Here is a 137,023-nt window from a genome sequence, read left to right as displayed (position 1 = left end):
GGCACATTTCCACTTGGGTTTTTTTTTTTTTTTTTTTTTTCCCAAGCCTAGTTTTACTGGACATTTCTTCCTGGTAAAAGGGAGTTTTTCCTTCCCACTGTCACCAAGTGTAGTCATGTGATTGCTGATTTTCCTTTCCAATACTGTAGGTCAGGGGTGGGGGAACTCGGGCCTCAAGGGCCGGTGTCCTGCAGGTTTTAGATATGTCCCTGATCCAACACAGCAGATTTAAATGGCTAAATTAACTCTTCAACATGTTTTGAAGTTCACCATAAGCCTGGTAATGAGCTAATCATCTGATTCCGATGTCTTGATACATGGTGAGATCTAAACTCTGCAGGACACCGGCCCTTGAGGCCTGGAGCTCCCCCACCCCTGCTGTAGGGTCTTTTCCCTACAATATAAAGTGCCTTGAGGCAAATGTTGTTCAGAATGTGTTTATACTTAAGATCAAAAAACAAAACAATTGTTTTTATACATAATATAAAAACACTTGATCAGACGTGTGGCCCTCGAACTAAAATGAGTGATGCACATGGATGCCTGGTTTTACAGTAGTTTCTGATTTGGAAATAATTTTCGTACCCTGGTTTTTCCTAGCCATACAAAGTTCTGCTGTACTCTAATTCTGCATCACACACACAATGGCATACCATAGTTCTAACACTAAAGGTAGGTGGATCAGTCCAGATGTTGATAGTTGGTTCCAACGGTGGTATTTGTATCAGATCGATACTTTCGTTCTGTCCTCTTATTTTATTTATAGCCTATATCACATTTAAACAACACAATGATCCAAACTGCTTTGGATCAGAACCCAGTTTTCAAAATATGTGGAAAGCTGAAAGGTGTGTTTTGTTGCGTTAACTAATTATTGAGGAAAGTCAAATTCATAAATCACAGCACACACTCTCTACATAAGCTGCAATACTGGCCCTGTATTTACTTTGTATCAGATCAATACTAACTAAAGTATTACACAGCACTACTTAGTATTAAAGATAGTCATGTAATGATAACTTATGTAAATTCATCAGAACAAACGAGAAGAAAAAATCAAAATTGTTGTTTACCCTGCATTGTGACACAACTCTGTTCCCATTATTGCATGTTGACTGATGCAATTCAGCCTCAACACAGGCTGCACATGCAATAACATGCTGGGATCATGAAAAACAGCTGGTGCTAAGAACTTTAACAGAGCTTCTAATCCTTTTATGAGCCGAGGTAAAACGTGCCACGTAGCCTGCATGACAACAGCCTGTAATGAAATGCAGCTGTTCTGTTCCTCCAGCAGTTGCTTTGTTAGGTTTATTCCTCCGTTACATGCGCAGCGGTCGACTTTAATGTCCAGCTTTGATGCCATCATGCGCACATGGTGTACGAAGTGTAGTTTGTAGTTCTGTTAGGTTCCTCATAGGCCAAGTACAAGAATCATGTTTTCTGTTCACAGGTGTACCCTTCCTCTTTGCCCTGTGAGAGCAGGGACAGACTCCTGCCCCCACTGTAACGCTGAATTGGATAATGATGTTAAAAAATGGATGGAATTTTTCATTTTACATAAAAGAGGAAAAAAACATGATCTGTTTGACTTTGGAGATATTAAAGACATGTTTTCTGTTAAAGCTCACAAGCATTTCTGGGCCTATGGCTACAATGGAAATATAAAAAGGAGTAAACCTTTGACTTTTAAATAAAGATGACCTTTCACTTCTCTTTCTTCGGTAAACCCATAAGAATAATCAGAATCAGAATCAGAATACTTTATTGATCCCTGGGGGAAATTATTTTTTGTTACAGTGCTCCATTTTAAACCAACATTAAGACAAGACAGACAATACGCTAACTAAGAATAGTACAATATATACATATATATACATACATACATACATAAGTCACTTATAAATAAATATTTGGAGAAGAAACATGTGTAGCTGTAGCAGCAAACAGTGTGTTAAGTGGATGCGTTGTACAGGGAGATGGCCACAGGCAGGAATGATTTCCTGTGTCGTTCAGTGGTGCTTTTCGGTAATCTCAGTCTCTCACTGAACGAGCTCCTGTGACTGACCAGCATGTCATGGAGTAGGTGGGAGGTGTTATCCAACATTGTCTTTATCTTGGACAGCATCCGCCTCTCCGACACCACCTTGAGGGAGTCCAGCTCCATCCCCACAACATTGCTGGCCTTACGGATCAGTTTATTAAGTCTGTTGGCATCTGCGACCCTCAGCCTGCTCCCCCAGCATGCAACAGCATAGAGGATCGCACTGGCCACAACAGACTCATAGAAAATCCTGAGCATTTTCTGGCAGATGTTGAAGGACCTCAGTCGCCTCAAAAAATAGAGACGACTCTGGCCCTTCCTGTAAAGTGCTGTGGTGTTTTTAGCCCAGTCCAGTTTATTGTCAATGTGTACTCCAAGGTATTTATAGTCCTCCACAATGTCAACACTGACCCCCTGAATTGAAACAGGGGTCAAGTGTTTCCTGGTCTTCCTGAAGTCCACGATCAGTTCCTTGGTCTTTGCCACGTTGAGCTGCAGATGATTCTGCTCACACCACGTGACAAAGGAGTCGACCACAGCCCGGTACTCTGTCTCATCATCCCTGCTGATGCATCCAACCACCGCAGAGTCATCAGAAAACTTCTGAAGATGGCAGGTCTCTGTGCAGTGGCTGAAGTCTGTGGTGTAGAGGGTGAAGAGGAAGGGGGAGAGGACAGTCCCCTGTGGTGCCCCTGTGTTGCTGATCACCTTGTCAGACACACACTGTGGGAGACGTACATATTGTGGTCTTCCTGTCAGGTAATCAACAATCCAGGACACCAGAGAAGCATCCACCTGCATCGCTGCTAACTTATCACCCAGGAGGGTCGGCCTGATGGTGTTGAAAGCACTGGAAAAGTCAAAAAACATGACCCTCACAGTGCTCGCCGGCTGGTCCAGATGGGTGTAGACACGATTGAGCAGGTAGATGATGGCGTCCTCTGTTCCGAGACGAGGCTGATAAGCGAACTGAAGGGGATCCAGATGTGGTCTTACTATGGGTCGCAGCTGGTCCAGGATGAGCCTTTCCAGGGTCTTCATGATGTGGGAGGTCAGTGCCACGGGCCTGTAATCCTGGGGGCCACTGGGACGAGGCGTCTTTGGTACAGGGACGAGGCATGATGTCTTCCACATCACCGGGACCCTCTGCAGACTCAGACTCAGCATAAACAGTTTATGAAAGACTCCACACAGCTGGGGGGCACAGGCCTTGAGGACAAGGGGACTCACTCCGTCTGGTCCAGCAGACTTGCCTGAGTGAAGTCTCCTCATTTGCATCTCAACCTGGTATTGAGTGAAGGTGATGGGTGGGGGAGGGGTGTCAGGAATCTCACAGGAGGCAACATGTGAAGAGAGAGGCTGGCACAGTGGTGTGGCTCTGGATTCCAGGCTGACTGCAGGTGAGGTTGTGGGGGTGGGAGCAGACACTGTGGTGTCGAATCTATTGAAAAACAGATTCAACTCGTCGGCTCTATTCTCACCTCCCTCAGCTCCCCTGCTGTTGGTTGGCCTGAATCCAGTGATGGTCTTCATGCCCCTCCCCTCCAATAAGAGATGCTTCTGCCTGTATGTCCATATTATCATCTTTTGCCGCTGCCTTCACTGCTGAAATTTACCCAGGCTCACAGAGGAAATAAAGAGCGGACTGCATTAATCTGTGCAGCTCTGATTAAACGGTGGGCTTTGAAGACTAGTCTCCAGGGAGACAAATGCCAGATCCGGAGGGATATTAAACACAGCTTTGACCCAAGATGATTTTTAATCTGACCCGAGATTCATGAATGGCAGGTGCTGTCCACAGAGGAAGATGGCAGTTTTCATAGGTTTTGTGGTTTTCATAACTACTCTTTAGTGCATATGTTATTCTCATAGACTGTATATAAATGTTGGAATAACCACCGTCATGTAACCCATTGGTTGTTGACAGTTTGAAACATCAATGTCAGCATTTTAAGATCTGCCGTTATGAGTTTTGGAGCTAAAAGTGAGACTGGAGCCTTTTATTGTTAGCAAATGCTGGTATTAGCAAATTGCATCAGTATTTATCTGGTAATTAATGTTAAGCAACACACTAATAAAATACTTGAACTTTACTCACCCCAAATGGCAACCTGCCCTTGAGCTCAGATATTAAAGGAATCAGTTACCATGTTAAATTTCATGACAGTACAGAAAAATACAAAACAAGTACGGCTGCCAAGGGTTGCCAGCAGGAAGCGTCTTCTCCCCAGAGAATTTGGTCGCATGGTTTAAGCTTGCAAACTTGCATCTGAACAAGCCACAAGACCTCTGGAACAATACTGTCCGACCGTTGAGACTGAAGTGAAGCTGTTTGGTCATAATGAACAGCATCACATTTAGGATAAAGCAAAAGCATATCAACACAAAGACCTCATACCAACTGTCCTGCACGGTGGCGGAGGCCTGATGATTTGGGTTCATTTACTTGGGCGACTTGCAGTCATCGACTCAAACAAGAACTCCTCTGTATAACAAAGTATTCAAGTCAAATGTGAGGCCAAAAAACGATGAATGAAGGTATAGCAGTCCAGCCCTTACTCTCAAATACTAGTGCTTCTACAGGCTATTGATTCATTTTATATGAATCACAAAGCCCCTGTAAAAACTTTGTCTCACATAATCAGCAATAATAGTCATAATAACAACAATAGTAGTAGTATTACCATTAGTGTTAGCATTATTTAAACTGCTGGAATAAAAGAAAAGAAAACACCTTTCAGATAAAAAATATATATTTCGAAACCCTTCGCATGGTGTAAATTGTCTCACTGCCGGCAGACTTGTTGTTAGCAAGTAATTATAAGAGTTTATGTAGAGGTTGGAGTGATAGGTGGAGCGAATAAAGTGGAGCCTTTGATCAAACTCCTCAGTAAAATAACTATGAAATTAAAATCCAACCCACTCTGCACCCCACTGGGGATTGGGGGTGTCTTTGGAAGTTTTTGTCAAATCATAATCGTTCCCTTGAGTCGTCATGTTAAGTGGAAGGAGTTCAGCATTGGATACAGTCAGCGACAGAGACAGGATTAAAAGAAGAAATATACCGAGTCTTTTGAAAGTCATTATAACAGATTGGAGCATGCGAGTGGCTCAATAGGATTGAAAGTTCACAGATGGAGCAGCAGCAGTGTCAGCATCACTACGTCCTTCCTGACCAGTAAGAGACCGGCAGACGCAATCTCCGTCTCATCCAATAGAGGGTACTGTTTAGTTTCGCAGGCAGACCAAACATGCTTATATCCTCCTCTAAGATCAGAATGCAGCCCAGGTTTTCTTTCTCCCCCTCCTCCCCCTCGTCCTCTCGCTGCTGCTGCTCATGGTGACATAGTCAGTATGCCTCCTAATACACTGCCTTGAATCATCATGACCCCTTTCAGTTCCATCCAGTGCTGTCCGCACAATGAACCCTCGCCCGTCTAATTTTCTTTCTGTGGGTGCTCAGTCTGCGATTGCTTGTGAATGAAGATGACACAGCTGTCTTTTTCTTCACCGTCTAACAGCCAGACAGCGTGTTTGCTGCCTCCTTCTACCGATGCGTTTATCACGCCTGTTTGAGAACCGCATCAGATCAACTCCCATGTGTTGATAGCAGCATATTCAAATATTTTATTTGAATATGCTGCTTGTAGCTAGTTCGGTGTCTTTTTGACTTTCTGTAAACAGTTAGTGTAGATTTTCTGGTCTGCAGGTTGGTGTCAATGTCAGGTTGCATTATTTGATGCACAGCAGGGTTTAACATTCTGAACCCCTCTGTCAAAACGGCATGCAGCAGCAGTGGTGGGACTCTGTTCAGTGTGTTGGCAGACTAGACAAGTCGCTGGGGAAAAAAAACATAAAGTCTCTCCGTATTTCAAGAACACGAGGCGTATCTAAAAATGGATTTGGTTCAACCACAGGAGGCCTCCAGACAGACTTCACAAGAAGCGCTTAGCAAAGTGCGGACACTGAGAAATACTATGTAATGTCCTGAATGGGTGTGCTGAAAAAGGTAGGGATTGATGCCCAGACTGGGGGTTTTTGCGGAGTGGAGTTTTATGCAACTCCTCGTGGAGGCGGTGCACTCTGAGGGCACCATCCTCAGGTGGCTGCTGTTTGAATTTCCACTTTGCTGTCAGAATGGCATCATCACAAAGCGACAGTATATGGGGTTAATGCTTTGATCTAGCCAGTCTATTTGTGTCAGCGCCTTTCAGCATCATCCTTCTGATCGGCTTCAAGTCCTGTCAAGAACGCCAAGGCAGGAAATTGTAGGACATTACACATTATGTGAAGTGGTGACATTTATGGCTGGTGATAAAATGCTGGCAGTGAGCCTGGCTGGGGAAAATCAGGTCAGTGTTAAAAAAGAGATTGTCGATTTGACTCGTACTGAAGCGCTTAACCTTATGTTTGAAAGCTGTGCGTCTTAGTCCCATAGACACTGCAATATTGAGAAATATTGAGCAACAATGATGCAGCTTCGCAAATCTTTTATGTAACACTTGAAACAGTCTGAAGGCCTGTGCCTGACGACCTGAGCTGTCTTCTACAATATTTGATAAGCAGTCCAGAGAGGCACTGCAGAGTAAGGTCACATGGGGTGTTACTGGCAAAAAGTCATAGAAACAAAACTGAAAACAATTTGTTGAAGAAAACTTGGGCCACTTGTTTAACTAAAGGGCGCCCTGGAGTGGCACAACCCCACAAAAAGACAGAAACATGGTGTGATGTATGGATGGTAAACCTTTCATGGGAAAAACGTTGGTCGTACACTGCAAGCTCACGAGAAGTCTACATAGAGGGGGCAACCCCCAAAACAGGAGTGGTTTTACAAGTGAAGGCCACTGACATGTCTTTGAATTCTGCCCTCTGTAGGTCGATCATTTTATTTTCTATTTGTTTGTTCCTAACACATTACTTAGTCTGTATATCAGTATATATATCCAGCATGACGTTTTTTCCTCATTCAGAGTGGATGTTTTCAAAGTTTTCCTTCACTTGCAACCAGGCTGTATTTTGTTAGCGCCATAACTACAAATCTATAATTTGCTTCCGTGCAACCACCATATTTGCTATGGGGCACCCATGTCTTATATGCATGTTTATAGAAGTGGAGGTCTGCCCACAATTAAAATCATCATCTAGGATGTGCTACATCCTGGTTAGATGGACATAGATAGAATTTTATGATTTTCTTATGACCCTGATGGGTTCTCGGTCCAATCTGTAGCACTTCAGCTAAGATGCCACCAGCTGACATCCAGTTCTTTACCTTAAAAAAGCATCACGGGCCATCCAGTGTAATAGAAAAAAGTTTCCTTGATAGCCTTTCTGCATGTGACACTCCTATGAAGTACACTTACTGACTTTACTCACCATGCTGGCAGCATAGGGCCTGCCTGCTTCCCTGAGCCACTCAGCCTAATGGCACTGGAGGGTCTTGTTTATAACAGTCCCGTGCTTTTAGAGGCCATTTCCAGAGATGCGATCTGCTCTTTGCGCCGGGTTGTAAAAAGTGTGAATGGGAGACTAATAAAGGTGCAATTATAGCGATTGTGTGTGTGTATGCGGTGATACTGCCTCTGAGTGGGTCTGTGCATGTGTGCGTCCTGTGGCTGAGGAGGCAGGTTGCCTGGATGCTTTATGAGGATGATAATGGATTGTTTGGCCACAGTGAAGAGGCACATGGGAGAGGATCTGCCTGAGATACCTGTCCATGCAAAAAAACAGACATATAGTAATTGTTCTAATGGCCAAAAGCAAAAATAAGCAACAAACTGAGTGCGCGCTTCACTTCAGCTCTGAAAAATAAATACATTCAGCATTTCTCTGTCTGAAGCCTTCAAAAACAGCTAAATAACACAAGCTCCTCTGTTGTGGCCACTTAAGCTTTATTGCTTTAAGCTTCAGCTGGAAGAACATAAAGTTGAAATGTAGCTTGAGAGAACATGCTATGCATGGCTGAAAACTGCTGCTGTGGGAGGCCAGAAAAAAACAAAAATCCCGTGCCACAAGCAGCGTGCTTTCAACACAAGAATAGATCTCCTGTCACTATTTTAAATCAACAGGCAGGACTCACTGAGCTTGCTGGAAAGGTCTAGAGAGCTGCATTCTAACGTGTACGGGACATGAATTACTGAGACATGGCATATACATTATAAATGAATGCACAAGATGGAGGGTGCAAATATTAAAAGAATCAAACCTTTCTAAAGATGTGAACTTCAGGTTTACCTCATGCTTTCAGAGGAGATTAATAAAAGCTAACGGCCTATATAAGCAAACCACACACACACACACACACACACACACACACACACACACACACACACACACACACACACACACACACTTTTCTCTTTTTAGCTTATTTTCTGTTTGAGGTTGAATTTAAAATGTAAACTCAACAGTCTGAATTTAAAGTGATGTCTCGTCTCTCAATAACCACTCGTACCATGCTGAAATTCTTACTTGTTTTACTGCAGTGCTTCTTAATGTGGGAGGGGAAATGCTTTGAAAATGAAGAACAGATTAATTTTATTTTTTCCCGCCATTTCATTTAGTACAGTGGCGCTGTTGGTTTAGCTCGCAGATGTGCAGAATCAAAGCCAAATGCTAGCATAGTTCCTAAGAGAACAAAAACAACAGTGTTTAACGATGGAGAGTGGGGTGGATTTTAATTCCATCATTATTTCATCAATCATTTTGGGAGTTTGGAATATTTAAGGCTTTGTTTTTTCAAAGCTGTATGGTACTTGTGACTAAATTGTCTTTTGGCAAGACAAAGTTACTGTATCTGTGGACTCCTTCAAAGTGCACTTTCTGAACTGACCTGATCAAACAATGTTATTTGACATAACAAGACTGAAATTCTAAAGGCTTGCTAACAGCCTCTACAGACTACAGTGGCAAGACTGTGACACTGGAGTATTGGGGGTCTACTTTTCTACTTTTTAGTACAATAGACAGTGAAGTGGTTACACATCGATACCTACCCTGCTGAGCAATAGTTTGTACAGGGACAAACGTTTAGACAAACCTCCACCTGTAACCTGCATCAAACTGCTCGACCCAGGAGTAATATGAGGGCAGCTAGCTTAGCTAGCTTCATGAATAGCTGTTAGCTTAGCTAGCTTCATGAATAGCTGTTAGCTTAGCTAGTTTCATGAATCAGATTTGCTAATTTCTATTTCAGGGGCTGTAGCACTGCAAAGAATGTTAGTTCTTTGTAGAATTTTAGGAGGGTCGTATCTGAAGCTTTATAGCGCTCAAGAATAGCTGTTTAAATTAAATTTGGTTTTAAGGAAAATTGACAAAAATGAAAAAGAGTTTGCTGACTTTTGATAAATGCTTTTAGTTGTTTTTTTGGGTTTATTAGGGTTAGATGAAACTTTAAAGCCTCCATGTCAAGTACAGAACTGCAGGGAGGTGGAACTGAGGCTAATTAGCTAGGTCAAGTAAAAAAAAAAATACACTTACTGGCATCTCTAAACCTCACTAATTTGCACGTTCTTCCTTTTTTTCTTATCATTCAGGGCTAATCAGGTGTTCACCACCTGATGGCGAAAATGGCAAAAATGTCAACATTTCTCTATTGCAAATATAACTATTCCTAACTTCCTAACTATCACACAAAGTTTTTTGAACATCTAGAATGGAGTGGGGAGCATTAACACTTTAGTCACTGGACATTATACCCGCTTGTCCCCCATATAACATCAAGAACCACTGAAGAAGCTCCAGGGTCATGAAGAACCCCGGAGCTGCTGATGAATGATCTTGCATTTGTTACTACAATGTGCATGAAGATGATATCAGTAATGTTAGTGGGTGATAGAAGAAAAACACAAGTAGAGATTCTCTAACAAGTATGACTCAGGCAATGATCAAAAGCTCTGATTCCTTCCAAAGCCAAAACCTCACTGGCTGAGCCTGCAAACATCAGGCCCTGCTCAGGGGTTAGATGAGTCCTTCGGATCCAGTGGGTAATGTGGTGGACAGCTCGTCTTTCCCGTTCTTTCTCTTGATCCTTGCTCTTTTGCCGCCATCCTGTTGACCGAAGCCTATAATTTGGAATGTGTATAATGGATAAATTAGCTGTCAACCAATAAATCTGCAGAAAAGGGAGCCACAGAGGTTCATGCGATCTGACCCAGGAAACTGTGCGGAGAGAATAGTTTAGCGGCTGTGGGAGGACGGGCTGCAGTGAGTTACGGCTCTGCCGGGCCATAAACAAAACACAGGAAAAGGGGCCTTTGAAGCTAACAAGACCACGCAAGGGTCAAAAACGTACTCAGAGGAATTTAATGTGTCTTTAGTATTCAAAGAGTTGGCCCACATTTCGTATTCATTCAAAGGACAGAAGAGGAAAGGCTGTTAGATGGAAAGCAAAGATACATTTCACATTATAAAGCTCTCATTTGGCCAAAAGCTATAATACAGTGTTTCATTCTACGTTCTGAATTTTTTCTTAAATGAAGAAATTATATTTCTAGGTTCATTGGCAACCCCTGATAGTAGATGTCACTTCTGAAAGTCAGTCCTGTTTCTGCCGGCCGTCTGTCTAATTAAAGAGAAGATTAGGTGGCACACCGGCTTTAGCAGACAGGGAACTTGCTGCCTTATTGCCCGTCCTGACCTTTTAGCAAAAGTGCAAAGAAATGACTTGAAGACAGAAGCAGGAGCAGCAGGCAGTGATGGTGCCACGGTGCAGCTGTATCAAACCCTGGTGAAGGTTTCTTAGAGTTAATTAAGAACCTTTCAAAATATTCTTCCTTCCCTCTTTGACTCAAACCATACAACTTACTTTTTATCTTTTCCTGTTTCTCTGCGAGTCTCTTGACAGCCCTGTCTTGCTGCTGGATTTTTATATAAGAATCCAGGGTTTTGCAAAATATTGCCTTCCATTCTCGTCAGCCTCTTTGACTTACTGTGTGAGTAAGTTAGTTTTCATTCCAAGCATGTAAAATTTATGGCTTTAAGTAATAGCAAGAGGATCTGTCACTCCTAAATCGTTACATATGAACACTTGTTAATATATTTGTTTTTGGTAACACATTGGGTTAGTGTTATCTTTCCACATCCACTCTTCGTGCTGAGAAAGGAGCATATTTCAACCCAAACCACAATGTTTTCCTAAAGCTAACCAAGTAAAGTAAGAATTTGTTGAGGATTTTATACTAAACTAACATAATTTATATGTACAGACTTGGATGAAATTCCTTTGTCTTCACTGATGAATGCCTGGAGTCTGGAACCCATGGACATCCCAAAATGCTCCGTTTTCCATCCCTTGAGATGACCTGCTAAGGCTATAGCCACCTTCAGTTGCTGCTTGTTTATGGGACTTTCTGCATTGATTTTTGTCTTCAGTAGCTGGAAAGCATGCTGTACTGGGTTGAGATCAGGCGTCTGATTTGGTCATTGAAGAAAACCCATTTGTTTGCCTTGAGAAACTCCAGGTTGCTTTTACAGATTGCTTTGAATCAATATCCATCTACACTGTGACGCTGTGGCTGATCTGTTCTGCAGCATTTGGCTGAATCTGAGCAGAGTATAACTCTGTATACATCAGAATTCATCCTTTGATCTGTGTCATCCAGTTCCATGCAGCCATACATGACCAGTCCATAATAGTTTATTAACACCATGTTTGGCAGATCATGTGTTGGGCCGTGAGTTGTTCCTTTCCTTTTCTACACATTTTCCCATCATTCTGGTACAAGATGACCTTGGTTTCATCCCTCCAAAGTATTTTTTTCATGACTGGATGGATTTGGTTTTCTGGCTAGATCTGATCTTATTTCCTAATCTTGAGTGTAACCAGCAGTTTGCAACTTGTTGCTCTTTTTAAGAAAGTACAACATTGCTGATTTGGCCACTTCTAACATTTTTGCTGTCTCTTTAGTAGGTTTATATTTTATTGTCTTATATTTTCAGTCTCAATACAGAGACAATTCCTTAGGTTTTCGTATGTAAAATAACACAAATTCAACAATTTGAACCAACTCCAGATTTATTATCTGCCCAGTTTGCCACTGAATGATGAGGGAGCTGGTCTCACCTGACCATGGAACTGCTTCTCTGTCAATTATCCAGGTCCCTTTGAGCCTCTAAAAGTGGGGGACTGCGATTCTTACTGCAGTGCTTTTCAACAGAGGTGGGTGGATCAATAAAACAAATACAGATAGATAATAAAATATAGATATGCATAGATAGGTTTATACTTTTTGTATGAACTTTTAGACACATTCTTTTGAACAAAACGAACATTTTATGTCACTTTAATGTAAATTTATTTTTTAAAGTCACATAATAAGAGATAAACCAATGATTACACTGGGAATAGATGATGTTTCTTCCAAATTCCCTACAAATGTCATTAGCATGGAGAACAAAAAGTGCATGTGTGTGTGGGAGTGATGGGGCGACTCACCTCACAGCTAGAAAATCCCGGGTTCAAAGAGCAGTTTGTGGGTTTTCTCTGGGTGCTCCAGTTTGTTAGGTTAATTGGTGATTCTAAATTGGCCATCAGTGTGGTTGTGAGCGTAAATGTTTGCCTATTTGCGTTTCCCCCGCAATGGATCGGCAACCTCTCCAGGGCGTCTTATAATTCAGGTTAATGAACTCATTATGAATTAACTTCACGTCTATGTTTGTAGTTAATAAAATGTAGGTGTTACTGCTTTGTGAGCACACATTCTAACATCCGTTCCCATATTTCAGTTCAGTTCCATTCAGTTTTATTCATATAGCGCCAGATCACAACAACGCTGACCTCAAAGCACTTTATATTGTAAAGTAAAGACCCTACACCATTACAGAGAAAACACAAGAATCAGACAGCTCTCTATGGCCAAGCTCTTGGCAACAGTGGGAAGGAAAAACTCCCTTTTATCCAGAACCAGCCTCGGGAAGGGGGATGCATCTGCTGCCACCGGTTAGGGGTGAGGGGGGCAGGATACACTGTGGAAAAGAGCTCGAAATCAAACTGTCAGGTTCCTGGATGCTGTCTGAGCTCATATCCTGAGGAGGTAAATGACATACATCCTTGTGGATTTTATTATTCTTTTTATGTACCCGATCACTGTCCACCGTATGGAGAGTGATTCATCTCTCCTGACTGTCTCATACTGCATGATTTCACAGCAGATGCGTTGAAGTGATAAAATGCATTTAAAAGCAACACACAAACACATGTCATTCGCAATTCCCCAGCTCACTCAGAAAAATTATGGTTATAGTTTTTACACAGAAAAACATCCACTTCTGTGTGCGTTCTTCTTATTTTTGGCTTCCGGGACCTGTCTAAAAAACTACATATGAGTTAATGGTAAAACAGGTCATTCCGTCAAAGTACATAGTAGCAATAACTAAAAAAGAACCCACATGAAACCATAAATCCACTTTTCTTAATATCTACCAGGGTTAGCGCAGTAATCTTAATGATCAGTCATGCAAGTCAAGGTCAGAACAATCGCTCTCAATACGGATGCCTACTTATTAATTTAAAAGAAAAGCACCAAAAAATTTTGCTGGGCTCCAGTTTCACATCTGCAGTACTTTTGGGGTTTTAGTTTTAAGTTTTATTGTGAAAAATCAAAGTCCCAGAGGGCACGATTCGACAATTGAGCGTTCCCTTTTTTCCACTGATGTTGAGACACAAACATGTGGTTCAGCGATTCTTCCTGTTTATCCAGCAGCTTGTTCTCTTTAATCCAACATGTGCAAACACAGTCTCAGCACATGCTGAAGTTGCTGGAGCGATGCCGTGCCTCCGAGGATCGTCACACCGAGCAAAAAGATGGAAAAAGTTGGCCATGTTAATGTAGGTCAAGTACATGGTTTTTGTGTGTGTGTTCTTTTTTGGCAAGACGTGAATGAGATGAATTCTATTGTTATGTGTCAAATCTCATATAGAGGCAGTATCAGTCTGCTTGTAAATATTGGCAAGCTGAGGTGGAGTTTCCAGACTTATCGAGCAGGTATGACCATTTTCGTCTCCATAGTGAGACAGCATTGGGATCGGCAGCGCTCGCAGGAAGCAGAGGAGCCGCCTCCTTATCAGTTAATGGGTAAGTGCACTGGAATGTCGGCCTCTTCTCCACGCTGACATTTAAACTGATGAGTCCCTCAGTCCAAGCCAAACACTGGACTGTCAAACCATGTGGGGAGGGGAAGAGCAACACTTTCATCCCAACGATAATAAAAACACATGGAGGTAGCAAAACAGGTACGTGATCAAATAATCTCCAAGGAGTCTGTGATGCTGATGGTGGGGCAACCCAGAATTGATGCTATATCTTATAGTTTGCCTTGCATGCCACATTGTTATCTCCTATTAAAAGAGTGTGCACGGAGATTTGTACCCAGACATAAATCAAGAGGCTTGGGTTCGGTCAAGCGTAAAGAGCTTGGAGTCATCAATTATACTCTACCAGACACAGAGGGAGAGGCTGAGCTTGCACCCCTCATTATCATAATCATCCCTCATAAGTGATGCAGACTGAAGAATGGAGACGAGAGAGATTCATGAACTATCCAGACTGACTAATAATACAAACTGAAGACAGCACTGCCAGTTCATAAAGGAATTTTAAGTCAGTCTTTTTGTGATAGGCTACAGAAGGGAGGAACATGTACACCGATAAGGCACAGCATTATGACCGCCTGTCTGCCCGCCCCTTTTTGCTGCCAAAACAACCCTGTAGCTGGCCTCCAAGATGATAGCAGTAAATCCTGTAAGTTGTGAGAGAGGCCTCTATGGATTGGACTCATTCGTCCAGCCCATCCCATCCCACAGAGGCTCGACTTGATTGAGATCTGGGGAATATGGAGGCCAAGTCAACACCTCAGGGTGAACTATCCTGCTGAAAGAGGCCACAACCATCAGGGAGTACCAATGGTAAATAGACTTGTTCCTTTATACTGCTTTTCTACTGTTCTCGAGCATTTCATACAAGCTTCATTCGCCCAATCCCTCCAAGCAATTTTTCTATACCTGAAGTCCTCACACACATTGATGCGTCCAATGAATGCATCAGAGAGCAACTTGTAGTTCAGTATCTTGCCCAAGGATAGTTTGGCGCTACTTTGGAGCTGCCAAGAATTGAACCACCAACCTTTGGTCCTTGTCAAACTTGTTCAAATCCTCACGTCTGCACATTTTTCTTGCTTTTAACATGAGATTTGAGGACAAAATGTTCATTTGCTCCCCCATATATTCCCCCACCTCCACCAACAGGGGTCATGATGTAGAGATAATCGGTATCATTAGGTTGTATCAGTATCACCATGATGTGCATGTTTCTGTTAGCTTGACACACTGACTAAGCAGGGTTTGGCAGGACGTACTATGGGGTATATATGAAGTTTTGGAGCTTGACGAATATTTGATCCCCTAACAAAAAGAAGATATTACAACCTTTGTTTGCAGTTTTGAGCACTCTTTTATACATATTTGTTAAATCTCTTGGGACCAGCACAACAAGCTGAATGTTTGCATATCTAAACCCAAATGGAAGAAATTTCTTTAAGTTATTGTTTAGATGAAGTCTCCTCCAGCTGCTTTGACTGTGCCAGAGGTGTCATAGCTTTGGAAGAAACAGTGGCGAAAACACACATACTCAGTATTTTTTCTAAATCATGTAGTCTACGTTCATCAGACAAGACTGTATGTTTATTAGATACTTGCTGCACAAAACAGCTTACAACTGAATAAATATCTACATTTTAACAAAGCGAACAGAGTTCAAATGGCAGGAAAATGGGCTCTAGTATTCACTTTCAGACCCTACACAATAATTAATTGACCTGCTAAAGTAAAAATATCTACATATTGAATGTCCAAACCCTCAAATTGATCAGTCTTTAAATGGACTCATCTGTGAGTAAACACGTTAAATGCATGTTACTCCTGCCCTTGTTGTTGTCGTCTCATTAAAAAACAACGGTGCACTGAACAACTAAGGTGACGACAAAGTGGATCAGCAGAGGGTGAGCTGCTTTTGTCCTCGGTAACGAGGCGCTGAGCTGATAATTGAAGGATCATACGGGACTGAGGCGACAAGGTCTCTGTAACAGATGGTAGGAGTCCGGCGTCAGATAAATAAACCATCAGCCCAGCATGGGGACATCACCATAAGACAAAGCTTATTGCCAGCATTACAGACAGCGTGAAACGACCCATCAGATCTGAGCTACGAGCTGATGGACCACTTTTCTTTGGCTGAGGAAAAGATAATGGAGGGAAGCCACTGTGAGATATGTAGAAAAGGCTGTCAGTATGTAAATCTTTGTTGTCAACCTTGAGCCCTGTCAGACTTGGACAGCAGGGATCTCTACTGACTGGACTGTTTTATGTTAATGCCAGCCTGTCATGCTGTTGCCCTACTTGGGTTCTGATATGAAACGCAGACACAGCCAAAACACTTTTTGCCTCAGGACTTCTGCTATCATTACTACTGGCTGGCAGATGAATGGATGCTTCTGTGATACCAGTAAGACTTCATCCTAGATTGAAAAAAAAAAATGTATTCCAAGAGAGGGAGGGTGCCTTTGATACCACATGCTAAAATCAAAAACGTGTTACTCGAGATATTGAAACGGACTAAGCAGCACAGCAAAGAAATCCATTTAAAGTTGGATTTGAACTGAATGAAATTCAGCAGCGTTGCAGCCTGAGAGATCTGATGGATTATTAAGCTCTCCAGCCTAAATGCACTGCTGTGTGCCGTGAAGTTGAAATGTCTCTGATACTCTTTGTATAAACATCAAAATGCTATCACTATCATCGCTAATATCACAAGGAAAAATGTAAATTACAGTTACTGACTAACAGACGCATTGTTCACAAATCATTAACAACTTTAGTGAAATAGCTACTCAAGCTTTTAGGAGCAGATTTGTAGCAACATCACTCTGTACTGGTGAGAAATTAGGTTGGGCTGAGATGTTTTAAATAAAATAAAAGTCATGTGCTGTTTAAACAAACTATTGTAGCCTTTGTAGGTTACAGTCTCCAAACCAAAAAACTCAACTAAACAAAGAACAAACGTAGTGCTGCCAGTCAGACTTCTAGCCGATGCATGTGTGGTATAAATCTGAAAATCCTACGTGACTTCCTTTAACACGATTTTTGGAAAATGCAACCTCTGACCTCGACGTCACTGAGATTCAAACCTGTCTGAGATTTTTAGTAAACGGATCTATGGTAGGAATTTCAAAATCCTACATCACCTTTTGTTGAGCTATTGTTTTCACAAACTTTGATCTCCACACCACCAACCTGTCCGCCCGTGTGGTGGGGTAACGACAATACCCCATCAGTAAAAACCTCAAAAACTAAAAAAATAAATGAATAAAATTAACAAAACATTTCTTGTCAGAGTGTTTTTGCTATACGTTATTAATTAGTGGACCTTTTAATAAAGAATATCACCAAAACAAAAATTCTTTGCTTCCACAAAGAGAGCTGTGTAGAGAACTGGCTCTACACAGGAAAAAAAGAGGGGGAGACAAAAACGAGCATGAGGACGGGAACATCCAGGCTCTAGTTTGAGAAAAAAGATGCCTCGTTAATTTTTCCAAATGGTAACTTTTTATTGAAAGGCACCTGTAAGAGCCAGAAAGGGAGTAGCACGTACTGTTGTGTGGAAATGTCCCGTTTTCTTTCATGTCTTTGAACAAAAACACTTTCTGTGCATTTTCAAACTTGGTTCAAAAACCTTAATCGACATGAATATTTTGACTGGAGTCTTGCACCATCTACTTTGGTCCAACCTCCCCTTATTGAGTAAAAATACTTAAATGCTAAAATGCCAGAAGGAAATAAACAACATCTCTTATAAATGACAAAATTCTCACAAGTTTTCAAAGCTCGTCATATATAAAACAATAATTTATTATTTCTCTCATTTTACAAGACATCAAATTGGGTGGTTAACTAAAGATTTGCTTAAGCTGTTATTCTGACCAATACATGAAACCCTACCAAAGCAACTACAGTGTGTGCTTGAACAAACAGACATTTCAGTTTCAGCAACGTGAGAAATGTCTTTCTCTAAATATACGTACATACATGGTGATATCACGTTATGATGTTCTCTACATTATGTAACAGACGGTACATCGCTGGTGGCTTTAAACTTTGGGAGATCAGCACCATTCAAGGGAAAGCAAAACAACAAAGTGAATTTGATACAAAAGTTGGATTTTTTTTAATTTACAAAAAGTCCTTTTGAAAAGGTTAAGCGTTTCACCTCGCAGGAAAATATTGTTTTGGTAAAAGCATTACGTACACATTACAGCAAAAATACTGAAGAGATATATAGTACGAACAAAATAATGTAAAATAGTGTAAATGCTGGCTTTTTAATGTATGGCACACTGTCTTTACACACTTTCAAAACCTTCCAAAAAGTCAAATATTGTATTTGTGTTTCAAAAAAATCTTCAAAAAAGCAGGCACAAAGGTAGAAGAGATTATTGAATTATGCTTCCAAAATCTTCCTCATACACGGTCTCCTAATCCAACTCACTCGAGGTCCAACCGTTGTTTCAGGAGCCCTCTTTTCACTGCAGTGGGGAAAATGCTCACACAGAAAAGGTGTTTATTTCCTATTTACATGTGTTGCCACCTTGAACGAGGCAGGAATCTGTACCCCAGCTGTTAGAGTCCTATGTACAGACCATTACACTCAAGTCTCTTCTCCTCTAGCAGGCCTGAACAGGACTTAGACCGTAGTCACAGACAGGAGGGAGTTGTACACCCTCGTGCCATCTGGTGACTTGGTACCATGGGTGAGAAGTTCTTGAATGGTCATCCAGTTGTCAAATATTTTCTTATTCCTCTTTTTCATCATCTTTTTGTGGCTGAGTTCGATGATGTTCGGCTCCTTTTTGTCCTCCAGGGTGGCCTGCTCCTTCAGACAGTCGGCTCGGCTCTGCTTCATGAACTCGCGGCGCTGCCTCTGCTCCTTGGCACGCACCGCGTGCTGCTTCCTCTCTTCCTTGCTCCAGTAGCGGCCCATCTTCAGCTCGCTTATGGCGTCGTCATCTGTGGTCATACCGCTGCGCTCCTCGTGAATCCGGAGGGCGCGTTCCCTCAGCAGCTTGTCCCGGACGGGCCTCTTGGTGATGTAACGTGTGCCGTCGCTGCGGATCTTCACCTTCCACTCCATCTTAGGCTCCAGGTCGCTGGGGGTAATGGGATCCCGACACATGCTGACCAGGCTCATCTGGCTCTGAGCGTACTCTACGGCTGACTTCTGCTGGATCAGCTGCATGTAGCTCTGGTAGTGCTGGGCATGGGCGGGGATGTGAGCATGCTTGTAAGGTGAGTGCGGCTGAGAGAAGCCTCGCCCGCTCTTACTAGACTCTCCGGGCTTTCTCTCTTTGCCCTCTGCCTGCAGTGCTCCATCTGGATCCTTGGATGAGCTTCTGCTCCGGCTCGGGCTGCAAGCTTCCTGCACAGGAGACAGGAGGGGCTTCAGCATCCTGCCGCTGGAGCCCGACGGCCCAGCTTGGTTTTCTGCTACTCTACGGAGCGAATTATCTGGAGACAGTTCCAGAGTCAGAGGGGTGCTGCGGCAGCTCTCACCAGTGTTATAGGCACTGGAGCTGTCCTTGTCAGACTTCTCTGGCAGCTCCGTGATGTCTGACAGCTCGTGGCGGCGAGCATCTATGCTAGTGTTATAGTTGCGGAAGCCGCTGTTGTGCAGCATCCAGGATTCACGGCACTGCTCCCTCAGCTGCTGCATCTTGTGGGCGCGGACGATGTTCAGGCACTCCAGCTCTATGGTGCGCAGCTCTTCATTGAGCATCTCAAGCTCCTTGTCCACACCCTCCTGGTCCTGACCCACCGCTCCACCGCCCTGCCCATAGAGGCCCTGGGCTCCACTGCTCCTCATCTGGCACTTGAGCTCCAGGAGTTCCCTGAAGCGCTCGCACTCGTCAACCGGAATGCCCAGGAAGTCGGCGTCGGCGTAGTCGACCGACATGAACGACTCGCTGCTGAAGGGCAGGTCGGTGCTACCGAGCGTGTCCTGGCTGTAGGTCAGCTTTCTGCAGCTGCCCAGCGTGTTGGAGGCCGTGGTCTGGTCATCGCCGAGGTTCTCCTGCTCAGAGCTCTCGTCGTTTCGCGTGCTCTCGTCCGTGCGGCCGACGCCGCTGTCCTTCTCGTGATGGTTAGAGAGCAGCGTGGCTGTATCTGTGGTGCCCCCATCCTCCTCGTGCTTCTTCTAAACAAAACAAGCAAACAGCCCGCACAGGGGGAAGAAATAAGCGTAACTGTTTCACAACTGTTTTTCACATTTGGACAAATATGTGCAAAACTGTTAATATCACATCTGCTTTAATTATGAGCATTCACTGCACTTTTAGTCACAAATGGACGAATAACAAAGGCTGTGTCGCTGAGCCTGAGGTTCTCCATAACAAAGACAATTTCTGTTAATGGAAAAAAACAGTTGGAAACCGCGGAGCATCTGTTCACCTCGCCAGAACGGGCTCGGCCGACATAATCTATTGATGGACATATGTGTTAGTGGAGATTGATTGTGCGTGCTCACGCTCTTCACGCTGCGCACATGTGCGCGTACCTGCTGCAGCATGCTGGCAGTGAACTGCATGGCCTGATGGTGCTGCTGCTCCAGCATATCCATGTGGAGGTCATCCAGGAAGTCGTTCCTGTCATCATCCATCCAGCCCTCATCCAGCTGAGACGCGGCGGAGAGAAGAGACGCCTCATTAGATGCAAAGTTTTACACACACACACAAAAAAGACCATCTGCTATTCAAAGTCCAAGTGCTGTTTTCAGATTTGAATCAATTTGATGTGAAATCACATTTGGTTCCAAACTAAAACCTTTATTGAGTTGACACCAATAACAGTTTGTGAAATTACCTGGATCTCTGGCCTGGCCACCAGCAGGGAGATGTTCTGGTTGCTCTCACTGGTTAGCAGTGCCACGGCATCCTCTCGATTTTGGATCTCAACACCGTTGATCTTATTGACACAGAAAGAGCCATTTAAATAAAAAAAAGCTGTTTTTGTTCACTGTCATGATATGAGATCACAGAAACATGCACACACACACGAAATCATACCTGTATGATTTTGTCACCTTCTCTAATTCTGCCATCTTTTGCTGCAATGCTGTTTGGATCAATCTAAAGAGAGCACACATTACATTTGTGAGTTAAAGTGAGCGTTATTGACGCCGACAGGCAAAGAAATCGCTGTCCGCCTGCGCCACATACCTCACTAATGTAGATCCCAGCCTCATCCTCATCGTCAGTCCTGTAACAGATAGTCAGGCCGAGCTTGTCTTGAATGTTGTCTCTGTACAAATCCACCTCCTGGAAGGACACATGCACAGATTAATAACCTACATAGCTGGAATTATTTTGGCCCATAGAGCAGAGAAACACTGTATTTATACGTCTGTGTCCCAGGACTATCTAAATGGGATCAAAACTGGGACACCAGAGAAGGAGTGATCCATCAATCTCTGTAATGAATCTTTCAGCTGGAGGCAGCAAGGCCACAGGCTCCTGACAAAGCCCTCTGACAGAATGAGAGATGATGCAGTGGACTGCAGTTGCGGAGAGTGCCATTTTTCACTTGTCAACACGTGTAATCTCACAGATACAGATAAAGATATGAGCAGCGCTCGTTTTTGGGGGCAGAGGGCAGATTCTGAAAGGGGTTAGCACTCTAAAAAACTCGCAGCTAAAAAATGGAGACCATCTTTGAGGAAAAACCTCTGGAAAACACCAAAAATTAGATGACTATTCTTATTCAGTAAATATGATGCTATAGTGAGGTATGGTAAGCAGGGGTGATCCTCGTGAATGGCTGAAACCGACACTAGAAGTTTAGATTGTTGCTTCTAGCTGTTTGTAGCAGTCTTTCTTCTGGATTTATTAAATACCTGCAGCTTCTGCAGAGGTTTCTTCCTGTTTAAAGGGAGTTTTTCCTTCCCAATGTTGCCAAGCGCAACATAGTGGGTCGTATGACTGTTGGGGTCTTCATCTTACGATACAAAGTACTTCGAGGTGACTGTTGCTGTGATTTAGTGCTAAATAAAACTGAACTGAATCACAGGGATACCTATAGGATTCATTAATTTGGATTATATTATACAGGATTCATAACACTGACTGTGTGAATCTATTATTTTAACTAGCAAAAAAACAACTAAACAAAACAATAAATATAATTTGGGAAGAAAAGTAAAGTAAACAAAAAAGCTTCTGGTATTAATATAAACAAATTAGCGGTCAACCTGTCGGATTTGATTTAATCGCTAATTTGCTGTTGTGTGAATTTAAACATTATGAAGCAGAGTCATTCTTCAAGAGCACCTCCACAGATATTATTAATATCAGGCAGGTGGTCCCTGAGGTTTAATAAGAGGGGGAGCGAGGGTTGGCAGAGGTCAACGAAGGTGCACGATGGAGGTTTGATCGTGGCCTCTTCCAGCCTCTGTTAGCATCGTCAGATTCATCACCGCAGCCCTATTATCTTGTGCCATCTAATTATCCGCTGGGCCTCATCTCCACTGCGTAGGAGCAGAGGAAGACTTATTAGGCCCTGTCACTAATAAGTAATGATGTCACCGTTGTGCATCTGCTGGAACAAACCAGCAACTCGATTCCTGTCTGGCATGCATCTCAGTGTCTCCGCATAGGGAGACTGCTCCATCAATAAGTGCAATATATCAGGGCTTGGGGTCGCTAACAAGGCCATTGGAGCGGAGACGCCGAGACGACCTCAGGTCTGCTTATGGAGCAATAATGCACTTCTGCCCAAAAGTAGAGCTTCATTGAGTGGACGACTAAGAACGGAGATGGTGTTTTTACCTCATATTCCAGCTCCTCCCGCTCTATGTCCTGCTGTATACCCTCAAGGAAATCAGGGTCAAAGTACACGTGCCCAGGAGGATGCCTGAGGAAAGGAAAAAAAGAGAATACGATAAATTGGAAAAGAGTGGAAGTCAAATTGAACACACACATTAGGAAAGGAAACAAGAAGTAGTGACGCGTTTGTCAATCTGGATTTAATTTTGCCCCAGAGTTGGAAAATTAAATGGAGAAGTAGTGGGAAAGTAATAAGAATTCAATGAAGAAATCACTCTTGAATCAGATTCATTGAAACTGCAGCCTGAAGCTAATCACAAATTAACGCCGTGTTATTAATTTGTCTCGGAAATCAATTAAATCGCTATTATTCATTAAAGGGCGACTCCTGCTGCCACAGAGTGGAAAGTATAGCCAGGCTCCAGGGCTCACACACACACACGGAGTCAGAAACAAAAGATGCATTTTGAGAATGTGCAAATGAGCACGGCCATCATTTTAATGTGGCTGCGTGCCCCGGAGGAGCTGTTATCTCCCGTGAGTGACAGGGACATTTTCCCTTCAAACTTCCACACTGGTGTTACACGATCGCAGCGGTGCATTCTGCAGAGCAAGATAAGCTCTTTCAATTAGCATTTGAGGTAAAACGTTGGACGGTGACCAAAACTGGCATGACCTTTCCAACACTGCCGAGTTCTAACAACAAAGATTTCGACACTCTTCTCCATTTGGCAAAAGGAATTTCTGAACAAGCAAGTTGTGAAAAAGGCGTGAGGGGTCTTTAGAAACTGAGGGTGAGTGTGCTTAACTGCAGCTGGCCTTGCTTTAAACTAAGGAAACAGGAGAAGCTTAAGAAGCTTTTAAGAAGATGAAGAAACGTGGTCCAGAAAGGCTGGCGACACATAAAGGCTTATGAGACCCTTTCAAATGTGTCCTTTTTTAAAACCACTGGTAGACGGTTTAATTAACCACCTCAAATTTGAGATTAGTTTAATGTGTAACTTGAACACTTTGAATCGGTGACAGGGGAAGAGATTGTTAGCAACACAGTTTCATTGACATGTACAGTTATTTAATGTTCAAATGTGTGTCCCACACATAATTTACAGAATAAACTGCCTTCTCTATATTTAAAACAAGAGTTCTCTGACTACTCTTGAAATAGTCTGCCTCCAGTTGTTCTTGTGCCGTTCTGTGCTCACTAACTTGCAAGGTTGAACTCCTTGAGTAAAAAAAAAAAAAACGAGCTGGTACTTACTCCTCTGGAAGCAGATACTCCTCCAGCTCTGAGATTGGGGGTGAAGAGGGGGGCAGATTGGTGAGGGCCATGATGTGCTGGAGGGTGATGTCCGTCTGGGTGCTGATGTCTGTGACTTGGGTGTCAACGGCAGGGTTGGCCACTTTGGGGTAAGGGGCCCGACGCAGAACCTGGACCACGATGGGCTCCTTGGCGGTGCGGAAGGCCTCCACCGCCTGGTCGTGTGTGGCCTTTGAGAGGTCCTTTCCATTGACCTGGAAGGAGGAAGGAGACACCAAGGTCAATAACCATGATAATAATGGAGAAGGTTATTTTTCTATTTGGTGCCGAGCTCTCTCTGTGAAGCTCACGTCACACTATGCCCACACAAAATCAGAAGCAATGTTCTGTTTGAGAAATGACTCATTACCGCCTTCAGCTTGTTTTACAGGGTCACAGTTGGACCACGCAGAGTAAGACCTTAATTAGGAAGAGTCTCTCGTTAATTAATCGAGGTTATTATCCGTGGCTGCATGAAGAAGCCCTTGTTTAGCTAAGTAATTTCTTAGCAGAGGATAAATTTGACCTCCCGTCAGAGACAGTAGAGTGGGTGCCAGGCGCTAACCTGAGAAGATTAATTTGAGCAAAAAAGCTGCAGCGAGTCGCGAAGAAGAGGCTAATTAAGTGTGGCTGAGCCACTTAAAGTGTCTGAGTGCTGATGAGAGATGAGCACAGACCCTCAAAAGAACATGTCACCAGACCCAGTGTGACTTGCACGCAGATCTACGCTGTCCAAGAAGGTCACGGCTGGGTGTACAAATTAGATCTGTGGTTTATCGCTATAGGCTAAATCTTACAGGAAATTTACTGGAGGATCGACACTGGGAGCGAATCCAAAACAAGCGGCGGCTCGCTAAACTTTATTAACAGCTGAGGTTTCTTGCATGTAATCCGCAGCCTGGGTCAGTACACTTTATCGGGGTTTACACACAGCTGCCGTTCCGCTCTCAATCACCACGTCATGTGGAATTTTTTGGTCTGTGATTCCCGGATGTGTTGAGAGCTTTGATAGAATCTGAGCCTGAGGGTCTTCTCATTTCACAGGTCTCCTCCTCCTGCTTCTCTGCTGCGTTTGCACACACACGCACACACATGCTCATTTCTACCTAGAATGAAGGTACTTTCTCACATCAGTATCTAGTTTGCAGGTCATTAGGCATGTCATGAATCTCCAGCATCCCTTCTTCACTCTTCTTCACATCTGACACACGTGCAAGTCCCCGTCTGAGGATTAATTTTCTGATAAACATGTAGGTGGTTGCTGTGCCTGCCCCCAGCTATAGTAGTCTCATTCCAATTCATAGCACAGTTTGCAGACTTAACTGTAGTCCGACACATCAGAAGTAGCAGCAATATTAAAACACCTCCAGGGGGATAACGGTGGTATATACACACAACCCGACTTTGACCCACAGAACGTGAAAAGTGAAGGTATATTTTTATAAAAGGAGGACGTATACCAAAAAGCGCTAGGCTTGAGTATGTGCTGAAAGAGAAAGGCTGGAAAACGGAGGAAACGCTGTGGGGAGAGGCCATGTGCCTGCTAATAACCAGAGCAGATTAATGCTAATCCTGGGTTTGCAGGATAATTGGATCATCACAGTGGACTTTAAACTTTTTCTACATTAAAACTTGGCCAAAAAAAAATTAATAGCTAATTTGGGTTTGCTCAGAATAATTCAACAGTGAGAAAAGTTTTATCATAACAGAAAATGCTAATGTAAGAAATTCAATCAGTCCAGACCTGATGTCTGGACTGATCTTTGTTTCCCACAGCAGGCCACGATGTTGCACATCAGCTGAGGAAAACAAGCGCCTTTGTGCCTTCTCCCCTCTGCACGCAGGCTCCAGCAGTTAAACCTGGTTGCCAGGAATCCCGAGCCTACTTGAAGGCAGTGAACCAGAGACAAAGCCTTTAGTCCCCTTCTTGTTGTGCCTACAGCATTCTGCCTCAGTGCTCTCAATGGGGGAGGGGGGGGGGGGCAGAGTGTCCTCCCAACTGTGGAGGGGGTCCCACAGCCTCCATTCACTAGGCTCACCTCTGACACGGAGCGACCCTTTGCGGCACACTGGGAAAAAACCCACAACACTCTCCCGACACAATACACAATGCCTCGGCACCGCTGAGACCCCCAAACTGCGCCGTGTCAAGCCCCAACTCAGCCGCAGTTCAGAGCGCACAACTCCGTTTACACGCACAGCCAAACAAGCCAGACTTTAACAGGTTTAGCAGCTGCTCAGCTGCAACTGAAGGCCAAGTTCGCCTTGAGATGTGTTCTTCACGCTGACACCACGATGACTGACATGCAGAAATTACTCCGTCATCCTCCGGCGCATCCTCTGAGAGGCCTGGCTTAAATCCGTTTTAATGACAAGAGGGCGGCAAAGCCCCACTTAAAGGAATACTAATTAGTTTGAAATCAAACGACCGTTGCAGTGGTGGAATTTACACAGCTGTGGCTTTGTTATTCACCGATTTTCCTTCAATAAATGATCACATCTGAAGCAAAAGCAGAGCGGACGACCTGTATCACAGGACTTTCGTGCTCCGGAGCGCTCTTCCTCGGTGCTTCGTGTGGTAGCTGTGTCAGTCTTCAGCCTGCTGGGTAATAATAAGGGGCAGCAGGTGTGAGCCATCGAGCTCAGATGCTCTGGAAGGCAAATCAGGCTGGATTGAGATGTTGATGTGGGACTCTCTGTGTATTGTCTCTTCAGTGATTGGCAACCTGCTGCCAGAAATGCTTATCTGCCAGGCAGTGGGCTTCATCTCTTTGATTATTATATTCATATTACACTGCATGGAGCGAGGCGGCCTCTGTTTTCCATTTCTATTTAGTTTTTATTTAATCAGATATCCCCAGTGAAATCGAGCTTCTTTAAATACGAGAATGATTATGATGAAAAACAAGGGAAATAACTGTAATCAAGGATAATAAATGTAATAGACAGGACGGTTCTCTAAGCTCTGCTGTAACTCAAGCTTTTAGTTCATGCTTGCCACATGTGTACTGCACCACATCATCGCTCATAAGGTGAAATGGGTTATCTGCTAATTGAACGGTGGGTGCTTCTGCAGTCTAAGTGTTGCCGGGTAAGATACTAAACTCCAAACTTTCCCATATGCATCCATCAGTGAGGGGTGTGTGTGTGGGCTTAAAGACACAGAGTAAAAAGTGGCTTTATGAATTTTTGCTGTGGTGGAAAAAACATAAAGGGCACTCCACCGCAAATTATAGTCGTAGTTTTGAATCGGACACTGTTATCACTCATAATTTCAACTCGCCAATCATGTTGATGTGATGTCATAGCTCTGCAATTCAGGGAAAAGGCTGGAAAAATACTAAATGCTTGCTTGTCAGCGTTGCCTTCAGGGGTTTTCGCTTTAGGGGAGTCAGCTCAGGGAGTTTAAAGAGTGTCAAAGTTTGCATAAGGAAGAGGGCAAGGTGGATAAATATGTCAATAATAATATTAATGAGCAGCTTGCTCTAAGTGGCTGGTTGCAATGACATAAATACTGATGTTGTAGGAATGACACCAGTAGTGATGCTTTTTTTCCCCCTTCCTGCAGGCTCACATTACATTCAGCCGATTTGAGTTTGTATGTGGGAGGAGGAAATTGATATTATTATTATTTTTATTGCACAAAAGAACAGGAGTGTGATGCTAACTGCAACCTGCATCCAAGATAGAAACAACCGCATTAAGATGCTAACACGACTTTGGCTCTTTGCAAGCTTCTGCACAAACAGCATGCTAACACTTTGTTACTTTTAATAAAAGTAACAATAAATGTATAATACATTACTTTTTTTTGAATAATAATCCCAACACTGGACACCAGCATGGCAAAGTCTACTGCAGCTAATGATAAATGGAAACGCTATGCTAACAGTATGCTAACAGGAGCATTTTGAATCAGCTAAAATGAGACTAAACCAGCCCGATACACTACAATGCCAGTAAGACAGCCCCCCCTCCCACCAGTTCTAATCATCATCATACAGGAAAGGTTTTGCAGGATATTAAGTGAATGTAGCATTAGTCTTTGATATGGCTATTGAATCACCACATAATCCTTTAATAAAGAGGACAGCCAGTGTTTCTGTTCCTCGGGGAGATGCGGCGAGGTGAGCAGAGTGGAAACTCTGCCAGACACACGGTGCCTTTGACAGTGTGGCAGAGGAAACCCTGGGAACTTCACTCTATAGTCGAGCATTTTCAAGCAGTTTGAAAGCCGGAGCACTCGTCTTTCTGGTTGGGTACACTTCTTAGACAAATTCTTCCAAATCTCTATTTCCCAACAGAAAGGAGCGCTGACATTATAGAGAGCATGAAGGCTTATATTCAGTGGGGCCTATGCTACGTTTGAGTGGCAGCCTGAATGTAGGTCATTCTACTCATAAAGCACAGCTAATCCCTCTTTTATTTCACTTTAAAGCATCTTCATAATAATAATAATAATAATAATAATAAATTTTATTTATGAGCGCCTTTCAAGTCACCCAAGGACACTTTACAATAGAATAAAACACTTAGTAAAACAATGGCAGAATAAGAACAATAAAATAAAGCACAAGATAAAATGAACAAACAGTGGATTCACAGTGAATATGCAGATTTGAACAGATGAGTTTTGAGTTGGGATTTAAACTGGGGGAGAGAACCAATATTTCTTATTTCAGGGGGCAGAGAGTTCCACAGCCTGGGAGCAGAGCAGCTGAAAGCTCTGCTTCCCATGGTGGTGAGGCGGAAGGAAGGTACAGTAAGCTGGACAGAAGAAGAAGAACGAAGTGAACGGGCAGAACAAGTGGTGGTTAACAGGTCAGAAAGGTAAGAAGGAGCGAGGTTATGAATGGCCTTGAAGGTGAGCAGGAGAAGTTTGAAAATTATCCGGAATTTCACAGGGAGCCAGTGAAGTTCCTGAAGAACAGGGGTGATGTGCTGGTAGGAGGGGGTTCTGGTGATAATGCGAGCAGCAGAGTTCTGAACCAGTTGAAGCTTATGGAGGGATTTTTGGGGGAGACCATGCAGAAGAGAATTGCAGTAGTCAATACGGGAGGTAACAAGACTATGTACAAGAATGGACGTAGACTGGGTGGAAAGAGAAGGAAGCAATCTGTTAATGTTACGTAGATGGAAGGAGGCAGAACGGGTGAGGTTATTGATGTGTGATTTATAAGAAAGTGTACTGTCTAGGATGACACCAAGGCTCTTAACCTGAGGAGAAGGGAAAACTGTGGAGTTATCGATGGTAAGTGAGAAATGGTTTGCCTTCAAAAGGTTGGATTTGGTGCCAATAAGGAGGATCTCAGTTTTATCCTCATTGAGCTTTAGAAAATTAGGGGGTAAACCAGGATTTTAACTCGGATAGACATTCTGTAAGGGAAGAAGGTGGGAGGGAGGAATCAGGTTTGCAAGAGAGATATAACTGGGTGTCATCAGCAAAACAGTGAAACTGAAGATCAAATTTGCGGAAGATGGTACCTAGAGGGAGGATGTATATTATAAAGAGAAGAGGGCCTAAAACTGAACCTTGGGGTACACCAGAGGTGACGGGGAATAGGCGAGAGCGGAATGATCTTAGTTGAATAAACTGGGAACGGTCGAGGAGATATGATTGAAACCAGGCGAGGGGTGTGTCAGAGATGCCGAGAGAGGAAAGTCTGCTTAGAAGGACAGAGTGAGAAATGGTGTCAAAGGCAGAGCTCAGATCTAAAAGGACGAGAATGGTGAGAAGACCAGAGTCAGCTCCGATTAAGAGATCGTTAGTGACTTTAAGTAGAGCAGTTTCGGTACTGTGACATGAGCGAAAACCAGATTGAAATCTCTCATAGATGTTATTATTAACCAGGTGTAAATGAAGTTGAGCTGCAACCACTTTTTCGAGTATCTTAGAAATGAAGGGTAGATTGGAAATCGGACGGAGGTTGTTAAAGTTGTTAGGATCTAAAGAAGGTTTTTTCAGTATAGGAGTGACTAGAGCAGTCTTCAATAAGGAGGGAACGATACCGGTGGTGAGAGAAGAGTGAATGATAGCACAGATGAGTGGGAGTAAAGAAGAGAGGCGGGATTTCACAAGCCCCGTGGGCATGGGGTCAAGATGACATGTGGCAGGCTTTGATTTACATATGAACTCGGAAATATCAGATAAATCAGGAAGATGAAAAGTGGAAAAACGGCTCAAAAAGGAGAAAAGGTTCTGGAGAGGGCGTAGACACAACATTCGATCTGAGTTGCTGGTGGATGTTATCGATTTTCGTAGTCCAGAACAGCATCAAGGAGTTGCATGTTTCAGAGGAATAGAAGTGCGGTGGTAAAGCGTTGGGGGGTTGAATTAGTTTGTTGAAAACTGAAAACAGAGTCCTAGCATTACCCTCACAAGAACTGATAATACCAGAGTAGAAGCTTTGTTTGGCCTTGTTAATGGAGTTTTTATACTGAAGTACATGGTATTTATAGATTTCTGAATCAACAGTTAAACCAGATTTCTTATATTTATGCTCTAGCTGCCGAGCTTTGGCCTTCAGAGCTCGGAGGTCAGAGGTAAACCAGGGAGCAGAGCGAGTGAAGGAAACGGAGTGGGTTTTTACAGGAGCCAGAGAATCAAGGACAGTGCGTAGACAATTATTATAATATAACAACAAATCATCAGGAGTAGAATAGAAGTCCGGAATCTGAACATTGTCCAAACTGGTAGTGAGAATGTCCATATCAATGTTCTTGATGTTGCGGAACGAGATGAGACGGGTTGGCTTGGTAGAAGAGCAGCAGAGAGTGAGGTTAAATGAAAGGAGGAAGTGGTCAGTTATGGGGATTTCAGTAGCAGAAAGATTCAAGGGAGTAAGACCAGAACAGCAGACCAAGTCCAGGGTGTGTCCTTTAGAGTGAGTGGGGAAGTCGATAAATTGTTTAAATTCAGAGCCTTCGAGACAGGAGGAAAAGTCTCTGGTGAGCAGAAGGTCATTATTGTCCATGTGAATGTTGAAATCTCCCACCAAGATCACATTTGGGGAGAGAGATGAAAGATGGGTTAGTAGATTAGCAAAGTCACTGAGGAAGACAGGGTTAGGTTTGGGGGGGCGGTATACAGTAGCTATGATAGTGGGAATGGGTCCAGTCAGCTCACATGCAAGGACATGCAAGGACCTCTTCATGAGAGGAAAAACCTAAAAACTGAGAAGCAATTGATGATTTTTGTGCACACTTAGTGTTTTTTTTTTTTTTTGTTTTTTTTTTAAAGTCTTTAAAAATCTGCATTTTGTTTTTTAACTGACCAGGCAGGAAACTCTCCACAGCAGGAGGCTTAGAAACACAGCAGTCTTTATTTACAGCAGCCTGTGAGCTTACAGAGGATTACAGAACAAACAGCTAAAAACTTAATGCTGGCTGAAAGAGATACTGCTGTTTACTTTCACCTAATCTGATTGAAGCATGGGACATTGACTTCTTAACTGATCAGCTGTGGATAAAACAGATTACTTCAGTACGCTTTCTGCTCCCCATCTCAGGCCTAATGAGCCCAAATGAAGGTGTGATGTGTGTCTGATGGAGATGCTGAACTTCACCGCACTCCATTTGTCTTCTGCTTTCAATCTCTTTATAATAAATTCTTTTCAAATAGACTATTAGACATAATTTTTTAAATAGCTTTTGCACGCCTGTATCTCCCACTGTGTGCTTGTGTAGCCCGGCCTGCCTGAGCAGAGTGTGGAACATCGCTCTCTGCCCCTCAGCACATGTATGAAATTACAGGTATAAGGCAAAGTGAAGGGTCAGGTTCACGGGGCTGCTCATATCAGCAGTCAGGTTGAAACCTAAGGATTGTGCCATGTTTCATTTACGCACTTATCTCACACCAGTGCCTCAGGCGCCCCCTAACTGTCCAGCTACACAGATGTCGACCCACACTATAAACACACACTTACCCCATCACAGCTCTTTGCCAGGGCCAAGTCTATTTGTCCATGGCAGCAAAGACATTTTTGCTCTTAGGGGAGAGGAGGGGGTGGGGGACAGAAAAGTAAATACGAAAAGCCACAATCTGCGTCGAGATAGGACATACTGGAGCCATCCACGGCCATAACTACATTATACTAGGACACTAAATCAGAAAAAGAGCTCTTAGTCAACGTCATGCTGGGAGAGGCCAGATAATGAAAAACACCCAGAAATCAAACATCTGCTTCCAAGGTCCTGGTGCTGGATACCAAGACACCTCCAGAGGATCTGCGTGACCCTGAGGGGATCAGAGCTGTTTTGGCTAACAGCATTAAGTGGGTATTAAGTGGGCAACAGTATTAACTGTTGTGGCTGAGTGCTGTATATAAGTACATGAATAAAGCTCTGCTTACAAGGTTCATGAACACTTATTATATAATCACCAATCTTTTAATCATGTACCCGCTGTGACAATCAGGGTGAAGCACTGCTGCTCCTATAAAACAACAGCTGAGTGAAACTAATTAGGAGACCTTTACTATGAGCACACACACCTAACTAATTAGAAGACAACCTATTCAAAGCTGACTAGGACCTATTCTATCGTCTTATAATGGCATCGGGTCTGTGGCTAGTGTTTGTCCATAACAATGACGACAGTTTAAGCCAGTTCAACTTGGTAGGTTTTACTTTGAGTCATTATTGAGTGAGCAAAGACAACAGTCATTTAAAAAAAAGAAAAAAAATTACAAAATTGTTAAACTTTACCTGTTTGTCAAAGTCAGTATCAATTTTCTTTATAGAGCAAACGTCACTGTACTAAAACACAATGTGCTTGAAATATAAATCTATGTAGGTTTGTGTACTCTGTTATATTTTTATATAATGTGTATAGGTTATAGCTTTTAAGTACCATATGGAGTTATAGTTGTGAGGAATTTGTCGAAGCTTTTGGTAACTGGTCCTTGTCTTTTTAAATGAGAAGAAAAAAAACATCATGCCACTAAAAGAGAAGAGTATTTTTCTGCAATTACAAACTGTGTAAAAAAATCTTTGTATCAAAATAAAGCCACACTTGTGAGACTTAATCAGAGGTGTAAATATTACAGAAGATGCTACTCTGTCAAAGTAACTGAGGATGGAAATAAGATTTTTCTTGCCTAACTTCTTTTTTTGGATTTTATAGCATAAAAACTCTTTGAAAATATGCTGCGGTAGACAGTAAACTCCAATAAAATTGTGAATCGACATATTTACACTATCTGTGCAAAGACTGATGCTGGTGAAGTGAAACACGGCAAAGTTGCAGTGAAGACATAGCCTGGTGTTTTGCACGACACTCGCAGTCAATCAGTCAATCTTTTAACTGTAACTGGGCAGAAAATGCTGATTTTCTGACAGGAAATAGATCTAAGCCATTGTGGGAGATGGGAGTTTTTCAGGAAATGAGACATAAGCGCGATTTTTAAAGTTTTGGAAGCCTTGCTACCCTGCTGTTCAAACCTTCTGTTTGCAAATGACAAACAAATAACGTATACTTGCTTTAAGGCATTCAGAAGGAAGCTAAAATGGGCTCGTGGCTGAAATGAGAGACTTCACCCTGACTGCAAATAAGATAAAAAAGGATTATTCTGAACTGTGAATCACACAAAGCCACTCTAGTAGGGGTTGGCAAAAGCATAAGAGCATGACTTTAATTAGTACTTACTTGTCAGTTATTTCCACTGGTGGAAAAGCTACATCAAAGTAATGATAGCTTTGTAGGGGATTAGCTTGTAGGTTCAGTTTCAGCTAAATCTGAAGTTGGCAGGCTAATACATCCCTTCTGGTTTATTCAGACCACCAAGAAATCAGCTAACATAACAACGATATCAGGTTAACCCAAGACTGTGCGTTTGTTGTGCTTCCTTTGACAATTGCACCTAAAAAACAAAAGAAAAATTGTTTCGGCAATTGTGTGGCAGAGACTGGTTGAGTTAATCTCTCAAGAAATATCTAACACCATCTCATGCTACACCTATTAAGTGTGCCAATATTCTGTCAAAGTCCATTAAAGGTCTGTTTGAGAGACTCGCAGCTGGCTCGCAGTGTTATACTGCTGTACTGTCAGCATCGTGTTATGTCTCTGTGATCCCTCTCTGCCATTTGCTTTAGGCTCACACTAAGTACACAGGCTCCTGTGAGCGCTCCACCGTGGCAGTCAGCCACCTGCTCCAGTGTGTAACAGATGTGACGGCACACCGGGACCGATCTTCGCCGTTATTAAAAGCCGGCCATGCTCAAGCGCTGGCGGTCCCTGCTTTGTCTCTGCACGCTGTCCGTGTCAGGCTTCGTTACGGGGTGCCAAGGAGCAGGCAGAGCTGGGTCTTTGAAGACAGAGGGGGTCTCTGGCAGCGGGACAAGGGGGGCGGAGGACTGACTGGATGAAGAAAGTGTTTTGTACAAATATTTCCATCTCATTTTTTTGTCTGCTTGGTGGAGAAGATGTCGCACTGAGACCATCTGGCGCTATGACAACTTGGCTTCTTGAGCCGAGCGTGACATCTTAGCAGCGTTCAATCAGAAATGTGGCTAATTAGGCAGCGGTGCGTGGAAAGCTCCGGATAGGAAATGTTCCAGCGGACTCATTTGCAAACTTCTTTTGCTCAGCAGATCAGTCGCTTTTGGTTTAACATGCATGGAACAGAGGAAAATAAAAAAAATACAGAAAGCGAGAGCTAAGAAAGCAAAAGATTTAGCAGGCAAACAACAGTCCAGATCAGTTCAGCATGGATCTGAGCCACAGTGGGCAGTTTGTGCTGAGGCTCTAATTAAGCTCGGGTCTCATAAGAGCTGCTGCACGGCGCCACAGCCATTACGGAGCGCTTCTGAGAGATTAAGTGCCGTAGGACTGTCAAACAGAGTTTCCAAGGCCTCTACCTTCTAATCTCTGACAAAAGCAGCTGAGCTTACATCTCCACACGGCGCTTACCTTGAAGCTTTGAAGAAAGGGGCCGAGGGTTCAGCGCTGTCAGAGGGGTCAAGTTGAAAAGGGAGCGCTGAGCCCACTGCAGCTCAGGCCTTTAATGATCGTGACGAAAAGGGAAAACACTTCTACAGACTGCAGCGTTGGCTGCGATTGATAGACCCTAACCGTGTTTGATCTCCAGAATGGCTCTATTGACAGTCAGCACTGTAAACAAAAAAAAAAAAATCTGCAATTCCTTGGAGACGGTAATGTATGCAGATCCTCTTAATGAATTCTTCCCAAACAGATTGCTCGAGTTACCAAGTCAACTGAGTGTTTCGAATCCTGCCAGGACTGCTTAAAAATGCCTCGAGGTAGGAAAAAACAAACAAACAAGCAGAAAAAAAAAAGATGTGCAACTCTGCTGACTTTTATAGAACAGTGCAAAACCATATTTCTCATACTCCCAACATGGGATTTAGAGCTAAGGTGTTTAATGAACTGGAAAGATTTCAAGTGTTCATGGATTATTAAGTCCTTGGAGAGATGACGAGCAGAGTGGAGCGGGCGCCGTGCCAGGGCCGCTGATCAAGAGGATCTGCCTGTGTGTTATCAGTGAGGAGAGGGAGGAAAAAAACGGCTTCCCAGAATCGCCCCCAGAGGTACAAGCTGAGAATTTGCTCACATATAATATTTCACTCATCGCCTTCTACTGTACTATGAAAGAGCATGCAGCGCAAACATGCACTACATATTCATTTTACCGAATGGTTTATGCATGAGCGCCAGAGCTATGTGCCCGCCTTCAGTGAGACTAAGCTCTAATGAGCTCGCAGCCACCATCAGACTGCAGAGACAAAACATTCAGAAACCAGGCTTCAGTGCAATCTGCACACTTTACATCAAATATTGCAATAAATAAGTAAATAAATTGAAAAAAAGAAAAGAAAAATTAAACAAGTTGCACAGCAGATAATTATTTCAATCAAAAACAAAGTCCACTTGTGGTCTGATCCCGGTGGAGATGTTTACCAGAGGTATCATTACTCTGAGGAGAGGAGCTGAATCACTGAATCAATACCGAAGCAGTCTGAATCACTCGTTTTGACAGCTAGCGTTTCTCAGACCGCCTTTCGGAGCTCATCGTCTGTGACAGACGTAATTCTTCTCCGCCCGACAGATTTTACCCTCTCTTCATTTCTGCAGTAAAGGCGTTTCAAGAAGCTGTAAACTTGTTTTTATTAGCTGTGAATTGATTTACTCAGTGGAAGCAAAACAAGTCATACAAGCCTTCAGGAAAAAAGCTGCAGGTTGAAAGAGACAAACACAACACCATTTTAGGGCCTGAAACGCTCGCTTTTAGTCAACAGACTGAAAACACTCTGATACAGCGACACTCTCTCCTTCCAAAAGTGATATCTGATGTTGTAAACCTGACATTTTCTGGGCCTTTAAATCTAAGATGACACTAGATAATCTGATCTCACAGCGAAAGACGAAAATGGTTATTACAGGGACGCTGCAAGCATGAAATACCATTCCATTACCAGTCTATGCATCACGCTGGGTAGGTCTCATGAGACACTGTCACACTAATTGGACTGACACTAAAAACTAAAAAACACTGTTAACCACATGAGGTAACAAGTGACAAGTAAGCTTAAATTTACAATATGTTTTGAAGAAAACCAAAAAGGACAAAACAAGCCCCCCAAAAAATCGTGCATTCTGACAGTTTAGGATTAGTGTGATGATCATTCATGCAGCAGATCATCACACTGATGCATATTTAATGATTTAACCCCTGCAATAGCCTGCAGTCAGGTAGCATGTGTCTCAGCTTGGCTATCATTAACTAATGCTAGAAGGAAAGTTAAAGACAGTGGATCCCCCCACGCCAGTAGGACACATGTAATGATTAAACACTAAATGTGTCGGGACGGGGGGGACGGGGGGTTGGACTAAGTCTGTCTGTACTGTAAATAAATACTTGACCCGATCACAATCGACTTTTCTTTAGTTTCAGGACAGACAAGCAATTCTTCTTAAAAGTTCCTTAAGTACTAATGATAGAGGTTAAAGCATTTACAGTCAGTGATTGTTTAAGCAATGTTGGCACTGTGAGACTTGGCTCTTTTTGTCTGTTGTAGGTGAAAATAAAACTAATATTTTTGACATTGGAGCCACTGGTGAGGCAACACGAAACACAAAAACATGTATTTTTTCCCCTTTTGTTTTAAAGTTGCAAACAACAGTAACCTGTAAAAAGCAAGCAAAGTCTCAGTACACCACAGAAAAAAGTATTCCTCACATTTTAAAATATGATGTACAACAGAAGAAGGAGAAAAAAGGTGAGATCTGTGCTGTCATGTGAGGCAGCCGATTGGCTTGTTAGAGGCACAGACGCCTCAGTGAAACAGAGATGATCTGTGCTGCTGAAGCCGGCACGCCGACTTTCTCCACAGACTGACTCACTGACATGAGAGCCGTGAGTCGGAAAGGTGGGTGAACGCTCTCCCGATCCGGAGCAACTTCCAAGCAAGATGACACAAGGATGGAAGTTAAAGAAGAAATAGAAGTGATGCACATTTCCATAAACTGTGTTTTTGGTTGGTGGGCTTTCTGACCTCAGTATTAGCACTCATAATCCATTTATTATACCCCTGAATACAACCCCCCCCCTCCTTCTTTTTCCTTTCAGAGAATCAAAACCTTTTAGTCTTTTTTCCCCCAGAACAGACCTGATCAAAGCCAAACTATTTGCAGGTACAATGTAAGACTCCCTCCTGTTATCTACCCTGGGAGCTTTTTTTTTTTTTAAAGAAAAAAAGAATTTAAAAAAAGGCGAGGATAATAAGTGAGATCCACAGAGAGCTTGATCATTACATTCATTTAAAGCAGCCGCTAGCCACCCGGCACCCTGTGCAGTAAATGGAGATGTAATTTGGTGTGATAGGAGGATAACACTTGGCTGGGCTCCATTATAGATGAAAAGACAGTCAGGGAGGGAGGAAGAAAAAAAACACAACAAAAAAGCAGATTTGAGTGTGTTACAGAAAGCAGCGCTCACAAAGATGTTCAACACAGTCTGTCAGAGTCGCGCACTGTCTGCTGTCAGATGGGTCAGTGTTTTCACTCATTAGAGCAGACACTTGAATCCAAACGCTCTCACATGAATACACCAGCACTCTGGATGTGTCGTCTCAATTGAATTCGACACCGCAGGAAAGCTCGCGGGGATCAGAGAACGGCAACATGTTGTAGGGTTTTGTCCCGAAGCGTGAACAGCTTCTCTGCTCAAAGAACAAGCAAACACACTCACACGATACATCCGGCTAAATTTCACAACGGTACTGTTTTTGTTTTTGTTTGTTTTAATGCCGCAGACGAGCAGAATTGCTTAGATCACTTTCAACAAAAAAAAAAAAAAAAAAGTTATGTTTCGCATACTTTTTCCACATGAACCCAAAAAACCAATAAAAGTTTAACACTACAAAAGCACTGAGGCAACTTTATTTTCTTCATCGATTCTTCCCTTTTCTCAGCCCAACAGCCAAAAAATAGATAATTTACAACATTATGAGATGAAATAAAAGTAGCATATGCTTATTTTTTTGGAAGTGATACTTAAGTGGGAAAATCCTGAGTATGTTAAGGAGCAACTTGGAGCCATAAAAAGTGCTAAAAAACAGACAAGTTCAGGGCTCTTGGGAGAAAATGCTCTCCCTGCTTGTTAATGATGCATCTGCCTGGTCCAGTTTCTTTGGTGGGAAGAAAAAATGCACAACAAGCACCCGAGTGTTAAACATAAACTTTAGTCAAAGTCAAACTGGGGTTAAAGCTCGGAAAGCTCCGAGTCAGCATTCAACTGACAATGAGGAGGTGGGTTAGCGATCGACACACACTAGCAGACACACCGAGGGAGCCGTCGCCTCTTCGTCACCCCCTCCTCCTTTAAACCACAGCGCGCCACCTCTCACTGACCCCTGTGACCGGCGTTCAGGCTGCTCAGCTGCGAGAGCTCCGGCCGGCAACAGCTCAGCTCCACTCCACTCTCTTCCAACTCCCACTCAGCCAGTGACCTTCCCCCAGAGACGCAAACTAACTGAGCTGCACTTCAACAAAGTCTGGGAGCTACCAAACCAGACTGTGGCTCTTAAAGAAACTGCAAAAAACAACAAAACAAACTATAAAAAGAAAGAAAAAAAGAAGCAGCTCCTCCTGAGGCTTGCAGAAGCTTGGTCACAGTACCTGGCACACTTCGTAGAGTAGTTTATATTGCTCCTCGGGCTTCTGCAGGGTACAGAGGCTGCATCCCATGGTGGAGGAGATCACACCATCCACGCTCTCCCTCGAGCCAAGAAGAAGAGAAGCAGCAGTTATCTTGTTTCTTCTTCTTCTCCTCTCTGAACTCACTCCCACTCCAGTGCGATGTGTCTTTCTTCCACAGCCACACGACAACTTGGGCTGACAGGATTGACTTCCCCCTAGCTTGTGGCTCTATCTCGCCACTCAGCCTCGTCCTTCACACACACACGCGCGCACACACCACACACACTCATGCACACACACATACACACTGACCGCCCCCCTTCCTTCTTGCTTCACATGTCTCCCTCCCACTCCGTCGCTCTCCAGCTTCCTGCTCAGCTTTTGGAGGCCAGCAACTGAGATCGGCTTTATACGACCCTCATGTTTATTAAGCAGCTGCTCATTGAATATTCATGAAGGGTGGGGCTAGTTCATGAATGTGAGGAGGGAAGTGGTGGTCATCAGGCTAGATAAAGTCTTAATTAATAAGCATAGTTGGATCCTTTGTGTAGAAACAAGCTGAGTGATGAAAAGCATTTTAATATCCCGGCAGGACAAATATACTAAAGAGACTCCAGGAGCTTCTTTCTAGCCAGATGTAGACTTTTAATTTGAAATTCAAAGCGCTTCGAGAAAGCCTTCATCTCTGACAGCAGGACGTACACATCCAGTGCTGCGCTTTGCAGCTTTTACCCTTTCTGTGCCCCTTGTTAAATTAGCACTTGGTGACCTCTGGTATACTAATCCAGCATTCTTTCCTCGTGTTTTTCTTTCCATATACACAAGGCCCACAGCCAGTGAAAACAAATAAACCAGATAAATATTTATGCTGGCCCTCTGTGGCGCGGTTGGACAAACTTTACCCAGCGGAGCATCTGAAGCGTAGCGACATACAGTTAGTTCTCGGGGTCCTTCACGGTGTCCGCTACCCTGCCAGCGCACGGCGGGTAACGGCTCCATAAGCCAGACCTGGCATCTGTCCTGCTGTTTGCTCGTGTGCCACGCAGCCAAGCACAGATAAATGCTCACAGGGGGCAGCAAGAGGGGCAACCAAAGCGTTCGAGTGTTATTTGCAGGCATCACAGTGGAGAAAAACATCATGCGTGTGATAAAAACGATCATTGCAGGACTTCACTGTATGATATCGTCACCTCTTCACGATCTGATCGCATGGTTGATGTGAATTTTCAAGGACTGAAGCGCTAAGCCGCAAGCCTGGATAGATTTCATGGCAGTAGTTAGGGTTTCTCCTGTAAGACCTACCACTAACTGCTGGCGGTTGAAGGCATTTCCTCCAGCCAGATGTGTCCTGTGATCTCTATCAGCTTCACCACTGCTCCAAAACCGCTGCAATACAAGTGAGCAGACGCTGGGCTTGTTTAAAAAAAGAAAGAAACAGAAAGTAGCTACTTTTTTTTTTTTATTTACCTCCTGGAGAAAGTAATTTGTTACAGTACTTGTTGCATTACTTTTGCAGATTTTACTTAGCAGCCTGTTTAGCACAAAGCAGATGAAAACCAGCCGATAGAGGCCGTCACACAAAATGCACTGTATGTCTCTGCTTCTGTTACCTGTAGAAAAAGCACGTTTTTGCTGCTTAGTTGTGGTTGGCATACACTGCATTTGAGATTCAATCTCTTTCCCTGCTGGCTTTGTGTTTGTAACATGCAGTAATTTGGATAGAGAAGAGGTTAACGTGGAAATACTGTTCCTGGACTGGGCAAAATTTGCTCTTTATCAAATACTTTTTCCATTTGTGCAATAATTCAGAAGTAGCAGTGTGGATATTGCCACACCTTCAAAATTTAGATTCTGCTCAACTTTTGTCTCGTCTCCCACATGTCACGCGACTTATTTTGGAAAAGTGTGCATACAAAGTAACATTGGATGATTTTTTTCTAATCCAGGCGTCCTGCAGATATAACAACATACACCTTGTCAGGCATAACAATATATCAGATTTGTTCGTCCAGCGCGTCCCACAGATGTTCGACAGGATTGAGATCTGAAGAATTCGTAGGCGTTGTGAGCACCTCGCATTTGTTGTTGTGCTCCTCGCACCGTTCCTGAACCAGGTTGTGTTATCCTGCTGAAAGAGGCCACAGCCATCAGGGAGTACCGTTTCCATAAAAGGGTGGGCATGATCTGTAACAATGCCTAAGTAGGTGGTCACAGTAACATCTACACGAATGGCAGGACGCAAGGTTTCCCTGCAGACGCAACACCGAACTTACATCCAGCTGAATGCTGCATTTTTTCCATCAACTAATACAAAAACTTTTCAAAACAATAAGAGCATGCAGCAGTTTTCAAGGTTTTCATCTTTGACAGTTTGTTGCTACAAGCAGACTCACTGTATTGTGTTAAATGGTACGACTGGTCTCGGCAAAACCGTCTCCAGCCAACCTCACATTTTTGTTTTTACAGAATTTCCCATTTTTATTCACTTCCTCTAATTTCTCATTTACATACGACCACTTGGAGGGGAATCTGACTAATAAGATTTGACTTATCCATTTAATCTCCGTGTTTGTATTCCTTTCCAGCGTCTTCCAAACAAAGCCTTGCGTTAGATAAATTCCTCTTTCCCACAATCTTAGCTGCACAGAACTCTGGACAACGTTAAAAGGAGTTCCTTAAGGCAAGAGACAAAAACTTGCCTCGGGCCAACCAAGAAGGTATCTGCGTAAATTTGACAATTGTTCATCATCACTGCAGGCTTTTGCTTGTCTGGGTGCTAAAGGCTCAAAACGTTGATCCAGAGAAGCATGAAAACTCATTCTACGCTCACATTAGCTGTACTGTTGTGCCTGGGGCTGGGATCAGTGGAGGGTTCAAGCCGGCGCTGTTGCCTGGATAATCTTTCTTTCACACTGAGATTATCCCATTCGCCAAGTCAAAACGAAGACAGCGCTCCGCGACGAACAACTGCGCTAAAGGTTGCGGCAGCTGGAGGAGAAATAAAAAATGTGCATATTAATAAACAATCAGCAGAGGTGAAATATAGAGTTGGGAAGTCAACTGAGAACCTGTTCAACCACAGCTGGCAGGAAAAGCGCCTGCACATCGTCTTTGTGTCTGAGATTTAATTTTGTCATTGCTGATTGAATTTCTCGCCCTCTCTGGCAACAAAGCCGTCCTCCATCCGTGTGCGGTGGTCTGATCAGTGGGCTCGGCAGGCAGACACACACATGCACGCGCACACTCTTCAGCTTTTATTCATTACTGGCCTAGACATGACACGGTATCAGAGGTTCTATCTCAGCGGGATCGAGACCAAACAATAATAATGTCATACGGTTTGTTATAATAAACATCAACATTTTTTCATGGCGACCAGAGGGCTCGAGGTTACCACATCCCCTTCCAATTACCAGCGTGCTGCTTTCATAGTGTGCGGATGCTGCTGTGCACTTGATCAATGCTCAGTTGAGTCATTCATATTCATAGAGGCTGCCTGGCAGTGTGTCCGCGTCCCACTGGGCCCAGTTTAAAAGTCATGACTTTAGCTGGAGCCACCGAGGGATCAGGTGGCGATCGCTGCAGCGTGCACCATCCCTATGTGCTTTATACCGTTCTAATGCGTCGTCTCCTCCTCCTCCTCCTCCTCCTCCTCCTCCCCCCCCCCGGGCCACTTTATTCAGCTCACATAACTTCAGAAACTGACAATTTTTCTTGAAGTCACAAACTAAAGCTTACACAGCTACAACTGCAACTGCTAGCATTTTAATGTAGCTTCACTAATAAACTCTATCCCTGCTACTGCCATTAAAATTACAATCCGATGACAACGACACATATGCGATTTGCACAGGCTGTCCTTTATCTTTGGTCTTGTGATGCACGTCTCACAGCGTTAATGAATTCTACCTCATCGTGTTATAACTGAAACCACACTCCTTTCCTGCAACTCGACCAAGTAGTGTCTGGAGAAAAACATAGTGCAAGTGAAGCTGAATATAAACCATGCTCAAGTCTTGTGATTTAAGCACCCACCACATCACCTGCTCTTAAAAAAACCCATCAATTACAACTTTATTGTTGTCTTTTAGATGACTGTGTGATCAGAATGTAATGTGCAGTCTAGGGGGTCAGTAAATACTATATAAATCCAAGTACATTGCATTTAGATGCACTAAGCAGTATTCTTTAACCTCGTGCAATAATCCTTCAGATAATGTCCATAGATTAGTTCAGTCACGGTTACTATAAAGTGAAATGAATGACTGCTGACATTATTTCCTTGTTTAACCACAAAATCTAAGTAAATGGCAACTTATCATTAACTTTCTTCAAGCAAAACTAAAACTACTTTATGACCTTCATCTCATTTTTTAGACATTAGTACATAAACTAAAAGCCTAACGCAGCTTTGCACTTCGTATGACCAGAAGCTAAGCAATTTATGCAGTATGTAGTGAGTCAGACCTACTGCTGTACAAAAATGCACACTGTAGTTTTAACCTTTAATCCCTTTACTGTCTGAATATTTACTGTACACTGTAGTTGTCACACATGCACCTTGGTGCTGAACTTTTCACGACTTTAAACAAAGACATGCAGGTGACAACGTAAATGTCTGGTTTAAGTGGACATTAAACTGTTTCCTTGAGTGAGACAACGTCCAGACCTTTTCCGCCCAACGCCGTCTCAAGCTCATACGTAAAAACTGCATCTGACTGAGAAGTAACGGCACACAGTGTTTCGGTTCATATGCAGGTCCACTGCTGATCTATTTAAAATGTATGTAACCTGACCACATGTTTCAGCCTACCTCACCAAGCCAATTTATTGGCCATTTATCTTTCAGTCATCAGAGAAGAGAAAGGATTAAAGAAAAAAGAAAGAAAGTGGAGGTAAGAGGGTGCGGAGAGGAAATCTACAGAAGGTGACGACGTGGCAACATGCGAAGTAACTGGAAACTGATGGCTAGGAGTGATAACACAAAGGGAAAAGGCATAATAATGTCCAGGTCCTCTCACACCACTCTAATGTGCTGTCCAGACAGCAGGATGAGGGAAACAGAGAGAGAGAGGAGGGGTGGAAGACTGGGAATGATAGATTGATGGAGGGGAAAACTAGACTAACGTGGCTTTCTGTTGTATAAAGTGTCACTGTTCTGTGCGGCGATGGAGTCTGTACTAACGTCACTTCACGTCATGTTGCTCGAGGTCAGGCGAAGACTTTCCGCTGTCTGTAACTCCTCGTGTTTTTGTGGTGAGACGCCACAAATGCTGACTAACATAAACAGGAAGACACTCAAGTTTTCCAACAAGAGCGGATAATGAGCTGTTTGGGTTGCTTCTTACAGGACACCACTTTCTAATAAGCACACATTCAAATCCTTGTGCACACCAGACAAACCAGTACCGATTCATAAAGACATATTTTTATAAAAGCAGCAGTGGTCAACGATGCTGCACTGTACCTGATATGGGATATTTAAAACACCTGTTCTTTATACGGCAAATGGATTTTGCTTTAATTACCATGCAGCCCATCGACAGGGAAATTAAATTATATGAAGCAGTCGTATATCTAGTGGAGGGTTCAACAAGTGAAACTGAATCTGTGTTTCTCACACTGACTTAGCTGCACAGGTATGTTAACAGGGAACCGGCTGGACATTTTAGCATCAAAGTTGATGTTAGAAGCGGGAAAAGTGGGCAAGTGGACAATTTGAGCGAGTTTGACAAGGACCAAACAGTTATTACTAGAAGACTGAGCATCTCCAAAACTGCAGCTCTTGTGGGGTGTTCCTGGTCTGCAGTGGTATCTATCAAAGTGATCCAAGTAAAGAACAGCGGTGAACCAGGAACAGGGTCAGCAGCGGTCAAGATTCATTAATACAGGTGGGGAGTGAAGGCGGTCCGATTCAACAGATGAGCAGAGGTAGGTCAAACTGCTGAAAAATTTAAAATGGTTCAGGAATGGTTTGAGGAGCACAACAATGAGTTTGAGGTGCTCACTCAGACTCCAAATTCCCCGGATCTCAATCCAATCGAGCATCAGTGGCATGTGCTGGACAAACATGGACTTACAAACTTACAGGATCTATTATTCTCTTGGTGTCGGATACCACAGCACACCTTCAGGGAAACAGAGTTAACGATAAAAACCCTGAAACCATAAATTTCACACCCGAGCTTCCACTCTCGCGGCCCGGTACCAAACGACGGACCGGTCCATGGCCCAGGGGTTGGGGACCGCTGGTCTAGTGGAGTCCATACCTTGATGGCTAAGGGCTGTTCTGGGGGGACCACCACAACATTAGTCAGGTGTTCATGATATTATGGCTGATCAGAGTCGACGTCTGTGGGAAACACTGCTTACTCATCATAATTAGTGCTGCTCAACCAGTGAAAATACTTTTCTAACATCTTCCAGTCCTCTGGATAAACCGCAGCATGGCATGAGCATTCCCAGGTATGGCAGCGTCATAGAAAAGCTGCCATTTGATTGATTTTGCAGGATTACATGATTTTGTAACAATTCCCTTTTTTGAAAAGATTACTATGAATAAAGTTCAGGCAAACGCAAAACCATGTTATTAAAATTCTATACTGAACCATGAAATTTCTCTGTCAACAGGTTTGGCCCAGCATAGATGGACTCTACTCAGTGGATTTTGGCCACGGCTCTGTAGCCCACCCCCTCCACCCCCACACTCCATTTGGCTGCGGCCTGAGCCCTCATATCAGCCCTGTAATCTGCAGAGGATATGAGAGGAGAAGGGAGCTATAATACCACCGTGTTAATGGAGATGCCAGATGAGCAAACAGGAGCGCCAAGATGGAGCGAGAGCTAACACGAGGGACGCTAAAAGAAGGTGTGAAGAAGAGGAAGAAGACAGACACGCGAGACAGAATCCACAGAGGAGGGGCAGAAACAAACTAAATGTGTGGAGGAGTTTAATGAGTCTCCAGATCCTCTCAACAGTACCGCTGGGGCCTAAGCATGCGAGGATCAGTGTGTGTGTGGGTGCAAGAGTGTGTGTGTGTGTGTGCCTGCACCTCTGAAACACAGGGCTGTGCATAATTTATCAGACAGCTGTCAGCTTTGTACTCCTATTTACTTTGCGAGCCAGATCCCGTGCCAACAGGGACCCGAGCCAGCGGGAATGACAGCCACCGAAACGATTTAATTGGAGACTTAAACAATTAATAATGCCATCACTATCTCCTCAGAGTAATTACTTAAGTATGGAGGGGATGTTAACAAGACTGATATGCTAAAATGCTATGATAATGCCCCTTTCATACACAAACAGCCGTGACACTGGATGTTTTTAGGATACAGTTTTTTCCCCTCCTTCTCTTTTTTTTTTGTTAACAGAAGATATAAATCTGTAAACCTGGTGTCTTCTTTCCAGGCTGCCCAAGGCGGTTTCCCATTATCAACAACTCGACAGTAAAATGCACATAATTTTGCTCCAGGTTGGTTAAAGTCACCTTCACTTTCCAGGGTTTGGAAAACAGCTTCAGGCAGGCATTCGTTGGTGCGCTGCACTCACTGAGATGGTTTGAACAAACATTGCGCCACAAAAGCAATTATCAGTTTTTTTTGTGTGGCATCGCTGGAGTGCGACAAGTGTGAAAGAATCCGCGTTTTCCCAAAAAGATTTCTGTCGAGCTATCCCACAAACAACTCTGGCAAAAAAAAAAAAAGAGAGCAAAGAACAGCTTTCTGGTTCTCTGAGCAAACAAGTGCCAAGTGGATGCAGGCATGGATTTGAGTGTAAATTAATTGGTCTCAGTGCAGGCAGTGAATCTCTTGGCTTGGTCCCCTCCCAGCTGACTGGCCTGTAAGCTACCACCACCACCACCACCAATGAGAGACCTGTACTTGGCTCCACAAGAAGGCTAGTAAAATTACCGCCTAACCTTTGCCACTATAAAAACGTCTCCACCGCTGTGTTATAGCAGGGTATCACAAAATTCTATTTACGTGCTAATTATCCAAATGCCACGACATTCCTGCAGAAGGTAACTCATGGCGCTTGTCAACACAGTTATTAGGTGGGATATTAAAAGGAGTTCATATTTCATCCCCCTCTCCTGCAGAGAGAGCAGGGCTTTGCGGCGACGTGACTCCGCTCTGAGGCTCCCTGAAGGGCTCTGCCAGCTCGGCGGTCCTCACAGAGTTCCTGTCACCAGCTAATTCCCCCCCAAGCCTTCATCACTCCTGGCTGTTCCAGCATGTTGGCAGCCAAAGTCACCAACAAAGGCCTCCAGCTAAACCGGGTGCAGAGTGAGACAGTGTGGGCAAACACAGCGAGGATACAGTAGGCAGAGCTGGGAAGCTGACAGTGAGTGGATTGGTTCTGGACTGAGGTTCAAAAGAGACAAGCGGATGAGTTGGACAAAAAAACCCCAAAAAAACAGTGTCCGTGCAGATTTAACAGCCTTTCCCTTTGGAGATCAGTTTCACAGCATCAGAACTGGATTTGACAGCTGAGTTTCTCCAATAACACATTACAGCTGGCGCTTAAAAGGCTGAGGAGATCCTCCGTTACCTGCAGGGCTGGCAGGTAGATCATGTGTCCACAGCTGTTGCTGATGGTTAGGTCAGTGTTGTAACTCATAGCAATGAGATGCAAGCTGCAAAACACTTTGGATAAGGGATATAGAAACACAATCGAGCCTTAGGGGATTGAAAACTTCTTCCTCGTGTGCTTACAATCACAAGCTCTGAATCTGAGAAGTGCTTTATTCAGCAAGAAAATGATTGGCAATGGGAATAATAGTGCCCACTCTCACATTGTTTACACGTGACAGTAAATGTGTTTGGGTTCCTGTACAGGAAAGGGGGAATAAATCAGCCTCTCTTAGTGAAAGGTTCTGAAAAGTGACTTACAGCCTACGGCCTTATCTCATTACATTACAGTGCTCTCCCAAATGAAAGGCTCTGAGTGGGAGCTGAGGTCACTGAGAGGTAAGTGACTGACATGTTGCTTGACATCACTCACATGTCTCAATACCCAGAAGGACAGCTGAGTTTAACAGCCTGAAGCCTGCTGTGATAAATGAGTCCACTACCCTGGAGGGGAAAATATTAGGTTTTACACACACTGCAGTCTTTAGCAGTAGAAGGAAATTGAATGAAACTACGAGTGATGCTAACTGGATGTCTTGGCCAGTCGGTAAATCTCTTTACAACGTGACCTGTGGCCCATTAGTCAGGCCGAGGCAGTGACCTCTAAGGCCTTGGGGGGGAAGCGACTCGCAGCCTCCCCGATGTTCTCGCCGAACGAGTGAGCAATTTCAAAGTGAGACGTCTGCTCCTCCTCAGTGTCAAGCTCCACTGGCTGCCTGATGGCACATCTTAAACATCACTTTGACTGATGGTTAGCGCTTCACATGTGGCTGAATAAACCTTTCTATAAAAAGGTAATACACAAGAGAAGAACAGTTTCTTATGTTACAAAAGAAGAAGAAACACCCGGGGCCATTTAATTCCTGGGCCTTTCAATAACAGAACACATTTCCCATCCCACAGAAAGACACGGAAATAATTATATACAGTAAAAGTGGGCAACTTTAATGTGATGGCAGGCACACTATGGCTTAAATGGGCACTGTCTCTTTAACCATTTTAGAATTTTCAAGTGGTGTGAAATGACAGTGAATGTTGTACACTGAAGATCATCATTAACGAAGAAATCCCACAGGGTCTCTGAGACAATCTGGTTTAATGATGAAGGCTGACCTTTTGGATTAGATGAACTACAAGATTCATTTTCTTCGTCATGGCTACTTTGAAAGTTAAAACGTCTTTGAGAAGCACATTTACTACAGACACGGTGAATTCTGCTCTTTATCGTTTATCCTATCCGTACGGCCGTATAGTTATCCAAAAGGCCGATTCCACAGCTTTGCCTGCAACTGCTTATAAATGAAGGAAATGTTTAAATCTGTCAATTATAGAACATTTTAAAGATAACCAAATCCTAGCTCAATGTTACCGGTTTTATCAAAATCAGTTTAACAGCAAACTTGTAAAACATACTAAATATCTGGTTAAGGACTGAAGATGACACAATTTCAATGTTACAGGATTTTCCATCTCTAATTATGTAAAACAGTCATGAGCAGTGCTTGAGGCTTCCCATCACACATCTGCTCATGACAATACAAACCAGGTTTGCCCAAAGTTAATTTGATTATCAACTTCTGAGATTTCCAAGTGTGAACAATGCCCTGATTCTCCACTGCTTCCTTGGTGATTACCCAAAACAGTGAGGCTTTTAACAAAGGAAATGCTAATGCCATTAGCACTAATGGAGGTTTCATTTGTGACACGTGTCAATTAATGTACTAAAAGGATTGTGTGGAAGGGTTTCGTCAGCGCAAAAAATGTGCATTTAAAGCGTTGGTATAATGCTTAGCAAGTGTCCTAATGCTGTGCAACGCATGCAGAGTTAGAAATGAAAATGAAACATGAATGGAAACTGCAAAAAAAGAGGCCTGTGTGTCATTTTCCTGTCTATTTTCCACATAAACAAAGCTATTAGCACCATTATTAACCAATTCAATGGATCAACATGATGCCCTTTCTTAGTGTGTGCTTGTTCAAAAATGCATTGGAAAATGGGCCCATAGTGCAGGTTTGTCTTTCATGCTGAAAGCATCATTAACCCAAATATAATTTCTTGAGCAGTGTTTCCACTAAAACATCTTTAGAACGAGTGCATTTGATTGCAAATAACAAAACCTCTCTGAAAATTCAGCCTCCTGCCCCCAACCCTTCACCGCCATCCCCATTTACACCCCATCCCCTTCCAAATGGAAGGGAAGAAAAGAATGCTTTTAAGGAACCGAAGCCTGTAATTTCCATTTAGCTCCAACTTCATTTGCGCTGAAGTACCCCGCAAACGCTGCCTTTACTGAACATAGTGCTATGGTGATGCTGAGAGGACCTAGTCCATTAAGGAAGACGGGCAGACAGAAGCATGCTCTCTTTTAAGAGGAGCAGAGAAGTGGAGAGGGACAAAAGAGCAACAGACAGAGGGGAATGGTGGACAGCGACAAAGCAGGAGTTGGGGCTGGAATCACGTAGAAAAGGAGGGATAAAGACAAGGCTGTAGTTTAATGAGGAGACAGTGATTTTAGGAGCAAGCAGGGGGATGGTTTGATCTCTGACCTCTCAAATCCCTCGGTGTGTGTGTGACAGGCCTGAGCTCAGACGGCGGATTAAGGTAATCAAGGGTAGTAATAAAAACAGAGCACACATTCATGAGAGCGGATACTCCCTGAAAGCAACAATTATGCACCTCATTCCCCCGTCTACTCCTAGACGGACAGACGGTGTGTCCTTATACCTACACACTGATGTTGCCTGCAGTGTCTTTGTACCGTGTGACAGAAGGGGGCCAACTACAGACAGATACAGATGTGTGAAAAACGCCCAAGGAAATCCATCCGCACATTAATGGGATACGCAGCCTTTGTCCCACTTTGCAAGAACATTTCTTTCTTCTACCATCGTACAGACAGCACTTCAACCAAGCTGTTTGAACAAAAATGCAAACTTGAAAACAACAACGTGGCAGCTTTTTTTGGTTTCAGTGGAAATATTGTATCTAAAATTAGACAATAATAAACTGTAAGAAATGGTATGACTCAAATCTACATGGAATTGTGACGCGTGTTGATCTGGGATGCTGGGCTTTCAACCATATTGCTGAGTAATATCATAAACAGTTCCAAGTTCAGAGCGGAACTGTCAAAATAGGTGAAAAAAGAAGACTGGCTACATACTAGCTAGCTTATATCCATCTGTTTACTTTATCTGAGTTGAATGTAAGGATAAATAAAAAAACAACAAGGTATCTCCTCCATAAAAATGTACGAGCTAGTAAGAAGACACTGTAGTCCTGTTTCCCAGCAGACACCCTGACAAGGCCAAGAGGGAACTTAAAAGGTTCTGCTCTGTCTGCAGCAGACTGCTGGAACATGACTTCATTTTGAGGTCAACACAATCCCCTTCAACCGTATCAAAGAGCCCGGCTCCACTCTTAACACCTTAACAAAGAGATGTTTAAGTCCTCATAATGAGGATGCCACATGCCGATATCATCTTTCACAGGCTCTGACTGTTGCTCCTGTTGGATGGAGTCACGTTCACTGGTGCAAATCCCTGCCTTTTTTTAATCACATGTTTTCAATTACTTTGAGAGTGCACAGAACCAACTTGTCCTGTAATTCAATGAGGACACAAAGAGGCAGGTCAGGCGGGTGGGGCAGCCCAGCATTGTCCTGTGACAGCTGAGTGGCAGGGGTGAGTTTAGGACCTATGAGCACACAGTGGTTACTTTGTACCTGCCAGTCAAGCTGTGACACAGACAGCCTGCTGGGGGATGCCTCAAGAGGCGAGTGAGGTGAGAGGTCCTCAACCAAAGGGCAATCCCCCTCTAGCAGGTGACTCCCACCCGCTGTTTTTGAAAGAAAGAAAAAAAAAGAAGGCTCACAATGACAAAACGAAGGGCAGAGCTTCTGGCTCCTTTAACGCAACAGCTCAATGTGTATGGAAAAACACATTATAGAAACTGAGGTTATGAAATATGTCAGAACTCTTAAACTCCAATCTATTGTCTTACTCCTCCAGTTCAATCAGTTCAATATAGGCCTCTTAACACCGCTGCCATTCGCAGCATCCAAATGCACAACTCGATGATAGAGTCTGAGCTTTTCTTTCCACCAAAGTTCACACTCTTTCAGCCCCATCTATCTCAGTCAAAGCCTCTCACTACAAAGCACTCCCTCCTCAGTCCTCCACTGACTACTTCCTTATCTGCGAGCCAACACACCATCATTCAGACTGCTTCCGAGCCAGTGGACGTTCCAGGCTAGGAAAAAAAAGATTGATTTTTGCAGCTGAGTGGTAGAGGTGAGGAGGTATTATGTGCCAGTCACGGTTGGCTGTGCTGCCAGCTGAGTGAATGCCTGTGGACAGCTGATCACAAGAAGTATTTTATATATAACCTCCACAAAAAGAAAAGAAACCCAAATCAAAGCATGCTAATCAAAAAAAGATACCCCACCACTGTCCTCTCTCCCCCCTCCCAGCAGGCTATCATTAGCTATCCCGGGGTAATACTCCCCCCTTCCCTCCGACAGTGAGCCACAGGTTGACATGGTGCCTCACTAACACCTCTGCTTTGATGCTGCCCGTCTGACCACAGACAGGCTCCTAATGGGAGAACCAGGTGAGCAGGGAAAAACATTAGCCGACCTCAGTATTGGCATCTTGAAAGACAGATGGAAATAAGTAAAGAAAGGCTGGCTAGTTTTAAACTAATAACAGAACAAAACATGGTACTGCAGCAGGCTGGTAATGGTGCTGCAGTTTGGTTTTTGGTTCGAACACTTCTCTGCCTGTGTGTGACTGTGAGCAAGGCTGCATATGAGAGGACGGTAACAATGAAGCTAATGCGCACGCTGGGCAGGACCTTCAGTCACCAAGGAAACAACCTGTTTCCGACTGTCACCATGGCAACCTTTATCCAAAAAGTGGTGAAGGCTCCCTCTGAGGGATGACGTCCTGTTGGTGAAGATTCCTCTCCAGAGGCTACAGTACAAAACTCAAACATGCTAGGATTATTATTGTTATTATTTGCAGTAATTGGGTGAATGAAAGAGACTGAACCAGCCTTTCGAGGTCATAATCTGCATTCACTTTTTACCCAAAAGAACAAGGGAATGATTCAAATGTGCCAACAAATGTTAGATAACTGTTTCTGCTCCTAAAGTCATGCTGAGATCTTTTAGCCAATAAAGTACAACCCTGCCTACGTTAGCGGCTTGGCCAAAAGCTCTAGTTCTGGTGATGGTTCAACCAGTACGGCTACGCAGAGCCATGTTATGCAACCTGAGCCGGGTCAGGAATGTGATTTCGCCATCCATTGGGCTCTAATGCTGCTCTTGATGTGTAATGAGTATGAGGGTTCAGGTGAATTGGAGGCTTTTGCTCTCTTGCTTTGGTAATGGGATTAGCAGTTCAGCTGGGAGTTAAAGGGGCTGAAGGATGGCAGAGCTGCAGATGCATGGAATGTGCGTGGGTGTATTTCAAAGGTGGGGCGGGGGGGTGCATGCACGCCCGAGTTGCCATGCATGCCCCTGTGGGGCTGATCAGCAAGCAGCAGGGTAGAGATTAACTCCTGATTACATCACAAATTTGCTCCAAGCTCCTGTCCGCTGCCAGTGGACGTAACACGGAGATTTGGACCGTGGAGTCCACCTCCCATGGCACACATAGCCAACACACACACGCGTGCACATTCTCTTACACTTCCTGATCGATGGGGAAATAACAAACCGCTTCCCCGAGCAAAACATTCTTGCAGATAGAGAAGGAAGTGAGCCTACTGAGACTTCAGCCACAGTCCAGACCAAATAACTCTCACAGAGCTGTGATCTAGGCTACAGAGAGGGACCGATAGAAAACCACCTCAGGGTTATATCCACAAGGTCAGACCTTTAACAGACAGGAAAAAAAAAAAAAAAAAAAAAGAGGAGAAAACTGTGGCAAATAATGACAGTAACATCCCCTTCACAGGCTGATTCCCTGAGCCTGGTTCTGCCTGACGATTCTTAGTTTTTCCTTCCCACTGTCGCCAAGTGCTCGCTCTGATTGTTGGGCTCTCTGTTTTTATTGTAGGGACTTTACTTTACAACATAAAGTACCTTGAGGCAACTGTTGTTGTGATTTGGCGCTATATAAAAGATCTGAACTGAACTGAATACAGGCGTCTTTCTCAAACATATTTGACTTGAAATGTTTATCTTGAAATAGATTCTAAAATACCAAAAAAGTGATCCGCCTTGAATATCCAGTGAGGCAAAAACCTTATTCTCCCATCAGTGCAGTTAACCCACTGATGTAAATAAGCTACGTTTTTGAGAAATCTGCTGTAAATATAACCGTGCAAGCAATCTTGGCAGGAACAATCTTCTTTTGTTCCTGCCTAAAAGGGAGCAAACCATCATTCATCCTTCCTGCATTATTTGAGGGTGAGATTCCCTAAGCATTGTACATGCCCCACTATCGAATACATATTCATGTGTCTCGTTAAAAGTAGACGGCTCAAAGAGTCAGAAAAAAAGGAAAGCGGTTTGAAACCTCCAGGTTCCTTTCTTACGGGGGAAAAAAATATCACACTGCAGTAACGAGACATTGTTTTGCTGAAGGGATGTGGGATCAAATAAGGCCATGTAGGAGAGGTTATTTATTTAGGAGATCTCTGAGGCAGCTTTTAAAGAGTCATATCACCACCTACTGGTGATATTTAAAAGGCCATGAACATAGTGATGCTGAGGAGCAAAGGAGCTGCACGTTCAAAGCACAGAAACACTGCAATGACTTTCTCAGGTGTCGAGCAGGAAATGAAAAAAAAAAAAGAAAGGTCGGTAAATAAATAAATGAAAAAACATGTAAACAAGCTGAGACAAATGAAGGGGTGGTACAAGAGAGAGTGAGCGTGACGTTTAGCAAACAGGAAACCTCTTTCAACAAGTGGCTTAATCCCAGAGAAGCTCTGTGTGGGGGAAGAGGAGCCACACTGGTGCTTACCTGCTAGATTCTACAGCAGCTCATCAATCTCAGTGTGGGCCTCTCGCACCGGCTGCCCCTGTTCCTTCTGCCATTTCATCACTCCTCCCTCCCTCTGTCCTCCCATCAAGCACCTCTCCCAACATGTGTTGGGTTATATGTGTGTGTTTGGATGCATCAGGAGCCCAGCTGGTTGTGTCAACAGTGGGAGGAGAGTGAAGAGGGAGAGGAGCTTAAGGAGCCAGAGCTGTGGCTCCAGTCTAGCATGACTCAGTCCGGGTGTATTCATTGCCTTGGGGGGAAAACACAAAGCATGTACCAAACACGGCTCTCCCCTCTCCTCGCCCTCTGTAATCAGAACGTTCAGATGCTCACTTTCCCCCATTTAACGAGCTCTTCTGTGTCTCTTAGCCCAGCTGTTTTGGAGTAATAACAACCGAGACAGGAGGGCGATTGGAAAAGCATTAGTCTGTTTAGGCTTCCCTGTGTGAGGTTGTTGCCCTGTGCCGTGGACTGATGAAAGCAACGGCCCGAGCTGGACAACACGAGAGGATGCTGGAGCCTTTATATCCCTGGGGCTGTGGGGGAGGCGGCTCGCACACCTGTTCAAACAGCCAGAGCTATCCTGAGGAAATGAAGAAATGAAAACTTCCATTTCTGCAGAGCTGTGCAGACCCTGCACACCAAATCCCTTTCACTTCCTCTCCAGCTCGCTCGCTGTCTTCTGTTTCCACAGCTGGCTGCAGGAGTGTCTCTCCCCCACCTATCTGCACATCTAGACCCAACACACAACCAAATAATACATATCTTAAAAAAAAAAAAATCAAACAAACAAAAAATACCTCTGTGGATTCAACTGAAAAATGAAGGTCATGAATGTCACTGCTTTGTTTCCTCCTTCCTTTTTTTCTGAATGCCTGTATGTCTGCAACAGTCGGGCTATGTGAAGAAAACTTAAAAGTGGCTGTCTGTTTCAGTGAGTCTGTAATTATTCACCAGTCCCCTTCACCCAGAAGGACACTGAAGCTTTGAACTGGCTGAACCTCGGCGAGTGCTAAAGAGCGCCATGCATGAGTGGCAGCCAAGGGGGACAGAAACAAACGTGAGCAGGTCTCACGCTGAAGTGAGGGATGACTCCTAAGGTCAAAGCTGGGTATGATCCATCTTACCTTAAAGTATTGCTCTCTATTTAGACAGCCAAGAAAAAGGTTATGCATAAACAGAGAGGAAAAATGTGCACATACATGATGATTTGTGACTTGACAGTATTGCGCTCCGTGTTCATGCAGTGAACTAGTTCATAAGTGTGGAAGTACAGTAATTTGCCCTGCTGCCGTTTGTCCAACAGCCTAACAAAGCTGCTTTTGCACAACATTAGCCTAAAGCAAAAGCAAACGTCTCCCAGACTGTGCACATTAACCTTGAGTCTGTCTCTTCCCAGCCAGTCTCGCTCCTTATCAGCAGATGCAGACTCCTGGCGTCGTACGAGGGAGACTGCTGTACCTGGAAATAAACACCACCTTAACTGCACCCAACACTATGGCTGTACCCTAAGGGAGGAGGGCCAATGAAATGCTTGACAATGAAGAGGAAAAACCTGCAAGCAAGAGCCATCTTTTTTTTTCCTCCTTTTTTTAAATTTATGAGCAGCTAATGTACTTTCATGCCTGTGTCAGGGCTGCCCATTATTACCTATGTACACCTAGACTCATCTGATGACTCATGCTACAGAGCACAAGGAAGGTGAAGAAGAAGAGTTGTAATTAATGTATTCTGTTGCCGCTTCTCTTCACCACAGGTTGGAAAACCTGAACGTCTGTGTGGGGGAAGAGGGTGCAAACAATCACAGCTCCGTCTCTGCATGATATGACAGTTGAGAGATATCCAGTGGGTTTTTTTTCCTGAGCTCCCACCTTAAATTACAGCTTTTGGAGGAGTCATAAATCAGAGTTTGCTGGTCTGTCTTAAGCGTGACAGGAGAGTCTGCTCACAAACAAAGACAACGAATGCAACTGCAGTGGAGACTACCTGTGACGTGCTCCCCTCGCTGTGGCTCCACAGCTGGCTCTGAAGAGGGGGAGAATATTTCTGGACCTGTAGGTGCACACGGCAGCCACCAGGGGTCGCTCCATCCCTCCACTGTTTCACAGATTAGGGCAAGGGCAGCTAAATGAAAGCCTTTATAGAAATGAGCCCCTGTCCAGATTCAAAACCCAGGCTGCAGCTCCTGCAGTTTGACCTGCGCTCTTTACACAGACAACAGCTCCAGTTACATGTAAAACGCAGATTTTGGGGGGAGCGTATAAAAATACTTTATGGAGCTGCCACAGCTGCCACTAAATCTTGTAAATCCTTTCTCATTTGGGAAAATATCTGCCAAAGTATTCCTTTGTCTTGGGATTAAGACTGGAGTGCACCTCTAGAACTCCTTTGGAGAGCAGTACACAAGTAAAGCAAACAGAATAACACGCTGTCAGGCTAAATTAGTGTTTGAGTATGAAATCTGCTTGTTTTGCCAGTGTAACAGGCCACACCTGAGAGGGGGGGTGCATAAGAGGAGAATTGTAAAGCTCTTTGCTTAGGATTTAAGTCTCTCTGCAGATGTTATATTACAAGAGATTGAGAACAGCAGAAACAGAGGGAGCTCAGGCAGTGGAAGACTGGAAAAAACAGTAGGATGTTTAAAGCCTTTCTGCTGGTCCCACAGGGCACCGTAGGAGCAGCAACAGCACAAGGCTCACGGCTGACTCGGCCTATCACGTGGTTATTCGTACTTTTCCAGCAGGCAGACAGGAAGCACCTGGGTCCGAGGGCCAGAGAACGGCAGGGGCCACCGGCTCCACCCAACAACACCTCATCACTCCGAGCCCGGGGGTCCTGCGCAGCCTCGGTGGCTCTAAACTGGACTGCCAGAGAGTAAACAAGCATCCTCTCTCTGTGCGTGGCACCGGGGGGAGCTCTTTCATTCTACGTCAACCCTCAGGCGCAGAAAACGCAGAGGAAAGCAGCATGTGGTAGAACTGTTGGCTCGGAGACCTGCCTCTTTACACTAAACCATTCAATAAATTAAATGCTTTTCCCTCAGCTGGGCTGGAAATGCAAACTGTAGTGAGCTGCCACTGGAAAGGAGGAGGAAAGGGCTTATACTGGGAACATGACTGATGGAGTTCTGTGGCTTTAGGGGCGGAGCGTGCGTGGCTGGGCGGGAGCCTGGGTGTGCTGGGCACTGGTCACATTTTGGTGACTGCGCAATTGCTCCCGCTGTGCTCGGTGGTGAGGGGGGCGCAGCCCACACCAGCCAGAGGCAAGTGGCCAAATGTAAACAGCTCATTCTGGCGGTGAGACCAAGAAGCTGCTGTAGTTTTTGCTGGTCATGAGATGATGAATAGAGATTTAGAGAAAGGGAGGAGAAGAAGCAGCAGACCAGGAGGGAGGGAAACAGGGCCATGAGGGCTGGAGCAAAGGGCCGGGGTGGGGGGCAGGTTTCCAACCCTCACATCGATCTTTATCTATCACATATTCCCAGGGAAAGAACGCCCGGGGCAGGGAGCGGAGTTCACACCAGCGGTGCACTCTCAAGTCAAACCCTTCTTGTTACATTCTCCATTTCAGAGGCCCTTGGCAAATCATCTCCAATGCTACTGAGAGCCAGAGAGCTGAAAATGAAGTTAGAGGAAATTCATTTTCCTCTTACAATGGAATTGCATTAAAAAGAAGAAGGAGAAGAAGAAATCTTATCCAAGTTTTATCTGCTGATCTCTCTGCCTGTGACCTGAAGTGCCTGAAAGAAAGCTCCGTGTGGGCTTATGGCTCATACCTCTTCAAGTATTCCCCATGCTAACCTCAGGAAAATAAAACATCTCTGGAAGGCAATGGAAATATGTTCCCGTTAACATTAAAGCTTTGTGGGCTAGCCTGAAAAAAAGTACACCGACGTTTGCACTTCTTCTGTTGTTGTTGATTTTTTGTTGATGTCCTCCTTCGCACACAACAAAGGCTTTTTAACGAACCCGACTACACCAACCAATTAGCGCCTACTTTTTTCCCCCCTTCATGAGCATGCAAACCTTGACCTGAAGTGAGAAACCAGTGAAAACCACTCAGGGGGGCTATTATTTTTGAAGGGCGCCTCTGCAGCAGTGGATAGATGTTACTCTTTAACTCCAAGTACAACTTCTGTGTAAATGATACAAGAAGCCCTCTGTCAAACATTTCTCTGAGTGAAGAAGTTAAAAAACAACACAAATTGCCTCGCTATTGTGCCAAACGTTTAGTCTAGAAAAGCCCGAGATGGTGTTTGGCTCAGGATAACCGACAAGTCACATTCACGGGTTTTGGTATATTTTTAGCAAATGTTTTGTCCTTTTTCAAACAATCTGAGTAAATGTGCGTCTCTCTCTGCCACATATGCCCTCACGCACAGGTCAGAGGTACTGACTCCCCCTATAACTAACATCTACTCTGACTCATCCTCTGATCCCTGTCAGGCCTTCCCTCTGACCCGGCTCCAATTAACAAATTAACGAGCTCGGGAACTTATCCAGGCTTCGGGCAATGGTGCACGAGTACATGACCCGACTTTCTTAGGATTAAGGCTCCTTTATACCCAGATTATGCAACACTTAGCTCCAGTGGTGGGGACGGGGTCGGGGGTAGGTAACAGTGATTCAGGGGAGATTGTGGGTTTGAGGGGAGGGGTGTCAGGTGTGCCGCTTCAGATTAGTGCAAAGCTTCGGGTAATGAAAGAAAGGATGACTGCCACTTCCCGTGCTGCCTTTGAAGTCTGATCGGACTACGGGAATGAAAAGCAACTCTCTAACTTCGCAAAGAAGAGACTCTTAAAAGATTAACACACACACACACACACACACACACACACACACACACACACACAGACACTGATAAGGAAGACCTGGATTGGAAACATCTGACCTTGATTTCTCTCTTCCCTTATGTCACTCAGTCATATACAGAATTCCCGCCTTTATGCCAGCTAACCTCATCTGATTTCTCATATCGGAGCAAAAAGAAAAAGGTCAATAATGGCATGGAAGGTCTTGTTCTTTACCTTCTTTGCTCTTCGTTGAGGTTTCTGATTGCAAAAAGGTCAGCTTAGACCACTGGGGTTTCTCAGCAGTGCTGAAGGAAATAAAAGCACTCGGGGTGTGTGAGAGGAAAAGATTCAAACTTGAGCTGGATTCGTCATTTTTGTCAGTTATAGCAAAACGGGAAGAGAAGGTCAGGAAAGGAGCTCCCGCTGCATGCTCACAGGCATTAAATAAGCATTTTTTAAAAAAGGAAAAAGACACCTGTGAAGGCTTTGTGAACCCGGGGATGCTTTATAATCAAGTTTACCTCGCAAGGCAAAGACGAGGGGCCAGGACACAGAGCGAGAAGATGGGAAGATGGGAAACTCGGAAGGTAATTGAAAAGAAAACACCTAAGGCAAAGAGACAAGGAGATGGGGGTGAGGAGGTAAACATGGAGAGGAGGGTGAAACGTGCGCCAGAGTTGTGGCTTGGGGCGCGCCCACTGAGCGGCGAGGGATGCTACTGATGGACGTGTCTGACATTGCACTAACAAGCAGCCCTGAGAGTGCACAGTGCACTTATATATAAAATCACATGTGAAAACATATTGCACAGCACACAAACAATTGACTGTATTTATATCTCTGTGAGAACCCTACACTGCACGCAGTCTGGAGTCAGCTTGATTTGGTCAGTTGAACAGTTGTGATCAAACCGGGCCTGTGGAAGCTTCAGGATGACAATTTGACAACCTTCTGTGTTTGAACCGGTCCTGTTGTGCTCAGTTCTAACTCCTTATGTTTAGCATGTGACTCTTCTAGGGTAGCTTTGCATGATTTACAGCCAAAAATAATCTTTACTTGACTTAAACTGAACCCTCACTTCATCTGCTATTTGAAAACAAACAGCTTCTATTTCAGCCTTGCCGTTGTTTAAAGTCGTTTTGGCTTTTTGTGCATCTGTTAATTTTTGTAAGTGGCTGGCGAGGCTGGATTAAAGAGTGGGTTGGTCTCCAAACTAATTTCAGTGATAGAGTGAGTCCAGGACCTCTGTTGGATGTTTAAACAGCATATGGGTGAGGCTTCTGTCCTCGCAGCCAGCAGCATGAAGGATACCCCTTTTTAATGTCATCACATAGAGCGAGCAGTAACAAAACATATACATGAAGAACGAGCTGCTGCTGCAGTCTGAAGCCTCAGCATTTTGCTCACAGGGATTGCATGTACAAACTCTGACCTCATTTGAAAGTTTGGCCATGTTTAATAGAAGTATTCACCAGCATAATAACCCACTTTAATGCTTTGATCAGAAAATTACCAACAGCAGTCCAGACAGGGAGGGTTTTTTGTTTTTTCTTTCAGTTTTCATCTTTCCATCTGGTTCTAATAAAGACAGGCAGCGAAAGAAATACAGAAACCAAGAGATTTTTCTCTCAGAGCAACTTCTACCTGACTCAAAGCTTGCATCAACTCGAACATCAAGGGCTTCAATAGGGTAAAGGATCGTCCAGCCAATCGCCATCCTGGTTAAAGCAGGAATACACCACGGTGTGCGAGCCACTCTGGAGGGGGTTTATGCAGTGTACGAGCAGAGGATTTGTATCCAGTGAACGGGGTTCCCCCTTCAGCTGTGCAGAAGTCCAGTGGGGTTAAACTGAGAGAAAGCTACACAGCGCTCTGTGTTGGCACGCTTGTTAAACTCAGGATCTCCCAACAACCTGGCTCGTTTCTGAAGTGGTCGTATCCCTGATAAATGTCAGTGACCCCCAAATTCATTTCCATCAGGCTTTAACGAGTGACACGTCACGGGCTCCTGAAGCTGGATCTGGAAGTTTTTGAAGGGTAAAGTGGCATTTTAGCCAGTAAGTGCTGCCAGCCAGTTACAACATGCCGTCATTTCACCCCCCCCAAGAAGCGCTGATGCCAAGGCTCTGCCATCATTCTCCCTGATAAGCTGGAGCTGCTAGCTCATCATGTGCCAGAGCTACAAGTCATGTACTCATGACCCCCGGGGAAAGTCATCAGCTGATCTCAAACCCTCTTCACTGCCTCCATCTGCAGATTGCATCCCAAATGAGGCCTTTTTTTGAGAGAGAGAGACGGATAATAAAAAGGAAGAAAAAGAACACAATAGGTGAAAAGAGGGAAGCTGATGAAGAACACATGCTCACAGAGATGACCCAGAGGAGAGAGGAAGGGCTGCCAGCCACTTAGTCAGTGGTAATGTAGATGAAGCGCAATCAGAGCAGCAGATGGCACTGATAGCATGGCAGCGATGGGGACATGGGGGGTGTGGAACAGTAAGACAAAGCTTATTTGCACCTCTCTGCATCACATCACCCACTACCCTTCCACCTCTCGCATCACCATCTAATAACAAACAGTGACTTGCTCCCCATGTACGGCCCCACTGTGAGCAGAATGGATCTCTAACGCCAGCGAGGAAGACATTGTTGTGTCTTTTATCTGAAAGTGAATACTCCCATCTGTTTCTGACTTTACACAGCATTCGCATCATAAGGAAATCTAAGACATCAGCAGGATCTCTGTTCGTGCCCTTGATAGGCACTTTCATTCTCTGCACAGAAGGGCCCAAAACAGGCCCCGGATATATCAGTGGTAGAAGAGCCCGGTTGCTCTCTACCGACTGCCCACATGATCCATTACGGCTGCAGCGGCAGCCCTTTGTAACCTCCTGCTCAACCCCATCCACTCTGCATTTCCACTGGCAGCCCAGCCAACAGCAAACCGCATAAACAGCACGAGTTCAGAACACGCTGTGCAAATTCAATGTACTTGTCAGACGTGTTTCTGTTGACCTTCTTAGAAATATACTAATTTCAGATCTTTTCATTGAGCAAATGCGATCGGTGTTTATAAATACTGAGGGGTACCTCAAGCTCAGCTCGGTTGTAAACCCTAAATGCGACTGAGGGTAGTTAGCAGCCAAGCGAGGCTGAATGTGATCCCTATCTGAGGTCGTGACTGTGTGGTTGTGTGTTCAGGGAGAATATGAGCAACCCAGCAGAACTATCGACGTTTAAGGATGTGTGGTCTGGCCAAAGTGGATGAAGGTTTGGAAGGGAAATGAGGTTGAATGTGAAACTGCACAACGCGCTCCGTTCCCCAGCCCCGGCGTTCGGCTTGGCTGCCTGCGCGAGGAACCCGAGTTCAAATGTTCTTTTTAACCGAGGAACCGAAATACACCCTCAACACGGTCTCTGGGTGACGCAGCTGTTTCTTCTCAAGAAACGCGAAGCTAATGGGCAAAACAGTGATGATGTCAGTTATTGGAGGCAATGCAAGGATAGGGTTTGATCGTGAGGAGAGGTCAGCGGGTTTGAAATGTGGTGAAAATCAGAGGTTAAAGCGATGGATCTCGAAGGGTTCTTTACAGCACAAGTGCACTGCTGCTGCTCCTGTACTTGGCACCCTAAAGACGTGTTATAGCCAAGCCGTAATTTCCGCTTCTGCTCTTGAGGTTTAAGCGACACACCTGCACGTCACTACTGTGCACCGCAAACTTTTTTTAATGCCAGTTTCCTAACGGATTCTTTTTCACTCTTGTCCTCTGAAGACACGCTACTGCACTGAACAAAACTTCAACTGAGAATAACATCTGTGTAATATACGGACATCTTTACAATCATCCTCTGTTTTGTTTTTTTGCTTCCCATTTTCTTTAACAGCGATTCGAGCCGTCGATAAAAACACAGCAGCAAAAAAAGCATTAAAAAAGAAAAAGAAAAATCTATTGTTGACTTTGTTCATTCTACGTGATCAGTGTGTCTACAACTTCCCTACAAAGTTAGAGTAAACACTCTTATCTTTAACAGCCCCCACCTCCGTCTTACACCCCTCCTCCACTCCCTGTTGCTCCCAGGATGTGGCTGAGGTCAAGGAAAGGCAGGTGGGTTATGTAAGCAGGAGCCATGGGCTTAAGAAGAAGTGTGTACCTGTGAGTGTTTATGTGTTTGCGTGGGAGGCGTGTTTGAGTCTAAGATTCTCCGCGGTCCAGTATCGCGAAACTCCCACGCCCTCCCCTCGAGACTCCCTTTCCACTCCATCCTTCTCTTTTTTCTTTTAGATATTCTTGCAGATATTCTCTTTCGTCTAGAGGAGGGATGTCAAACTCATTTTGCAACGTGGGCCACATACGGCCCACTTTGATCTTAAGTGGGCCAGACCAGTGAAACTCCCCTTTCTGTCAGTGTAAAGAAGTTTAACTACACATTGAATCCCTGAGATATCTAATTAGAAGGAAAGGAGGTGCAATCTCAACAGTATGTCTCAGTTTTTCTACACGATAAAGAAATGCTGATGTAGTAAATGAAAGAAGTCAGCATGACTCCTTCAGCTTAAACTGTAACAAATAAACTTGTAAAATCACAGAAAAAGGTCTGTTGGCTTACTCCTGTAATTATAAAACAGGACGTTTTGTCAATTAACAAAAAGAGTCCTATTTCTTCACTGTGGATCTATTTTAAAAGGCATAAATTTCGGTAGTAGATTAAAAAAAAAAAAAAAAGTGTTACTTAGTTACTTTGAAGCTGTATCAATAGCCATGGGGAGGTCTTTATCAGTAAACAAATAAGCAATGAAAGTTATAAAAATACAGTTGAAAGTCCAAAAATGTACGCCCTCCTTTACATTTCACAAGACCGCCCAGTGGAGCCGGATTGGAGTCTTTGCCAGTCCAATTATGGCCCCTGGGCCCTATGTTTGAAACCCCCCGTCTAGAGTAATGCTCACCATTAGCTTTTTGAAGAAGTGACCAAATGTCGCTCATCTGTTCAAATTGCCACTTGCGACCGGAACTTACTCTCGTAGTGCTGGGATTATGCAAAGGACTGAGTCAATACAGGTTAAGTCGCTATTATCACACAGCCAATACTCTCCCTCCTGGCGCTGAACGGCCAACAGTAAGTGGCTCCTTTTGTGGCGCCTGCACTGTAGTAGAAGGGAGAGAGATAGCATCGGCTCACGCCTGCAATCAGCGGCCAGGTTTGACTGACGCGCTGCATTATTAGCATGACACAGGCTACAGGAATGAGAGCTCCCAGATCACAATTTATGCATTATCTTCTAACGCTGCTCAAGTCAAGAGCCTGTCACAACAATAGGTACCCTGGGGATATCTCACACACACTCACACACACACACACACACACACACACACACACACACACCAAATAAAGATGCATCCAGGAAAGGGATGTCAGGAAGTAGGCAGGGGAGAAAGGATAGACAACCTAAAATTGTTGGCTTTCTTTTTTACTTACTTGGCAGATCACAAAGGTTTCTGTAGCACTGAAAAATCTTTCTTACCTGCAGAGAGAAAGAAAAAAAAAAAAGAGAGAGACAGATCATGTTTAGTGGATTTCTTTAGCACAGAGGGTTCATGTCACTTGTTGGCCAGTTGGATTGGGTTCATTCCTCTTTCCCCTCACAGAGACAGAGGATGACTGGATGTCCATATTTGGCCACGTGGGCGCTCTCCTAGACGGTCTCTGTTTAATAATACAGTGCCTGGTCTCAGCTGGTTGGGGTGATGGGCACAACCCCCCCCCCGCCACTCTCTCCACTCTCATCTTCAACAAAGCTGTCCACGCAGTCACCACAGGCCACAGAAGCATAATAAACACAAATAAAAACTGCTGTCAAACACTATTGTTGCTACTAAAGTGATGGTTACCCATAATGCTTTTTGACACCACTACTGTCATAAAACCACTGCACCACAACAATTACACTGATACTGCCAACATTATGACTTCAATCACTTCTATTCCTGCTCTTGTTATCCACAGAGAATTACTACTAATAGTTTTCTACGGGTAGTAATGCACTATTTGAAAGGACAGATATTGCTCCTATCGCTTACATCCTCCATTCTAGTTACATTAAAGGTCATTAAAGACTGCCTGCTACGCTCACTTCTAACTCCATGTACTGTAAGTCTTTCTCTGAGCAGAGTTTATCTGTCTGAAGTCTATTTTCCATTACCATTGACTGGGCTTGGCTCTACTCAGTTTTTAGGGTTTCCTATTAGGGGGTAATATCTGGTACCAGGTACTTTTATAGTCCCGACTCGGCCGATGTTTCAAGCGAGCTGAGTCAAACCAAAAACTGTGACGTCAGACTCCATGCCATTGACTGGCTAGGGCAGGGGTGGGCAATTCCAGGCCCTGAGGGCCAGTGTCCCTGCAGGTTTTAGATGTGTCCTTGAACCAACACAGCTGATTTAAATGGCTAAATTAGCTCCTGCAGTTCTCCAGAGGCCTGGTAACGAACTAATCATGTGATTCAGGTGTGTTGACCCAAGGTGACATTAAAACCTGCAGGACACCGGCCCTCGGGACCTGGAATTGCCCACCCCTGGGCTAGGGACTCGACAACAAGGGAAAGAGCAGCACACAAACTTTTTTTTTTTAACCTCAAGTCTGACAAAAAGCTATAGACCGAGTAGCAGGTTGCTTTAATGTCCTCTATTGTTGTGTTGTGTTGCATACATGGCTTTCGGTCCACCTTGCTATAACGACCACACCCATATTGAGGTGGTATACAGTTGAAATAGAGTAGAGTAGAGTAGAGCTGGGTAGGTGCTGGTGGAAAAGAGAACTAAACCAGCTGGTGCACGTCTCTTTAAGCCAGTTTTTTGGGTAACTGGTTGATTCTCATAAAGAGAAGGTAGGCGGGGCTTGTGCTCTGTGTGGTGCGGTTTTCTAGTCTACTTGAACACTCAAAGCTTTGTATCACACATTCACACATATATTCACACCCTGATGAACACAGTGTTCAGTCTGCTTGCCCAAGGATACTCGAGCAGGCAGACTGGAACAGCTGGGGATCCGAACCACCAGCCTTCCGATTAGCAGACGACCTGCTCTACCTCCTGAGCCACAGCCACCGGAAATGACATGTGTAATGAAGCCGAAATTATGACATTATTAGTTTTTTGTTTTTCAGCAAACAAGCTCTGCGACACTAACCGAGCCACTGCAGATGTAGTAGCTGCGAGAGTAAGCAGCTGTCTCTGAGGACTTGTTGAGAGACCTGAGCATGACTTGAAAGGAGAGCAAAGATTGAACATGTGGCGATAAAATGTCAATTCTGTGTTTACAGCTTCTTCCGTTGACTCCCTTTGCCAAAAAAACCAATTATGTTGCTAAGACACCACCATTTTCTCCTTTAATTCAACATTACGAATGCAAAATAGTAAAAACAATTCCACAAAAACACAGCAGGCGGTTTCCAATGCAGCAGGCGTACAATTCATGAGAGAAACAGAGCAAGGGGCTGGGCTTCCTCTTAATTCCCTGTCTAATTACTCGTCCCCGGCTCACCCCCGGTCAAAGACCCTGCAGGTCCCACTCTAATCCGTCTCCTCGGCCCACTTCAAAGGGCCCTGATTACAGGGAGGAGAAGAATGAAGCAAGAGAGAGCGAATGAGAGAGCGAGAGAGAAACAGGATAAACGGAAAGACAGAGGGATAAAAAGAAGGAAGGAGGGAAGGAAGGTGGACAGAGCCAGAGTGGAAAGTAGGGCTGTGCAGTACTTATTTACTCGCTGATACCGATACTTTTAACCTATAAAGGCAGCCCATGTAGGGGAGCTTCCGGGGATCTGCTCATCTTCCGACTGGTGCTTCTTCACCGACTTAGCTCAGCCCTTTAAAGTGCAAACCATGTGAAACTGTGCTCAAATGTCTCGCCTTTGAGGCTACGAGCATATACACTCAAAGCCCTTTTTCCATCATAACATGAGCAGCAGACTGATTCTCAACGTGGCAATAAAACCACGCAGACAAATGTAGCATAATAGAAGCACTGTTTCAGCGAACATCTGCCTTTCTGAGCATTTTCCAGTCCTCCACCAAGACTGTCTCAACTCTCCCATCTATTACATGATTTGAAGAGCCGGTGAGTTCAGAGAAGCGATAAGGAGAAGCAGCACAAGCACATGAGGGACCATGAAACAGATCAACAGACCGCTATTATTATAACCCTGAAGAAGTTTGTGTCTACTTACCCAGCAGAATAAAAGCTAAAAAGCCTGATTGTTGGATTTTCTTTAGATGTCATCATAGATTGTTTTAGAATGACAGAAACAGCAACTGTGAGATTATCCACTGGTTTCTGGACAGGACATATCAAACTGTTGCAAAGCGCCAAAAACATTAAACAAGTGGTCTAGTTCTGTGACACAAATTAGCAGAGGTGGAAGCCTAGCATGCAATTACAGTAGGGGTTGCAAGTGTACACCCCAGCAAAACTGCCAGCTAGTAAAGCTGTTCCGCTAATTTTAATGCTCATCAATATACAAATATTTGGGTTCTGAAAATATTCACTTACTGTACAGTGATTATAAATGCTTAATCTAGCTATAGAGAGCAAAGTTTGATTTGACCAGTCCTTAAATGTGTTAATTTATACTTTTAAGTTGGCCGTTTTAGCATGGTAGCTTATGGGGATTGACTCACTTCTCGAGCCGGCCCCAAGTGGTCATCAGAGGAATTGCAGCTTTCACCAAATCTAACTTGGCTTCATTTTTCAGCCCTTGTAGTTTTTCCAAACGTGTACCAGTCTATTTGCTCTCCAGGCACAGTGTCAAACACTTCTGCCTCTTCCTCGTTTTATTTACTTCTGTTCCAGACAAACCAATTGTTGAGTTAAACACTATAAAAACACACCACTTCCAGTGTAGTTTAAACTGGGAACATCACATCATTTCCCTGTACCCATCACAACAAAGAAAAACAGCTTTGCTTCAAATTAAATCGCTCTGGTGTCACATCCATCAGTAGCTGAAAGAAGCCAGATGTGACCGTTGGAGAATTTTGTGAATAATTAATTAAACCTGACAAGTTTTCAAAGCAAAAAGAAAAGTCCAGAAGGGACTGAATAGCAAGCGAAGCCTGTCGGTTCCACTATATTTCACCTCAGCGATGCTTTAAGTACTCTGATATATACAAGTGTCTCACCCACTGGTAGAGGGTCGGTGAGGTTAGAGATATTGTAAGGTATCGTATCAAAGCAGGAGTTTAAAGAAAGTAGAAGAAAAAACAGATGAAGGAGGTGAAGGAGACCAGGGCAGGGAGTGAGAGGTGTGGGAAGACGGACTTAAAAGGCCTGAGGTCGTCTCTCTCTCTCTGTCTTTGTCTCTCCGTGATCAGTGGCTGGAATGAGGCTGGCTGCTGGCTAGACTCGTCTGTCCACAGGTTTAAATTTAGGCTGGATCAGACGTGACGCCTCGGCCCTCGCAGCCAGCCAGCCAACGAGGAACTTGTGGAAGTTCCATCGCCGACCGCACTGCCGTCCCCCCGCCGCCTCACCTCTTGCTGAGAAAGATACGACCACCCAACATTAAACTTGACTGGGTGCATGAAAAACAAACCTCGGGAATTAAAGAGTTCTATTCATAAGTCGGTGCATTGATGTTACAACGCAATAGTTCCTACCTCTAAATCCAAAACCTTAGCCTCCTGTATGCATTCCACTCTAAAATTCCACCTTGTGGAAAACAGTGGCTCATTTTTTATTGTTATTGTTTTTACTTTGACAACAATAAAAACAAAGTTTTTAAAAAGAAATGAGCGACTCACTCTCAACTTGAGGCAGTGATCGTAGTGAGATGTCCTATCAGCGCTTCTGATATTCGGATATTCGAATCAGCAAATAAGGCATAATTGCGGACAGTCTCATTCTCTGAGGTGCGCCATCTTTTCCCATCAAAAGTGCGCCGGCAGGAGAGGATCTGTTTACAAGCTATTACTCACTTCCTTTCTCTTTCCTGCTCCTTGTCCCGGCCGTGTTATCGTTTCTGTAATTGTGCCTCATTTTGCTGGCGCGATAAGGGGATGATGAAACAGGGACACCGCCTCTCATGTAAACATTTGGATGTGATTTTTGCCCCGTGCTATCTTGGCTGTTTTCTCTTGGTGTCTAATGCCTGTGTGTGTGTGTGTCTAATGCCTGTGTGTGTGTGTGTGTGTGTGTGTGTGTGTGTGTGTGTGTGTGTGTGTGTGTGTGTGTGTGTGTGTGTGTGTGTGTGTGTGTGTCAGGGGGGTGTAAAATTGTGACGGAAGAAGAGCCGCCGTGGCCTTCTCCACAACAACTGAGGGGAACAGACAGCACGGAGTCTGTGCAGCTGTTTCTGCGCGGCCACAGAGGGGGAGCTTTTAATTGAACGTGAATGCAAGTTGCCAAGGCTTTTAATTTGGCCTTGAGAGACGCGCAGACCCGAGGCAGGTGGAGGGGTTGTGGGTGGGTGCAGGGGGGGAGGATTGTCAGGGGGGGTTCATCCTTACCCACCTCACCTAACATCCACTCCTTTTCCATACCTCAGGCCTTTAAAATCTCTACACCGGGAAAAAACAGCAATGACCTATAGCAGCAGCTGAAAATCAAATTAGAGAGCCGAGGCAATAAGGAGGATAAAAAAAGAAAAGAAAAGCTGTGCACAGCTGTATGCTTGTGCAATGAGTAGAGGGGTGTACACATGATCGCTACGATGAGCTGGGACTGAGGTCAGAGCATGGCGGCTACATTACAAGGCCTGTCTATGTGTTTAAAAAGCTATTATTGTGCGATAACTCCGTCGGGCTGCACGGGGGGAGTGGTGACGTGGAGCAGACGACCAGGGGCCTCCGCTCCTCTGTCTGTCTCCCCCACCACACCCACCCTCATCTGAGTGGGAAACATTGCATGAGGAATAGATAGGTCTGTTTTGTTTTGTTTTGAGATTCGGTAAGTCACACTGCCTGTTCGATTGGCATATGGGTTTCATTCTGAGCTCTGCTGTAGGTAAAAAGACAAAAGGAAGCTGGAGACTTGCCTGACACAACTAAGCTCCCGTCACCGATCTTTGATTCTGGATTGAGTGTCCTTGCACGGTGGGGGAGGAGGGTTGTTTTTAATTTTTCTGACTTGCAAACGCAACAGCCAGTCCTGTTTGACTTCTTCCTAAAATACGGGGACTGTTTAATGTCACGATGAGCCCAGTTTGTTGTTGGAGCATGCATAACCAAACAAACACAAGCAGACAAGTTAGGGGTGGAAGGGAATTGGAGGGGGGGGGGACGTGAGCCTTGTGTATCCATCCATGAAAAGCACACATAGACAGCGCCTCTCCACACCGCTGGGCCCTGAAACAGAGCACCTTTTCAACACAGCACTAACTCATGGGTTTTGCAGTTAAACTGCCCCGGGCCATGGCAGTGGTGCGAGGGCCAAAGGCATGTAAACACCAGACAACAATGAGCAGACTGACCAGAGTGCACGCTTCTGTCATTCAAAGCCTCTTTACAGCCCTGTTCCCACAAGCCGCAGAGCTACGCTGGAAAACAATACACTGACTTTGCATCACTCACATTTTGTCAGGTTTGTGCTCACTAGGACCTGAAGGGATAGTAGAGTCCAAAACTGGAGGAAGGGGGAAGAGAGAGGAGGAGAAAAAACTCCTGAACTCAGTGGAATGCTGCCCTGCTCCACAAAGACGAGCCATTGAGAAGTTCTGGGGTTTTTCGGTGTCAGGAAAACAAAAAAAAGGAGCAAATTTACTGTAAAGATTATCTCTAAAACATGATGCATTGGTCTGCTACAAGGAGGAAAAATATCATCTTTAAAGCATCACGAGGCATTTGTTTGGACTCATTTCAAATTACATCTGGAGACGTTTAAATGTCATTAAAATATGCGCTGGCTGAACGGAGCCGGGCTCAAATTACAGCCCCGAAATGGCTGGAGAAACAAGCGAGTCAAGCATCTCTCCTCCTCGTCGCAAACTTTTCCCAATCGTTCAGACTTCGTGAGCGCATTCGGCGATTATCAGCAAAATACTCAGGCTCCGCAGGTGTGAAAACTGGTTTGGAGGCAAAGCTGATAGATAAAAATAAATACATGAATAAATAAATAAGGCCACGCTTCCTTGTACGTTGCAGATGAGGAACAGAGGTGGAGGGAGGGAGCCGGGGAACGACGGTGGGGTTGAAATTGTTGGGGAGACTCGGTTCTGAGAGTGTCTGTTTGCAGCTCTTGCCAAGAAAAACAAGGCCGGAGCGACGCTGGGATCTGATTTCAGCATTGGAGGCATGGCAGGAAACTGGTTCCTCTGGGGTGAAGGGGGGGGGTTAAACATCAGAAATGGAAAGAGGACAGTCATCCGAGCTAGGATGGCTGACGTGTAGATGGATCTAGCTGTTCCGCGTCACCTTTTGCAGCGTTCACAGAGGTGGGCACGAGCCCCTGATGCATATCCTTAATGCCACACGGGGGTCAGCTCAGTTCAGTGATTTGTATCTGCATCTGCATCACAGCTCGGCTGGGGAGCTGGAGGGATACTACTCAGAGCACATGTGCAGGGAATTAGCTCTGGATACGGAGCGTTCAGAGGCTTAAAAACCCTTTGTTACTTAGCCTCCATGTAACACGCTACTCTGCACATGCACAACTGTCTTGATCTTATTTGTCACTGGCTCGGTTTTTCTACTGCTTCTAGGCAGCTTCGCAGTGACATCGACTTCCAATGCGCTCTGCGGTAGCAGCAAGCTGCTGGCACTTCACTGCGAGGGTCGAGTTCAGCTGTAAGTGGAGGTGGGGGGGGGGGAGAGATGATGGAAAATAAAGCTTTTTTGTGTCTCAGAGGGTGTGAGCTATGATGAGGTTTTCTTAGAAATGGAGAAACTCGTGTGAGGGGGAACGAGAAGCCAGTGTCAAAGGAAAGTCATTTCCTACATAAACAAAACAAGTAGTCTCTTGCTTTTGTTAGTCTTGCACCACGTTTCATGTAAATGTGCTCACAGAGAGCTGCCACGGCACAAGAACCGTTCTCACTATAAAGAAAAATTAAAACAAAACACACAGACACACAAAATGCACCATTAAGGCTGTAAAAGGTTTTGCAATACTAGTTGCAATTTGACAGCAGTTACATTCAACATGTAACAAAAAGAGTTTCATACTGGGAAGAGATAATGGATTAAGGATGGATTTCTATAACAAAAGCCTTTTGTTCGTTTCACAAGGAAGCAGAGCTTCTCAAACGCTAAATGTCTAAACAACATGAGACCAATAAAGAAAATAAAGAACTGGAATGACAAATTGTCCCAGTATCACACATGTTCATGCCATGTGTTTGTGTAAGAAGGTATAGTCCCCGCTCTTTGTTGTACCTACCTCAGAATTAAGTGAATATCAATGCCAATGACCATGCTCCAGTCATTTTTAATCAACATTAACAGCATATTGGATGTTTGTCCAAACATAACATCAATCGTTCTGTTTGTGCATATTATGAATTTGAGTAGAACTCACAAAAGGATCAGTTAAAAATATAAAAAACATGAAACAATCCTACAGATCCAGTGGATACTCACTGAAGTCTAAACGATGGTAATATTCGGGTAAGAAGTTATCTCTTCGTTAAAGAGGGTTTGTGCCTAGATTAAGGTAAAAGCTAAAGCACATTCTGACCAGAACTTTCATTTGTTTCATTGAAGCCTTTAACACTTGGCAGTTTTCAATACTACAGAAACATTTTGGCACACACCAAATATCTTCTGATGTCCACTAACCAGTCCTACCTACTGCAGCTGCGGGTATCTACTGTGGACTAATAGGACGTTTTGCATTATTTTCACCAAATTGGCAATTCCCCCCCCAAACACACTGTGTGTATGAGACCTCAGGAAGAGATGCATGTGAGTGTGAGGAAACTTGTGGCCCAGTCTGCTGGAAAATCCTCGAGGGCACGGAAGGCAAAAACAAACAAGGGGGGACCAGCCAGCAAACACAATCAGAGCCATGTTGCTTTTAGCTAAAGCCTTACATCCAGTGCCATGCCCCTGTGTGGGTCTAACCCTAACTCCCCTTTCCCTGCTCCCCACCGGACAGCACAAAGGTGGAAGTAATGACGCCAGATGTGACCAATCAGGCTGATAAAGAGCAGGGTCTGCTGTGGACCGACGCACAGCTGTAGGTGCAGCTGTGCATGGCTGTCAGGCCAGCTTGCTTGCTCACAGAGAGAGAAAGTGAGAGAGGAGGGGAGCTGGGGGAAAAAAGAAGAGTTGGAGAAGGAGGGAGATGAAAAAGCCATACTGTCCTAAAATGATCACCCGACAGATTCATCTTCCACCCTCCTCTAATGCTGAACCCAGTAAAGACTTTCCCACTGGGTCTCAAGTCTCCTTTTTTGTTGTGTTCTCCTTCTTTTTCCTGTCCCTTTCTCCCTCCTGCTCGCTCTCTATTGTGCCAGGACTGGGCCTGCTCAACACATTAGCAAGATATCCCGTTCTGACAGCAGCTTTACCCAAATCCAGCCATCATGAAGAGTTATGCCATCACAGAGAGCTGTGCATTTGGGAGACGTAATACAACTCAAACCTAGAGGGACCTGGTGGGGGTGATGGAGGAGGAGGAGAAAAAAAAGCTACTACTCATAAAAACAGCAACAAAAAGATGGAAAATTTGGAGGCACGGTGTACGACGTGTCGACTGCATTTGCGTGCATTTGATCTCGATCTGATTAAACGGCGAGGCGACATTTTTTCTGAATAATGCATAAGTTCGTGGGAAATATGCACGCGGTATGAACTGCGACAGTGTTTCTCAGAGTTATTATTTTGACATTCACTCCCTCTTACTTTGTAAATCTTTGCGAAAAGGTCAAATAATTCCCTCGCCACGTATTTCAGGGATTCTCAGGCACCTAGGGAGCTTGAAACCAGGCAGAGGAAGCCAAACGACTTCAGTTGTATTAAGAAAATGTCACTTGACTCGAATAAGTTTGCAGTTTGGTGGAATTTTATTTTTAATCCCCCTCCCCTGCCCCAACTCTCTAAAGGCAGCTCTTTTCACTTGTTTTGTTTTGTAACTTTCTCGCAGAGGGCTCATATCTTCCCTTGGCCTTCGAAATGGAAAAGTAGCACAGACGGCTTGCTTACTTTTCCTCCCGTGTTTATTTTCCTCTTGCCTTTGTCCATCCGTCTCCCCCTGCCGCTTTCCCTTCCCCGGCCATCTTAAGAGCAATCTGACCAAATTAAGATAGAGCTGCGGCAGACTGACACAGCGGCACGTTGCCAGACAGTTTAGATAAAATGATGTGATGTTTCCTCAGGCAAAAGGAGATGCAGAACAGAAAAGATATTAAATCTCGCCCTACTTTATTTAGGTCAGCCAAAAAACAAAAAAACCCCAAAAAACTTATGCTACTTCCTGGACAAGATGAGCCGAGTGTACCTACATGGACGATTCTGCACTCTCTCAACTTTTACTCCAGCCAAAAACGGTGGATATTTAAACCAGTGTGTTTGCTACAGTGCACTGTTTTCACTGTGTCGTTCTCCCAGTGAATTAGAGAGTGGGTATGTACCTCTACTTCAAGGCAATTATGGTAAGACTGTCGCGTCGGTTCTTTAATCCAAGTAAAATCCACCTGATTAAAACATCTCATTTCGACAACATTTTTCCTGTGTAATAATTACATAATTACATTTATTCATTTTTTTCATGTTGCATTTTTTTTGGACAACACAGTAAGTAGAGACGACAAACAACTCTGCTGTGAGAAATCAGTCTCGCCAACGCAAGGGAGAAGCAGTGATCGATGGCGCATACGGGTGAGAGCTGCAGCAGCTTTTTGGCTTCTTTAAAAACTTGAAATAAAAAATTAAATGCTGTCACAACCTAATCGATGGCAGTAATGACCAGCACTGCATGACCGCAAGTGTAACGAGCTATGCACCTTCTTTTGTCTGTAAGGAGGAAGAGTAGGTAGGGAGGGATTTTGGCTACAATGGGAAGTTTTTAATAGCTGACCAAAGCACTTAATAAACAAACATTGCTACTTTGCTCGAGGCTGTTGGGCCAAATCTGTGCAAACGTCACTCAGACCCACTGTGATCGACTTGGTATCATCGCACTCCGGGCTTTGGGGTGGACTAATTCTTGCAGAGAGAAATTGGAGTCTTGACAGAGGCCATTTTTTAACGTCTCTCCCCAAAGGAGCTGACGCAGCTTCAGACCTATCACACAACAGGCACTCTGTTGTGCACTTGGCCAGCTCCTGGCCACCACTGAGCCTGTCTGGATGAATGTGGACCTTTAAAAGTAAACCCCACACACACACACACCCACACACACACACACACAGGAATGAATGGAGGCAGAGAGGCACACACTCTGTTTGGAAGAGGAGGAAGAAGAAAAAAATGACAGCTACGACTTTTCATAATTAAAACCCCGTGTCACACGGAAGATGTTTGAATGTGCGGGCAGCACGCCGCTCATGAGGAACACATAAACAAGCAACGCAAGCAGAACCTGAGCCGTGATGGGAGAGAGCAACCACACGCCGCGACTCCGTCTGGAAGGCGGCGTGGAAGAGAGAAACACTTCAAACGCTTAGACAGAGGCCTCTCTCACTTTGAGCCACGCCGCTAAAAGCGGGCCTCCGAGGTGTAAGGATACAAATGACCTAATCCAGGATAAACATATAGCTGGGAGGTAGAGAAGAAAGTTTATATGTCTGCTCTACGGGGCGAACAGCAAGCTAGTGTTTTAGGAGGCAACACTACCCAGAATACCTCCTGGTTGCTCCAGCCCAATTACACTGCAAATACCTGAAAGACCTGCCTATTAATAAAGACCGTTTATGAGCCGTTGCACAGCCTCTTGGATATGTGTTTTTTATGCACTCAGCACTAGTTTATGCAGGTAGTTATCAGCGTAAATCCACACGAAGGCATGTGCAGGCTGGAGGATGAAGTTACACAGCTGCGTGCTCATCAGTGCTATTAGTTTCCATCAATGCTGATTGCTTTGACACTCTGTGCCGTCCAAGCGTGGTGTTAAACGCAGATCAGTTTCTCTCGTGCCAAATTAAAGGCTGATATACAGCTACTCGTTCGACGTGAAGTATCGGTGCTCGCCTCAGAGCGTGCGAACCAGCCGCAGACATGTAACTTCAGGATCCGAGGGAGATAAAGCTGATGTCTTGACGGCGGCGAAACCGCACCCAGGGCCTGATAGGGTGCTCTGCAGTAACATGCAAGGCTGGTCACGATGGAGCGAGAGCACGCTGAGAATAGCAGCCGCACCTGTTGGTGGGTGGGGGCAAATTCTGTGTCGTTCCCCCAACCAAAAGGCCTCGACCAAAAACGGAACAAGCTTCCATGCCTCGTGATAATGTGACACTTTAACTGCTTTAAGCCGCCTTTCAAAGATCACAGACGCTTTAAATGAGAGAGCTTTCCAAAGTGGCTAATGTTTAGATAGATACCACTCAATGTCCAGGGACTACAGGTGCTGGTGTTAGGCTATCATTCTCTAAATTGCTGTTTTGAGCCCTGAGTGCTTGTTTTTCACACATCATCTTGTATTTTGTTTTTTTGAAGATTAGCTTAATAAAAAAAACAAATAAAAGAAGTGCATTCAGTCCCGCAGCCAGGATGACTGCCAACTAGAGCAGGCATACCAAACACGAAGCTGCACTAATCAATATTTTTACATCAACAGTGGATCAAATGGCCGTGTGTAACGTGAAAGGTGAGAAGCCCTCAGAGAATTATCGCCAAACTCTGTAACTGTGTGGGGCTTTTTAGTCATATTTAGACTCTCTTGCAGCATGCAACAGTCCAGACAAACCCACCATCCACCCCGCCACCCTCAGCAACAACACAGAGCTTGATATTTCACCCAGGAGTTGGTGGAATGAATATCGGGCTTAGGCAGATGTGAAAATGTTCCAAGTTTCAAACAGGATGGTTTTAACTTCAGAGGAAAATTGTACTTTAAAGTAGGAGCCCATCATTTTTTTTTCTTATAGTCGTGTTTCAAAATCCTTCACTGACACTCTGAGAGTCCAGATTTGTATAAAGCAGCAAAGTGTGCTGGTTTTATGTTTGTTGTAACGAGCATAATTTGAAGGGACGGCTGGAGAAACACTAGAAAGAGATTTAGGTCATTGCTAACAATCGCTCTCCCTAATCCGACTGATGATGCCTAACTTCAACAATGTGACCACACGGGGCAGCAAGCTATTAACAATGTCTGTAAATACACCTCTGCCTAGTGTAGTCCCACACATGCACGCACACACAAACACATCATCTGCTTCTTTACTCAGACCTGAGTCAGACCAAGGGGATGAGCTCAGCTCCAGCTGGATGCTGAGGCAAGCTTTAACTCAGTCAGCCATTCCCTGAGCCCAGCGCAGCTCAGCGCAGGCCTTTACTGCCAAGTTTAACATGGCTGCCTGCTACAGTACGTAAAGCAGAAGCCCTCTAAATCAGCTCCCGAGAAGATGCAATAATTCACTGCATGTTGAGTCCAGCGGGATGGGCAAACGGAGGGGGAAAACTGAGGCTTTATATGCAGTCTGCTAATGAAATTAGAAAGGTTCATCTGTGTGGACGTGAACACAGCTACAGTGCACGGATCTCGGCGAGCTGCCCGTGCTCTGACTGGGCCGGTTTTAAGCAGATTTATGGTCTCCAGAGGGGGAACAGGGGGATTTTTGGTCCGGACCTAAAACATGACTGAAGCTACGAGGAGCTAATTAGGAGAGCGGTGGAGCAGCAGCCTGGGGACTGTGTGGTTTTCAGTAGGTCCACCACCACTCAGCATTGTGCCTCATACGACAAACCTCTCCCTGCCATGATTGGTAGCTAGCAGCAGTGCAAAGCGTGCCGAAATCCACGCTGAGCTTGGTTTGGAACATGAGTGCAGACTCGACTCCAAGTCAAATTCTTCTGGTGATAGTGAAGTAGCCATCTGGGCAAATTTCACTAGGCACAGCGCTACCCGGAGAGCTCTGAGCTACTATTTGTTCATGGTTTCGACAAATGTGTGATGTGAACTGGGACTCATGTGTGCATAATGTTAAATGGCAGTTCTGCTATGCTACTGAGAGAACACACATTAGCTACTGAGAGCAGCAGAAAAGTGTTTTCATCTGCACTGCGGCAGAATGAAGGAGGCACTGATTTTCAGAGGAAAGAAATCTATCAGCCAATAATTATCTTTCACTCTAGTTTATTGAGGCGAGGCATGTTTATTTGTTTAGCAATTTTCATCTACAAGGAAACACAAAGATTTAGAAGGCATGTCAAAGAAGTGACATTAAAAAAAAAGGAAATCAAAGACGATACATAAATCAGTTCAAGTTACAGTGTGTAAAGTTTTTACCGCTGGATCTCAGATTGCAGTCAAATGAGTTATTTTTTCTATGGTGGTTCCTACAGGACAAACTTGTTTTAGTCACCCATGAGAGAACTGAAAACCTTTTGTTTTAGACTGTACCGCTAACGGCCATGCCTGGCCGGCATGTTTCTGCTACTCTTTGCATCAGATCTGCACCAGAGTTTTTTTTCCTGTCTGTTGAAGGCTGTCAGTCCACTGTTGACCTCAGCTGTCAATAACGGGTGAGAAACGTCTATGTTTATTTACTCTGAAAATAGACTGTAAAACTTTGTGAAAGAGTCCAGTACAGCTTAAGGAGTCAAAGAGGCTCTTTCTGACTGAAGGCTATGGTGCTGAGGTGAGCTGCTGAGGATATGTTGAATTTTCCTCTCAGTAAGAGCTGCTGCTTTTGCTGCTTTTAAGTCTGTGTTAGTTGCTGTTAGCTGGTGTTTATGAAACTGTGTTTGAGGCTGTCTTTTTTGGAGACTGGCGCTTTGTAAATAAGCTCTCATACAATGAAGTATGAGTTTTATAACAATCAAGCATTATAAAAAACACACAAATACCTTTTTTCTTTTTTAAAGATGAAGATGTAAGATATGAATAAAAACTTGTTTTACTTTACAAATTTGTTTTACTTAAAAACAGAAAGAAACAAAGAAAACTAAAGCCCTGTTCTTTAAAACAACCAACTTTGGAGCCCAACTGACTGCTGCTTCTCCAGGATGTTTGTCTTGACACCAGGGATTGTCAGAGTTCCGGTTGGCTCATAACTGAACAGCAAATCAGAAATTAAGTTTAACCCTAGAGTTTAAAAGAAAAGAAAAAGAAAGAAAAGACAGATAACGAAATACAGTCCCACCCTGCAGAACACACATTAGTCAGTCAGTCTACATCTCCGGCACTAAGCTCAGGCCCACAACCTACATTAACCAGGCAGCATGTGTGGGTAATTTGCAAGCAGTTGATGTTGATTAGCTAGGTTATGACACCCTGCAACCTTGGCTCTAGCCAAGCACACAAACGCACAGTCTCCAATTAGCCCTGTAGCGTTTGGCTATCAGGCATTACAGGGGCCATAAGAGGGGGTGATGTGTAAAGTCTACAGGGCTTCACTCAGGCCCACACACACAACACACACACACACACACACACACACGAGCAGGAATAGACAGTTGCACATGTAAAATTAATGTGCAGAATAAGTAATGCTGTGATCTCTCCTGTCATTTGCATTGCTGAATGTAAGCAGCAACTCTACTTAAATTCGGAATTTCACTGAAAAACTCCATCCACACAGCATAATGAGTGTACAGCGTTCCTCTTTTATTACACCGCTCCCCACTGAACTGCTCTTATCCCCTACATAAATGAAATATGAACTCATAACAGCAAAATTGTTCTGAGGGAACCTTATTTTTCCAGGCACGCTGTTGCTGGGAGGGTGAAGTAATTCAATCTGCCAGTCAGAGTAGTGGTGTGAAAAACAACAAGAACACAAGGCTAAGCAGTACCTGATACCCCTGCTTCACAGCTTAACTAACTTTTCATTGCGTGGTAGCGATTATGCTCCAATTTGGTGAATGTTAAAACATCTTCGGAAAAAATGTCTGCAGTGTGGAAACACAACTGAGTCACACAATTAAAAAAAACAACAACTGCTTAGTAAGTGTGTAGCTCAGCACATCTCCGGTAACGAGTTGTGGTTTGATATTGATAAGCCTTTGGGTCCTGCGGGTAGCAGGGCTTGCACCTCTGTGGTTATTGCTTATTATCACGTATCCCACAGCTGCCTAGTCGGGTTTCGATGTTTGGAGGCTGGGTCAGCATCCTTTGTCATGTTTACTGCCATCACAGGGTTGCCACGGCCACAAATCGAATCAATTTATAATTCTAATTATGATAGTTTTATGTGTCAAAAGTAACAAGATGCCACAGGAAACCCAAGATTTCCAATCAGAACATTGCATTTTAACAAGATATTCAATGCTGATTCATTTATAATGAAACTTATTGATTCATCCAGGTTCATGTTGATCATCCTAATAGTTTCACAATGTGCCATTATTTTTGTATTAATTTCATGACATTGCCATGCCTGTGGTTCTATAAGCTTGTATTTAGACAGAGGAGGCATAGGTGAGCTGATAAAGCTATTTTCGGTTACTCCCTTTCCCCTGCAGGGAACAAAAGTTACTACAACTCATCAAATTCTGGGGGTGACCAAAGTCGGTAGGACATATCGTCTGTGAATCCTGGATGTCTATACAGATTCACTTGTGGCATTTCACTGGGTAAATGACAAATCTGACCTGCCAGTAGCACTGGATGAGAAGGCACTCTCATCAATAAAGCTATTAGAATTCATCTTGTGGGAGTCAATCAATAGCCATCTAAACATTCAATTGAATTCCATTAATAAGACTCTCTCAGACCAAAGGCTGGTCTGACTGAGCAGGAAACAAAGTGGAATTTCCATCCTCACAGTCAAAGAGCTAGTGAGCTTGCAGCTTAAAACGTTAGCCACGGTTTTGCCAGAATGTTTTATTCTGATTGAGTCGGGATAATCCAGCTGGAGTTTTTCTCGAGATATCTGGTGAGGCCAAGAAAAAAAAAAATACAAGCAGATAATATTTGCTAGCATGTGTTGAGATAGCTACCAGATCAGATTAGCCAATCAAACCTTATAGTCAGGGCCACCAGCAGTAGACTCCCTACCTCGATTAACATCCTCGAAATGACTCCATTACCTTTAAGGGGGGTAATAATCTAGCAAAGCAAGCTCAGTGCTTTCTTGGCATGCTCTGCAGACAAATGACAGATTTAGTGCTGTTCTTGGATCCTGTGCGGCTGAAATGGCTTAATAAAGTGAAGTTGACATTTTGAGTAGAGAAGTGGAAGCCCGAAGTTGAGGGGTTGGAGCAGAGATGCCTCGGCTGTTTCCTATTCAGTCAGACGTGTTTGAGAGTCTCAGAGCTGCTTAAACCACCGGCTCTGATCTACAATTACAGATGAAGCAATTGTCAGGACCCCTCTTCTAATGGATGGGGACGGAGCTGTTACTATGGAGACGATCTTGGCAGCCAGTACAGAGTTCTCCAGCGAGCTTCCAGTGCGGGAAAGCCCGGGGCGACCAGAGAAACCAAATTAAAGATGGGATCGTTGTCCACAGGAGCCACCTCAACCCAACTGGAACCTCAAGTTTTCATCATGATGCAAGAGCTTGCTCGTCGGGGGTTGACATTAACCTTGAAAGCTGTTAAATGTACGCTTGAAAACAATACTTATCGAGTTCATTTCCATTTCTGTGGTAAAACTGCATGTAAATGAAGTCCTGAACCAAAGGATTAGTTCTAAAATAGGAAAATGTTGGGAGTGGGAACCGGCCAAAATGACTTCACTTCATAAAACTCCAACTCAAAAAAACAGGACTAAAGCTCAAACTGGCTCTCAAAGATATGGAAAGACAGGAACACACACACATGACTGAAAGCACAGCAGTAACAGACACACAAACGGACCAGTGAAACAACACTGAGCCAGTCCTGTGAGTCTCCTGAGCTCACCGACAGGCTAGGCTAGTTTGTGTGTATGAGATACCACCACTCCACCCCCTCTTTTGTCCCCACTACTCTCTCCCTCCTCGACATGCTCTGATGGAGAGATAAGTTGAAGGTCATCCCGAGAGAACAGAGACTCCGCTCAGGAATGTGAGGAATGACACTCGTTCTGTGGACAAAAAGCACACAGAGGCACATATGGGAGCATATGGGCCCGTGTCATCACTGCGGTCTCTGAGAATCTGAGACTGATGTCTCGATTATGCAGAGCATGGAGGGTGACACACACATTCTGCACCTACTAACAACCCAAAATTTCCTTTGATTATCCCGTTTTGCTTTAGCGTCCTATGAGAACAATTTCAAGAAATACGTGAGATAAGCCTGAGTCTGAGGTTGGGATTACTGGACTGGCAAAGCTTCAGTCTGAAAGTTAAATAATTTTAAAGGGGTTGTTGCGGTGCTGAAAACAAAGCGATGCTGCTAGTAAATAAACTGGAGTGAAAAACTTGGGCTGAAGTTCTGAAAACAGATCTCTTTAAAGAATCTTGTAAAAATGAAGCGCCTTAAACTCCCTGCCAAGCTGCTTCTTTTCCAAAAATGCAAATTCCAGATCCTGATATCACATGAACTTATCAAGAACAGCTGACATCAAACTGATGAAATATGAACAGACTGCAGCATATCTAGTATGAAATCTGATGTTTAGATAGGCAACAGAACTTGATCCCCCCCCCCACAACAACATCCATTAGTCTCAGGGCCATTACTCAAAACTATAAAGAGATCCAGCTGATACATCAAGGATATGGACACAGTGATAACTGAGATCTCCATTGGCAATGTGAGTTTTGCTCTGCTTGTACACATTAATAATGTGTTTGGGACATGTGAGCCTCCCAGCTGCTCCCATCCAGAGCTGTGGAGGCTGGATGAGTCAGCATGTGTGCTGGAGGAAAATGAATATGGCTGTGGATCTGTAACAGAGCATGAGAGTAACCTTGCCAAGTACACTGCTGACATATTAAGATCCAATAACCACCAAAAAGTACAAGCATGGACATTATTATGGAAATCAGGTATGGATGGCTTCAGGCGTAGGAATTAAACATGATATGTCATAGATTATCTACAATGTTTCCATTAGCAAGGATGAACTACTTTCCTGCAGTTTCAACTTTGATTTACAATAAGATGGCTTTACTTTAATGACTTTTTAATATTCTCTAGTGTGGCTTCAATGAACCAAGTTAAATCTTCGATCACTAGGGGTGCAATATGAAAACAAATGAATATGCAGATGACATGATTTGTAGACCTGGCCAGTGTGGTGCAATCTTCCCATAAAATACGGGAAATAATAAACAATGACCCTTACATTAAGTGCTCTGAAAAAGTCTTAAGCCAGCCCTCATTTATTTACATTTTGCTTTGCCTTTGCTTTGCTAAGGAGCCAGACTTTCTTCATATTTTAAGGGGTCTTGAGCAATAGTTCTCCAGGCTTTGTCAAGACCTCTTTTCTGTGGGCATTGGCTGCTTTTTTCCTCATTTTCAGTCCAGCCATTGCACCTGACAATTTTCAGTGAAATTATTTAAGCCACCTAACACTGACCAATGAATCATTAAAGCATAATAGATGAACCAGTATTGTGTCTACATATAACAGACAACTTAGCAAAGAACCAGTTTTAAGTTGGATCTTTGTTACTAGCACACTGTCGCAAAAACTCATTTCCCCATTTCTTTGCCAAAGACATCACAGTTTGTTGGTGCACAAATACTGCTTTATGCCTGTCAATGTTATTTCCATTCTGGGACATTCTGGGAGGAGTATAAAAAAATAAGTTGTAGGCCCAAGTAAATCCAATTATTTCAAGTTGTCCTCAATATATATGGCACATGTCCGGCGAAGGAGTATAACAGAGCTACAATAGCATTTAAAACATGGTGGAGGCTCTATCATGGTTTGGGGCTGCACTTCAGTGGTAATGTCTTGCCAAAACCGATGGAATTTTGAACTCAGAAAAGTACTGTCAGATTTTAATCAAACATGAAACACCATCTGGAACATGTCTAATTGGCAATGTTTTCATTTTTCCACATGGCAACAATCCCAAAGACACTGCCAATGCAGTAAAAGCATATCTGGATACAAAAACGAACAATGGAACACAATCAGTCATGGATTGGCGTTTACAGAACCCCGACCGCAACATTATTGACGCAGCGTGGGATTATCTTGACACAGAACAGAACAAATAGCAGCAAATATCCAAAGAAGAGCTTTGAATGTCCTTCAAGAAGCTTGGACAACTGAACTTTCCTATTTCCAAACCTTGAAAATCCAGGGCAGTATAATTTCCCACAGTTGTTGTAGCGCTGTAGCAAACAGCAATCGTCCACTTTGTGGTTGAGGCGAGGGAGCTGACTGTATAGAGTGTGCAGGAGGCAGCTTGCCTGATAGCCACTCCCAAGCAGTAAATGCACTGGAATATTAGCTGCACTAATTGCAGATTGGTACTATCAGATATCCAGTAACAGACTTTGTCTCAGGGGGCTGGTAGGTTAAAGACAAGCTAATGTCGGATCGCATTGCATCTGAGATTTGTGTTCTCACATTCCCCTCTGCAGGGCGATGTTTGGAAAAGTTCATTGCTGCAGTGGTCATTAGTCTGTCTTCAGCAGGTCACGACAAGAACCGAAGACTCAATGTTTACACATGTGACTTTTAGTGGTGCTCTCAAAATCCCAAACTACAGCGTGGTATCAGATACACTGGATTACATTCATGAAATCATGACGGGTCCCCATTAGCTGGAGAGAGTAACAAGATTTGTTTTGGGTGTTTTTTGGTTGTACTTACACATGATATACGATATCTGACCAGAACATACGAAGCATAATCGAGGTAGATATTTTTTGCTAATAAATGCTGACTGAAAAAACAGAAAAACTGTTAAGTGCACCTTTCAGTTTATCCAGCACTAGTGGAAACCCGCATATTAAGGCGAAGAGGAAGACAGAGGACAATGTTCAATATTGTCACATTTGGTTTTAGGTGCAGGCCTGCTGACACAAGCCATAAGGCTTTTCTATCACTTTGGTGGTCTCTGTGCTGCCAGTTCTTTAACCACACTCACAATGGACCACACATCCAGCTCAAAGGAGGAAACATCAGGCCTGAAAGTGAGCAGCGGGTCAAAAACTGGACCAGGCTGGATGTGCTTAGATAAGCGGAACCGGAGGGGATCTGCCCCTTAGAGCAATACAGCATAGCCGGGTGCCCAGCAGACAGCCCCGAAGAAACGCAGCTTTTGAATTGACCAGCTGGAACTGGAAGAGTTTTAATTCCACTCCCTTCTTTGTCTCCTTCATATTTTCTTTCGCCAATATGGTTCTGTAGTCTTTTTCCAGATGGGAACCTGTGCAGGAATGTTTTCTCAAGCCTTCTCTACGGTGACCAGACATACACTATCCCCTCCTTTGTGCCTTCTTGTTTTACAGTGTACAAAGCTCCTTTCAGTGCTTCAACACAATCTTTGTCCACGCTTGACAGGAGAGTGATGTCACACTTGCTAATCAGTGTACAACTTTGTGCAATCTTTCACAGCAGAAATGTTGCACCTTTAAAAAAAACGAAAAAGGGAACAGAAATGAACATGTTAACAAGTTGGCTCTTTCCAGTCATCAAAACGCTATCAGCCCTATTTTTCATTTGCCAAAACCCAAGTCAATGTATATTCTTTGTTTAACCTTTTAATCAGATCTTTAAGATTATCTAAAGAAACAAGACTCCAGTGGATCTACAAGCAAGCAGTCCATGTTTTACACCAACAAATCCTAAAAAGCCGAACAAAGAGCACAAACTTCTGTATTCTGTACTTCTCAAAAAGATTGTGACAAAGTTTATCTTACTAATAACTTCAGAAATCTCGGTTCATCTGTCCATCTGTTCTTTGCCTGTTTTGACAACTGCTTATTGGATCTGCTTTAGACTTGGCAAGTGTGATGTTGGGGACCCAACATCACAGCGCCATGCAGCGCCAAGTTTGAGGTTGTTTGGATGAGCAATGCTTATATTTTGGCTAAAAGTTGCTCTCTGTTGCCAGTGTTTCCCCTAGAGTAACTACTACCTGCTCCACTATATATGTAAATGGAGGGAGGCATTATATATACATATACATGTTACAAATATGAGTTCCCAAACCTCTTACCCCTACAGTTTTACCATTAAAGCTAAGAGCCAGAACCTTATACTCACTTAAACCTAATTCAAAGTCTTTGTAGGGTGTAAAAATCATGAGGGCTGGTGAAAAAATTCAAATTTTTAGAACCAAATCATCCCTAATTTTATTTATGTTTTAAACCTAATTTTAATCATTCTTGCGTTTTTGGTTTCCTGTGACTAATAACATCAGTTACTCACTCGCTCATGTTGTTTGGACGAGTGGTTCTTGAGAAAGCCGCAAGCCACAATCACACTGTTCTGAACAGCCATGTTTTAAACAGGCACACACACATTCATTGAGTACACCCTTCTAGATATCCTCTTTTCAAAACAGTAATTTCTTGATTGTCTGCATGTGACCATATATTACAAACTGAAGCTATGAAAAATGAAGCCGGGCTACACTCTCCCACAATGGCTTCTGCACCAGTGCATTATATGCAGGGAGCACAGTGAATGTTATGTGGCAAAGGAAAGGAAAGAAGAAACAGGTTTGTGTTCTTACTCATTTGCTTGAATATTAATTTTATGACTATAATTATTCTCAGGTGCTGCTGGATCTTTGCTGAAACCCCTTCAGCTCCTTGATCACTTCCTCCTGACATGCCTCATTCCTTTGCAAGGTTATTGCTCTTCTCCTTCAAGACACGCTTGTTTACGATTTACAGATTAACCTCTGGAATGAAGTGCACAAAGGCTGGATATTTTCTCGGAGGTATAAAAAGCTTTGTTGAGCGAACAGGCTAATTGACTAAAGCGAATCATGTGTTTGCGGGCGAGCGTTCCTCCTCCGGTTCCAGCTGGATGACTCTTGTTCTTGTGATGAGGGGAGTGCAGTTTTTCCTCTGCGTGTTGACTTTTCCTCTCTTGTGTAGGAGCTGGACAAACAGCTCAGTCAGCTGTGAAAGCTCGTCTAGCGGTTTCCTCGGGAGACACGACAACAGCGAAGTGACACTATAGCCAGGTGATGCGGGTTGAAGCTTACGGTAATCCCTGCTTAAGGGAATGCAAATGACATGCAGCACACAAGCCGGGTGTCTCCCCAAATGAACTCTGCCTTTGGAACTTGAATCTCGAGTTGGCTTTTCTTTCCCACAATATGTAAAAAAGTGAAATTCATGGAGCGTTGTGAGGTACTAGCCCAAGCAACTCCAATGTAAGATTACAGTGCCATCATTTACGGTTAACACTCCAAAGTGATGACACTCACACACCCCCACCGTGAAGTTCAGACTTAATATTTAGCCGTAAACATTCCATATTTGGACTCTGACACAAACTAAGGCATCAAAACCACCGAGTTGCATATTTTCCTCGACGAGTCATACTTGATTAATCAGAGGTTGTTGGGGGGTGGGAATAAATGTGTGCTCAAGATGAGGAGTGAACCATCTGAGAAAACATTTAAAGAGACACTAAAGGCTGGAGGAGAGAGAGAGAGAGAGCACGAGGCTCTCAAAAGCAGCCACTTGTCATTTCAGCAAGATGGCAGAGAATCCTGCTAGAAAAGGCAGACCAGGAGAGTTATTTCGCCGCCCCAGTCACCGCTGAGTGAGTGGAGTCTCCAGTCTGGCCCCCTAGAGTTTCTGCATCATGTAATTTCATTCATGGGCTGTGAAACACAAGCCCGAGTGAGGCTCAAACAGGACCGAGAGAGTCATAACCGCAGCGCCTGTTCACAAACGGCGGTGATTTTCTGCTTTTACTGCCAGACAAATGGGTGCAAAAATATTGGAGGAAACATTTCCAGGGATTCTAATAGTGAAGTTAATCCCTTTCCTAGTCTATAAACATGGGTTTCTAGAATATGAGCTGCAACTACGGCTTGCGGTGAGAGCTTATATTTAGGCTGTGCCATACCTGTACCAGCGGTGGCCGTTTTTATAGCCCTCGACTTCATCAGGTTGGCATGCTCGTTCTCAACGCAAAATGGTGAAGGATTTGTTTCATCCTACCCGTTTTAATGGCGTTATAGTTACAGAAAAATAGCTCAAAGACAGCTTTGACAAACTACAGCTATCTAGATGAATCATTTATTTAGAAGCATGTGATGGCCACACGGACAAACACAGTTGGAAATGTGAGCAGAGCCAAATGTCCTCTATGGATTTGAACGTTTCAATCCTGCCAACAGTCTTTGTCCCTTGTTATGTTCTAAACACTGAAAGGAATTTAACTTCTGTCACTGCAATGTGTCACGGTGAAGTGAAATGTCGAGGACGGTCAAGCTGAACTGGAAAATCTTGCGCGGATCATGTCGGGACATTGTCTGCAGCTATCTTTTCTCACACGCGGCAGTTCTCAGGTCTGAAAATACTCTGTTTGGTTTAAAGTCCCGACACAGTTGTGCATTTGTAGTCTGTAGGTGTTACAAAGTGAAAATAAGTTGAACTGGCAAATGTGGGCTGCTATTGTTCATTTTTCTGCTGGAGTTGGCTCTTTAAGCTTAGCTCTTTCCTTGATGAAAACCTAATTCACCATACATAAAGAATATCTTTGTAGTGAAGTAGAACTGACGAACATCAGTCCCACATTAAGCAACGATGCTGTCTGGAATAGACCACGGAGGAGGGCAGGACTCGTGACACCCACTCAGTTCTGTGAAATCTCTGAACAATTGTTCCTTGGCTGCAATCAGACATCACATGAATTTTGTACCGAGAAGCTGGTAAATTGAAAACAGTTAAATGTCCCAATTCAATTGCCATTGGATCACATGCACTTCTGCTGGCTCCTGTCTAGAAAAGTTCAAAAGGTACAGTAAGTACTATTTAGGTTATTTAACAGAAAACAATATTGTTGTACTCATAAACATATATTGAGTAGAGCAGGGGCGGGCAACTCCAGGCTTCGAGGGTCCTGCAGGTTTTAGATGTCACTGTGGGTCAACACACCTGAATCACATGATTAGTTCTTTACCAGGCCTCTGGAGAACTTCAAGACATGTTGAGGAGGTCATTTAGCCATTTGAATCAGCTGTATTGGCTCAAGGACACATCTGCAGGACACCGGCCCTTGAGGCCTGGAGTTGCCCCACCCTTGGAGTGGAGTCTAATTAACCCTTCAAACAAACTGATAGATATCAGTTTATCATAAACTTTGAATTGATTCATTAAAAATTCTTAGGAGTGGGCACCTGTTTGTTATGTCACCTACTGTTCGACTTAAGTGTCCTAAAAATCATACTTTGGTGTCAAAGTCCAGCAATGTTAGCAGAGGCTAACAGCTGCTAACAGAAGCTAACGGCAGCTAACAGGGACTAACAGCAGCTAACAGCCTCAAAAACAGTGTGCACTTACCGAAAGAAAAGTTTGGTAAGTATATCTCAACAACTCACCTCAGTATCAATGTCACCAGACAGAAATGAGCATCACTGACTCACTTACTCTTTTCAGACCACAGCCTCCTTAATAAATAGACGTGGAGACCTGGCTGTGGTAAACAGCTGACTGACAGCCTACACTCACTGCAAATAAATGGTGGCCAGAGTTTGCAGTAGCCACAATAGCAAGAATTGAGCACTTGAATTGCTCAGGAGTAAAACAACAGAATTCAGCTGCAGTCTACAGAATCTAAGTAGTTATATCTCTATGTTGTATCGTTATAGTCTACAATGCATTTGGTTCCCTAAGGCAAGCCAATGATGGTAATAGTAGTGGAAAGGGGTGGGTACATGCAAAAAAAAAAAAAAAAGTTAGCATGAAGTTCACTTTCCTAGCAAACACCCAGAGCACTCCTGATTACCCTCAGCCTGGTTAAAGGCTTCTGTGAGTCTCGTCAGAGGAAGGTCGCAGATGAAAGATGTTTGATCAGAGATCCGTCTGTCTCCCTTAAATGTACACTCTTACATAAATATTGACAAGGTTTTTTTTTCCTTTTTGAAAGGGCCAAGTAATTTGTCGAGTGGTAGAAAACTGCTGGGATAGCTGAAGCATGTTTGGTAAATTCCTCTAGGCTTTAAACATGTTTGAAAAGTGTTGACTTTCACCAGTTGATGAATTACTCACTCTCCAAAGAAACCCCCTCCCCCCAATTTAACGAACCAAATTTGTCCACTTGAATGGCAGCGTACATGCCGATGTCCGCTAGTTCCATGCAGCTGCGGGCAACATCAAAAAAACTAAATCCACTTACTCAACACTTGTAAATACCCAGTGATCGATGACAAAGGCATTTGTCTGGACGCATTTTGAAGGAGCCTTCAAATGTTGGCTCAAGTAAGGATTTGTATATTTGTCTAAAAACCTGCCTGATAACTCCCTGACAAATAGCGACGGCACATAAATGTCAGTGTGGAGAAAGCCAGGTTTGTGTGCGGCACCATTCTCAATGTTGAGACAGTTTTTGGACAGAGAAAAGTTTGGAAGGAGAGCGACTGTGGGGGGAAAACATACAAAACAAAAATGCCTATTGTTGCTCACAGTCAGCTACTCTGCACAGTCAATTTTTCAACAAAGTTCACAAAGTGCAGCACATTTGGTTCAGATCAGTAAGGTCGTGACCCACATAGGGTTTATTTGGACCTTTGCACTAAAATAATCACACTGTGCTGACTTCTGCTGTGACAGACATTAAAAGTCTGGAACCACTTCTCTTTCTAACCAAGCCCTAAATGAAAATGTGAACGTGGGGGGGTGGGTGGTTGCCTGAATTGTGTGAATTCTGGACGTGGAAATGTTTCTCACAGGAGCTGAAATGCTTTCCTGGGGACGAATGACAGAGTTAAGAGCTGCAGTTGTGGTCCCTTACCTCAAAGAAGCTGACTCGCAAGATAGAGATTTTTTTGGTGAGGGGGTGTTCATTTGAGACAGAGGAGCTTTTAGTTTACCTTTATGTGCAAAATGCAGACAGACATGCGGTTCTTATTTTCACAGCACCAGGCAATAATGTTTGAAAAATATTACACCAACCATCAAATCTGGTAGGAACGTGGAAAAAAAAAAAAAGTTGCTGCATGCCAAAAAAACAAAAGTGAGGACAGCAAAATGCTGACAGAGAAACTACAGATGCTCGGGGAGTTTTGTCTTGGGAGGCCGTCCCTGCGGCATTCGCCCTGTATTGTGCAAGCCTGTTGTCTCTGAACGGGCCGAGTGCTCAAACAGCACCAACTCTCCAAAAATCAGATAAAGGCCTTGTCTAGATGTGCCAAGGGACAGCTGGAGGAGGGCTTACATTTCTTTGGCTCCGATTCAAGGAATTTGAGTTGAGGAGCACAACGCATACCCTTTACCTGAGATACCTTGTTTGAATCTCAAAATCCAGGCTACGACAGCAGCTATGCAGCACAGCATAACCTGTCATGTTGAACATGAACAAATGCTTTTTTTATTTCTTCTACCGAGTCCGGGATCGAGCTGGGCCTCTGTGTGTGTGTGTGTGCTTTTTCTAACTCATAAGCCCAAAAATAAAGGGCCTTGTGTAAGATCCGCTGTGTATGGAAGCCAAGCTCCAGCAGCCAGCATGCCTTTGCTGAGAGACAGCAGCTGTTGGCCTGATATAGCATGGCTAGAGAGGAAAGAGGCCACGGTGCTACAACCAGCCTTGTTCGTTCACAGGCTTGCCCTCCCTTTCCCTTCAAGGGTCTTCTTTAACGACAACAGCAGAAAAAAAGTTAGCTAGCACATTTGGCGTACAACCAAAAAATAAATAAATAAATAAAACTAATTAAAAAATGATTTCTTATTTCCATGCAACGATTTCAAAGCCAAGTAAAGTGAGGCAGTTTCCCCCTTAATGTGGCCCAATTCTGCTTTATCTACATCAGTCCTGCTTCTGATGGCTGGATTCCTGAGCTCTCATATTTTCCTTTTTTTTTTTTCTTCTGTTATCGCCCAAAGTGCATGCCCTGGCAGAATAAGGCTTGATGATGCTGTACGATATGAAAACAAAAGAGGAATAGATATCTGGTATAAATCTAAGCTGTGTCTGAGATATGGCGGGTCCTTATGCTTAGCAAAGCTAGAGAGAATTAAAATTCCCTTGCAGACATGCACTCCCTTAATCTGACAATATGTGAACATATCTATTCCGTATACAAATGCACTCATGCGGTATTTTTCCATAACCCTGGACAGCCATCTTGCCAGGTCAGACCGAGTGTCTGCATGTGTCTCTCCTTTGTCCTGAGTTGGTCATATTGTTAAAGTCCATGTTTTTTCCCCCTTACACAAAGGATATGTATATTTGTCATTTTCTACACTTCAGTATCATCGCTGGTCACACAAAATGCCGAGACATCTTTCAAGTATCATTCACTGAGCTCTTATAATTTCACATTGATAAATCAAAATGCCCATAACATATAAACTATACTAAACCACACCACCACAATATTCACAGTGTCTCTGACAGGCTACACTAATGAAGTTTACCAGTAAAGACAAGTTGAGTGTTGACAAAATGTTAAAAACCTGAAGTTTGTTCACCGCTTCCGTCATCGTTTCTGAGTTTACAGCAGCATTATTCATAAATGGCAGTTTCCAGCAGGGTTATCCAAAAACTTTACTCGATATACTAAAGTCTACTTTTGGCTGCTGCCTTATTCACAACGTGTCACCACAGCAGGTAGCTCCAGGAGTTGTATTTGGCTGATTTTTTTTTCCATGCTGGATGCCGCTCCTGACACAATCCCAAAGGAATCGAACTGTGGATCTTTGCCTGCTGGGTGAATGTGTAAACCACTATACCATTAAGCTAACCAGCACTAAAAATCACTCCTGGATTAGATCACTACGATTTGCAGCGGTACAATACCAACAGTGCCGTGTTCATCCCCTCCAGCTGACATATAACTTCACACATCAGTGCTACAGACAGGCAGTCACACGGCCCCTCCCCTCACTAGTAGCTGAACACATTAACAGTAGCTGACAACACTGAGCAACATGTTATAAGGAATTCTGAGAGTTCAGTAAAGCTCCCGTTCAACAACACTAAAACATTTAAAGCATTAACATAAATGATAACACTGCTGGTGCATACGTTAGCATTAGCCATTTAACTATTAGCATTTACCCTTCTATTAAGTTCTCATTAATGTAGCAAGAACTGGATATAGCTAATGGCTAACAGTGTTAATGTGGAAGCTAGGCTGCAAATGCTATCAGTCCGACCTGTCATTAACAAAGTCAGTAATTTAACACGATAACACAGTTAAGTGCAACTAACAATGTTTGTTTTTACATGCACTTAAGTCCCAGATCTTGTCACTGGTTGACTTTTATAAAAATGAATAATGACTCTTTTTTTTTTTTTTTAACGATTTTTTTCTCCTACGGGTATCAGTATCGAGTTTCAAACATCATCAATTGCTTTTAACAAATGATCCCTGACAAAGGATAAATGAATCTCTAACAGTTATTTTATATTCTTCATTTGAGAAAGGTGAGCTCTTAAAATCTACAATTCCTAAACTGTGTATGGATCCACTGTCATGACTACATATGTGCGTAGTCTCTCTAACTGTGTGAGTAACTTAACCAACGAGTACTGTGGCTCTTTCCATTAGTTTTGTGGAAATGCTGTTAGGCAAGTTGCACTTAACCTTTGCATAGATTAAAATGCTAAAGACTTCTTAGAGAAAAACTAACATTCTGAGTAGTAGACATAAGCGATTCAGTCTTCTTCTGAAGCATATCCAAAGATCCTGTGGCCTCTTTAAGAAAATACTATCTAAAGTAAAACATGATTTCATCCCTGCTCAATGTTCTGGACTCACTGATGTACACATAGACCTAAATACTTCAGAACACTGCAGACAAAAACAATGTCTGCCTTACCCTGCAATAGTTTTCCATCTTCCCTCTTGGCACATGCAGCCTCCTTCCATTTATTTTCAGGGTAAACCTTCACAGATGGAGCAAATGTGGAAACTGTAGTGACAAAAGGCTTAATATCCCAGTATTTAAAAGTAAGCCCAAGGCAGCTGGGCTTATGGTGTTATGAGTGTTAAAAGAGCCTACAATGGACTTACAGAGGCCTATTGTCCAAGCAGAATTGGCATGACGTTAGAGACATTACACATTAAATTACACTTCTTTTTCCTTTCTTGGTCTTTCTGACTTTCTGCTGTGAGACTACTGTTTTCATAAGATGGTTTAAGAGGGAAAACATTCCCTTTCAAGTTAGCTGGGAATTCTTACCCAGGGGAATATGCTTTACCACCTGCATATATCAATCACACAGCGAGAATATGGAGGGAAGAAGAGGGGGAAAAAAAAAAAACTGCTTGGATCTCTCTCCAACAAGCAGACAAAATGGCTGCGACTGCACGTCTTCTGGCATGTGGCAAATGCAACATATTCTCGCGGAGGTTCTAATCAAAGAAGCGCTCTGTTAACACGGAGTAAAGGTATTTTATTGATATCTTGGCGTTGACCTTGGCACGGGGCTCTGAGCTCTCAGTCGGTGGTCCGGGCCTTCTCCTGAGCTTGCCGGTGATTTTCTCTGCCTCAGAGCTATCGTATGTCATAATCTACAGGAATTTGTGGATACAATCTATTCAGCCCCAGATACACGGTGCACCGTTTTCAGGAGAGCACAGAATCCGTAGTGGATCAGGGTTAACAGAAGAGACGAGTTATTAAACATATGCTTTTAATAAAGAAGAATAACAGAAGTGCCAACTCAAGCCAACCCAAATTCCTTTTTTTTTTCCCTCCCCCAACTACATAACTAAACACCTTTTCACAGATGAGCTTTGAACATTGTGACTAAGTTAAATGTGCTTTTTTTAAGCCATCACTAGAAATATATTACTCTGTGATACAGAACATGTGGGATATATATTACAGCATAAACACAGGTGGAATCAGAGCACAGAGAATTGTGCACTTGGAGGGAGAGCACCTGTACTTTCTCAGAGAAAAGGGGAGTATCAAGAGAGAGCACACTGTACTTCCCGCTATAGAATAACTCATCCTCTTGAGAGCAGGGAAAAAGTAAGACATAAGCAGGGATGTGTGAGGGAGGCGCCTGCAGAACATCTCTCTCTCCCCATTTCTCCACGTCCCTGAAAAGCTTGCTCAATGAGCCGGTTCCGACCATTCCTCCGGGCTGTTTGTCAAAAAAGGAAAGAGGAAGTCTTGAATGAGACAGAGAGGTAACACTTGAAAGGGAACATCTCTCTCAGGGGAACAAGAGAAAGGCCAGAGCAAAGCGGCGTAACTGAGATGGAGAGCCACGCCGATGAACAATGCTTTCTATTTGCACACATTTGCATAAGAAAAGGCAGCACAGCAGCCACCAGTTCCCCTAGTCGGCTGGTGAAAGGATGGGCACGCTAGACCTTCTAAAGAGGAGCTGGGGAGAATGGGAGTGGTGAAAGTGGGGCGTGTTGTCAGGATTAGCTGGTAGAGTGAAGAAAACATTTTGATAAGGGACGCCAGGCTTCCACTTCTCAACTACTGTTGTGAGTCTAACTGAAGGCATGTTGTACCACAACAAACTGCTGAACACCTCACACTGAGGAGAGGTGCCAAACATGTTGAAGTTTAAACAGGTGTACAGGTGTAGGTGTAATGCTAATGTTGCACTGCATGACTGCTGTGCGCAAAAATGTTATGGTAGGTATTTGCTATTAATTCTGTTAAAGAGAAAAATGATTCCACCTAAAGTTTCATGCTTACACTCTTGGATGAGAATAAATTGCAACCATTCAGTCCATCCTCTGTGTGAAGCAAGCCATTTTAGCTTCCTTCACTCTCGTTTTAAACCAACCATCTTGCAATTGGCTGCCCCTCGTAATCAAGTTTTAATCAGGAGGTGGGTGGGGCTTCTAGGCTCCAGAGCAGAGTTCCTGAGATGGCCATATTAGGGATATATCCTTTCAAATAATCCCTGGGATTATTAGCTCATTACTTGAAACTCAAATAATGTTCAACATGAGCCTCCACTTTCATAACAGTACATATGTGACAAAGTATAGGGGGGGAAAAACAAAACAAAACAGACAATAGGTCTCTCTTTAAGTTGGCATGTGTTGTTATATCCCAATTAGCCCAGATATTACAGAACATCTGTCTGTACAGGAGGGACAATTATGCACAGTGATGTCAACCTTGTGTGTTTTGCATCTGTTAAATCCTAATGGAGCCTCAAAAAAAGAAAAAAAAGGACCTAACATCTGCTGGCAGTGCTATCAACGGCCCCTAGTGCCGCAGCAGTGTGCAGTGCCTGATTAGGCTCACTTCAAAACAGCTTCAGACAAAGTTGTTGTCATTATGCAAGGAAATGTTATGTAGTGTGACTAATGTTGGAGTGACTGAGTCGATCTGGTGGGTTAATTAAAATGTAAGCAAATTTTCGATGCAATTTGGAACATGAGAATAGAAGTCGTGAATATGGCACAATATGAGAACTGTTAAAAAATAAATAAATAAAATCACACACTGCAAGCTTACTCTGACATGCTCCTGAATACATACTTTAATTATTGGCAAATGCAATGGTTTAATCCAATCACATTTGATCTGGAATACCAAGACTGACAGCACGACTGACGCACTTGATACAGTGCAGGCGTGGACTACAGCTCGCCACGCTACATTCATCATGCGCTGCTGGCCGTTATCGGTTGAATGGGCAGCCACCTAAGGCACGTCCCTCTCACCTCGCCAAGAATGTAAAGTCTCAGAAAGCCAGGAGGCTTAATGCTAAAATCAATACCTCTGACCCTGGACTCCTCCTGTGTTGTCCTTGCTGATGGTCAGTCGTGGACCTTTTAAGTTCTGGGGAACCATTAAGTTTAATGATTTCAGGAGTTAAGAAGAGATGAAGTGTTTCAGAACGTAGGGAGATCTTAAAGGCAGGCAGACTTGGAGACGCATGAAAAACATCTCTGATGTCACCACACAGAGGGAAGTGAGCATGATTAACAAGCAAGTTGAGATTAGAGTCCTACAGAGCTGTGGGAAAAGAAATGAAGTCCGCTTCATCATCTCGCTGGAACGACGACTGTAATCCTTCCATATGAGAGGAAGACAAGCATACTCTGGCACTTTGATTGATGAGCAAAATCTATAGCCTATAATCTGCAGGAGGACCGACGCTGGATCACACGGTGCCACACAAACCATGTTTAAATCACTGTCAGTAGCAATTTCCATAGAAACAAATATACAGAGTGTCTGCCGCCAACAAACAAGGGATGGAATCCATGTCATAAAACAGGAAAGTCCCTGTGTATCAACGCACCGGTCGTAAAAAACAGACTTGTGTCAGGCAAGAAACAACTGCAGGCACCGTTTGGCTCAATTTCTACTCTACAAAATGGAACAAACAAAAGCTGCATGCATAGGAACACCTTACCATGTATTCTTAAGTTTGCTGCCGGAGCTCAGCAGCCTGTTTCTCCACTTAATTGATTTCCCTGCAAGGAGTACTCCCTCCCTCGCCAGTCCCCGTTTATTTTATTATTTATTTGCCGTAATGCTCCTATCACAGTTCACTGGAGTTCACTATAGAGGCCTAATGTTACATGTTACAGTAAGTACTTTCAGTCTTTTTTTTGTCAAAGACTTCAAGACTTCTGGCTTCTTTGCAGCAGAAACCAAGCAGAGAGATTTACAACTTCTTAAAAGTACTAACAGTAAGTTTTTAAACTGTGGTCTGCACAATGAAGAATAAATCTGCTGACGACTGTCATCGCTTTCATTAGGCTGATGGTTTTAGGACTGTGCCACTGTTTCAGATCTGCTCTCTTGTGAGATCCCTGCTGTGATCATGTCAAATATTGAGAAAGCTACGCTGAGGCGTGGCGCTATTTTTGGTGCAGCTGAATGGATGACGGGAGGACTGAAGTTTGAAGTGGCAATGTGCGTACTAAACTGTGGTCTTGCAGTCTCCCCGGGGAAGGAGTTACATGTTTTCTTGAACTGACTGACTATTTCCAGTTTGGAGGGGGAGCGCTGCTGTTTGATATGCAATAGAAATGATTAAATTGTCGTGCTCCAAAAGGGAAGAAAAAGGCAAATCACAAAAAAAAAAAGAAAAGAAAAGTGTGTCGTTATGGTATAATTACTGTGACTCGTGTGCCTTTTTGTTGCTATTTAACAAGGCAATTTCATTGATAGTCTCTACTATGGTAGAATGCGAGCGTGAGAGAGAGACATTGGCAGGAACAGTGAGAGGGAGTGGGCGGTGATTAACATGCTAGAGTCAGGATGCATTTCAGAGGGGCACTGGGAGGAAACGACGGGCCATTACAGCACAACTAAGGGTCTGTTAATCAGCCTATTAGGGTTTAATTGAGGGTAGTTAATTAGGAGTCGGTGGGCAGTCTGTGCTCGGAGGTCAGGGGCTGACATGAGAAGCAGCTGACAGAGCAACCGGAGCTGATTGTTGCTGATGTATTTGCACAACGCCAGTGATTGATTGACAGGAAAATTGGTCTAAATTGCACCTATCTGTCCCTACCCGTTCTTAAACCTTTTAGGAACCATAAATTAAGCCCACTGTAGCTGTGAGCGAGGGAGCCAGTCGGGACTGTGTCGGAGCAGAGTGAGCGCGTTTACAGTGTGCCCCAGACTGTATGTCTCCACAAAAAATCATCACGCGCCCGCTCGCCTTTAAGGGCAGAAGCTGTTTAAAGTAAGTGGAAAATACAATTAATAAAAAAAATAAAATATAAAAAAAAAAAGCACACAAAGGGAGCAGCTTTCTGGCTACAGTGAAGTTTAAGCACACCTCACACTAACGCTACACTGACATGACTCCACATCTTAAAATCTAATTTTTTTCCCTCTCCCCCAATATGGAGTAGTGGAAACAAAGATGTGCTTGTCCTTGTTTCTTAAAGCCAGCTCTGCATAGGGCACTGGCTACTACCAGAAGCTGATTATGGACTCTTTTAAAGTTAGATTTGATTTAATGTCCTGCTCTTGCCTCAGCTGGACCACGGGGGCACAGGAATGCGGCCCGCTGCTAGGATTGGCCCACGTAGCCTGTGGTGGATTCATCCTGTCCAGGGCCAGTCAGGAGCAACAGAGCAGGGCCACATTCAGCTCGCCTATCTGGGGAATAAACACGTCGTTCCCGCACAGGGGCCCAAAATCCAATAAAGGGCCGGACAAAGGCCCGTTTCTTGCCTCAGAATGCCAAACAACATGTGATCCCCTTAAGGGAAATAACTATGTCTGCTCCTCATAGGCCTCCGGGTCAGAAATAACGCCTGGGGAACTTCTTAACACATGTCCTGTTAGAGAGGCCATGTGCAGTTTCAACTGGTTAGAGACAATAAGGGACAAGCCAATCATACCGGTCTGTCATAAGATGGCATTTAAAAAAAATAAATCCAGACATGAGCAACAAGCCAACAAATCCCACAATTTTAATCGCCTACTACATCAACTCCAATGAAACCAAGCTTTGCCAGCAAACAGTATCTGAAGGGAAACGAATGACAGGGTCGATGACAAAAGGCAGCATTTTGCTTTTGCTGGTCCTCACACCAAGGAGGAATAAAGGGCCATTGACACCCGTGCTTCGAACTCACCTCCAACAGAGCTCACTTCACATTTCATGTCAGTCACTGCTAAATGCTATCTGGCTGGGTTTTATGCTCTCTCTGACCTGGTGACTTGATACTCAAGGAGCTGCGGGGAGGCTTTAGGTGTTTAATGCTCGACTGTGGGCAAGCACACAACTCATACAGTGTCAAGGCTTAAAGCAAGGAGTGTTTCTGTGGCTGAGATATATTTGTGGTGCTGGTGGTGGTCAGGGTATAAAACAAAGACGTTTTTCTTTCAGACACTGTGTGCACAACAGAATGTGACTGAATGCTTGAATAAATAAATAAATCAGAGTTGAGGTTTTGGAAAAAAATATAATTTGCTTTCACTCAATTAAAATAAACCAGTTGACACATATTACAAATATGTTAAAATTGTCTTTATAATTGTAAAGAACATCACAAAATGAAGACCAGTGCTGATTTTTTTTTTTGTAGATTTCAGTTTATTGTTCTCTTTAGTGTCCTCTGCTTTGAAAAATTTGCTCAAAGCACCTACTGGTGTCAAAGATTCATTCATTCACTTTTAAACTTGCACACTTTGATAGCTGCAGAGTGTTTCTGTGAGATTTCTGGACTCGTTCCAAACTATCAAGTCGCATCTCTTCGTCTTGGGTGAGTTTTTAATGGAACAATTTTATCTCAACCTCCTTACTGAAGCCAGCCAGAAAAAAAAGGGCGCATAGCCTGTTAGTTTAATTAGTAAGCTATCAACGAGACTTCTAATCTAACAAACCCCTACTGGGTCATGGCCTACTTGGATAAAAGATAAATGATCCTGCTCCACCTTCAACCTAATCGCTCGGTTACTCTTGAGTGATAATAGGAAAGTAAACTGAACTGAATTTTTTCACATTCGGTGACAGACTGCAAGTAGTTATGGTTGCCCAGAGATTGAGCGTGCGACATCATCACCATGTGGGCAACCACGTTCGATTGCAAGGTGACTGGGCTGGTCCAAACAGTCACGGTCTGACCTGACTGACTGTAATCACTCTGGTGAAGGTTTGCAAATAATCGCTGACTAATTTATAACCACAGACAGATTGAGTGGAACGCGTTGGCAAAGAGACAGTCTGCAATAACGAGCGCAACTCATCTGTGACGTGTCTTCTTGCAATAGGGGACTACGCTCCACAGGTTGCAAACTGTTTGGGTTGCTATCTAAAACCCAGGTTGCTAAGAGCGTCTGTAATTTAGCAGTTAAATTGTGGTTGTCACTATTTCTTTATTAAGAATTTATTTTTATTTTTTAAATATGGATGGACTCTGAATGTAAGCAGTTAAGTGAGTTTGTATTTTATGTATGTAGACAGTAAACAGATTATCAATTTTTGCTGCACAAACAACGTAATTGCTAACTTGAGCTCATTCAGCTGCAAACTTGTAACGGACCGACTCAATCCTTATCGCCGTCCCGACACACCAAAATCACTTTGAAGACAGAAACTGACTGCAATTTGTCACAGAACTGGACCCATTTTGGAAACAACCATTAACAACGGCAACAAGATTACAAGTTCATCATATATGATGACAGTAATGTTGGTGTAAAGGTGTGGGAGCTGGAGGTGTGGATGTTTTGATCGTTAGACCTAAGCATCAGACTAATATTGTGTTAGCTGTTCCTCTCCAGCTAACACAATATTTATATGAATGTGTAGAAGCTTTGCTTTGAGCTTCTGGTGCCTTTTGGATCATATTGTGTTTATTTTCTAGTGAGTGACACTAATGTTTTATTAATCTGTTACTAAGACTACAGTAATTAGCCGCCAGTTTATGACTTCTCCATCCGTCCACCTCCACTCTCTCTTCTGGTCTTTTTTAATGTTATTTTTATTTGTTTTAAACAGGACTTTATAATTTTCACAAAATAAAGACTTCCTGTTTTTATACATAGACAAACAGCCATAGCATAGCTGTGGGAAAGTTAAAAAAACATAACCAAGATTTACCATAGAAATAATGATCTACAGTCATATATTATACAACCCAGTGCCAGAATTCTGGCAAAGTGTAGGAGACCTTTGAGCCCTGCAGCTAGTACCAAGTAAGAAGCTGCAGATGTGCTGCCTTAATAAGCACTACAGTTCTATATTCTAAATATTGAACTGAAATTAATTCTTCAAGCTGTAGCATCTACGATGCAGTTAACTTCAGCTCCAAGGCCAAAGCCCATCGATTATTCCAACCTGAAGTAACATAAGCTTGTGTTGAACATAATAAATATGATACGGGTGTTTTAGGACTAGTGCTCAAGTTTACACATTGTTACACATTCATATAAATATTGTGTTAGCTGGGACACATTCCTGCAGGCTAGCCACTGCTCTGATCAAAAACACAACAGGCGTAACACGTAGAGGCGGATATGTCCTAGTGTAGGGCTGTGCGATATGACCAAAATCTCATATCCCGATATAAGAATTCTATCGTCCCGATAACGATATAAATCACAAAAATGTAACATTTTCTGTAAATTCTGTGAATCTCGTGCAGCTCTACTTGCGGGAAGTGTTTCCAGCTGCGCGTCCTTTACCCGGAGTCGAGTATTTTAACCGATGCATGAAACAATACATTTTTAGACATAAGTTGTAACGGCCGCCGTTTTCTTTGTGAGTATTTATTACACGGAGTTACACGGCATCCGATATATATCGTTATATCGAACAACCCTATCCTAGTGTCTGTTTATTTTAAAGTAACTGTTTCTGTTCACCTTCTGACCTAAACAAACAAACAAACAAAAAAAGCCTTGCTGAGGTTTTACAAGGTGACATTTACAACAGCAGCCCAGGCGTCTCCGTTCTCTTCCTAGCTTCACACTTTGGAGCCTACACAGAAAACATCCCGTTCACCCTGAGAGCTCAGGGGCAGCCATCCTGGGATTGTGACACTGGCTTAGTCACGTTGAATAGCAAAGAGGCTTGAAGAGAGTGGAAGTTCATTTATGTAGGAAAACGCACAGCAGCAAGAGGCTCTTTATCTGTGTGAAGTGAGGCTGAAGACAAAATGCTGGGATTACATTTACACGAGAAAAACATTCTTAATCAGATCTAAAAAGTCAACTCATGCCCGAAGACATGATTAGGGAAGTCGGGTACCAGTGCGAGGTTCAATCAGAACTTATTTATCAAATCCTGGCACAATCCCAGCAGATCCTGACCAGAGTGCTAAGATTCTGCAGCTTGCAGAGAGGTGAGCCAAAGCAAACACAACTCAAGGTTGTTTTTTTTTAAAAAAGAAAAAAAAAAAAAAAAAAAGTGTCTGAACAAGAAGGTACTCGTGTGCTGATTCATACCAGCCTGCAGCTCGGTTAGAGGACAGCCATCTGCTGTCGCACTCCCCCGCTAAGAGCCTGTTATAGCAGGACAAGCCACGAATCATCAGGTACATGTTACATCCATATAGATTTACTGGAACTAACACTTCTACTACAGGTAGAGAAAAACAGCGGGGCTGATGACAGCGCTGCCTCCACAGGTGCACGAGCATTTCACTGCTCCGTAATGTGATTGGTCCTTTACAGAGCAGTTGAGCCCCCATGGCAGGATTTTGAAGGGCTGTCAAAACGATCCCATCTATAGGCTTGCAAATCAGATTTCATGAGTTAGGATAAAAAAAACCCAAAAAAAACCCCCAAAAAGCTATTTTTTTTCCCATTTCCACTATAATGGAAAATGAGGGCACTGATGCTAAAAATAAAGGATTCCACATTTATTAATTATTTCTTATTAAAGCTGTATTAATCAATATTTTTTCCCCTCTTAGGGCAGAGGAAATGTGCAAAGGTGCATTATGAAAAATCGTTTATAGTTACAACCCACTGAGAATGACTGAGGCTTTTTAGAACCTCTTATAGCCCAGAGTTTTGATATTCAAACTCCAGTACTTTGTTTTGCAAGTAGCTTATCAGACTCGCAAACAACACATGAGAGTGTTGGTTTGTTGATGAACACAGCAGAGCATCAAGCAGTTAAAAAGACCGATGGCAGAATTAAAAGGAAAGCAAATGTGAGACTTATATTCTTAAGGCTCAGCCAATTAGAGTAAAAAATAGGACGGCAGCCTCCTTTTGAAATAAATTAGCGGTTGCCTGGTGACTGGGCTAATTTGCTTTTTGCTGCTCTCGCCGACTGAGAGCCAACCTGCCTCTAAACAACACATCCCAACTCAGAGTAAGTGCAATCGCTCTCAGACAGATTGGTGACGGTTTGCAATCAATCTGAGTCAGATTCTTGTTACATTCCTCTGTAAAAGTAATGTTGTTGAGCGTCATCGTTTTGCAGACATGTAGCCATCCTCTTCTCTCTTATTCCATTTCAAATCTATGAGGGGCTGCTTGGACTGTGAATGAAAAAGTTAATGTCAATTTCTGTATGTGGGCACAGCAACAGGTTTCCATCAGATGGCAACAGGCAGCTTTTACCAGTTTATCACAGTTAGTTACCGTGTTAACACAAACAGATTGCGTCTCACTGCCAACTTGATTCTATTCAATTACAAATACACAGCAGAACGATAGACAGACTCATTCTTATTGTTGTTCCGTTGCCATCGTCATGCATCAAAACGTGCTTTGATGCAAAGTTATCCTTGGACCACTTCAGTCAAAAAAAAGATTGTTAGTTTGTCGTCTGCTTTTCACTTTTCCATCTACTTGTCTAAGAAAAACGAGCTAATTTCAGAAGTAAGAACATGGATTTAAAAACCAATCTGAAGATATCACCTTGGCCTCGGGGAACGTTCGGGCAGGCAGGAGGATTAAAAAGATAAACTGGAAAATTACTCGTAAAAATTGAGCGCCGATGATTAGCTGTGGGCCTAATCAGAAAAGGAAACCTCACACCCTGCCTGATATTTACACATCCTGCAACCATACTGAAAAGCAGCACAGATAAAATTAAACAAAGGTCTTAAGCAAGCATGATTTCCACTACTACTACTACTACAAAAAAGGATAACACAGCAGTCACGGATATCATATTTTATGTGCATGAAAAACAATCTCTGGTAAAACATGAGATAAACCAGGTTTGACTGTTCCTGCAATTCCAGCATACATCACAGGATGCTAAACAGGACACAGTTACAGGCTGCTTGGTTTCTACCAAACACCGTGAAACTGCCTTCAGGCACTTGGGCTTCATCGTCTTTGATTCTTGACAGCGAACAAACAAAGTTCACAGACCCAGTCACCTCAGGTCCAGAATAAAAGCTGTGCAACAGCAAATTGTGTTTTGATGTCACATTTCTTATTGTGGTCCAGGAATCCGTGACATTGTACTTTCTTGCTTCAACCAGTCAACCAAAAAAAAAAAAAAAAAAAAGCAGCCTTGGAAATATAAGCTGCCTCGCTCTCAGGTTTCCCTTCCGATGAATGGCGTAAATGTGAAGTATCGGCCTTTAACGGTCTATTAAATCTGATGATTTATTTGCTGGGTATTGTATGGCAATCCCTCACTTCTCGTCAAGAAAAGGTTACTTTATAGGAACCTGTGCTACCTCCTTAGGCCTTTCCTGCACTGGAGAGATTCTGTGGCTTCACCTACAATAGCGCGAAAACAATATGAAAAACACGAGGGAAGCATTATCCTATAGCAAATTCCGTCCTCTCCGCTCCGGATTGGCTATCACAGCATTAAACCCCATAGATACACCTTCTCAAGTAACCAAATACAGCGACATCTGGCCCATTAACGCATGCATCCTGTGCTTACACGCGCCCAGGCAAACATGTGCACGCAAACTCATAAAGCCAAGCAGGGCAGATGCTCGCAAAGACACACACTTGTACACGTTCGTGTGACATATGAGCTAATCTCCCCACACATCAGCTAGCAGCCCACGGCAAGTCCCTTTAGGTCTCGAGTCGCTGATCTCTGAGTGGCTTTTTTGGTTCAACCGGCCCTCGTTACGAGGTCTTAAGTTGCAGAGAGCACCAAGACACTTGGTGTCCAAGACACCTCCTGAGCTAACACTTGACTGTGTTAGCTCAGGAGGTCTAAACCAAAGACAAGCACATCATAACCTCTCAGTCACGACGTCGCCAGATTTACAACCATATTATTTGGAACAACAGCGTGAGGCTTTCTCCAGAGGACTTGTGGCATTTTTTTTGCAAGTAGTTAGCATTCGACTGCATAAATGACAGGATAGAGCGATCAGCGGAGTCCAGATGTTGGGAGTCTTCTTTTTTTCGTGTGTGTAAACACTTTCCACAAGCGTCTCTGTGAGCAATGAGCTGGTCAAAAATGCTCCGGGGGCAATTTCACTGAGGTTTAACAATAAAGCCAGCGACAAGCCATATTTGTCATCTTGCGGCCGGCGGTAATACACACTTGCAATTGACATAAACGACTCATTTCAAAGCAGCCGTTGTGAGCGATTCTGGTTGACAACCATTCTATAAAAACAACCTTTGTGATGCTGAGTTTTTCAATGGATCCCTCAAGTTGACCTCAGGGTGAGCTGGCCTTTCCACATCAAGTTCTGTTTAGAGACGAAAGGGGGACGCTTCATGGTTGCTCTGTCGAAAGGGATTTATTTGCTGGGACGAGAGAAGTAAAAGACATCTTTTCCTCTCCCTCGCTATCAGCCAGCAACAGTAAAGACAGACAGCCTCGCCTCAGGTTTATCTCGGCCTATCTGCAATGATGCCCTACTTGACATCGCCAATGTCGACTGGTAGAATCGTATCAGAGACGTTCACCGTCTGCAGGATTGACTTTCGGGAGCGCCAACAAAAGGCCAAGATGCTAATTCAGGTTCCATACGTCACGCATTGCGTTCAGCTTGAGCTCAGAGCTCAAACATACACAAAGATGGAGTGATTCTTTGGTGTTTCTCCCTCTTTATGGTGCAGACAGTCATTACATCAGTAGTTCCCCCCCCCATTTACATGAAGCATTACAGAGGAGGACACACATACCTCTATTATTCTGTCGTGGATCTGAAGGCCTCCCTCTTTGTCTGCTGGACCTTTCTCCACGATCTTGGACACAAAGATTCCTTCATTCGAAGTGCTGTCGTTGTCGTCCTGCGGGAATAAATTGCAGGCATGTTCAGCGGATTAATGGAAGCACAGCGCTCACAGGGCTCGTTAAGGAAAGGAAAGCCTATAGAAGTCTCAATAAATCGCGCAATAAAAGTACTTTTAAAAAACACTGGAAACACTGGGTTTGGTTGTTGTGGGCAAAACCACATGAGCGTCTGTACAACGCTTTGCAAGCCTACAAAGTTGAAGGTTTAGTTCACCCAAATAACAAAGAAAAAAAAAAATCCCAAGCAAACTATTGCTGCCACCCCTATAAATGACACAAACAACATTTAGTTTGGCCTTGAGATTTAAGGGAGATTTCCAGTGAATCCACAAAATTTTACTGCCAGCAGTTTCTTTTACTGGCAGCAGTAATTTCCAGGCAGATCTCTCAAATCAGGGCACACAGAAAACAAAAATATCTGGAAGGCTCAACAGCAACAAGACTAAGTGAAAAAATATGGCTTTTTGCAATTTCTGTGAAATGCCCTTTTAACCCTACCCTTGAGTGTGGACTTAGGGATAAGCTTTAACTTCACATGCTTCCCAGGCCTTAAAGGGTTGACCCTGGTCTACAGAAGGGCCTAAATGTTGACACGCGGACATGCTGTAGGGGCATGAAGTAGCCTACATCAGACTCTGTGGCCGTGACCCCAGAGTCAGAGCTAAGTCTGGGTTAACAGCTATGTTAGTACTCTCTTTAAAACCACATGTAAATGTGTACCACACTCCTGCTGGGCTCTGTGACACAACTACATTTTACTAGGTACTTAAAGAAACCCCAGAAGTTACAGAACAGATGCTAATTAATAATTTCTGGTCTGCTTCCTCTTTCAGGGACATCGTGTACAGTGTTAACACTGCAGTGCTTTTGCTGCAAGTTCCACAACATGCCTACTACTACTTTGCCTCACCGCTATCACATGAGCTGCAGACAAACAAGCTCATCTAGGAGACCACAAATCCTGGCAGTTGATTGCGCTCACCATGCCATACCAGTATAACAGCCACATGAAACACACATGTCAAAGGCTGCTAGGATATTAGCCACTTCCAATTCTAATGAGTAGCTTCTTACACCACCTGATGATTTGAGGCTCACTAGGAAAGCAAAAGCCAAGTATTATCTCCGCTGTCGTACAAGTTTGATGCATGGCTCTGTCACAGCAACTCCACGAGCAAATCTACGGTTAAATGTCGATCTTTTTATAGCTTCCTGCTATAAAAAGTTTTACTGCGATAATCTATGTCACTGCTGAAAAGTGCGTCACTGTGGCTGTGGAAAACCAAGTCTGCAACAGTGGAAGTGAAACAGATACGGCGTTTCAATAAGACCTCGGCTGCAGAAAGAAGCTCCGTGTATGGGAGATGCCAGCGTTGAGATATTTTCCAACCCTTCACTCGGCAGAGCGCGTGGCATCATTAATGACTTTAACTTCAGGGGCCTCGAGGCAGAAAGCGGCTGAGAAAAGTTCAGTCTGGGTTTAAAAGACCCTTTCCTCTCCTCTGTGTTTACCTCACCACCAAAATCCCCTCAATTAGAGACAAAACAACTGTGGTGGAAGCCATAATCCCAGATTTAACTCCCATAAAAGTAATTATAGTTTTTTTTAATCTGTAATGCCAAATCCGCTAAACCAGACCAATATATAAACACAATAAAACTTGATAGATGCGGTCCATCTATCCACAGTCAAAAAAAAAAAAACCAAAAAAAAAAACCATGCACGACTGTCTAAGTTGCGGCAGTCAGCACAGAGGAGGCTTGTGGTACTTCCACTATTTGCCATTTGACACTTGGCTGATCACCGGGGAGGGGGTGGGGGAGACGGAACCTCCAAGTTGCTCAGCTTTCAACCTACCACGCATGGCCTTCCTCCTATGATGTTAAAACCCAGAGAGCCGCCCTCACGAAGAAGGACAACGGTCACGCTTTTAGTCTCGCCTTCCTACAAACAGACAGGAGAGACACACGTGAGCAAAGAGATGGCAGGAAGTTATTCAACATAGACAACAACTCAATATTAATCTTAATTAATCTTTTTATTCTTTTAAATTCAAAGAGTGAAACTTTCAAAACACAGGGGCTATATTGTACTCATATTTTGATAGCATCTGTCTAACTTTCAGGTTGTATTCACCAGCTACAACTGCTGCAAGCAAACAGATGTTCCTAATTCTCTGTGGTAGCCCAACAACAAAATAAGAAACTATTGACTGCTCTATTGTCAATAAACTCTCTTCATGCCGTGTTTGTCATTAACATCCAGCCAAACATGGTTTCTTCAAAAGAAAATATCACTTGCTGCTCAAAATAGCCAAATACTCACTACATAGCAGAAAGCAAACAAACACTGTTAGCTTAGTAGCCAGATCTTTTCAGCAGTTCCTTGAATCTTTTGGTTAGACATCTTTGTATATTATGGTACTGCTTCTGCTGTGTAACTATTAAAGGAAATCTTACGTGTAAAAAGTTCAGCACATGACCAAAAGAACCGGGCTGTCAACACATTACACCATGAAGCTCCCAGCGCACCATTTGTGTGCTGGTGTTAATGACTCACCAACCTCGCTCTGTAATTTTACATAGTCTGCCACAGCTGCTGGAATATGCATGTCCATCAATCTGCATGTCAAAGTACCCTGAACCTCAAGCTGCCCCCAATGTGCCATCAAAGTGTGAGTGTCTGCATGAATCTTAGGCTACATCCACACTAGCCCTCCGCTATCTTTGTTTAATTGGTCACATGACTGCATCACATGACTAAAACGTGTCATCGTTTTCGAAAAGGCTCCGGGTTCACTGTCACTGCAACGCCAAAACGGCGTTTTCAAATGTATCTGCTTTGGAGAGCGTTTGAAAACGCTGCGTTTTCCTTGACCGAAAACGCTGTCTCAGTGTGGACGGAAGGCCAAACCGGAGAGAAAAAGATGCGTTTTCAAATGAAAACGTATTAGTGTGGACATGGCTTCAGGCAAAGCACTTATGTGTATGTATATGTGTGAATGAGTGAATAAAGACTTGTACTAGAAAATGCTTTGAGTGCTCAGCTAGAGTAGAAGCACTTCACAAGTACCAGTCCGTTTACAAATTAAGCTAGTCATTATTCAAGTTAACTCTGAATTACTTATCATAAATGATTTGATTACAAGTAACAGTTGTGCATAACTAAAAACAGACAACTTCAGTCTCAGGCCCACAACCATTTTTAAAAAAAATGCCAATCCAGTGCTAGCCAGTGTTGGTGTAACATATGAACTACAGCATCCAAGTATACAGATTACTTGTTCGTTGTAACTTTAAAGTCAAAAGGTCAGCTTTGTAATTCAAATACTGTTATTTTATTCCAATGAAGGAACTGGTTGCTATTGAAGTGTTCCAACATTTCCCTGCTCCTTTTGTTGTGCAGAGTGGAATCTGGCCATTGAGCCGGTCAGCATGTGAAGGTCATTTAGTGAGATGACAAAGAGATTTGCAGTTACACAGTTGGAGCATTCGCATTGTCCTGACCCAGGGTGATAATAAGAGTCTGTCAGCTGCTACAAAGCTCAATTCCTCTTGTTGAAGAAGTACCTGCAAGCTAAGCACAGCTCCACAACGTCGCTGCTGAGGAGGACTAAGATGCTGGTGCTACAGTTCAGAACTGCAAAACTAGCAAAAGCGAGTTTCTTTCTAGTTAGGTGGTGGACAAACTGCTGCCTATATCAACCTGTTATGCAGTGAGCTAAAGTGGACAAACTCGGGTAAATTTACAGTGGGTTACACACCTTCTGGACAATATAAATGAGCACAGGATGGTACAAATTTTTCGCTACAACATAACAGCTGGTATGTAGTTTCTAATGGCCAGAATCTTGTAATGTAACAAGTTACTTTAGCTTCTTCAAATTTCACCATTCTCCAGGGCTTAGCCAGCACACCCAGCCTGAAATGATGACCAGGTCAAAGAAGAGAACCGCTCTCTCACGAACCGTTGTCCTATGTAAATGAATACACCAGCGGGCCTTTTGACTCAGAAGCTACATGACATGAAAACCTCTGGGAAACTCGCAGAGTCAGCCCTTAATCTGTTTTTTTAAGGAGGACTTAGAGGGGAGCAATGAGGTAACATAATTTCAGCTGCCGCTCCAGTATTCTGCGAAACACAGACTAAATATAAAGCAGATATTACTGGCATGTACAGCATCCTGACTGCCATATAGCCTAAAAACACCAGCATGTGCAAGTCTGGCCCTGCAGGAATGTGCGCTTCTGTCACGACAGCATTAGTGGCACATGCTTCCGAATTATAGTGAACTACAGCCGTCGCTGTCAACAAGAAGACAGTTGGGCATTATGCTTGTTGAGACAAAGTGGAATTAATATGACAAATGAAAAAAAGGTACAAAGCAATTGGCTTTTCCATCCTCTTCACTTATGCTGAATGTGTCACAGGCCTCAAAACAAACTAGTCTTCAAATTTCATCCACAAGAACCATTAAAATGAACAATTATGAAGCTTTTCTCCCCCCCCCCTTCCCCTCTCTTCCCTTCTCACCACATCTGCAAACACTCTAACAATGATCCAACCCCCCAAAAATGAAGTAAACGTCTTCAGGATGAGGTTGCAAATTTACTAAAAACATCAGGTGTGCTTGAGTTATATTAAAGACTAAAAAGAAAAACTGATGTGCTAAACACCACCAATTCAAAACAAAACCGTGGAGACACAATGACATGGGCGCTACAGCAAGTAAACAAAAGCTCCGTGGGGAGAAAAAAAACAACAACAAAACTTTGTTGGTGAGGTAAGAAATGGCACGCTGGCAGTGAAACTTTAGTCTGCTGCTCACTTGTGACTTGGCACACTCACGGTGAGCCTTCACCTCAGCACTCGTCACACTTTCCGAGTCTGTCCTCCATCAAGCTGCCTTCCCCCTGTCTAACTCTTAATATAGTTCACCTAATTATAGTGTAGGTACTGTAATACAGAACAAAAAGGGAACATATTGATTTATAAACTACTGGCATGTGGTCAAGAGACAGAAACTCAGTGACCTTGTAAATGTAGGGCAGTTTACCCCATTAATGAGGTAGTGAAGTCTATTTCAAATCAATGACAAGGATTATCACTCAATGCTAATGTATATACACAAAGGAACCAGCAGCCTAATGCATTTTTATTAGACGAAATGGGCATCTTCAATGAATACATGATGGCTTTTGTTAATGTGATCTGTCATGTTCAATTGATAGCCACGCTTGTGAAATAACTAATAGCTTCCTTTGTTCTGTTAAGCTATCTCACAGTCCACAATTAGCCTAATCAGTTTGAGGTCACAATTACTCCAATCAAATTCAATGCAGGATCGATCAGTTTGATGTCTTGTGATTTTAAAAGACACTTGTTATTAGATCAAGAACCTTTAATGCTGTCATCTGCAGCCAAAGGGGATCTTGGTTCAAAAACACAGATCCAATCTTTTATGGAGAGTGTGACAACACTTCTAACAGCCCTGCAATGAACCACAGTAAAGATCTGAGCTTTTTGTTCATTGATTTTCCATCAGTTTTATTTGTCTTTCTTGCATTTAGTATTAAATAATCTTTCTTTTAAATACCAGTCAGTTACTCCTCATCTCCCAGTTTTTGGCATTAAAAGACATTGAAGTTGAGGAGTGGTGGAATCTCTAAACTAAAGTAAGTTGCCAGTCAGCTGTAACAATGGACTTGCATTCATCCTTTGGTAGTGATCTGATGATCAGTACTGAGCAAAGGTTTTGAGCCAACACTCTGTTTGCTAGGACATTGGGAAATAGGAGGCAGCGATTTATTGAAACATGTGCAAACATACAGGAAAACACAGTTTATAAGGCAAGCACAGAGTTTGCGCAATTCTAACGAGCTTGAAAACTCGAATTTGCTAAGACCACCTTTATTCTTCAGCACACCCTGAACTAGTTCTCCAGGCTCCCTGAACAACATTCAGAGCTTTTCTTTGGATGTTGGCTGCCTTTTGTCCTGTTCTCTGTCAAGATGCTTCAGTAATGTTGATGTCTGGGCTTTGGGGTAGCCAATCCATGACTGACAGTGTTCCACAGTATGTTTTTCTATCCAGGTATGTGTTTGGGAACACTGTCATACTGAAAAATTAAGTTGTTGCCAATCAGATGTTTTCCAGGTGGTATTGCATGGTTGATCAAAATCTGACTGTACTTTTTGGAGTTCATAATTCCATCAATTTTGACAAGATCTCCAACACCACCAGCTGAGATGCAGCCCAAACGATGACGGAGCCCCCAGCGTGTTTTACAGGTAACTACCGGCACTCACTGTTATACCTCTTTCCTGACCTTTTATTTTTGGTTCAATAATTTGAAACAAAATTTTCAAATCTGAATTCCACAGCCCAGAAGATGATTTTCAGCTTTTCAGTTGTGTAATTTAGCATACTTCAGTCTTTCGTCCCCGTTTCCCTTCCTTAAGAATGCCACCCTCCACTGAGACCATTTCTGATGAGGGTTCAATGAACAGCAGATGGGTTAACTGCAGGGCCAAATGCATCTCTCAGGTCCCGTGTCAGGACTTGTTATATGTTTAATATTTTTTTAAGGACATGATTTTCAGCTGCTGCTTGGTTAGTTTAACAGGCTTCCCACTTCTCCCTTTGTCTACTTTCAAAATCTCTGAAAATGGTCAAGTGCAGAGTTGAAAACGAGTGAAAATACCACAAATATCCAAAGAAAACTTTACAAAGCCTGGACAGTGCCAAAAATGGCTTTAAAAAAGAAGAATGCCACAAAGGTTGCAAGAAAGTCTGGCTTCTTTAATATAACCTAAAATATAAAGAAATATCAGGTAGCCTGAGACTTCTGCATAGTACTGCATGTCATAAAACTGCATTAAAACCTTTTTCCCCCAATGATCTTTTGAATTGTGAAATGCACCTCCCATTGGATGCACTCCATTTAGCGCGTTCCAGGTCCGTGGTATTGTGAATGCTGGCTCACTAGCATGGCTTCAAAGGAGTAGGTCCATCAGACAAGTCATTACCTGGGCTTTTGCTGCTTTGGCATGTCAAAATATCCCTTTTCGGAAATTACCAATAACACACTGATGTAATTAGGCTCTTGATTACTGAAATCATGAGAAAGAAAAAAAAAGGGAGCAAAGATTTTGGACAGACTGCCTCTAACAGCTAATCCCAGTTCGTATTCACATTTGTGAGAGAACCTCATTCCTGTTCACTGCTTGACTGGATCCAATGAAAGGCCTTTCGAGATAGAAAGAAATAAAGAAACCTCTTCTAACGAGTTGCAATATCACCCACAGATATTAAATCTCATCCTCAGAAAAGTTCTCAACCATTCCTGTATCTCATACATATGTTCAAAGCATGCCTCAAGTGCAGACGTTATTCCTTCTGTTTTTACGTTAGAACAGCCACAATGGCAATAACACACTTAATGTAGAGCTCAATGGCAGGACTGAGATGCCGCTGTCAAATGAGCTATGATAACTTGCTGCGCTACAGGCCCAGGAAGCTTCTTTATACCAGCATGAGCGATTTCCCGATTTGCCTGCATCGGTGCTTTTGATGCGCAATTTACCAGTCTACTAGAACACATTTTACTGGGAGCTGAGCCCGTAATGAACAAATGAAAGCACCCAGCAAAAGCAGGGGGAGGAAAAGAGAGTGAAATCTTTGATAGGTGATTTATTAAAGAACTTCTGGGACATAAAAAGGGTGTAATTTTTTTTTTATTTTTTTAAAAGGCACATCCCATTCATCCATATTTCTACTAATAATTATTTCTCCTCTAAAACAAAACCCTGACCACTCCCATTTGCTAATCCCAGCAGCAGTGCAAGCACCATACACTAATTCAATTCATTACCAGATTTATGAACTCCTGCATCCTTTATGATGTTGATAATGGGCCACTGGGTTTATAAATTTGAACCATAAAACATCCTTACATCAGCTCTTCCTCAGCCCCCCCCCCCCACCTCGCAGGGGCCTTGCACAGATCAAGCTTTACTGTTTTTAAGGCCTTTTGGGACCTCATAAGCCCTTACTAGCTCATTCAACTTTGGTGCCAGCAACTCTGCTGCAGCCCTGATTCTAATTTGTTATGATGGTCTCGGGGGAAAGGGCGAACATCCGATGACAAAAAGCCTCAAACAAGCATGCTGTGAGGGGGTGAGGCATTATAACTGGAACCTGGTTCTTGTTGTGTACAGAACTGCAGTAAATATTTAGCCCTCCCCCCACCCCACATTTACTGCCAGCTGGCCAAGAGGCACAGCTGACATCCATGTCTCAAAGCAGGCAGCCAAGGCACGAAGTTCTCCTGGAAACACCAGGGGAAAAAAAGAAAAAAGCAGAATCGCCAACAACATTGACTTCCTTTTCCAGTTGGGTTGAAGTTAAACAAAAAGGCAGCCACCCAAACAACAAGGAGGCCCAGTTAAAGTAACATTTTAAGAACTCCCATAGTGCCGACAAAAACATGCTGAGGAAGATATTTTACAGCCTATAAAAGTTGGCCTTAAGGCAATTGCCTTATGCGCAGTGCATGTCAGGATCAACTTTAAGTTGCAGTGGAATTATTTTATTCTCACAGAACACAGATTTTCCAGGCGTCACACTGTGGATGACAGCAGGGAGAAGCTACTGGGAATCACTCAGAGCAAAAACTTTTCCTGCTTACCTTGCAGGAGAAAGCCACGGTCTTGGTGAGGGAGTCGATCCTCTCGCTGTATTCTGTGAATTTCTTCTGATACTTGAGCGCTGTCATCTGCAGCTCGCTGTGCACGGCGGAAAGTTGTGCCAGGAGAGCCTTCTCCCTCTTGTTTGCTTCTATGGTCTGCTTCTTGAACTCCCTATCCAGGATGATCATTCTGCACTGCAGCGCGCTGTTGTGCGCCTTCAGGGCTCTCAGGCAGCAGTGGCTATTTGATTTCTGCTCCTTTTGGGTGAGCATCAGCCCGCAGCCGCTCTCGCAAACCTCCACCGGTCTGTAGTCGCACGTCTCCCGCATGTGAGCATCCACGTCCCGCAGGTTGAGCACCTCGCTGCATCCTCTGTTCCTGCACTTCGCCGGGGAGTAGTCGCACATCTCGGCGTGCTCGGCCAGATGCTGCAGCTTCACCACGGCATCGCAGCCCCTCGTATGGTTATCGCATTTAATCTCCAGCTTCAGGATGAGGTTCTTTAGAGGCAGGACGTGGTTCAGCTCTTTGGTGGAGATCCGCTGACATTTGACCGGGCAGCTGCTCTGCTGGACGACCCAGGGCAGCACGCAGCCAGAGCAAAAGACGTGACCGCACGGAGTCGTCAGCGGGTCCTCCAGGACTTTATTGCACAAGTTGCATTTGAAATCCGGGTCCACAGTCCCCTTGAAGCGGTCCAACTCGAATCCCATGGTTTCCCTAAATCCAGAGACAAACTTGTGGACTCCCCACCCCCGCAGATCTAAGTCGGAGGAGCAGTGGGGCGTTTTTCTCTTAGCTGGTCATTGGTGGAGCGTTCGCCGAGACCTACTTGCTCCGAGCTCTCCTCACTGTCTAAACTCTACTAATTGACCGAGACTTTTTGGTGCCTTCAGGAGCGCCTCGTACGCGAACTCTCTAAAGTTAGAAGTTAGAAGTTTTTCACCCTGAAAAATAGATATATTTCGTTTCCTTTGCACGCAAAAAAATGTTTTTTGTAACTGCAAAGGAAAAGGTGAAATCAGGAAAAGGTGACAATTTTTAGGGCCGTTTATGACACGTAAAAGCAACAATTTCTGAACCAAAGTGTGAGAAACGACAAACTTCTTTTATTCCGTCACAATTCAGCCTTTATTTCTACATTTGGAGCATGTTACAGGTGATCAGTGCATGAAAAACATCAAATTCGAACGCATCTTCACTTCGTTTGCGTGACTTCAGCTTTTAAAATCTACACTTCTGATAGTCAGTGAAGGCGACATTCCGAAAGTTTTCTGCCGTAACTACTCTACTAACGGCGCACAGAGTACTCAGCCACTGGGATAAAAAGTGGCTTGCGCATTTCTTTTCAAATAGAAGAATGAAATAAAGATGAGATGTCATTTGTTTATCCATGTAACCAGTGAAAATATTTTTTTTCTTATTTATTTCTATTTATTTCTGCAAAAAATAGAGTCTGACTAATAGTTTTGGGAACTAAAACTATTAGTCTAAAACTAAAGTTTTCAAAGTTTTATTGTCATATGCACAGTAAAGAAACATGTTTTCCTATACGATTACATTCTTCCTTTGATATCCGTGACGCTAAACAGCAAAAGAAATCCCATATAAAATAGGTAAATAGAATAAATGATCATTTAAAACAATACAAAGAATTATAAACTATAATGAGTAACTGTGCGGTTATGAGTTCACCTACCAATGCCTTTAGGTTTTTTTTTTTGTTTTTTTTTTACTTATATACAAAGTCTGAATTGTTTAAAAAAGAAAAAACAAACAGAATATATCATTCAAATGTTATATAAAAACAATGATACAATGCTTTATAAAATCCCATAAACCTATAAAGTCTACGGCTGTATATTTAGAGGATAAACAGCCATTTCATTTCATAAATGTTAGTTTATGAATGTTTCTCACCACACAGAGGGTGAGCGTTCAGGCATGCACAACACTTGTGAAAACAAGCATCTTTGGAAGGACATTACCCAGTACAACCACAAGAGAGACTTCAAGTTACAACACACTTTAAGAGGGGGTGAGATCAGGTAAAAGTTGGGGAAATCAACACAGATCACAATGCGAGGTATGACAATGAATATCTGAGGCGCCGCCGAGGGATTCGTGTTTGAACACACCCCTCACCAGAGGCCTTACCTAAAGAAAGCGTGATATTGTTTTACCACTTTGACACTCTGATCTGAGTCCACTTCCAATACCAGCAGGAGGGCATGTAGCTCTGAATGCGTTTGAATTTTAACGTAAACTCCAGTGGACACACTGGTTTTGCCCTAGAGAAGGAAAATAATAGCCTCTGTTGCTAAAGCAGACAGTCTGTGTCGGACCTGACCCTGCCGTGATTAGATACCCATTCCTACTGGTTGCCTCCTCTTTCGGAAATCCAGTTTTATGCAATGCCATGCTCAATAAAACCTTTCCATATGTGCGTTATCCAGAACTAAAAACACGGGCTTATCAAAGACTTCATGGACAACGCGTGATAGAGAGAGTCTGAGCTCGTGGGTAATCCTACACTGATGTTATGGGATGGCTTAGATGGAGTGGAATAAAAACTCCCTGTGCAGAACACCTCGAAGATTCTTGTACTGCATATACTACAGCATGTGATTATATTATATATTTCTTAGCCAGTATTCTTCAGGTCATGACTTCATTTTTTTTTAAAAAAGATCATCTTTTTTTTTGATTATTTTATTTTAAATTTCCAAAATATAACACAGAAACAAAAACAAAAACAACCTCCCCCCCCCCCAAAAAAAGAAAGAAAAAAATATATATATACACACACACACACACATCTACACATATATATACATATATACATACATACACATACACAAAAACCTGAAATTAATGAAAGTTTACAAATCTAGTTTAGCCCAGTCTGGCTTTTGCAAAGTGTTCCAAAAAGGGGTTCCGGACAGTCAGAAAAGAGTCTTTTGAGTATTTACTGAACCTTTCCATATGTATTATGAACATCATGTCTGTTACCCACAACTGAAAGGAAGGAGGGGTGGGGGACTTCCATTCCCTCAGTATTATTCTCTTGGCAACAATAAGGCCTAGTTCCAGTGGCCCCTGCAATCTAACCGGAAGTAGCTCTGATGTCGGAGAACATCCAAAAATTGCAAGTTCAGGTTCAGGCTGTAAAGGTTTCATATATGCCTTGGAGTACCAGTCAAATATTTTAAACCAAAAGCCTCTTAATGAGGGACAAGACCAAAAGGCATGAAACAACGTACCTTCTGCTCGTCTACACCTGTCACACATTGGGGAAATAGAAGGATAAAACTTGTGCAGTCTGATCTTAGAATAGTGTAACCGGTGGAGGATTTTAAATTGAATTAATTGATGTCTACTGTTTATAGAGCAGGAATGAATTTTGGACAGACGCTTACTCCACATAGATTCGGGCACCCTCATGCCCGATTCTTTCTCCCAAGCCTGCCTAATCTCAACGGTATGCACTACAATAGAGTCGCCAAATAATTGTACAATTTTTGTGATAAGATGTCTGGAATCAGGTTGGCTCTTGAGTATTTCATAGATTCATAGAAAAAAGATCATCTTTAATACACTTAATGCGTTTTGAGTTAAGAAATGTTTAGACAGATGTGGAAAAATGAATGGATGAGAAATGAAAAATAGAGGGCTGGGGTTTTACTTTAGCACCTGTTTCTTTAGCAAGTTTTCACAGAATAATTGGATTTTTTTCCCATGCTGTTACACATCAGCTGTATAAAGCCATATATTACTTCACAGTTCGGAGCTTGAGGTTGCTATTAAATCTTGTGCTCGGAACTCTGCAGAATTTAACCAGCAACCTGCCGGCCACGCTCGGGGTTTTCAACCTGTGGACCAAACTACAGGCTGTGATTTATTATTTCAGTCCGGGAACAAACAACCTGCCCGTCTGTGCGTGGATGTTTACTGTGAGAGGTTGTTTGGTCTGCCTCACTGGCAGGAATGTTTGCTCTCAAAATGGAGTGAGAATAAATTAACAGTTGTTTGTATGGGCTTTTGTCGGAGCCGGGGCAAGCTCAACTTCTGGAATTTTCATGGTACAGTATGTTAAAGAAGCTGCTATCTGGAGGACTTGTCCGCTAAGGAATGCTTGTGAATGTGAAGTGGCAACAGGGGCGGTTTAAACGAGTCCATGTTAGGCTGCGCCAAAAGACAGACCTCATCCCTGTGGAGATAAGAGTTAATCCCACTCCTCCAAGCTAAACTGTGAGTGAAGCATCAGGACAGACTGGGCCTGAATGCTCCCACCAGGCCTCCAGGTTAAAATAGTGCTGGGAGATAAAACCCAAGCTTTCACTTGCTTGCCTCTATTGTGACCCTAATTCCTATATAAAGAAATAGTTTTTGAAACATACTCATTCTTATGAGAATAAGAAAATAAGCAGGCAGCAACTTTTTTCATGCAACTCTGGGCTAAGCTACAGCTAAGAGTCAGGTTAGCTTAGCAAAAAGACAGGAAGCAGGGAACCTTTCTAATTTAGCCAAAACAAACAAACAAAAAAAAAAACAACAACAACCAAAAAAAGCATGGAAGTTCAAACAAAGATAGAAATCAATAAATGTACATCAGCAGAAATAAGATAAGGGTTTATACAGCAAACAAGACAAAAATACAACAATAAGTAATCAGAATACTTATGGTAGAGTTAAAAGAACGTTAACTAGCATAATAGGAAAGCTTTCACTCACCTTTGAAGCTGAAACAACACAATACACTTATACAGTGTGTAGACACACACAATACATTAGACTGCGGTTACTTTTCAGGTTCTTATTGTTTTTATGTTAAACAATAACTTAATGTGTAAAGATTTTATATGTAATGTTTTAGCTAACTACTTAGCAGGCTAGCTGTTCTTACAGTCCTTAGGCTAAACTAAATGATTGCTAGCTGTAGCTCCAAATTTAGCTGCTATTAACTATTAGCTCTCAGCAACCAAGGGAATAACGCTACTTCTGAAGATGACATTGGGCAGCACTCACAATGGTCGTGGCAGTTTTTTTGTGTGTGTTGTGTATTAATATTTCTCATTGTTTATGTTAGCAATGATATATGTGTACATTGTAGATTTGTATTTAGTGTACAAACATGAGGCAGCAGCAATATTGCCAACTGCCGTCAAGATAACAATAAGCCCCAAATGTCAAATTAGTAACTTAAAATAATGTCACCACAGTTTTGTTCACAAAAAGCCACAAATAGTCTGAGCGGGGAAATAAATAAAAAAAAGTGTACAGAGTAATGCACACTCTGAGTGCCGTGAAGAGTTGTCCTGGTGTCATTGTTAATCCTCTGTACTCGAAGCCTTTGTTGTAAAGCAACAGAGGCATGTAGGTTTTAGCATGTGAGATGAGGGTGTTTTGTGTGTGCTTGGGCTTTGGAGCCGGGCCATTTAGTAATCATCACCACTCTCCCCTAGATATGTCAAAGACATGAGGGCCATGTGGGAGACTGCAAAGTTGAGTTATTGCACTTCGGGATGCCTTTTCATGTTGCACTGAAACATGATGTTCCTACAAAAGGAATACACTATCCATCTCGCTGTGGTTTCATATATGCCTCCAACTCCCCTGGGAGTCGGTAATATTGTCAAAACTGAGTGTAACCTCCCAGTGATTTATACATCAATAGTATGGTTTGTTTTTCTTACAAACATCAGCAACGTATTGAGCTTTTTGCAAGGGTTTGCTGGAGCTTTGTGGCCCCTGCACATTGAGTGGATTAGTAACTTTAAAGGCTGTTGGAAGAGGTCTCACGGTGACCCCATGAGTAGGCTGGGCTTGTGGCTGGGAACCAACAAGGCTACAGTTGCCTCCACTTCTGACAGATGGCATGAACCAAACAACAACTCTAGCCCCGTCGAACTGTTATGACAGAGAACAGCAGCTCAACCGTCACAACATCCTCGCAGGCATAAACATGTAAATGTGCGAATGATTGCACAACACAGGTGTCAGCGGCAGGGTGGTTGAAGTTAACTCGGAGCAGTACGCGGACACGGCGCTCCCGATTGATTGTTTACACGTCATGCCACATGGCCAACTTTTGGCCAAGCTAAATCGATCGTGAAATGGGGAAAAAAGGCTAAACAGATCTACAGTAGAGATAACAATGTGCAAAATATTTGCTGTTGCTAAGAAGATCTTTATCACAGATGGTTATGTGTAAATGAAGAAAAGCCAATAAATGCTTTGCTTCGCTTCTCACAGCTGCCTGTTTTGAATTCTCTCAAGGAGGTTAGAAACAGGATGTGGGTCAGTGGAACCCAGATTTACACAAAAGCAAAACTGCACAAGGAGAGGAAAAAAAATCCCCATTTTATATGACCTCAGTCAAACTGCCAAACTAAATCTGCTTTCACATACAGTAGCTAATTAAAATGTCATGGCAAAGACGTGCAGATAAAGTATAAAGACTCTGTGGCTTTGCCCTTTGTGGCTCGACTTATCTTTTGGACCAAATAAAAATAATAATTTTCTTTATCACACGATGTATTGGCTGCCAATATGGCAGATGCTGCTATTATTATTATAATCATTGTGAGAAAACCTGCCCCCCTACACCTCGGTTTATGCATGAATGAACATGTAGGTTTCTTTATCACCGTGTAGGTGCTGTTGGTTGGCGCTTTGTTATAGTTGGTTTCCCAAAGACTAATTTGACTGCATGAAAGGTAACATTGCTAAACAACAGATTTTCCCAGGATGGGGAAAAAACCAAGAGAAAGAAAAGTAAAGGGGGCTTGATAAAGAGCAGCAATTCATCATTTTACTGCTAGTTCTCACACAATCTATCTTTACTCTGTTTGTCTCTGCACCCAGAAATATTCAGTCAAATGTTAACGGTATTTTAAAGGTTTACCGGGTTCACGGAAAAAAAAATCTACATGGAAAATGGCGTATAATATACAGATGTTACATTTAGCATGCAAATAGAGAACTATAGGACAAATGTGCCCCTAAAGTCAGATTTAAAAAAATAAAAATAAATACTTTGAATAAATACAGCCTTGAGACTTGTACTACTAATGTCACGTAAAGAGAAGCACTCAGACAAAGGGTTCTGTGGCCTTTACCACAGAAGGGCCAAAAGAAAAAAATCATCCTTAAAATTCTGACCAAGTTTTGATTTGCTCCTGTAAGTCTGTTAACCTAAGGTTACTAAGAAAAACGGTGTCTGCCCAAGGGTAAGACTTTATAACTTACTCTTGAAAGAGCCATACTTTCTAAGCTCATGTAAAATGTGTGGCCATCAATGAATAATGTGAATCGAATAGCTATCCCTTATGTAGCATCAGAGCGCATACACTCAAGGACCGAGAACGTGTAATCACAAATTCTCTACCTGACACTATCTGCAGACCGTGTTTCGCTATAGATCTTGTAAAAAGCCTTCTGCATTTTTTCAAAAGGACTAGCATAATGCATTAGTTACAGAGGTTTCCAAGGCACAAGTGTGCAATATTAGGAACAGATGAGTCGCTCTGCAGGGGAGAAGAGGGGAGGAAGGCACTTGAGAATCTCCAATCAAATCTTCCTTTCTGAAGCCTGTGAAGCACTGCTGATTTTCTGGAAGCTCTGTTCCCAGTGAGTCCATAAATAACATTTAAAATATACTTGGCGTATCTTATCCCTGTGGCTTATTAAAGAAAAAAAAATGCTCAACGAAGGAACTTTAAAGATAAACCACACAAAGTTTAAAGGTTCTGATTTTACATCTATAATAGACACATTTAATAGTTAATATCTTTCATTTATTTTGCACTCCGGAGGGCCTAGCAGTTCAAAGCTTTGTCCTTTACTTGTTCGGTCCATCCATTACTTTGATCAGTACAAATATACCCTGGCAACTTTGCCTTAAACACATTTGCAAAATTCAAGGAGCTATACAGTCGTGGAAAAAGAAAGTTTTCACTGGATTTTTATGAAGCCCTGTGGAAAACTGAGTACACCATTACTGCTTCCATAGCAATTAAGAGGGTAAGTAGCAGCCAGGTGCTGCTAATCAAATACTCTTGATTAATTAATCATCAGCAAGCGTTCACACCTCTATAAAAGCAGATGTTTGGGCACTTGGCTGCTCTGGAGCATTCAGGTGTGTGTTAATGCAATGATGCAATCTTCCCAGGAGGGGGCGTCCCAGCAAATTCAACCCACACTCAGAGAAACAGCAAAAAACCAAAGCGATAACTCTCAGTGTGGCCTTAGTTAGCATGTCAAATGTTAAAGTTCATGAGAGTACAACTAAAAAAGACTGAGCAAGAATGGCTTTCTTTGAAAGGATGCCGGGTGAAAGCCTCTGCTCTCTAAAAAGAACGTGACAGCACAGCTTAGCTTTGTAAAGTTGCATCTAAACAAGCCACAAGACTTCTGCTAAAACATCCTTTAAATATACAAGACCAATATGGAGCTGTTTGGCTATAATGCTCAACACCATATTTGGTGAAAAGTAAACACAGCACATCAACACAAACACCTCACACCAGGTGTCAAACACGGTGGTGGTGGGATGATGATTTGGGCTTGTTTTGCAGACGCCTTGTAGTCACTGAGGCCATGCCTACACTAATAAATTCGAAAACATCGTTTTCATCTCGGTCATTTTCATCCACACTGAAAAAGCTACCTTGCTGTACCGCGCATGCATGAAACGTAAGACGATTCGACCGGCGTCATTTCAGTCTGCCGTTTGTTTACTTGCCGGCTCTTTGAAACGTTGCAGCAAACTTTCAAGGAAAATTGCCGAGTTTTATCTTGAGCTATCTGGACATTGTACAAACTGATATTAATCTTTAATAGGACTGTTAAAATTGAGATCAAACAAAACAACTGCTGTACAATGCTGTCCGCCGTCTTAATTGAATTGGTTGGTTTTTAAATTTATCCACTTTGGAGAGCGTTTTTAAAAAAGCTCAGTTTTTCTTGACCAAAAAAGCCATCTCAGTGTGGACGGAAGGCCAAAACAGAGAGAAAAGATGCGTTTTCAAACAAAAACCTATTAGTGTGGACATGGCCTAAATCGACCATCCGCTCTTCTGCATGAAATGCTGTTTGTAGCACTTCATGCAGAGGAGCAGGTATTGCCACATGATTGCAACCCCAATGGGATTTTAATCTTCTTCTGGGATTGAACTGGGGATTCTTTTTATGTTAGGTGTATGTAAAAACTACAACACCATAGACTAAAAAGTGAGGTCTGACAGTTAAAGTTTGGCCCAGACTCAGTCATGCAACATGACAGTGATCCCACGCACACCAGCAAATCCAGAGAAATGCTGAGGGAAAAAAGGAAAAAGAATCAAGGTGTTGCTAGTTAAAGTCCAGACCTCAGCCTGATTGAAATGACGTGGCAGGACTTTATGAGAGCTGTGCAGAAATGCATGCCTGCAAACCTCAATGAACTGGAGCAATGTTGTAAGAAGAGTGGGCCAAAATTCCTCCACAATGATGTGAGAGACTGATAAAATCATACAGAAAACAAGTCCTGCTCAAGCTGGTCTTACAAGCTGTTGAATCATGGGGTGTATTTATTTTTTCACAGGACTACAAAGAATCTGGTGAAAACTTTGTTTTCAAGTATTTTGCTCATTTGTCACTAGAATTCTCGCTTTCAGCATTCACAATCTCTGCCTGATCTTTCCTGCAGTAACAGCATCAGCCAAACGTTCTCAGCAAAGCAAACATTTGGCTGATGCAAGAAAAATCACATTTTCTAGGCGCAGTTAGTTTTTTAGAAGAAGGGCAGCTTTCCACTTTGCATACTCAGTGAGCTTTCCTTTTTGTGTAATGCAGTGTTTTTGTATTTAATGATCCTCATATCCTCTAGGGGGCACTGGAATTTACTCAATCTTTGCATGAAAAGTCATCTAATTAAACAAATTTCAACACCAAACATCAGACACATCAGGTGAATATAAGGGAGGTTTTAGCAGCCAAGGAGACACATATTTCCCTCAGGTGTTGGCAGAAATCAAAAATAGAGTTAAAGTAGTGTGGATATCGCAAAGACACAAATTACTGGTAATGTTGAATGTGCAAATTATCAACTGTTTGCTAACACAGCTGCCATAAAAGGTGATAATAATACAGCAACGTAGTCTCCACACCTTTAGCCCCGCAGTGGCCACAAAAAAAAGCAAAAAGAAAGACTGTAATAAACTTAAGACATGCTCATATTTTTCGGCGAGTGTCACGAGTGTCGCTTGATTTCACAGAACTTCTCTGTTGAGTGAACAATGTGTGGTGTTGGAGAAGCTGTTCTTTGCTCTTGCCTAACACCTGAAGCAGGGTGACAGCAGGGCTGGAGCTGCAGATAAAAGCTGCTATGCTGAAAGCTTGTTGATAATGAGAGCAGCGACCATGAACCAGCAAGCTGTGACTATAGTGTTGACAGGTCGTCCAACAGGCATAGTTCACACTTGCACACTCCCACAAACCACGCATTCGTGGAGCATGAACAGGATGTGAGCTTTTTTATTTTGCAAGTGAACTGCTAGGTTCTTTTTTAATTTTTTAAATTTTAACACCACAAGTTAAAAAAAAACTTAATTATGCACACAAGAAGCCCAACTAACAAGGACTTCTTGCATTGCTGCAGATCGCATTTAAAAGCTGTGGGAAGGGTTAAAACTGATAGTGGAATCCTTATCGGTTGCTTTTGCTGATCCAGCGAGAGTTTGCTGAGTTCCAGCAGAAAGTGAAGCCAGATTTCAACTCAACCGAAACAGACGATCTGACGGCATGAGAGGAAGTCACATTTCTCTGGCACTTGTTCACTGCAAACACTGCAGGCTCTCAGTTCAGTGGCCATTCTGCCTCCATTTGTGTCACATCATATGTGGGCCAGTGCCGATGGAAGTGACAGTGAAACTCTCTGTAAAGCAGCCGCTGGTAGACAGGATCGGACACATGCAGATGCAGTTGAGTTTTAGCTCAGGCATGCAATTTTAAGCAAACACAGACAATTCTGAATATAGTAGCTGAGCGCTGTCAACATTTCTAGTCCTTTATTATGCAAATCTACAAGTAGCTCATTAGATTAGCTATATTTGAATAAGGCAGTATATATGAATGTGACAAGACAAACACTGCATATAAACAATTGACTGCAAGCTTCTGTTATTTATATCTTAAATATTAAATCTACCACAGTTGCAAAAGAAATTATTCACATTTGTTTCTGACGGTGCATTAAAGGCCTGTTTTGGCTTGAGTTTGCTTCACATTTATCTTATATCCCAGGTGTATAGTGCAATGGTGTTCCAAATGGGTCAGCTGAAGATGAATATTGGGATCCCATTAAATTTAGTGCACCGATCAGCTTTTCACTGAGTTGAAAGGGGAAATAAGGACACACTCATCCTGCTGGGACCTCTTGCTCAGTATGTTTTGTGGAAATATAAAGCAGTTTTCCACAACAGTAACAATGTGTCTTTTACATTAATGATCTATGCAGTCTTCGTGACCCTGAATTGGATAAGGGGAAGAGAACGGATGGTGTTTCTAATGGAGAATTCTCCTGCCAAACAAAAAACATTCCTTCTTTGTTCACTTAGACGCCAAAAGTCATCAAAGTTGGCTTTTTTTTAAATTGAATCTTAACTGTTGTTTCTCATAAAAAAATGGGCATGATGCATGATGTTGGAATAATTTATTATAAATTCAGTCCAAAGATACTTTGCAATGCAAATGCAACTTCAGCCTAATGCAGGATTTATAGTCCCCCAGAGAGTGTAATCATGAATGCACAACCATGGGCAAGAATAATGATTGTACATACTTTTTACACCGCCCCCTGGTGACAGCTCATAGCTAAGACATCTAGAAAAGACTTTGAACATCTCTGTTATCTGTAAGTTGGCAAACTAGTCCTGCCATCAACATGGCAATAGGTGATTAAACCGGATTAGACTATGATTCCTTGGACTCTGTAGATCCCAACTTCCCCAGGCTGTCTCTTTTAGAATGAGTAGTGCATGTTGCAGATGGTATATTTCAGTGAAGTTTAAGGACACATGGGAAAGTGGGTACTGAGCAAGGACTGGATGTGACTGAGAAACCGAGTGGCAAGTACACTGAACGCTAAAATTAGACATTTACAACCAGAAGAGTCAAATTCTGCTGCCTAAAGAATGCATGTTTAAGGCATTTCTGCACTGACTGCACTTTACAGACCTGGAAGCAACCATCTTTTATTTACAGTCTATGGACTCATTGTAACTGTTAAAAACTCTGGCAAAGGCATATCATGAATTCCCACTGCTTAGTCACATAGACCAGCAGTCCCCAGCCCCCGGTTCATGGACTGGTACCGGTCTGTGAGTCGTTTGGTACCGGGTCGCCAGAGTTGAGGCTCGGGTGTGAAATTTATGGTTTTCAGGGTTTTTATCCTTATTAGTTTTATTGTTTTTATCGTTAACTCAGTTTCCCTGGGTCTTTTCCCGTCTGTTATGAATAAATCTTTTTTTGGTACCACTACTGGTTTTATTTTGTTGTTTTATCTGCGACACCTTAAAGGCTGATCAGTGAAAATATTGTTGGGCATAAACCGGTCCGTGGTGCAAAAAAGGTTGGGTACCGCTGACATAGACAACAAATTGGTACCAAAATCAGTGGTTCTGGGTTCAGTATAACTATATTAGTGAAGAAATGTGATTCAAAAACTATTTGGTACTACAGGAGGTGAACAGTTTATTCGAATAATGAACTGCTCTACAACAAGACATGAATAAATGGTGGGTGTGGAAAGTGGAAATGTTAAAAAAAAGCATCAATAAAAGCAGGATGTGAAGCAACCAACACAGAGGAGGTCAGCAGCTTTCCAAAACTATCAGCACTTATGGCAAAAAATGTTAACATACAAAATTTATGACTAAATTCAAAAGATGAATGTGTGTACTTGGACAGAAAGTACTTATCATATATTAAAAAATTATGAAAATTATTCTTTTATACTTTCATTCTGAATTATTCTATCTGACTAACTGAAAAAGAAAAGGTGGTGCCCCGGTGCCCTGTAGGAACCAACAGCCAGGGAGGTGGAGACATTCACTCCGATGCTATCCAAGAATCTCCACACAACACTGACTGTATTAAAGCACAAAGAGCATCGTCTGAGGCAGCAGATTTCTGAGAATAATATCCAGTGGTCAAAAGAACAACTGATAATTACTTTCTACTTGGTGTAGATGTTTAGTGGAAGCTGATGATTGCAGCAGTACTGCTGCCTTTGAATCATGATAATTGTTCCCTAAGTAGTTTCAGTTGCCTAAACACAACCAAACCCCAGTCATAAAGGTGGCGGGTCTGGTTTCTGTGACAGTCATGTTTGGGTAGGCACTGATAAAAAACAGACTGGGTGCTAGATCATAAGTTCTTTTGGAAGACAGTGATAAATCCGTTAGGGAGGAGGTCCCACTTATTCTAAAGATTTACTTCTATTATAGTTTCTAATCGCCCAGTAAAGAAAATAACACGTAGAAACGGATGCAGAAGAACGACTTGTTCGATGATAAGCCAAATCACACTTTGCCAAGAATAATTTATTCCCCCGGAAACTTCTCAGGATCACTTCAGAGAAGTGATTAGATTAAATGAGAAACATACATTAAAACACAAGGGTTTGAAAAGCAAGAATAATGGACTGACAGTGTCATGATTGCGTATGTGATCAAAGACATAAACAAACAGCCTGATTGGAACAGTCAGACCAGTTATTCCTGTAGCACAGCAGCAAGGGGGGATAACTCAATATACACGGAAACAAGGCAATGGTCTGTGTAAGTAACATTAGGAGCTAATCAGAAACAAGCCCCCTCTAATTAGCCATTACCAAAATAACAGACTGAGGTCATAGTTATTGCTTTCCCTTATGGGGAACACTGGTCTGGGTTTGACTCAACGCCTGCTGAAATTAAGTATTTTTAGACTTTTACTTTTAACACATGCCCACATAATCAAGTGATTGATGCAGTTTTCTCTGATGTTACTCTCATGAGAGTTTCATAAATGCACATTAAATAGGTAATTTAAGGTCATTCTGGTGTTTTTATTGATCCATTCATCAAAGACACTGTTTGGATTTTCTGTTGATTAAAAAAATCCCCAAGGACCTATTTTCTCTATCCACATATTGTATGATTGGCATAATCTCGCATGGACATAGAATATTTCAGCAAAAATTTCAGCAGCTTCCTGTTAAATGAACCGATGCCACATATTTGAATTCATCAAACAGCAATGATTGCATCCACATGTGGTGAAGCTGTTTGCTAATGTCCAATAACTGTTAATGAAATCTGATCAAATTACAAAATTGATTCCCGATTTGTGTTTCTGATAGCATAGCTCAATAAAAATGTTTTATTTATTTATTTATTTTTTGAATTATTCAGTCAAGATGTGAACCACACAAGAAGATTTTGTTTGCCCAATAAATCCCACCTACAATAAAAAAGATTGTAAAGATTTTCTACTACCAGACAGCTATAACATATGGAGACTTATAACTGAATATGATGAATTCTAATCAGTGATTACCTTAAATTACTCTCCTCTGATGGGGAATGTGTTAATTTAGCAAAGAAAGGGCTTGATTGAAGGAGCTGCATACACACCTCTCACTGTCCTACTTCAGATGCCTTAGAGGCAAATACCTCAACTCCATTTGGTCCAGAGGAGTCTTTGCCTGCCAACACTTCTGCTGCAGCTTTACCTGGCCAGATCAGATGGGAATGGAGATAGTGTCTCTGCTTATATTCTTTGGAGCAGTGTGAAAACAAACACACCTCCACTCCACAGCTGAAGACAGCCTTCTTGTAAATACTGTCCAAGGGGGGGGGGAAAGAACCACTCTTTTATTTGGCTATTTTAGATTGTTGTTCTGCAAGATAAATCTCACAAAGGAGCAGTGTGTGGGCCGGTCCCGAAATAACATGCTGTCTCTTTGGTTTAAAAATATTGTGTGAAAAAATATGTAAATTCTTTTTTTTACACAAGTATCCTATTTAGCATTTCAGCGTCTGACCTACTTGGTACATACAAATGAGACAGACTTGAATTCTGTACTTTGCAGAAAACAAATCTGAAAATATTAACCTTGAGGCTGTCCAGCTTTGTGGCTCTAAAAATGCAGGGCATCTATTTTGGCTGATGTAATACAATAGTGTAGAATAGATGTGCAAACCAAATGACAAATAATAATAATAGTGCAAAAATAACACAAGTTGTACACATGAATGGGAAAGAAGACAATGCTAATTTTGCTCCCTGAGGACTGTTGGTCATCTTAGAGTTACAGGCACAGTTAGTCATTTTTTAGGTTATTTAATAGAAAAAAGAATTAGTACTTTAGAATGTAGATTGATTAGTGTGTAATTATGTCTTCCAGCATACTGATGCATTCTTATAAAGAATTAAATACACAGGAGCAGGTGCTCATTTGCGAAAGTATTGCCCAATTATCTTGAATACAGTGACCAAGATGGACATCTGCGTTCTTACCTAATGGTGTTTTATGTATGTGGCTAGAGACCCATCCTATATATGGTACCCAAAGTCAGAGGGACACCAAGAAAGTGAAAACACAAAGGAAAGAGACAACACGTCATTCTCTTCCCTCTCACCTGAAGCTGTATTGGTGTCAGGGCTCTAACACACAAAAAGGTGCATAAACATGCTAATTTATTCCCCACATCAATGTAATTATTGTCAGCAGATTAGACATGCGACCCTCCTTTCTCCTTATGTGCCAGTTAATGTTTGGCTCAAGTCACACTTTCCCTCTTATAAATAGTTGGATTACTTTGTCACATGGTATGAGAGATCCACTTCAAAGAAAATTTCATTAGCACTGGCTAACAGCAGCTAACACTCGCTAATAGCAGCTAACACTCGCTAATAGCAGCTAACAGCAACTACTAGTGGCAAAAACAACAGTACTTACTGACATAATAGTTCAGTATATCCTCAACAAGTCGCCTCAGTATCACTGCCACCAGACAGAAGGAGTTTCACTGTCTCTTTAATTCAAAATGGACTCTTTTCTCTAAGTTTTACAGCCTTCCCAGAGTAGACAAATCTGGACATCTCTCACTTGGCATACTGACAGCTGAATGACAGCCTACACTCAGTATAAATGAACAGTTTTTAGATGACCGTGTATAATATTAAATGGACATATTTAAAATATTTAATATATCAAAATATTTAATGACATATATTCATTATTTAAATTCCCAATTTATTGCTAAGTAATGTTGTTATTCAAATATGTTCTCACATACAAACAGTAGGAGAAACATTCTGGCTGGCCACATTCAAAGGTGCAAGTTATGTATGGAAGTAAGTTTGAGACACAATACATCCAGCCAGCATTCCTGTTTAGGATATCTGATAACTAGAGTAGGCTTCTTGGTGCAGCATGAGAAAAAAAAACACTAATGTAACTTTATAATAGCTACACCTCACAGCATTGCACGGGGTTTTTACTCTATACAGCATGGTATTGTATAATTCTTCATAAGCTGACAATACAACCTGCCAGTACTTTACTGTAATTTAACAGGAGTGTCTGCAGTACGGGCTGGACTGTTTTAGCCCATATATTACAAAACACTGACATTTGACCTTCTGTTTTTATTTACTGTTTTAAGCCATTCATTTTTGTATAATTTAAGAATCTATTAAAAGACTGTTGAAATGGGCTTGAAATTGTCAGGACTTCACAGCGAGCATCATCGCTGCATTACTGTCAAAGTTGCAGCATTATTTGAAGGCACTTCAATTCAATATTCAATATTCATTGAAGGCAATTTAGTGTATAATTTTTTTTCCATTGATGAGCACACAATAATAATGTACCACAGATAAAAAAGAATGCAGACTTGATTTTCATTACACTGGGTTACTCTACAAATCACTTGGATCGGCTACAAAATCGAATTTAACATTGCACATTAACATTGAAATGCATGGTTTTGCCTTTTTCTAGAGATTTGATTCACGGGTTAAGTTTGTCTCTAAGTGTAAACTTACTCTACTTACCGAAACAGCTGCTGCTACTGGCATTCTTGGGAGGTCAGTTGTTTGAACCACACTAATAGCTTAGCTCACCATGATGCAGACATAGATTTTGAGTATTTCAATACATACATAAACGAGATCATTTACCTTTGGCAGAAAGCTCTCCTATTATGTGCTCAGTTTTTCAAATATCCAACTCGGAGACAAACAATTTTGTTTGCAAAGCACTTGAAAAATAATCAATAGCACTCAACATGAGCAATTTTTCAGTGAAACTGCTTTCTTTAAAAAAAAATTGCTGGTATAGTTGCTTTGAAAAGTGTTGGCGGTGTATTCTATGGGTTATCTGGGACAACAGTGCCATTATTTCAGTAAGGCTTTATATTAAAGAAGGAGGTATAAATTTCAGGATCTCAAGCCCATTACACATACAGCATCAAACTGTTTACATGACTGATACATCTCCAGGTGAGTAAGAAAGGATATAAATATATATTTTTAGATATTTTGTCATTTCAGCGAAACCGTCCTTTAAGAAATCCAGTACAAACAAATAACAGACTCCAGGAAACTGTAGAACTTTTACCGTTATTAAAAACTGGTGTTTGACAGGTAAGAATAAAGAGGCAGAGGTGAAGTCTGTGTATTAAGGGTGGGGGTGGGGTGTTGTCCTGATCAATCAGGGTTATATGATGAGACAAGTTGAATGCTGAGCTCAGCTGAAGCAGAACTAACACTACTCACAGAATCACAACTCCATCGGGACATCATTAGTAACTTTGAGAAAGGCAGCTTGAATCTCTGTGATGCTTATTAGAACCAGACCTGCTTTTTAAACGATATGTGCAGCACTGAATCAATAACACATTTTTCATTACGCTTTAATATATATGACACCTTTTGAGCACTCTTCAGCGCTTTTGTTTTCAAAATCAAAATTATGAGCATGTAATGAGCTTGATAATGATCACCCAGGAAAGTCTCTTTTGTGTGTGTGCTTGAAATTGAAGTTCCATCTGACTTCTTTTTGTTTCAATCAAACTGATATAAACACATTCATATTTATGATCTTGTGAACTTACTTCACAGGGGGCATTTTTAATCTATAATTAAATATGTTCCATATGTAAAATCTTTAATGATCAGTATCTCAAGAGTTTGTCATTTCACGCACAGCCACGATGTGCCCTGATGCCCTCCAGGTCAAATGTTGATTCTGCAGCAGGTCCAAATCAGTCATCTTCAAGGAATACTAAATAAAGCATTGCGCTGTAATCCTTTTATGCCACATATAATAAAACTCTGAGACTGCACACACAGTCTTCACACCAGATGGGGCTTAAGTGGCTCGCAAATCCTGCCACTTTTATCTGGACGCTCTCCAGTGTAGCTTTAAGTTGGTCCATGATGTCATGCTTCTCAGTGATGTGGCCAGACATGTGATTGTGTTATAAAGAACTATGAGAATACCACAGTGAAACCACAAAAAAAGGTATTGCTTTGTCGTGAAACAAGCTTTTCCAACGTAGATCAACTCTCCATTTCTTCTTACAAATTGGCTTAAGTTTACCCATTTGATCTTTGAATATTGCGGCAAAAAACAACTTGATGGCATCTGAAACATTTAATGGCTGTGGTCTGTATAATAGAGAAACAAATCCCGGAACTGCGACATGATTTAGAAATGCTATAGCCTCTCAACCAATTATACTACATATAAACAGGAACCACATGCACCTGCCAAGGGACTGCGGATGCAAATTAGCTTTAAGCTAACTTTGGTACAACACATCAAATGGTAACATTCACGCTAATGCTGTACATCAAATAAAATCAATAAAAAAATAATATGACAATGTAAGCTTAAAGCAAATATTTATTCCTCCAGTTTTCTTCCCATCACAACCCCGTAGCCATCTCCAGGCTGAAAAATGAAGCCAGCAAAGAAATAACAAAATCTAGAGTTCCATAAACACTCGAGGCTCTAAAAGCAAGGAAAGGCCCATAAACTGCCATGCTAAAATGGCCAATTTTAAAGCAGAAATAAATACGTTTACAGTCTCATACCAAAATATCCGACATAGCTGGAATTACTTTTTAAAAAATTATGTCTTTACATTTTTTTTTAGGGTGAAGGTTTTCAATATTATGCAAGTGCCAGCATTGCCTGACAGTGGATGGCAGCTACACAGGCAGCTGTAGCTGCTAGCTCTTACCTAATTTGAGACACTGAACTGAACATTTCAAGTGTGCAGCTCAGGGATGCTCCCCGACCAAGAGGCTGGTAGATCATACTTTTACTGACCCTTATAGTTTCGACTCTTGTATAGTTTTGTAAAATATTTAGTTTCGGAAAAGATAAATACAGGCATGTAGTCATACATATGCCATGTTACTCCTAGCTTAAGCTATGAGAATATTTATTACACAATTATTAATAGATCTGTATTTCAGTATTACCAGAAAAATAGTAACTAAAGCTTTATAATTTAAACTCACTCCCAACATGTTGCAGGTATTGCTGCTAGAAAGAAACAAGGCAACTGCTGTCAGCTTGCAATAAAGTACAAGAAAATTTGAAGATCCATCAGTTTATCTGAACACAGACGGATTTCATTTTAGTCTCTCATTAGTTTAGTTTTGTTGCCTCTGTGTAAAACAACACTTACCAGCTACATACAATTATAAAACCTACGTAATTTAGTTGTATTCACCACACATACATAAGTGGTTTAGCTCTCACACATTCATTATTCAGGGGACACAGCAACCTCAGTACATCAGTCTTCAACAATGTATTCATTTTTGTCCAAACTTAATAACTGTTACAGTGACAAAAATGGGCATTTAATCTCTAGGCACTTGCTGCTGTTGAGCATACAAAATGTATCAGATCACACATCTCTTTTGTCAGTTAAATGCTGCAGATAGCATAAATGTATGGATGAGAAGGAGGAAAATTTAGTGCAATTATTGCAATTGTTCCATTGTTCAAAATATGCTGTATACCAACCTTTTATTCTTTGATAAAGAAATTAATTTGAATCCAGGAATTGCAAATATCAGTGAATAACTGACAACAGTCTTAACTGTATTTTGCATTTAGTGCTAATTAGCACATTAAATAAAATGATAAATATTATACCTGCTAAACATCTACACTAGCTACTATCAATGTGTTGTTGCATGTTGCAGCTAGATCTTGCAAATAACCATCACTGTTCAGTTATTAGAGTGAAAAAATGTGGAATGATGACCCTTCCAAAGCAATCACCAAATAGTGAGTATGATTGACAGTATCAATAAGAACAAATAGGTGCAGAAAAATAGAGAGAATATGCATGTGCATAAGATAAAGTTTTATTTTGTGAGCAAAAACAGCATAATTTCGAGGGACTCATAGGCATGTGTAGTCCTTTATCTGGTAATTTTGCACTGATGGCTTTTCCTTTGGATACACTACAGGGAAAGTTCTGCTTGGCTTGGGACAATTATACGACAGCACAAGCTCCTTCAAAGGGTCTGATTATAATGAATTAGTTAATGTAAGCCTAGCTTAAACACATTATCCTCCCTGTTGGATATGCCTAATGTACCTGCTGGATGCAAATCAGTGTTTTCTCACAACAGAGAGGGTTTGGTAGAATCGTAATTAGATTATTTACACATAACCACGGACACATGATTTTATTAATGGTGAATTTGCGATGCATGCCTGAAGAAAATAAATGCAAATTCTGTTAAAAAGACCCATATTTTATCAGCCCACCAG

General features: G+C 42.9%; 1 protein-coding gene across 3 annotated transcripts; it reads right to left on the bottom strand.

Moving 5' to 3' along the window:
- Positions 1-17,911: 17,911 nt before the first annotated feature.
- pdzrn3b (PDZ domain containing RING finger 3b) lies at positions 17,912-117,054 on the bottom strand. Of its 3 annotated transcripts, XM_004567410.5 has the most exons (10): positions 116,184-117,054; positions 109,352-109,438; positions 107,382-107,489; positions 24,165-24,418; positions 22,910-22,994; positions 21,305-21,403; positions 21,152-21,214; positions 20,949-21,050; positions 20,644-20,760; positions 17,912-20,283 (listed from the first exon to the last, which is right to left on the bottom strand). In XM_004567410.5, exons 1-10 carry the CDS (start codon positions 116,895-116,897, stop codon positions 18,778-18,780), a joined length of 3,135 nt encoding a protein of 1,044 aa, XP_004567467.1. In that variant the 5' UTR covers positions 116,898-117,054; the 3' UTR covers positions 17,912-18,777. The 3 variants fall into 3 exon arrangements, with proteins under 3 accessions (XP_004567467.1, XP_004567468.1, XP_012779075.1); XM_004567411.5 differs by lacking the exon at positions 109,352-109,438 and having other exon boundaries at positions 116,184-117,053; XM_012923621.4 differs by lacking the exons at positions 107,382-107,489; positions 109,352-109,438; positions 116,184-117,054 and adding an exon at positions 39,340-39,747.
- Positions 117,055-137,023: the final 19,969 nt, after the last annotated feature.

Source organism: Maylandia zebra, linkage group LG5 (genome assembly GCF_041146795.1).
Source record: "Maylandia zebra isolate NMK-2024a linkage group LG5, Mzebra_GT3a, whole genome shotgun sequence".
Classification (NCBI taxonomy): Eukaryota; Metazoa; Chordata; class Actinopteri; order Cichliformes; family Cichlidae; genus Maylandia; species Maylandia zebra.
The sequence above is the reverse complement of the archived record's forward strand: the minus strand, read 5'-3'. Positions and strand labels throughout refer to the sequence as shown.

What these genes read in the sequence shown, in the direction of transcription:
- pdzrn3b (XM_004567410.5), bottom strand. Translation starts at nt 116,897, where the DNA reads ATGGGATTCGAGTTGGACCGCTTCAAGGGGACTGTGGACCCGGATTTC. An exon ending in CCGTGGCTTTCTCCTGCAAG is followed by an intron (nt 109,439 to 116,183) that starts GTAAGCAGGAAA and finishes GTCTGTTTGTAG; the next exon opens with GAAGGCGAGACTAAAAGCGT. An exon ending in GGGAGGAGCTGGAATATGAG is followed by an intron (nt 21,404 to 22,909) that starts GTAAAAACACCA and finishes GTGTCCTTCCAG; the next exon opens with GAGGTGGATTTGTACAGAGA.